Source organism: Vidua macroura, chromosome 19 (assembly GCF_024509145.1).
Source record: "Vidua macroura isolate BioBank_ID:100142 chromosome 19, ASM2450914v1, whole genome shotgun sequence".
Classification (NCBI taxonomy): domain Eukaryota; kingdom Metazoa; phylum Chordata; class Aves; order Passeriformes; family Viduidae; genus Vidua; species Vidua macroura.
In genome coordinates this window covers 11,346,532-11,469,896 of record NC_071589.1, presented here as the reverse complement: position 1 = coordinate 11,469,896, position 123,365 = coordinate 11,346,532, and the positions used below count along the sequence as shown (strand labels likewise).

Sequence of the window (123,365 nt, the reverse complement as noted above, 5' to 3'; positions counted from 1 at the left end):
GAGCTTTTGCATAACAATCATTTAATTAGAATAATTTAATTCAACTTTACCGTGCTGTACCAAAATGATAATAAGACTTTAGCAGCAAATACCAGTGTTGAGCACAGAGGAATCCCAAAATACCATGGAACACTCTCCAGTGTTTTAACCAGCACCCCTGAGCAACTTCATTCTCAAACCTTGGACAGCTTTGTTATTATTTACACTCTTCACTAAACTGGAAATTAAATAAAATCCTTGACAGGAGGTGGTTGAATGGGTTGATAAATGTAGTTTTATGTTGTTATATAAATGTAGGATCATCAAGCAGGGTCAAACAGTGGGAACACCACAATGTCCCACCCTAAGTGCAACCTCTGAGTCTGGAGCTTTTCCATAGATTTGAAGCACTGAATGAGGATGAATTTTAAAATTCAATGTTGTCTTTTCCTTTCTTACCTTTACCCTTGCATTAAAGCAGCCATTCATTGGAATATTGTAAGCAGCAAATCTTGCTCAAAGCTGAACGGGTGAACAGCAAGGAAAGGCTTTTTAAACACTAGATTTTGTTTATTGTACAGCTCCTTTTGGTATGGTCAGGTCTTAGGGAACTGCAGAAAGCCAAATCCATCTCTGAGCTCTCCAGTGTCCTTTCACCATGGACCTCCAGCCAAAAAAGACCTTTTGCCAACATCTGCTGCTCAACCCCCTTTGAGCTGCAAGCTGGGAAAAGAGACCCAGTGAATAATAAAATCTACCTAGGGATGAACAGCTCGGCCAGCTGGGGAATGAATCCTCCAAATGGTCACCCCTGGTTCCCCATTTGGGTCCTCACACACAAAGCAAAAGGGAAAACTTGGGCACAAATCTCACCCTCCTCACTGCAGAGTGGGAAGGGTCAGCACCCCTAAAATGCCCCAAATTTATTTCAAATTTGAGCCTCCAAATCTGTGATCTCCAATGCAGAGTCTCAATATCTTGTTGATAATTTCTTTTGCTCTGTAGCACTCTGTGGAGTCCAGGCTTTACATTTTAAGCCATAAATAGGTAAGATCAGTAAAAGTTCACATAGCATGTGGTTCCTGATTAGTCATTCCCAAACAGTTGGGGCTACAGATTTTCTCAACCAGGTGTCTTTAGTACAAGGCACATTCCTCTCTCTTTTTCTCACTGTGATTGCAACGCTTGAATTTTGCAAAACACAAGCTGTGCAATTTCATCAGAATTTATTTGGTACAAGGCAGCTGAAGAGCAACGTTATGCCAAGAAAATGCAAGGAGGGAAGAATTCACAAGTCATATATTGTGCAGCTACACTTCTCAAAGGGTATTTGTGTGTTTTAGTGGAGCACCAAGCATGTTCGTGTCTTTTATGACAGAATAAAGCATTCAGCAGCCCATGATACAACTATTCAGACTGCTGGCAGCCACCAGCCAGTTTCCACTTCTTTGAGTGCAAGATTCAGGGTGTGGAAACTTTCTACTTCCTTGGAAACTCTTCTGAAAACGGGTTTTCACTCAATTCAGCCTCTAAGTGTTTAAGAGGTGACTGAAATTCTGAAAGTGGACGGGCTGTTTTAGTGCCATTGGCAACCTCGGGAAGTTTCTCACTATGTGGAGGGAAAGGAGGGGAGAAAAGTGGGGGAGAAATCTGTGTTATTAAAAATCTAACTCAGGATTTTCAGTGAGCGCCTTCTCTCCCTCTCCTTCTCTCCCTTTGAAAAGCAGGAGGTGAAAATAGCAGGATACTTTTCACTTCCATGTATTATTCACCCTCTGCATCAAAATTTCTACCCCTGCACTTGGAGCTCCACTTTCTGCTGTTGCTCAGAGCTGCTGACTCAGTGAGATTGGCCAAAAGCTTGATTTAACCCAAAAAATTACACTTGAGAAAATTCCCGCCATCATCCAAGCAGCAGGGAAGATTCTGCCTAAATATACGTCATGACTTGAAGGATACTCCTAAAGAAAGCAGTGATGGGACATGCTTACTGGATCTGGGATAGAAAATGCCCCTGGATGGGACTGATTTCACCCAGGTTCATCAATTTAAAATGGAATAACTATTTAAAGCCCGTTGCAAAGCCTCTGGAGTCACGGGCGCTGGGAGCTGGCTGTGTCAGAGGGTGATTCATGCCCCGACGGGGTGAATCACCCTCTGGATGCTCCTGCCATTCCCTGCAGCCACGGGCAGAGCGGGGATGATCCGCGGTGGCTCTGGAATGGCTCTGCTGGGCGGGCTGGGAGCTGGCACAGGCTCCTCTCCCCACACTCCCTGCTGTGGGCGCAGGAGGAGCTGGGTGCTTGCTGCTGTGTCATAGAGCAAAGAGGTGACACAGAAATAACAGAGAATGATGGAATATCCCGAGCTGGGAGGAGCCACAGGATCATTGATCCAGCTCCTGGCCCTGCACAGACACCCCAACAATCCCACCCCAGACGCTCCTGGAGCTCCGGCAGCCTCGGGGCCGTGCCCATTCCCTGGGAGCTGGGCAGTGCCCAGCACCCTCTGGGGGAAGAACCTTTTCTGAAATCCATGCCAGCCCTCCTGACACTTGTTATTCTCCCTGATAACAGAGAAAACTCGTGAAACCCATGTTCTAAATCCATATCTCTGTTGCTTCGTGTACAGCTGGCTGGAGAAAGCTTCTATCAGCGACTTGATCTATTTTTGTGTAATATTTAACGAGATGGTCATAAGCCTTTATGAACTTTCTGCCAGGACAAAATAGTCCAATTTGTGTCTCCACTTCACTTTGGTCTCTAAATATTGTCCTGATCTCACAATTTTTTTTTTTCCACTCCACTTTTAGATCACAGCATTCCTTACCTTTGGGCAACCTTCAATATGCAAGAAAAAAATAGGACTAAACAAACTAACCTTGGAGTGATTAAAGAAATAACTCTATTCCCAATGGAAATATCTGAAATTCCTCAGCAATACCATGAAAAACTAGTCTTGAATGTGATCTGATTTCAGAGGATGATTCATGGTTTCTGACTCAAGAGAAGTTGTTGATTGCAGTTTAGGTGTCTCATCTTAAACAAAGAGACACTTCTTATTTTGGTACTTTCTAACTAAACAAATTTTTTTTTCTTTCTATGTTGTCAATATATTGTGAATATTCATAGCTGTGGACAGAATAACATGTGGAAAAATTAACATTTCTCACCGAGCAGCCAAAGGAGACGAGGCAGAACCTAAAGCCCTGGGGGGAGTTTGCCATGAAGCTCTTCCTGAGTGGATTTAGGGACAGCAAAGCCTCCTCTCAGCTGCACCCTCTGACCTTTACTTTGTGTTTGCTACATCATTTTTTGCTGCTGTTGCTGTTTTCATGGAAGTTCTTGGAACAGCCTGTGCATTTCTCAGGGCAAGGCTCCTGCACGTGCCATAACACAGCATTCCCAGAGTCCATGGGAGGAATGGGGCCATGACAGAGCATTCCCAGTGTCCATTGGAGGGACAGGGCCATGACAGAGCATTCCCAGAGTCCATGGGAGGAATGGGGCCATGACAGAGCATTCCCAGAGTCCATGGGAGGAATGGGGCCATGACAGAGCATTCCCAGTGTCCATGGGAGGGACAGAGCATTCCCAGTGCCCATGGATGGAACTGGGGTCATAACACAGCATTCCCAGTGTCCATTGGAGGGACAGGGCCATGACAGAGCATTCCCAGAGTCCATGGGAGGAATGGGGCCATGACAGAGCATTCCCAGAGTCCATGGGAGGAATGGGGCCATGACAGAGCATTCCCAGTGTCCATGGGAGGGACAGGGCCATGACAGAGCATTCCCAGTGTCCATGGGAGGGACAGAGCATTCCCAGTGTCCATGGGAGGGACAGAGCATTCCCAGTGTCCATGGATGGAACTGGGGTCATAACACAGCATTCCCAGTGTCCATGGAAGGGACAGGGCCATGACAGAGCATTCCCAGTGTCCATGGATGGAACTGGGGCCATGGCAGCATTCCCAGTGTCCATAGATGGGACAGGGCCATGACAGAGCATTCCCAGTGTCCATGGGAGGAATGGGGCTGCTCTTCTATCCTGGGGGAAGTTCTTCTTGGTCCCCCCTGGGATTTATTCACCCACTGGGCAGGTCAGTGTAGGGAGCTGAGTGTGTGGCTGGTCACTCCTCCCTCAATCCCAGTGCTGTGTTTGCATTCCTATTCCCAGATATCCATTGGCTGACAGATTTCCAAGAGATTTTCTTCTTGTTTGGTCATTGCAGGGACTTCCTCCATCACAATTCCCTCCAGGTGTTGGTGGGACTTGTGTCTTTTGGTGTGAGCGTGGCCAAACCAGGATACAGAGTGAGCAGAAAGCAAATGCAAACCCAATCCTGCATTTATCCTAATTCCCATTTTTCCTGCAGACTTCCAGCAGTGGGTGGAAATGAGAGGGAATTTGTTTGTTCTTTGCATGGTGGCCTTGCCACAACGGGGACAAACCTCTGAGCTCAGGCACCCAAAGCAGGGGGAGGCTGTCTAAGCTGAGCTGAGCTGAGTTTTAAAGCTGGGAGCCTGGGATGCCTCTGCCTCACTGCTGGGAGAGAACAAGGATATTAAATTGTGAATATTTCACCATTGTTATCTACAGCAGCACAGCCACGCTCGCTGGTGTCAGAACGCTGCAGCAGGAGGAAAGACTTTTGAATTATTAATTCCTGAGGGCTAATTAATAGGAAGGATGCTGGGAAAGCCAGCAAGCAGAAGTTCAAAGCCTGTGTGTTTGTAGCTGTGAGCAGCCATAACCTGGCCTGGGATTTCAGGCAGGCAATGACACCCTTTGACATCACACCCACATCCAAACAATGCTCAAATAATGACACAAACACACCATCCTGGCACTGCAGAGCCTGTGTTAGCAGCAGAAGACAGATAAAAGAATTTGATTTATAATTGATTACAAAAAAAAAAAAAAAAAGACCCCCAAAAAGCTTCTTGCCAGCTCTTGCCTCTCCCTGAGCCAATTCAGCGCACGATACAGAGCAGATTGCCCAGGCTGAATTCCTGATTTCAGACTTGCCTTTTTTCTGACATGTGCAGCTGAAATCCAAGTGAAGATGCTGTTTCTCCAAGGCAGGGATGTTGCTGCAGTTGCTCCCTTTTGAACCCGCTGGTTCTCTGCCTCCCCGCACAGCTCACCCTGCCCGAGCCGTGTCCCGCCTGCAGCATCCCCTCGCTGCTGGGCCTGCACCTCGCCCTGCTGAGGGATGGGCTGATGGAATCCCCGTTCCCACACCTCCCAACATCCCTCTGCCAGCCCCGAGAGGGACAAATGTGCCAACTGGCCCCACATTTGCAGGGCTGACATCGTTGGCACCCAGCGGGTTCCTCGCGCTGGAGCAGGAAGAGAACTCCCTGCTGCAATTGCCCTCTGATTTCTGCTGTTTGCCCCAGGAATCAACTCATTGCTGCTGTAAAACTCCCTCCCATCGGGTTCAGGAGGAAAGCATGGAAGGCAGGAGCGTCAGCCAGTTGATCAGTGGCCAAATCACTGCCCAGTGGCCAACTGGCATCCCATGTTTTACTCTCGGTGGAGGAGGGCTCGCAGGCCTGGCTACAGGTCACCTGCCTGGCATTTCCTCTTGTTTATCCTACAAAAACCCCAAATGTCACACACCCTAAACCAGTGTTTCCTTGGTGGCCGAGCAGAAATGTGGTAACCAGGACAGTTCTTCATTCTCCCACTGAATAAAGTCAACTTATTTGAGAGTTAGGAGCAGGGCCTGAAGGGAAATGCCAGCAAGCTGGAGAAGGATCATTCCCATGGAGATGCACAGGGGACATCTCTCAGTGACTCAGCCCAAAATGTCACCTGCCACTGAATATCTTGAGCCTTTTTCCTTCTTCTTCTGTATTTGCTTGCAGGCAACACTGCAGGGGATGGTCCCAGCCCTGAGTGTGTGCTGGGCAGGCTGGGGGGTCACCAGCCAAAGAGAAAAAATCTTGCAGCTCTTCATGCCTGCCTTGGATTTGCTGCCACTGATTGTCCCTGAATCCCTTTGGCAGGGGGCAGACTGGTTGGTGAGCCCAGCTGGGAGCAGAATCCTGCATCCCTCACAGCTCTGCAGCAGCTTTGCATCCATCCCATGCAGGGCAGGCAGCCTGGATGGAGCCAGTCCTCCTCTGGAGGAGGATCCTCAGGGCTGTCTCTCAATTGCAACGCGCTCCATAATCACTCCTCTATTTCTGTCTTTCCAAATCCTGCTGGCAGTGTCAAAGCCCATTTGGGGCATGGCAGTAAATACCATTTGTTTTTCCCTCCCAGTGTTGCTGTCCCAGCAAAGAGGAGTGACAAGGGTGAGTCACCATGGCATTTGGCAAAACATCCCGGCAAAAGTGTTTGTCTGGAAAGCTGAGGAACCTTGACCCAGGAGAGGTGACAGGATCCTTCAGAGCCTCTCCAAACCTGTAGGAATGGAATATTCCAGCACGAGTGGATGGTGATAAGCAGCAGAGAGCAGCTCACTCCCGAGCTGTGTGCGCTCCACTCCTGCCTGGCAGATATTCGCAGCTCCATCAGGTTGCACTTCTGACTTTTCCTCTTTTTCCATGAGGAATGAGGCTTAGCTCAGCAGCTCAGGTCCCCACGCTCAGCCCAGCTCTAGGCTCAGCTTTACCCTGGGGCTGCCCCACAGAGGGGTCCCTGTGCCCTGGCCCTGGCCCCATTTATCCCCCATGCCTGTGTGACAGATGAGTAATGCCATGGTCGACTCTTGCAATTAAAAGGCAAATATTATGTATATGTTAAGAGGAATTTTATAGATTTATTTTCTGTTTTACTCCCACTTGCATTGTTATTATGGGTTTGGAACATTTGGGAGGGCAACAGCTGACCTCCAATCAAAGTGGACAGCAAAGAAGGGGTTGACTGACAAAATTTTGGTGGGGGTGCTAAAGGGTTAAAAGGCAAAACCTCCATTGTGTGGATGAGCACAGGGTGGGAAAATCCTCTGCTCCCAACACTATAATATTTTCTCTATTCAGTCTTCTGTTGTATTTTTGATAAGGTTTTAATAAACCTTTTATATTTTTAGAGGTGAGTATTATTTCTCACATCTGGGACAGCGAAGGGCACACAGAGGGGCCTGTGGGCAGCAGAGAGGCTCCTGAGGCAGTGGGAAGGATGCAGCAGGGCTGCTCTGGGGTTAGGGGCCAGCTGGAGAGGTCTCTGTGTAAAAAAATCTGGAAAGGATTCACCAGCTCTGTTTCTACAGAACATTTCAGCCCTTTACCATCAGCTTTCCAGAGCTGGGATGATTGGTGAGGTAGGCAAAGGGGAGGAGGGCAAAGGCACAGCTCCTAAACCCTCACCCTGTGCATGCACCCACTGCAGGTAACCCCAGCACATCACGGACAGGGACACAGAAACCTTGAAACTGGGGAAAAGTAACTAGGGAAAAAAAAAAAAAAAATTAACAAATCCTAATTTCCCAGCTTAATTAACCCTAAAAATGCCTCTGCCTCCTCGTCTCACTTGTTCTCAAAGCTTGCAAACACCTCCACCTGATACTTTCTCTTCATCAGATGTCTGTGTTCCACTTAACCTCCCCAGGACCTGTGTGCAGGACTGGGAAGGGTAATAGCAAACAGATTACATACTTAGCAATAGACTAAGCACAATTAGGCCTCACATTCCTCTCACTCCTATAAATAACTCTCAGTTTCCTCTCCATGTCTGCAAATTTCATTAGCATGGTGGAAAGAAAAGAGAAACACACACACACACACACACACACACTCACACACACACACACTCACACGCCCCAAAATTGCTTTTCTTGCAAAGCCCAGAGCTGATCTCTCAATCAAAGGTTTTGTTCAGCCTGGGGGAGGAAGGGGGGAGTTAAACCCACACCCCCACCAAGCCTTGGGCCACGTGCTCCTGGCCATGAAGGGAAAATTCTCTGCAGATGGCTGAGGAATTCACCTGCAAGAAACAACAGAGAGAAAAAAAAAATCCCCCTCTTTGCTGGGCTGTGTGTGTGCAACCTGCAGCTGGGGCTGCGGGGTTTTAGGGCATCATTACCCCTTGATCCCAGAAGGGTGGGTGTTATTCCCAGGTCAAAGCCATCCCTCAAACACCTCCAAGTGTGTCCTCTTCAAGATCTCTGCCTGGGTGTGAGTGTTCCCAGTGTTGGGATTCAGGTGTGAATTTCAACAAGTAAAGATGGAAAAAGGAGAGGATCCCAAAACAGAGAAATTGTGAATTTCATTCTCTGTAAAGGACACGGCTGTTCACTGAACATTCAAGGTTTTCAGGTCTTCATCATCTTCCCTTCCCTCAGTGGAGACCACTGAGTAACCTCTAACTGCAGGTAAGTACAGGCTGCAATTGCAGGGGGGACAAAATTCTTCTGTCCATGGGACCTCAGCTAAATTATTAAGGAAAAAAACAATTTGTATTAACTGCAGGGAGAACAGAAAAAAAAAAAAAAAAAAAAAAAAAAAAGAGGAAAAAATGTCAGGCTCAGACAGGAGTGTACAAACCCTTGGAAACTTGCTGTGGTCAACACGGTGATTGAATTGATGAAAGTTGGAGGTGTTTCCCTGGGTCTCAGGGATGGACGGGCTGCTTTGTCCAGGGTAGCTTCAGATACGGCAAAATCTGAGGTGCAAATGGAGCTCTGACACCTGGAAATGTGAGAATGTGGCACCTCAGGGGATGTGTCCCAGGGAAGGGTGCCTGAAACTCTGCCCTGACGGAAGGGTTTATTGTTAATGGCTCTTCCAATGTTTGGCACGAGAGGGAATTGGAGAGTTACACCAGGAAAAAGCTCTTGAAAGGCTAAATTGGTATTTTCAGCTCCCACTGTGCAAGGATGAGCTGGGTGGAGCTGTGGCCGTGTCTGCCACTGGCACCTGTGCCACACCATCCCTGCCCTGCAGCAGAAGGGACAGCGGTGGCACAGCCAGTGCCACCGTCCCCTCAGCCTGGATTTGCTGATCTGGCTCTGCTCTTCTGGGCACCCTCCTCCCTAGGGCACGGCAGAGGTGGGAAAGAAATGAGATGCTGAGGGAATTTTTCCCTTGGCAGCAGAGACATCTCTATTTTCATTTCTGTCTCTTCTCAGCTCCCATGTTAGAATTCCCAAGTATGGCGCATAAATAATAAAAACCATGCAGTTCAATGAATTATTTGCTCTTTTTTTTTCCTAGAAAAAGTTTTATCCCTTTCTTTCCCCTCCCTTCCCACACCTTTCTACTTTTATCTTCTGAACAAAGACCCTGTAAGAAATGATGGGCAGTAATGAGACAAAGATGATAAAGTAAATGTCCAAAGAGAAAGAATTGACTATTGCAGCAACCTTTTTGCACTTGCAAAAAAACAGGGCCTGTCAGACATGCAAAGCAATCCAGGAGACATTAAAAGAACTGCACCAGCTGAATGTGAAGCCCAGACAATTGTCTAAGTCTGTATTTAGGTGAATTGTGGGCACCCCGAGCACTGGTAGGCAGATGCTGATAGATCCTTCAAGGTGTGTCAGTGTTTGAATTTAGGGCTCCTCCTAAAACCAGTGCCAGCCCCCCGAGGGGAGCAGTTACTCACTGATCTTCTCCCATTTTGGGCTCCCACGTCAGAGCCTCAGCGGCCCAATTTACTCCTGGTGCCGTTATCTACCTCTGATGGGGAGAATTTCATTACATTCCTAACGAAGTGAAATAATTGCCTGGCTTTTCTTGCCGCCCTCAGCCCATTGTTGTTTTAGTCTCCAGTGGCTGGAGGATGTGGAGATGGAAAGATCCAGATGAATCTAAGGAGTTAAAGGCTGGGAGAGCCCATTGTTCTGACTCGACATTTAATGAGTTCTGCCCCAACCCATTACTTTGCATCATCTCTTCATTGCTATCAGCAGAAAAGTGTCTGCAAATAATCGTGTCCCAGTCCTACAGCCCATAATGAATTCATCCCAATGCAAAAGAACTGTTATCTCTGACAAAAAAAAAAAAAAAAAAAAAAAGCCAAATTGCTGCCTACCTTTGGTGTGAAGTCCCAATCAACAGTGTTTAGTGCATGAATCACGTGGGAATCCACACTCCCAAAGTCTCCTTGTTGTTATTATTAGAAGAATTGAAGATAAAGTTTGTTTCTACACAATGGGAAATTATTGTAGAGAGGGAGAGGGGCCTGCCTGCAGGTTGGATGGGGAAACACTTTTATGTTTCCTCTCCCTTGAAATCTGAGTGCACTTCTCCCAGGTCGGCTGGAAAGGAACAGGTTTGAAGCTGTCACTCAACACTTGTGGAGAGGAGCCCTCCCTTTTCCAGATGGAATGCTCCCCGAGACTGTTCTTCATCGTGGAGTCATGGAATGGGCTGGAAGGAACCCTACAAATCATCTTGTTCCACCCCCTGCCACGGGCAGAGCGACCTGAACCATTTACTGAGCTCTGGTGGCCACAGCTCCATTCTCACATGTGGGGACAGGGCTTGTCAAGGTCTGTTGGAGTCCAGGACATCCCTCTGGCTGCCCTGGCTGTCTCCAGACCCTGGCAGGGGGCTCAGAAACCTTGGCACAAAGTCAAAAACACCTGTGGCTTTGATTTTAGCCCGTGGAAAAAACTGCCAACTCTGTGTGAGGAATTACAAGCCACAAGGGTTTGAGCAGTGTGGTGGTTGAGTTAACACAGGGTGAAAAAGTAGAATTTTGGGGCTTTTAGAATGGGGTTTGAGGGGACAAGATGGAGGGATTTGGGCGTGTCCTGACCTTCTTCTCCTTCTCCTTGCCCTCCATGTCTCGCTGTGCTGGTGACACTTTTCTGTTGGTTTAAGGTACAGACACACTGTCCAACATCAATGACAGACATTGGCACGTTATTGTAACCACGGCACACGGAGTTTTTGGTATAAAATGGTAACACCACCCTGAGGGCAGACAGAATGCCATGGCCGAGCTGCTGGACAGAGCTCAGCAGGGCAGAGAGAGAATGTTCTAGAGAAGGGAAAATGAACAACCTTGAGAAGCCGACCCTGCGCATTCAGACTCCTCCTTTGGCCGCACGGGCTGGGAAAAGAGGAATTTTACACTCTTGGGGTCATCCCAGCACTACAGACCCTGAGAAAGGTCCCTTTGGCAGGAGCTGCCAAGGCCACAGCCTTCCCGCGAGGATCTTGCTCTGGAAAGGGATGGATAGCTCAGGGTGCACCCGAAGCTCACGCTGCTGGTGGTGAGAGCAGGTCGATGGAAAAAGGAGCAGGAGGGGCTCTTGGTGTGGAGTTCCAGCTGTGGTTTATTGCACCTACACACTGACGGGTCCAGGGACAAGGAACCAGTGACACAGGAGGGTTATAGGGGTTTACAGGGGATGGGGGAGGTGGAGCATCGGGTCTGAGCCAATGGGTAAAGGGAGCAGAGGCGGTGTGTTGTTTTGGTTTTTTGAGTTTTAAAGTTCTTTTAAAAGTTTTTTATGCTTTCTGATGTTTATGTATTTTTACTGTAGTTTTTATACATTGTTCACATAATCAATGATTGTTTTGTATTCTTTTTATTCTTTTAACCCTCCAGTGACACAGGAGGGTTATAGGGGTTTATGAGGGACAGGGGAGGTGGAGCATCAGAGCCAATGGGTAAAGGGAGCAGAGGTGGGGTGTTGTTTTGTTTTTTTTTTAGTTTTAAAGTTCTTTTAAAGGTGTTTTATGCTTTCTGATGTTTATATATTTTTACTGTAATTTTTATATGTTGTTCATATAAACAATGATTGTTTTGTATTCTTTTTTGTGAGTGGAGAGAGTTGATGGACTGTTGGTTTAACCAGTGTGGTTGGAGAGGTGGCAATTTCACCCTCCAACCCACTGTCCCTTTTAGAATCTCATATATTACAGAGTTAGAAAATAAAATTTTCTTTAATTCTTTTCTTCTTTCTTTTACATGTAACGTCTGTGTGAGAGTTATTTTGTGTTGTGGTGTAACGGCGGGGGGTTATAGGGTAACAACCAGCTGGGATCCAGGGGAGGAGCTTTCAGCAGAAAAGTGTCTGCAAATAATCATGTCTGGTCTTACAGTCCTACAGTTCCTACAGGTAGGGAATGGAGAGCAAGAGGGAAAGCAGGAGTGGGGAACCTTCCAGAACTGGGGAGGAGAAAAGGGATGATGTAACTGGGGTTATTAACGTAATAACTGGAGTAATTAACATAAAAGTACAAGGAACTGTGGGAGAGCATCCCTTTGGGTCACCCTGTCCTAAAGGTGGGTATCTTCCCATGGCATCCCTGCCTCAGCATCTCCTTTGGAAATCTGGGATGCAGCAGGTCCCAACTCCTGCTGACCGCTGCTGGCAGCCCTTTTTGGGAAGCACGAAATGGGAAAAACAGCCAAGGGTCTGTCCACAGGAAATGGACAGAGTTGGGAAATGTGGGATTATTTCTCCTAGAAAAAAGTGAATCGCTGTTGTGAAGGGTGAGATCCCTGTCGCCAAACTGTGTCGTCGTCATTGTCCCTGCCCTGGGGCATCCCCTGTGTGTGACGCACGGTGTGGTCCTTGTCACCTCCCATGAGGATGATGTTGGAGCTTAGGGATACTTTAGGAGCACAAAACACTTCCTTGTGAAGTCTTAAGCTGCCTCTGCCTCGAGCACTGCAATCAATACAAAGGAAAATAATACTTTTGTTTTGCTAATCTTCTGTAGACTTGGTAAAATATATAATAGGTTCCATTAAGGCCGAGTTAGTTAATTACTAGGTAGGAAATCCAATATCTTCTCGGGGTTATTTTCCAGTTGTCATTTTGCAAGAGAATTTTTGCTTTGACGTCATTGCGAGACAAAAAACACTCTGTGGACAAAAGAAACCACAAATCGGGGGGAAAAATACATCAATATTGTTTTTCTTATAGCCTGCCACTCATTGGGTGGAATTTTGTGCAATATTGTGAGCCTGCCTCTGGCAAAGCTCCGTTTCCAACCCAAATGTGTGCAATAATAGGAGACAGCTCATGGAGCCATTCCTGGAAAAGCTTTGCAGACTTTGCAGGTCCTTTCAGGGCCACCTTCAGGTGCTGACCAACACCTCAAGCATCACTCCTCGTTGAGGAAAAAATAAAAATATACGTGGGTGTTTTCACGCTGGAATTCAACGTCAGCATTGAATTAATTTTCCATAAATTCCGCTGCATCCCCACACAGGTGTAAATCAATTCCATGACCTTCCTTGGTTAACAAGGATATTCCCATTACCAGGATGCCATCCTTGGAGCAGAGAGGTAATTATGCTCATTAATATTAATCTGATCACCCACTGCATCTATTTTCCTGCTTCAGCAGGAGCTGAATTAAAATGCAAACTGACTTTAGCAAGGTTTCTAATCTGATTAATTACTATTCAACTTATTTACATACAAAGCCATAAAAGCACCCATCAAACCAAAATACCTGGTCATTTGTTCTGCATGGTTTTGTGGAAGTGCTGACTGCAAAAGTTCCTGCAAAAAAATCCACTATTCTGTTGGAATCTGCAAGGCTGAAGTGGAAGTTAAATATAATTTAATGTTGGTTTTTTTTTTTTTTCCTCTGGAATTTTGTTTTGGAAGAGAACCTGAGGGGAAAAATTCTGACAATGTCAAAATATTCTGTTTTGACTATTTCAGAACAAAATGTTTAGAGTTTCCTGTTCGAGATGGATTTTGTTTTGAATTTTTTGGTTTCGTTATATTTTTTTATAATAAGTACATTATATTGTACGATAGAAGGGAAAGTTCGAGTGCCATAATGAAAATAAATGGTTTTATCTACAGAAAACATTTTCTGGAGTGTTTCTGTGGAAAATGTGATTTTGGAGCTCTGCACAGATTCAGGTTTGTAACAAAGGGCTGGAGGCTGCGTTGGCCTTGAAGGACTCAACAGGGAGAACCCGGCCTCATCTGTCATAGTCCTGCTGAAGGACCCACCAGATCATTTTTTATCAGAATCCCAGCTTGGATTCAACGCCCCAGGCGCTGTTTTATGAAGGGTAAATTGATGGAGAGTGGCACATTTGCTTCGCTTCCTTTTCCCACCAGATTTCTTCAGACTTACAGGCAACGATGACAAATGATGAAGGAATAAACAAAGTTTATGGACTTGTCCCATCATGGATGGGATCCTTCACCAGCCTGTCAGACATTTGTGACTCAGCTCAGGGAGAAGGGAATTCCCTCCCAAGGAGACCCATTAGAATTACAACAACTTTTCAAAGGCATTAATAGAATCACAGAATGGTTTGGGTTGGAAGAGACCTCAAAATTCATCTCATTCCACCACCTTCCACTATCCCAGGGTGCTCCAAGCTGCACCCAACCTGGCCTTGGACACTTCCAGGGCTGGGGCAGCCACAGCTTCTCTGTGCCAGGGCTGCACCACCCTCACAGGGAAGAAAAAAAAGATTTAATTTCATTCCCTTTGGCTTCTCATTGCTGCTTATTTAAAGGGTTAAGTGCCTGCTTTGGACCTGCTCCCTCTGGCACACAAAATACCAGCACTCCCTGGGCTGAAAGAAGATGTGTTATATTAATAAAATTATTTCCCAAATGAAATTTAAGCCTGAAAAAAAAAAAAAAACCCAACCCAACAAGGTTTTTCCATGGAAGGGGAAAATTTGTTTGCCATAATTTGCTTTGCTTCTCCCTGTGGTGATGGCTGCTGGGAGGAGTCTGGGAGGAAGGAAAGAAGCTCCTGAGCTGAAAAGTTATGGTCTGAAGGCATAATGATGAAGGAAGCTTATTTTTAAACCCTTGCTGAATAATTAAATTGATGATGGGGCGTGACTTTGCTCCTGCTGCCCCCTCCCAGCTGAAGAGGTCTGAGCAGCCCAGGCTGGATCCGCACCTGGCCCAGCAATGCCAACAGAGACCTGGAGCCTGCAGGTCCTGTTGGCATTGCTGGAAAATGGGAATTTGGAAGCTTTTTGCTGCAATCTGTGGTTGTGATTCCCAGCCCTGCCAGCAGTGCCGGGAATCCAACCACAGCCTGGATTGTAATCCGATAAAACCCTAACAGCCCCTCACAAATTGAGGGCCTCGCTCACGCTGCCGTGGCCTCCTTGCCCTTTTAAGTCTCAGTGAGGCAGGAGCACGGGCAGGGAAAGCAGATCCCAGATTCCCCCTTTTGGCTTTGAGGAACACAAACAAAAATCAGATTTTCCCGATAAATCCAATTTCCAAGGGGTGCTTTGGAGCACCTTGGAGCTGCGGGGCTGCGTGGGATGAGCTCCAATGCACCTTCTCTGCATTCCTGCCCAGCATCCCTGGTTTATTTCTGGGGAAACGCGATCAGCTGTGAATCTGATGCTTCTCCCACGCTGACAGGAACGAGCTTTAGCCTCAGACTGGAAACCTTCCAGTGAAACTTCCAGCTGGGCTGGTTCTTTCCCTGTGGAATCCTCCCAGGGCGAAGCTCTCTCCCCTCGGATGGAACTGTGTGGATGTGGATAACCCACGGGAATTGCAATTCCGAGCTTTGTGCCCAAGAAGACATAATTTTAGTTAATTTTAGTTTGCTTCAGGGAGTCCTGAGCACCTTCAGGGATCTGTGTCTCTATGGGACACAGATGGGCTCCCCAGGGACACTGCTGCTCCCCGGGTCCCTCTGCAGAGAGAGTTTCCATAACTCCGGGGTAGTTGATTTAGAAATTCCTTCTTGTTTTTGGCAGAGTCGTGCTCAGGCTGAGCCCCTGCACCCCAAACACACACAGCTCATCCCCCTGCCCCACTGCTGAGCGTTCATGCTCAGCCCCACATCCCATCCCTCAGCCCCACATCCCATCCCTCAGCCCCACAACCCATCCCTCAGCCCCATATCCAATCCCTCATCCCCACACCCCATCCCTCAGCCCCACATCCCATCCCTCAGCCCCATATCCTATCCCTGAGCCCCACAACCCATCCCTCAGCCCCACATCCCATCCCTGAGCCCCACATCCCATCCCTCAGCCCCATATCCAATCCCTCATCCCCACACCCCATCCCTCAGCCCCACATCCCATCCCTCAGCCCCACATCCCATCCCTGAGCCCCACACCCCATCCCTCAGCCCCATATCCTATCCCTCAGCCCCACACCCCATCCCTCAGCCCCATATCCAATCCCTCATCCCCACACCCCATCCCTCATCCCCACAACCCATCCCTCAGCCCCACATCCCATCCCTGAGCCCCACACCCCATCCCTCAGCCCCATATCCAATCCCTCATCCCCACACCCCATCCCTCATCCCCACAACCCATCCCTCAGCCCCACATCCCATCCCTCAGCCCCACATCCCATCCCTGAGCCCCACATCCCATCCCTCAGCCCCACACCCCATCCCTCAGCCCCACATCCCATCCCTGAGCCCCACATCCCATCCCTCAGCCCCATATCCTATCCCTCAGCCCCACATCCCATCCCTGAGCCCCACACCCCATCCCTCAATCCCTCATCCCTGAACACCTCAACCTCTTCAAAGGCACCCCAGACCTCCGGGGAGTCCCTTTGATTCGGGATTTCCCCAATCACCTCGGAGTCTGGGGCTGCCTTTGCAGCACCCTTCTGTTATCTCCTCCCTTGCGGCTTTTTTTCCCTCTGTGGGACTGAATCCTGAGAGGGAAACATTTGGGAATTGTTATTTTGGGCTGATTTATTCAGCTGTGGCCTCAAGAGCTGCCACAGAGCTGCCACTTCTGTGCAGTTGGGTCGAGGAGGGTTTGCCACATTTCACGTTTATTTTAATGATTCCATAAATAGGTGTCGACCCCCTCACAGCTTTAATAAAACAGGATAAACATGTTTCAACAATGTTTTTTTTTCTTCTGTTTTGATTATTTTAATGTATTTTCCCTCAAAATTACAAAACAAACAAATTAAAAAGCACAATAGTTTTCAACACTTCATCAGAAAGACATTAAATTATCAGTTCCTTCAGGTAGGTAAATAATGGGGAATTACAATTTGAATTTTGTGCCCGACAAGAAATAATTTTAATTTCTTTAAAGGAGTCCCCAGCACCTTCATTTTCCAAGAGCATTTCTGAAAAGTCAGGCCTAAGAGAGGTCAGCCTGGATTTCCAAAACCGAAGAAATCTAAATGAGAAATCAGCTTAAATCGTTGGTCTGAAACGCCTCAGGCACCTGCCCTGCTCCTCTTCTTATTTCCCGGAGCACAAACTTGAGTGGAGCTCATTATCTGCCTTAATCACCCATAGAATCACAGAATCCTTTTAAAAGGCAGAACCAGCAAACAAAAGCAGCTGGAAAGAAAATTTCAGGCGTCATAAAATAACGATTTTCGATAATGCCATCTTGATTTAGGATTTCTCTTTCAAAAAACAAAAAACTGTACATCTTGATTATTCCTGGGATATATTAAAAAAAAAAAAAAACAAAAAAAAACCCAAAAAAACAAAAAAACAAAACAAAAAAAAAAAAAAAACAAAAACAAAACAAAAAAAAAAAAAACAAGCCCAAACAACCAATCTTGGTGGTATTTTTGTCAAGTATTTCCATTCTTTTTCCAAAGGAAATTGTTGATTTTATAACTGCAGATGCCTCTTGGTGAGCTGTTCAAGAAAAATCCCAAGATTTTCCATTCCTTAGCCAATCCAGGCTCACTCTTGCATCCACAGAAAGGTGCTGCCATCATAAAACTGAGCCACAGTGTTTGCATTTTTATGATGTTCTCATAATTACTTTCTTCTCTGTCTCTCTGGTGACTAATTAAAAAGCAGCTGATCTTCGATGGAAACTTTAAGAACATCCTGTTTTGAGATTATTCTGCTGCTGTGGCCCATATTTTCTGCCTTTTTTTTTTAAAGCTGAGGATAATTCTACAAAAAATAAGCTCGTTGTTGTGTCTGGTGGGACGTGGTGCTGATGAATTCTGGAGTTGTCCTGTTCTGCACGGCATCATAATGTCACCTACAGCCATCTGATGTCACAGTTGCACCAGAATTTCTGCACTCAGGACATCTCTGTACGTGAAAAAATAAAGCAAATTATCCAGCTGTGGAAAATACGGCTCTGAGAACGCCCCACACCTGGCTAAAATAATAGCAAGAAATGAGTATTTTTTTTTGTATTCCCTCTTTTGTGGGGATTAATCTGAAATAAAAATGTTTCTATCAAGAAGTGCCTCTTGTTTTCCAAGCCTGGGGGCTCCAGCAGGACCCCCCAGTCCTGCATGATGCCAAGAACCCTAAATATCTCATGAGGTTCCACTGAGGTGAGACCAACCTGCTCCTCATCTCATACCCATGGTCATCATCATCATCATCATCATCACCAGACCCTCTTGCATTTGAGTGGAGTGACAGATTTGTCTTTACAAACCAGCTGTGGGTCTGCTGGTGGATAAAACCAGCACTGAGACATAAAAGAAACAGTGGGAAAGATTCCACAGATTGATGAATGGAAAATATATTTGCCTTTACAAACAAACGGAAGGTTTGCTGATAAATGGAATTGGATGTTGAAAGATGAGAGAAACAATGAGGAAAAAACATAAATTCTATAAGAATTAAAAGTTAAAAGGGAGGGTTATACATTAGAGGGAAATATCTGGTATCAGGCATTGTGGGAAGTCTGAACCTCTCTGTGTGAGTCCAGGACATCCCTCTGGCTGCCCTGGCTGTCTCCAGACCCTGGCAGGGGGCTCGGGGACCTTGGCACAAAGTCAAAAACACCTGTGGCTTTGATTTTAGCCTGTGGAAAAAACTGCCAACTTTGTGTGAGGAATTACAAACCACAAGGGTTTGAGCAGTGTGGTAGGTGAATTAACACAGGGTGAAAAAGTAGAATTTTGGGGTTTTTAGAATGGGGTTCAAGGGGACAAGATGGAGGGATTTGGGCGTGTCCTGACCTTCTTCTCCTTCCCCTTGCCCTCCATGTCTTGCTGTGCTGGTGACACTTTTCTGTTGGTTTAAGGTACAGACACACTGTCCAACATCAATGACAGATATTGGCACGTTATTGTAAACACAGCACACGGAGTTTTTGGTATAAAATGTGAACACCGCCCTGAGGGCAGACAGAATGCCATGGCCGAGCTGCTGGACAGAGCTCAGCAGGGCAGAGAGAGAATGTTCTAGATCAGGGAAAATAAACAGCCTTGAGAAGCTGATCCTACACATTCAGACTCCTTTGGTTGCACTGGCTGGGAAACGAGGATTTTTACACTCTCGGGGTCACCTCAACACCCGGACCCCGAGACCTCTCAAGTACCTCAGGCAATGGGGAAAGAGAGAGGGAAATGTGGCTTGGAAATTGGGATAAAAAGGAGGCTGCATCCTCCAAAAATTGGAGAGAGCCCAGGGGAATGCCCCATGGCCTCTCCCTTTATTTGAATAAAGTTACAGGACTCCTCTGTCTCCTTTTTGGACATAAACCTCTGATGTTTGTGGATTCATTTTCCTGAGAACAGATATAAAATTTATTTTAATATTTGTGAGAAGCCAATATTCTAATATGTATTTATAACACCGTGAAAGTGTTTCTATGGAGGGCATCCAAATTTATCACAAATTGTGCTCGTTTCCAGCCAAGCAGGGATCCTCTCCAGGGACGTGGGATTTGGGGGTGAGCAGCTTCCATCAGGTCTGCGCTGCAGGCCTGGAGTCAGGGGTGTAAATTACAACCTGAGGTGGCAGAAAGGCTCCTCTGGACACTGCTGAGGGACTTCAACCCCAATTCCCACTGGATCCAATGTGTCAGGAAAATGAATCCACAAACACCAGAGATTTATGTCCAAAAAGGAGACAGAGGAGTCCTTTTACTTTATTCCAATAAAGGGAGAGGCCATGGGGCATTCCCTTGGGCTCTCTCCAATTTCTGGAGGATGCAGCCTCCTTTTTATCCCAATTTACTGGCCTCATTTCCCTTCTCTCTTTCCCCATTGCCTGAGGTACTTGAGAGGTACAGACTTCTCAATACACCCAATACCAAAGATTTCCCTCTAATGTATAACTCTCCCTTTTTATTTTTAATTCTTACAGAATTTAGGGTTTTCCCCATTGTTTCTTTCATCTTTCAATATCCAATTCAATTTATCAGCAAACCTTCCGTTTGTTTGTAAAGGCAAATATATTTTCCATTCATCAATCTGTGGAATCCTTCCCATTGTTTCTTTTATGTCTCAGTGCTGGTTTTATCCACCAGCAGACCCACAGCTGGTTTGTAAAGACAAATCCCTCATTCCTCTCAATGTGGTGTTAAAGTAACTTTGTTGTAAAGATATAGTTTTTATTTCTGTTGTTAATTAAGCTTAGACATAATAGTAAAATTGCTGATATAAGTACACTTGTGTTGAAATACCTGCTTGGATGAGATAACATCCAATAAACATATGAAGAAGACACCTACTACAGATACACAAGGATCAACGATCAGACAGTGTGGGCTGGGGCCAAAGCTAAAAGTGATAATAAAAAAAAAACTAAAATCACAACCAAAAAATACACCTACTCTAAAAAAGCAGACCCAAAGAAAAACCATAATAAACAGTTCTTAGAATGCATAAATTAGTTAAAACAAAAGTTTACTATACATAAGAATCTATGAATATGCAACAGGCTGAGGTAAAAGGAAAAATATTTAAGAGTATCTCCGAAGACAATAGTGTGGTCTTGGCTGAGTGCCAAAATGCACCTGGTTGTATTAACCTTTACTCTATAATCCTTTTCTCCTATTATCCTTTTATTCAACTTTTTAAATTTTCACAAGAGAATAAACATGTTTTTCACACATGATGGATCCATCTGTGACGAGCAGGGGGAATTTGTGCTTTCTGCTCTGCCTGGGTTCAGCTTTCACAGCTCCACTGCCTGCCAAAACAACAACCAAAAAACCAAACAAACCACCCCCAGAGAAGCTGTGGGATCACTCCCGAGTCCTTGGGCTGGGAGGTAACTCGGAATTAAAGGAAGAACCCAAAAGTGACGGGTCCCACCCACAGCCCTTTGCCCTTTCTGTCCTCATGGATTGCTCACTCCTCAGAGCTGATGGCGTTCCCAGGTTGCACATGACACTGAATTGCTCCAAAACAGGGTGCATGTCACCTTTTAGCTCTGCAATTCTCCTGCAATTCACCCCTTGGAGCTGGGACTGTCTGTCTGCCTGCCAGGCAGAAAACAAGACGTGGGCAGAGAGTTTGTTTTTCCCACTGGGTGACAAATTTTGAGACTTCACCACTTCTCCTTCCCTCTGCTCGCTCCTCCGGCTATTTTTGGATTCGCTGGTGTGGCTGTTGCTGCTTTCTGGCCAAAGCTGCTTTGCAAATGACCATTTCCCCCTGTGTTTGCTGAGTGTAAACATCTTGCAAAACAGAACTTCTGCTTCCAGGAGCTCTGAGGAGCAGCAGAGGAAAGGGGAGTTGCTCAGAGCCCGGCTGGTCTTGTAGTAACAGCAAAGAGGTTCTCAAATTAGAAATCTGGCTGCAAGATTTCAGTGTCTCAGGCTACTGGAGCCGTCAATGAGTGAGGAAATAAAGAAGAGATGGAAAAAATAAGCCCTGCAGGCACACAAGAAATGCTTCAGTACTGCACTGAGCATGGTGGTGGGATATTTCCTGTTTTATAGGGTAAGGAAACATTGGTATCCCCCTTGTAGCAGCTCCGTGGGGAGGGGTGTCCCAAATCCACACTCCTGGACTGCAGATAAAACACAGAAGAAGTCTCAGTTCAGTCCTTCCTTGCAGCCAGCCTGGATTTTCTGCATCTGCAACACCAACACTGCCTTTGCCCAGCAAACATCTCGCCTCTCCCACCATGAGGGCAGGGTTTGTTTTCCTGCCTTTGCAGCCACTTTCAGAGAATACTTAAGAATACTTAGAATTTAAAAATAAAAGCCAGGTTCTGCCAAAAAACCAGGTGTCCCCTCATTAATTGCCCATCCCAGGGATTTTACAGCGAGTGACGGGACAATGAACACATGGGAAAACACAGAGCTCTGATCCTGCATTGTTCCTCACATTTTTATATCGATAAACACTGACTCACCTTCAACAGCGTAATCAGAGACAATCAAGGGAAGTACGTGGGGATCTTGTGATCTTTGCTGACTTTGTTTTGTTTACGACCCCAAAACACCGCAAAAGACAAGTCCTTAAGTGTGCCCCGTGTCTGCAAAGTGTGGGCTACAAATGGGAAAGAGATGAAAAACCAGGGAGAGCCTTTTTCTTCACACTGGAGCTGCAAATGTGGGGTCGGAGTTCAGCATTTCAATTCTGCACACACTGTCCATTTCTTGTGGCTATGACTTCTTTCAGAGAGTGAAAAAAACACCACGTTTTTCCCATTTGTCTTTTTCTTTCCCACCAAAAAGGCTGTGTCTCATAACATTTGAAATGCTGGGAAAGCACTTTTCTGACTTTTAAAGGAAAAGTCGTGGAATCAGCTCCAAAAGGGCCCAGCCATGCTCACAACTGATCAGCATCAAAGGGAACATTCTTCTCCTTGCACTGCTTGCTGTAAAGGCACCAATATTCCAAAATTTCAGTGGCTCTCTGGGCATTAGGAATGTAACCTGAACAGCATTTTGATAAAATTCAACAGAGAAATGACCCTAAAAATACTGTGCAAACACATGTCCTGAGAAAATGGTGATGGGATCCCAAGCTCCACACCCTGATGGCTTTTGCAGGGAATCAGGGAGGATCTGCAGAGCTGCCAGACCAGCAAAGGCCAGGAGATCATTTCTACAAGGTGTAGGCACGGGCAGGGATGCTCCACATGGCAAATCCTTCCTTGCAGAAGTATTGCTGGGTATGAAAACTCTGCTACACCCCCCCAAAAAAAATCAGTGGGAATTTCTTGTTATTCTCACAATCATTAGAAGTGTTCTCATTAAAAAGGAAAGAGGCAAAAAAGGCAGAGCTTGTCCCATGGGCGGTGTGGCTTGTGCTGTGTGAAATCTGCCAGGATTTCATCCCCTCAGAGCCTTCAGTGGAGCTCAGATTCCCACATTCCCACGAGGCCCAGGGTGATGAGATGGGAGCGCTTGGAGTCCCCAGCCAAGCTGACTGCACAGCTCTGAGGGGGATTTTTGGTGACAGCAAGGCCTGGACAAGATGTGGTGATGGGGAAGAGTCAGAGCAGGGGCTCCCAGCACGTTTTACTGCAAACCACAGCCCAGGCAGGGGCAGGGATGGCCTCTGAGGGATCAAATCGTGCCAAATCCACAACCTCCACGACCTCCACAAAGAGCTTCGTGTCCCTTGTGACCCAAATGCCACTGGAAACTGCAGCCAGCTCTGCCACCAAGAGCACAGGGCATTTCTCTTGGTTCTCCTCTTTCCTGGAATGCTGTCCTTGCTCAGGCCTTGCCCAGGCCGAGGAAGGACCCCAGTGAACCCATGGATGTTTACCTGCTCCCAGGAAACAGCTCAGCTGCTAAAGCAGAGCCCTCACCCTCCCTGTGTTTATCTGTTCCTACTTTTACCTGCTCTTCCAAGAAAAGTCGCTTCTCTCTTTCCCTTAATTTTCCTTTCATCACGCACAAACATCCCACCCGAATTTCTCGTCTCTTTTTCTTTTTTTTTTCCCTTCTTTTTTCTTAGTTACCACACAACAAAAACGTTTCTCTTACATCGATTTTGTCACTCAGGCAGAGCAAACCATCGCTCCTCAGTGCATCCCCCAAAAGCCAGAGCAGAGTGACTCAGGCAGGCAGGGTTTTATTCAAACCATTTGTCCTGTGGTCAGAGCAGATTAAAGGCAGATCAGGTTGCCCTGGGAGCAATGCTGGGACAGTGAGAGTGAGAGATGTTGGCGCTTGCTCCTCAAACCACAGGCAGCTCGCGTGACTGCGGCTTCCTCCGGCCTCTCCTGCCTCCTGCAAGTGCCATTTCCACATGGGAACACCTGTGTGCCCCAGGGATGGGGGAGCAGAGTGTCCCTGGCCACAGGTGTGTGTGGGGCACGGCGGTGGGATGATCCCAGGGGGGCCAGTGCACTGCAGGGATGGCCAGTGCACAGCAGGGATGGTCACTAAAGATTAGGGATGGCTACTGCACTGCAGGGATGGTCATTAAAGATCAGGGATGGCCAGTGCACAGCAGGGATGGTCACTAAAGATCAGGGATGGCCACTGCACTGCAGGGATGGCCAGTGCACTGCAGGGATGGTCACTAAAGATCAGGGATGGCCAGTGCACAGCAGGGATGGCCAGTGCACAGCAGAGATGGTCATTAAAGATCAGGGATGGCCAGTGCACAGCAGGGATGGCCAGTGCACAGCAGAGATGGTCATTAAAGATCAGGGATGGCCAGTGCACATCAGAGATGACCACTGCATGTCGGGGGTGGTCACTAAAGATCAGGGATGGTCACTACACTCCAAGGATGGCCAAGACACAGCAGAAATGGACAGTACACACCAGTGATGGCCACTTCACACCAGGGATGGCCACTACATACCAGAGATGGCCACTATATACCAGTGATGGCCACTTCACACCAGTGATGGCCACTGTATACCAGTGATGATCACTACATGCCAGTGATGACCACCTCACACCAGTGATGGCCACTACATACCAGTGGTGGCCACTATATACCAGGGATGGCCACTACAGACCAGTGGTGGCCACTATATACCAGTGATGGCCACTTCACAGCAGGGATGGCCACTATGCACCAGGACAGGCAGGTCAGAAGGAGGAAAGGGTAAAAAAGCACATTCAGCCTCTCCTCATCCCTCCCCATTCTGGGGTACCTGCAGGTTTTTTTGCCCTGGCCCATCAGCAGAAGGGTTAATTCAGTCTGAGAGCATGGGTCAGGCCCACCAAAGGTTTTGGGGTGAAAACCCAAAGCCTCCTGGGAGATCTGAAAGAAAGTTCATGTGATGAGCTGGCTGTTGTGTGCAGAGGTCCCTGCTGCACCACGAGGATTGGAGAAGGATCCAGGAGGGTTTAAAGTGATTTAATAATTCCTGTTACAGTGTCACCCCATGCACTCGGTGCAGACACGGAGGGAGGTGAAAGACAGTAAACCCCAAACCTCTGGAGCTTCTCCTGACCATGATTTCACACTCTGGAGTGCTCAGGGCCGGTCCTGAGCCCTCTGCTCAGCTCCCAGCACCCCGAGCCAGGCTCCCTCTGTGCCAGCACAGCTGGAGATTGCACCACCGAGCAGCCTGGGGATGGAGCTGGCTCAGAAAGAGCCCAGCAGCAAAAGAACATTTGGTTTAATTTGGAGGAGCATCATTTCCCTGATCTGGCTCGCAGCACGTGCCAGCACTGGAGGAGCAGGAGCTGCTGCAAAGGGAGGGAACCAGGCAGGGAAACACCTCGTGCTGCCATCCCTGCAGGTACCCACAGCCTCCCCGAGCATTAACTTCATTTAGGAATTTAATTTAGGGCTTTATTAGCTCTACACAAAGCATTTAAAGCCCTGAGTCTGGCAGCAGATGGTCAGGGTCTCTTCTGGCTCTCACTGAAACACAAAGGATAAAACCACAGAAGTGCTGTAAAAAGAGAGAATAAACACAAACCTGCAGTGGGAACTGCTGCAAATTGTCCTTTTTGTGGCTAGAAAGGACATTTCTAGGGGTTTATATATGTTTTGATATATTTATATCACATTGGAGCCTGGCTACCTAAGTGCAGGCAGTGCTCATGCCATGCACCAGAGATTTATACAAAACCTTTCTCCCAAACTGACCAATCCAGCAACTCATATAAACAATCCCTTTCCCCATATTAGAAAAAGATGTTGAAGGCTTTGATGAAGTGCCTCATCTTCCTGAATCCCCCCTTTAGATTCAGGGCATGGGGTTGCAGTCTGGGATGCATTCAGTTAATGCCAAATCAACTCATTACCCAAATCCTTTGAGAAACAAAGCCTGGCAGCTTTGCCTGGACTTTTATTATGGATTACAACTCTTGTGATCAGTTAATCCAAGAAATTACTCAGTTCTTCCAGTTGACAAAGTCAAAATATGATTGCTCTTCAAAGAATGCAAACTCGGAGGAATTAATCTCTTCATCTCGGGGATTTAATCATTTTTTACTAATTTTATACCAAAATATTGCCATGTGTGGGCTCCATAAATCTGTCTCACCCTGTTAGCAGTTACTTTTCCCAGATGCTTTGAACTTTGAGAAAAAGTTTCTTAACCAAAAAACCACAGCTGCCACATGTTGTAATTTCCTCTTTGGGGGCATCTGGTGCTGTCTTTGCAGAGGTTCTGCCAAATTTTCCCCAGGACTTTTTCTCTCTTTGTTGTATTTCTCAGTATCTTTGGGATTTTATCCCAGAAAACAAAGCCGCGCTGTCAGCACCTTCCCACCCTCCCCCCGAAAGATGCAGTTGCATAAACTCAGGTTTAGATACAACGTTTAGCAAAGAAATTACATTTCCCAGCCCTTTGAACTTTCCTGGGACAGATTTCCAACGATTATTGGGTGTTTGACTTTTTGCCTGACCAACATCAGTGTCAAATTCAGGCAAAAAGTTGGGGGGGGGGGGGGGGGGAAAGGAGGGAGGAAAGACTTCCGTGAAACAATAAATTAAGAAGAAAAAGAGTAAAAGGTCATGATGTGAAATTTACCTTCATGTTCCAGTGCCCAAAATTTCCCCTTGTGCCTGTGAAGCGTTTCTCTCGACTTCAAAGGCGTTATTTTGGGAGGTGAGTAGGACTTGGCCCCAATCCCTGACGACAAACATGGACATTCCTTGGGTGACCTCTCAGCCCAACACATCAAAGGTTTTGCTGGAGTTGCACCTACAAAGAATTTGTCTGGAGAGGCACAAAAGCTTCTCCATTGTGGAAGCAGCAGGCACCTGCCAAAATACACAAAGCAACAAGCAGGAGGCGGGGAAAGATCCTTGGGCTCTCAAAAAGGGGTCCTGGGGGTGGAAACGAGGGGAATTTCCACTGGGAAAAGCAACGTGGGAACTCTCTGGAGCCCCCAGATCCCATGGGAAGTGGGTATCTGGAAAATGCCCTGGCGATGGGCTGAGATGCCACACGGAAAATGGGAACAGTGATTATGGGGTCCTGATGGTTTTGGGGTCTCCAGCGTGCACTGGGAATTCTGGAGGAGCCAGGGAGATGCACTGGAGGATGCTGCCTCCCTTTAACTCCCTTTAACTCCTTAAACTCCTTTTAACTCTCCAGGAGAGTTCAAAAGGCTGGGAAATGTAATTTCTTTGCTAAATGTTGAATCTAAACCTGAGTTTATGCAACTGCATCTTTCGGAGGGGTTGGGAAGTGCATAGACTTGCAGAGGGGTCCCTTTGAAGATTTTATCCCTTTGTTTTCTGGGATAAAATCCCAAAGATACTGAGAAATCCCGAAGGTTCTGAGAGTTACAACAAAGAGAGAAAAAGTCCTGGGGAAAATTTGGCAGAACTTCTGCAAAGACAGCCTCCCTGTGAAACCATCACCGTGAAAAACACCCCAAAAGTTGGTGTTGCAAAGCACAGTTTGCGCAAGTAAATTCCTTGGGAATTCCGGGAGCTCCTCACCACAAACTGCTCCTCCTCCCCAGCACTCAGCACTGCTGGGGGCTCACAGGTGCTCCAGAGGACACTGCTCTGCTCTCTCCAGCCCAGAAGTCTCCCTGCTACTGGGGAAAGAGGAAAGGTTTGGCAGGAAAGGTGCTCCAGCACTGCCATGGGCTCCTCAGGTGAGTCCCAGCATCTCCTGCTTGGCCTCGGGCACCACGTGCCCAGGTGGGATCCCAAAAACAGGAGAAGTGGCACAAACCACTGCACTCCCACCCAAACCAGCTCAATCGCTCGGATGCCTTGGGAAGGCTGAGCTGGAGCAGAGGCTGGACAGAGCTAAAGGATAAAGCAGGGATTTATTCAAAGGATCTCCTCCATGGATCCACCTTGGGCAGCACCAGAGCCCAGCCAGGGCTGCACCCAAGAGGAACCAAAATGGTCCCAAAATGCACGAGCGCTCCCGGGGGCTCTCACTGGGATCAGCTCTGCTCCATTTGCACCTTGCAGTTCATTGTCCCATTCCAGCTCCAGCCCATGCACTCCCATCCTGCTTGTTTTTCTCTCTCCAGCCCACGCTGTTTGTGCTCCTGGGCCTGAGCTTTGGATCATTTGTCCTTGGTGCCCAGCTGGAGAAGGAATTGTTTTGTCTCCCTGCTCTGTGCACAGAGCTCAGCATCCCCTCATGTGAAGCCCAGACCCACACACTGAAGCAGCACAGAATGTGAAAATTGAAAAGCTCAAACCTGAGGCATCAGCTCCATCTCTTGTGTAGATTGCAGTAAAAAATTGGTTTAAATAACTCCCTATTCCCAGGTACCAGGTACCAACCAGCAGCAAGGTGCTGTTTCCCAGGAAATCACAGCACAGTTGAAGTTCCAGCAGGAATCTTGACTCATTGTTTTCCAATTACCCTTGGGGAGCTGTTTCCCTGTGTGCCCATCTAAAAGTTTATTCTCCTCCTGACTAATATGAGCAGCAAGTGACGGATTTTATTTGGAAGATATTGCTCATTTCTCCCATTGCTCTGTTGTTTTTTTTTTTTTAACTGGCTTTTTTGGGGGTTGTTGTTTCTTTTTTAAAGCACAGATAAAATGAGCTGAGTCTGAATTTTGTTTTGCTTTCTGCAGCTTGGTTTTAAGTGGAAATCTTGTCATAATGAAGACACTGAGAGGGGAGTGTGACTAATCTGAGTTTATCACCTCCTTCGTGCAGAGCAGACGTGGCTTAGGTTGTCAGAACACTGAGAGCTGGGATATAAAACATCAGCCTGAAAGTAAATGTTGGATTTTTCCTCTTAGATTACACTGGAAGGAATCTTTTTCCTAAAAAAAAAAAATCCAAACAAACAAAAAACCAACTTCCCCCCCCAAAAAAAAAAAACCAAAATAAAACACAACCAAACAAAACCAAAAAGCAAATCTGGTCTAAAAGCTGCCATGGATCAAGAGGAATTTTAGGGAATGTGAACGTGCAGAGCTGAAGGGATGCAAGAGGAGCAGTCCTGGTTGGATGAGGTCCTTCTCTCCTCCTCCTTCTCACACACCAGTGGAGCCACCACTCATCCCATCCCACAACCAGCTCCAGGAGTAACAGAGGATGGATCTGTTCCGTAGGATCCCAGAATATCCTGAGCTGGAATGGACCCACAAGTCCAACTCCTGGTCCTGCACAGACACCCCAACAATCCCACCCTGTGCCTGAGGCATTGCCTCAGCATTTTCCTTGGAGTTCCAGTTGTTTTCCACCTTCCTTGGATTTATGGCCTTGCCTGGGGTTGCTCCTCTCTCCCATCAAGGCTGGTGGGCAGGGTTTGTAGTGTCAGTGCTATTTAGGGCTTGGATTTCAATTCCCACGAAGCACAGAGGGAGTCACGAGACATCTCCACAGCCCCCGGAGGTGGCTGCTCAGTGCAATCCCAGCTGCAGTGCCTGTGGTGGTTCTGCTCTGGGAGCAGTGCAATATCCTGTCGGAATGGCAGCAGGACAGCTTTGCAAACACATCATCTCATGGAATTCCAGCGGGAAATCCGAAAAGGGAAGAAGGAAAAAAAGGCCAACCCAAGCTCCAGGAGCTCAGCACCTCCAAGAGCTGCACCACCCATCACAAGCAATTCCTTAGCAGGGTCCCTGCTTTCCTTCATTAATGGTCCATTTGACTGCAATTTGCAGGAGCAGAGCTCGGTAATAGAATTAATCTTTGACTATAAAGGAACTGCTGTGAGGCTGAGGAAAATTCACCTTCTGGAAAGTGCTTTGTCTTGTAATGGGCTGCTCTGCTCATATGTGCTCTAATTCCAGTGCAAAGAGGAAAACCATTTGGAAGGGGATGTTATTCCTCAGGGCTCCCTGTTGGAATTCATGTCACTGCAGAAGTTATTATTGTAATAAAAAGTAAAAATGAGTTCTCAAAATACACTCGAGCCTATTATTCAGGACAGCCTGGAAGCAGAACCTTAATGTTAAGCACATGCATGGATCACTCTGAAGTCAAAGCAAGGGGATGGATTGAGGGGAGCTCTTTTCCTGACTCAGGAACTTTTCCTGACTCCACACTGATCCTCCAGATATTATAAAAAGACAGGCATGAGCTCACAGGAAAAAAAAAATCCTAATCACATTAAATCAGTGGTAAATTGCCTTTTACCGTATTGCAGCCCAGTTTAGGACAGAGTAAATTATTTTATTTGTTTATTTTTTGGGTTTAGAACCATTTCTGGGCCAGCTGTGAAGCCAGGCATGCACAGGGGCACTGCATCCTACACCCCATCCCACTGCACACACACATTGCCAAAGGGATTCAGCTCCACCTTTAACATTTGGTTGATTTTCCTCTTCTGTGGGGGAAGGTTCCTCCAGCCCCTCTTGCTCTGATGGTTAAAAAACTTCCCCACTGCACCCAGGGTCAGTTTTGCCTTCTCCCACAGTTTCCAGATCCTCCCATTATTTGCAGGTTCATCCTGATGTTCTTTTACACCTTTAGAGCCTTCACTGCACAGGGATGAGCCAAGCCAGCCTCTCCTGTTTTCCTGTTAGAGGGGAGATCCATGTGCCACTAACACAGGTGACCTCAAGGGGAGCATGAAAATCCCTGACATTTAAGGAGCAAATGGAGGGAAAGCAGAAATGCAGAAAATGTGGCAAATATGGACTGAAATTCTGGAATTTCCAAAGTGAAGCAGTAACTCCTGCGAAGCATTTTAACAAACCCTCTCTATGGCATTCCTCATTAAAAAAAAAAAAAAAAAAAAAAAAAAAAAAAAAAAAAAAACCAAAACTCATACTGAGGTCAGTACAATGTATCTGATCTTTTATTTGGTTCAACTTCCAGCAGCCTGAATTCAGGGGGAAAATTTGTAGCATTTTGGGAAGATTTCCCAGCCGTGGAGAGTTGTGAAGAGCCAGCCTTGTGTGCAGGGACAGCTGGTGCCACCCAGGCCAGGAGAGCTGCCCTGATAAACCCAGCAGGCAAATTTCTTTCATTAACAATGAAAAGACAATAACATCCACAAGGTATGCCCATGCAAACTTAAGGTTTTTAAACTACGTATAAATTAAAACTGATCTATAATTATATAGAAATTAAAAAAGCTGAAGACTGTTAAGTGAGATCCTGAAATTGAGATGCAAAGTAGATGCCCACAGCAGTTTTGCTTTTGATTTTCAAACACAGTGGGGTTTTTAATCCTTCCCATGAAGTTAAAAAAAGCCACTACCCCGTATCTGCACCTGCCAGATCTTTGGGATCCACGACTTGTCCCTGCTTTATCCTCAAATCCACCGTGCACCAACCGTGGCCACTGCCAGGAACACGACTCAAAGAGGAATTTTTCCTCCTCCCCATCTTCTCAAGGCTCACTAAAAGAACTCCATCAGGGAAAAGTCAGGAGTGAAGTGTCCTTCCTTCCTCCCCTGCAACTTGTCGAGACACTTAAAGGAATTTTAGGAAGGCAAACTCACTTTGAGCATCAGCCTGGCGGGGGCGGAGAGCTGCCAAGTTATTATTGCAGCATTTTGTTGTTATTTAATAGGAAGCATCCCAGACATCTTAACAAACAGGAGTCCCTTGCGGCTCTTCTGCTCAGGATTCCTTGGATCCTGTGACTCAGCACTTTATCCTCACAGAAATGGTGTGGAAAACACGACTGGAAGTTGTTTCCTGTGAATCAGCACTTTATCCTCCCAGAAAACGGTGTGAAAAATACGACTGGAAGAGGCAACAAGCAGCATTCATAGATGAGAAGAGCTGGGGGCACTCGTCAGGAAAGCCTTGGTGGGTCCTGTGGAGCCCCCAGACCTGTGGGATTGTCCTTTCCAGAACAAAATTACCCATCCCACTGCCCACAGGAAAGATGCTGCTCCCGCTCCGGGTGACCAGGATAACAAATCCTCCTGGAGGGAGACTCCAGTGCTTTCCCCAGCCTCCTCGTGGTGGCCACATGAGGGCTGCAAACTGGTTTCACACCAGCATTTGCTGACAGCGAAATATAATGGAAAACATTTCCGTGCAACAATGCCGACCGCATCCTAATGGCATTTTATGTAACCACCCTGGGATCATCAGATTCCAGTTAAGCAAAACCAACCAGTGGTGCTCCAGGGGTGGCACTGCTGCCATCCCTGGGCTCCAGAGCTTGTCCCTGTCCCACCCTTGGGCGCAGGAAGTGCCGTGGTGGTGGCCCAGGGGCAGGTCTTGTGGCCGGATCCCAAGGGAAGGGAAAAGAAGGAATTGCAATTTGGTTCAGTCTGGATTTGGCCATCCCTGGGGTGTCAGTGGGTGTTGGGAAGCCTGGAATTCCCTGAGCTTCTTCACGAGCAGCTGGGCCTGGGATCCTTGGACTTTCCATCTTAGATTATCCACAGGATGGTCTATGGGATCACAGAATCATGGAATGGTTTGGGTCGGAAGAGATCTTAAAAATATCTTGTGCCACCCCTGCCATGGCAGGGACACCTTCCACTGTCCCAGGCTGCTCCAAGCCCTGTCCAACCTGGCTTTGGACATTCCACGGATCCAGGGGCAGCCACAGCTACTCTGGGCAACCTCAGGGCTTTCCCAGCCTCCCAGGGAAGGTGGAAGAATGGAAGGGGACAGGAGGACCCGGCTGTGGGGGACAGGAGGACACACCCTGGCAGTGTCACCGCACACCCCAGCATCTCAACCACCACTAAAATCCCACCAGGGATGTTCCTCCCACAGCAATGAGCAGATGCCCAAAGGGAGATCTGAGCTGGCCCTATTTGAGTGTTGGATCCGTGACCTCAAAAAGAAAATTTCAAACTCCAGGAGCCTCGTCTTCCTCCGAGATATTTGCTAGAGAAGCACACAGAAAAACTGGATTGAACAAAATGATTTCTCACACTTTATGAGTGTTGAAATATGAATATTTACATCACACTTCAGCTTTTTTGAGCCATTTCTAGCTAAACACCATTTCTGGCATAAAATACTGGGCATTTTCTACTTTGATTTTTTTTTTTTCTTTGTAAGAGCATCCAACTGTAAAAACCTTCATTTTAATGCAAATCAGGGATGGATGAAGCAGCAGAGAAACTTTTGTTCCCTTTTTGGGGACTTTTGTCCCAACTTTTACTCCCTTTTGCTGGCTGGGGTAGGCAAGGAGGCACTTTGAGTCCTACTGGTGTTTTCCTCAAGCATTCCCACAATTATCCCTCAGCCTTCTGCTCCATGTCCTGAGATTCAGAAGCAAAAAAAAAAAGACAATACAGGAGGTTTTGGTGGATTTTCCTTCCTTTGAGCTGTTGTGGGGCTGCTGTGCTCCTCCTGAGCTCTCAAAGAGCCTGAAGGGTTCATTTTCATCCCTCCTCTCCAGTTCTGCCTCTCTACTCCAATCCAGGGCATAAAAACACAACCGGTCACACCAGAGAAGCATTGAAAAAATCCAGGATCCAGCGCTGGGGCAGCAGGAGGAGCTTGGGCTGGGGCAGGACAGAGCGTGCAGCCACCAGCCAGGGCGAGAAAGTAGGTCCAAGGTGATCAGAGTGAAAAACAAACCCGCCACGTCCCATCCCGTGCCGCGCCACGCCGGGGTTGTTGTTTTCTCCTCGGAGGTTGCTCAGGAAGTTTGCAGCAGGATACGCCGCTGACCTCTGCTCCGCTCGCGAGTCGCGGCAACGCTTCGCTCACCTTCTCTCCCACCACAAACAGAATGCTTCCTCCCCGGGAATCTGGCTCTGCCTGCAGGTTTCCTGTGCTGGGCAGCAGTTTAACCCTTTGGGATGTCCCATGTCCCATTTTGTCCAGTGGGATCCTTTGGGGAAGCAGCTTTGATTGGGACTCATTGGCTGCCAGAATGCTGTCCTCAGTTATCTGAGCTTTGTGGACAGGAGGAAGGAATAAATGACGAAAAATAAAAGTTGTCTGCTTTTGTTCTTTGAATTAGTCAAAATTCAGGTCTGTGTGGGGTGCTCTGCTTGGTGCCATGACCAAGGAGTCCGGAACACCAGAGAATGCGTTCCAGAAATGTGGAGATTCTACCACCTGGATGCAAAATCCAGAAAAACTCTCTTCCTGGTGAGGAATCCTCTGGAAGGAGCACAAGTGAGTCTGTGGCAATGCCCCAGCTTTGTCCCAAGAGATGCTCTGTCCAATGTGCTTATTTCAGCCCCAAATGAGCTTTGGATTAATCATGAATGGCTTGGAAGGTGGAACTCCCATCCTACAGGTACATTCCAGCCCCAAACATCTCCTGGGAAGGAGGCAGGAGTTATTCTTGCCCTCCACCTCTGCAGCACTTGCCGTCGCTGGGTCCATCCAGGGATGGATGGTTGGAAGAAGCAGTGGGACAGCCCCATCCGGGGGGCTCTGGTGGTTCCTACTTGGTTTAATTTCACTTTGTAGCTGGAGGGGCCATGGGGACACAGCAGCAGCTCGAAAACAGGCTCTGGAAAGAGCGACTCACTTGCTGAGCCATTGAGGATGTTGTTTATATGTGAGATCCTGTTTTCTTCCTCCAGCAAAGTGCTTCTCCTCCCAGGTGCATCTCCCGTGGCTCCCCGGGGCGAGAGCGGCTTCCTGGCAGAGTGACCCCGTGGGAGAGGCCGGGATCAGCCAGGGGGACAAGCCCCTTGTCCAGGGGAGAAGCCCCCCAGCCAAGGGGCTCGGGCTGACCAATGTGAGGTGGTAAATAAAGCCCCCCTCACCTCCCTGGTGGGAGAGCAGGACCTGGGTTGAGATCTCTGTTATTTGGGTCCATGTGGGGCTCCTGGAATCCTTCAGAATCCCTGGAAACAGCCCCAAGTGCTGGGGGAGCTCAGGGTGGAAGGGGCCATCACCACCACAAAAGCCAACACTGCCTGGGCAAGCCCTCAGGATCCAAGTGTGCAGTGGGATTTTCCAGAGCAGTTATTGCAGACAACACCTCAAAACGACGGAAGAGTGGGCGCTGGTGGCACCCATCTCCAGCACACACCTGCAGGAGCTGCTCTGCACAGTGCGGGTGGCAAGGAAGAAGACTTGGAAGTGGAAGAACTGACTCAGGGGGACAGGCCAAAAAATGGGATAGTCCTGATTATGCTCCAAGAGTTTGGAGAGGAGGCGTGAGCCCGGGGGGGCTGCGGTGGCACACACGAGGACGTGGTGGTGTCACCATCCCAGGGGGGTCCAATGATGCCCTGGGGGGGATACCCAAAACTTTCCCCCACCTTCAGCACCTCCCAATTGCTGGAGGCGCTGCCTGGGCTGGCACGTCCCTGGTTACAGGAGGGGAGGACAGGGCCTGGCAGAGCAGCAGCTGCCAACATGGGAATGTTTGAACAAGGAGCGAAACCTCATTTAAACAAATAAATAAACAAGCTGACATCCTCCGGGCCCAGGTTTATGATAATAAAAACAGAGCGCGCAGCTTGTGGGAGGAAAATACATCGTGTATTTTCACATCTCGCGCTTCCTCCGAGACCGTCGCAAGAATTTCCTCCGAGTCCATCGCTTCCTCCTGACATTTCTGAGCTCAGAAATCCCTATCTGAGCCCTAGTGCCCTCTCCTTGGTGAGTGACGCAGGAAGAAGAGCCTTTGAAGGATCCCTGTCAGGCAGATTTTCGTGGCTTTGAGGCGCTGGAGGCAGGACAGAGACGAAGCAGAGCTGGGGATGGGGACCCAGCACGTCCCAGCCTGGGGGTGTCCCCTTTTTCCAGCCCCATAACAGCCCTGGAGGTCTGTGCAGAGCAGCACTGGGCAGCTTCATTTACCCACATGATGGTGTCCTCCAGGCAAGTTCTTCCTGTTGAATTCCAAGGAATTTTCTGGTGGAATCATCGTGGAATGGTTTGGGTTGGAAGAGATTTAAAGCTCGTCTTGTTCCAGGGCAGGGGCACCTCCCACTAGACCAGGTTGCTCACAGAGGTTCTGAAAAAGGAAGCTGCAGCTGGGACCTGCGCCTGCACCTCGAGCTGAACCAATTCCATCTTTATTTTAAAATAAAATCCTCTCTTCCAGTCTGCAGTGGAGGAATGGACAGAGACATCTCCCACACTGATAACGTGGGGTGTAATCAAGAACTCAGTGCAAAGTCATGGTTTAAGAACGGGAAAAATTAGGCAAGAAATTTGTTGGAGTCACAAATAAACCCTGTGAGATTTTAGTGTTACTTCTGTGTGAGGGTGCTTAAAATTTTCTATGCTTTCAAAAATTTTCCTGGTGTTCAGATCCTTGAGCAGTACTCAGTTGTTTGCACTAAGTTGTGAATGAGCTTGGGAAACTAAATCTAAATTTCAGTAAACAGGTTGTGGAGATGGGAGCTGGGATATCCTGGAAAGCCCCAGCTGCCCTGAAAAGGAAAAATAAAAAGGTAAAAAAAAAAAAAATCACAAGTGCATTCCAGAGTCTTTTAAAAGGAGGTCAAGTTGCCCCAACTCTGGCTCCAGCCAAGGCAATTTTTTTCCTAAGGATCAGATAATTTAGGCACCTCTGCCCTAAAGCAGTGACCTCCAGCTGTCCCCAGGGGCCGTGTCCCCAGGGCAGTGCCATCCACACCTCACCAGCCCCGAGCCTGAGAGCGAGCCCCAGCAGCACTATCACAGGGGGAAAAAATAAAGTCACCTTGGGAAGAGAATGCTTCCCATTTTTTGGCTCTCAGAGGTGTCAAAGGAAGCAATCTGACGTCGAAGGGCCGGAAAAAAACAGCTCCTTGGCTGATGTTGCTGCTGCACGGCGAGGTCACTCCACAAGCTATCAGTGGCTTAAAAATAAATGCAGCGTGGAGGCTGCCATTCAGCCATATCCTGTATCCGAAAGCTGCAAGCAGGAAGAAACTGGAATGACCTTCCCTCCCCCCCGCCCCATTCCCATGGTTTTTTTTTTTCTTTTGCACACTCCTGGCTGTAAATCACTGAAATTTCTACATTACAGAGGTTGAAAGCAGCCCGATGAAGGGCTGCCGTGGGTGATGCCAGGCTGTGTGTCACCTCCCTGGTGTCCTGCACAGGGGTGGGAGCTGTGGCACGGAGCTGTGGCAGGGAGCTGTGACAGGGGACGTGCTCCCAGGTGTCCCCAGGGGCTTGCTGCGTGCAGTTTGTGTGTTCTCTGCCTGGACACCTGGGCTGGAGGCCGAGCTCAGCCTGCACGACAGCTCTGGGCACGGATGGAGGGCGGTGCTGGGGTCACCATCCCTCGATGGTTAAGAAATGTGTGGATGTGGCACTTGGGGACAGGGTTTAGTGGTGGCCTTGGCAGTGCTGGGTGAGTGGTTGGACACAACAAATTGAAATACCTTTTCCCACCCCAGTGACTCTGTGATTTGATGATGATGATGATGATGATGATGATGATGATGATGGTGACCAGGCTCACACCCCCGTGCTGCCTGCAGAGCGAGTTCTCAGACACGCACACGGGAAAAGACAAATTCCTCTGTGGAATATATTTAGTAGCTTCTCCAGCAGGTTAAAAAGACATCAGAAACCCATCAGTATTGTCCCAGCGTAGCCTGTCCAGGCAGGAGTCACTCACACAGAGGATGAGACATGGGAGGTGACACTGCTGGGGACACAGGCGATGCTCCCTTGCTCCAGGAGCAGCTCAAGAAACGCTGCAGCAGCTGCAGATCTGGCCCTGTCCACTCCTGGTCTGTGTAATTCACCTTTTTTACCTTCCTCCCTTCTCCAGCCTCCATCAGGGATGGGAAGGAAGCCCTGAACGAGGAACGTGGGGCAGGCAGGGTAAGAGCAGACCCCTCTGGGAGAGGAGCTCACAGGTAGAGGTGTAAGATTTTGGGTACTTTAAACAGTCCTTGGCCAGGTGATCCTCACCTGAGAACACCCCAGGGTCCCATTTCTGCTCCGTCACCCAGAGGATTTTGGAAGAAGCCCCGCAGCCAAACTGGGAGCTCTGTGGGAATGGGGTGCCCAAGCTCTCTCCTTGCAGTAAAATCAGAAATACTGATTTTTTGCCCTGCACTTCCAGTCTTAGTGAAGCTTCCTCAGTTAATGCCAGGGATGTCCATGACAGGGATTATTTGGGGAGCCTGGCCATGCTGAGAAGTTGGCACCAGCATTACCAGCATTACCAAACTGCTGGAAGCTTTTCCCCACCACAGCAGCACAGCTGGGGTTTTACTGAATCAGGACTGTTAAAACTCCTGCTGTCCCTTCTGCAGCTGGCTCTGGTCCTTCCCAAACCCTGTCAATCCTTTTTCCACCCAGCAGCAATGATGAGGATCACCAAGGTAAAAATCTGCGGGCAGAAAATCAGCTTATGAAACCCGTTTACATTTTCTCCTGAGAAACTTCAGAACACAGGAAAGAATCGACACCCAAACAGAGAAAGAAAGAGGAAGAAGATTTATATCTCCTCTGCTGAGAGGATCAAAACCAGCCGTGATGTAATCTGTGATGGAGCCCACAATCCCCTTTTGATGTCTGCAGGAAGGAAAGAAGATGCTGAGAACTTTCTCAGCTCTCTGGACGTTATTTCCACATCCAAGGTCAAGAGGTGGTGGAAAGAAAAATAAAGTCCCACTGGGAAATGAGGAGTTGAAAGAGCCCTTTCCTTCCCCGGGGCTGCTGGGCAGGGGCAGAGCTGTGCCCAGGCGTGGTGGGATGGGTGGGTGAGTGGTGGGATGAGTGGGAACCACAATCCCATTCCCAGCTGTGCCAGTGGCTGTGCAACACCTGCGCAGTTGAGGGGCCTTCAAACAGCTGTGGAAGCTCACAGAGGGATTTGGGAAAGCAAAATGTTGTGGCCACGGGCTGACCTGAGTGTCCCCTCCCACAAGAGAGCATGATCCCACCACGCCACTCACAGGGAACCCCTAAATTTAGACCCACCAGCTGTGAGAGGTATGAGAGGTATTTAAGGGGCTATAATTTTAGACAAAGCATAATAGTGAGATATATTTAATTGTGTTCTGTGGGGGGCTGAGCCATGCCAAGTATTTTCCATGGTTATTCCTGTAGATCTTGACGTGAGTTAGCAGCAGCCACGGCGATCCCTGGGCAGAGTCTGCAGCACGAGGGACAGGAGGCAAAGCTGAATTTTGGATTTCCCCCCAGCTGGGCTTTGTGAGGGAAGCACTCAGGCATGCACTGGAGCAGGGAAAAGAAAAATCCCCCAGGTGTGAACCCTCAGCAAGGTTTCAGCCCCAGCTCTTCCCAAATCCCCCCAGCCCTGCCCCTGAACAGGGCAGGCATTGGAGTGGTTCAGGCTCCACAACCCAACTTCCTGAGCTGTCCTGATCCCCTCCTCTTGTCCTCCTCCCTTCTTCTTTTCATCTTCTTGCATTTCAGGAGGGAGAGGAGGACAAGGAGGAGGAAGGGAAGGGAAGGGTAATTTTGACTGATGATGAGGAAATGATTTGGTGTAACTCGAGCCAGTTTTTTGTCAAACACTCAGCACCCAGCATCATTTTCCCCAGCCTGGGGAGGCTCATCTTACCCCACTACCTGGAGGGTGTTTAACCTCCCTCCATCCCCCCAGAAGGTCAGAGTTTTCCAGACATCCAAGGAAAGGAGAAATTTCTGTTTTGTTTTGTTTTGTTTTGTTTTTTCTCATTTGTCTGTTTTCCAGCACCACTTGTCCCCTCTGCCTTGGAGTATTTGTGCTGACAGGAGAAGACCAAAGTGGAGAGAGGAAAAGGCTGGAGAGCTACAGCTGCACTGGAGGGACGTGATGCAGCTCTAGGAATGGATTTAATAAAACACAGGACAGAGGGATCAGAGATCAAGAGCTGGTCCAGCCCACATGGGCCACGGGGTAAGAAAACTCCCTTTTTTGGTCTCATTTTGGCATCTGTGGCCCCTCCAGTTCAGCTCCTGGGGCTCCCCCTTAGCTCAGAGGTGTTTTATTTCCCCAGCATCTTCTCAGTGATGGTGGCCAAGGGTGGAAGCTCCCCCAGCCCCACTCTGGCCATCCACAGCCCTCACTCCATGTTCACAGAGCTGGATGGGAACAATCTTGGCTGATAAAATTTCAGGAAGGTCTGGACAGAAAGGTGAAGCAGCTCAGAGGAAGGACAGCAGGAAGAGAAGAGTCACAGCTCCTGAGTCACAGGTCCAGGCAACACGTTTGCCTGCATTATGAATAACTCCCCTTCCTTGGCTGACTAAAATAGGATTAATTTTTAAGAACCCAAGTGATTTTTATTATTAATGTCCTACCTGGGTGCTTCACGCTTGCAAATAAAATAAATTTGGGTTGGTTTCACATTTATCTTCAAGTGGTTTCACATCAAGTGTTACAGAGATAAAAAGTGGCCTGCAAAGAAAACAGAAGTTTTTTTAATATGTTTGCCATCAGATGGTTTCATGGGCATGTTATTCTCAACCCATAGAATCTTATTAATTTCAGTTTTTATATCTGATGCCTGTTTTGAATTTAAAAAAATGGAATTTGTTTGGGTTTTTAATGATTTGGGACAAATAGAAGTACACAGCATCTGGTGAAGTTGCGTGAGCATGTGGTTCCAACCTGGCTCAGAGCAGTTGCAAGTGTGTTCTGAATATTTATCAGGTATTCTAACCCAATTATTCACTACTAGTCAATAAAAAAAGGAATTATCCCAACAGCTTCCCTGTCACGCATGGGATCACAGCGAAATGAGGAAGGAAGAGTGCATGGTTAATCACTCCAAATGCTTCCTGGGTGTTTCACAAGGTGTCTTTTCCAGGGAGAAATGACATCCTGAAGATGCTGTGGCTCAGCACCCGCGGCCTCGGGGCCAAGGAAAAGGTGACAGGAGCAGAGCAGTGTCACCTCCCCGCAGCTCACACTGCCTGCCACGCTCCCCAGCCTGTGCTCCTGTGCCATAGAAACCTCTGGAAAGGGACACGACCAAGAGGATTTAGGACCTGAACGACTTCTGCAGGTCTGGGCAGACGCGCTCCTGTCTCACAGCCAACAGGCAGGGAAATTGAACCCGAAGCCCTCGCGTTAATCCCGCTACGGAAAAACGGGTTTGAGCAGGGAAAGCAGAGAGGGGACGGGCCGAGTGTTTGACTGGAGCGCAGAGGAGGCACAGGCCAGCAGGGATGCTGCCTTTTTGGGCTACCTAAAAATGGAGGCCAGACAAAGTTAAGGGAATAAAAAGCAGTTTTATTTATTGAAAGGCTTCCAGGTACATTTAGGGTAGACAAAGCCCACCCAAAATGAACAACAGGTTTTCACATTTTATAAGTTTGGTCCATTTGCATATTGGGGGTTACTCTTCCAATTACAGATCCAGCTAATGAAGTCATTGACCCCAAGTTTGCTGCCCCCAACTCACTTTTGTTTCCGTCTCTCAGGGCCTGGGGCAGTGAGGTGTCCTTGATTGCCAGGCCTGGAGAGGAATTGTTGTGTCTGCCCAAACTGGGAAAGCAGCAGCTCACACTGGACATGGAGTTCAGAGTTACACACTGAAGAACTGCAGGGTTACAAATAGATGAAAAATAGAAAAGGCAGAACCCTAAGGCACCAGGGGTGACCTGGACAGTGGCACCGAGCTGCTGCCTGTCCCTGCAGGGCTCAGGGGGTGCCAGCAGTGCCAGGCGAGGCCGCGGCTCCCGACGAGGTGCAGGGGAAGCTCTGCACGACAGCACTGGGGGGCTGCAGGCTCCTTGTCCCCGTGGGCTGCTCGGGTGGCTGTGAGAGAAGCCCCTCTGTCATCACCCAGCTCCGTTTCCTCGGGCTGCTCCTTTTCCTGCCCCATCCCCATCCCCATCCCGGATCGCTGGGATCGCTGTCGGAGCCGCTGCTGGCCCGGGGGCCTCTGCTCTGGCCCTTTCCAAGCACAATAAAAGCCTCGACCACCAGCCCCAGAAGTCTCTCCTAATTAAAGGCTTTAGGGATGGATGTTCCAAGAGCCGCCGAGATCCGGTGGAAGCGGGACAATGTAAACACCTCGGGAAACGCCTCGGTTTCCAGATGAGTTCCCCACACAAAACCCCGAGCCACCAGAGCAGAGCAGCAGTGAAGGCCGTGCATTGGCCCTTGTGCTGCTCAGACAGCAGAGAAATGGAAAAATTCCTTCATTCCTGATTGTTCCTGATCAGCAGAGGTCCAGAGATTTGGCAGCTGGGAGCTTTTCTCCCTCAGCTTCTGTGTGTGTCTGTTATTCATTCCCCTCCTGCGGCACCAAACTCCCTGCCCTAGGGTGGGTTATAACACCTAAGAAGCAAAAGCTTTTCTTGCCCTGTGGGCAACAGGGATTGGAAATATTTGATCCACCTTTTCAGTGCTGCCCAGGGATTTTCCTGTCTGAGGGAGGATGTGCCCTTGGACATCAGGGGTAATCCATGACATTATCGTCCATCAGAGAACACTGAGGCTGTTTTTACACTCATTAATTAAACCCCACGTGCTGCCTGGGAGGATGATACAGGCAATCCACCTCAAATTAACCTGGAAAAGGTGAATTGGCTCCTCGGACCTCACAGGTGCCCTTCCATTCCTGCCCAGCTCCCGGATAAGCTGGGACCAGGTTGTTCGTGCTGGTGCCATTCCCTCAAATCTGTCACAGACCACACAGGGGAATCAACTGAGCAACACCAAAAAAAAAAGCCCTGTCCTGCCTATATCCATCATCTCCTGCTTCCCTTCTTGCTTTTCTTAGCATCCAGAAGAAAGAAAGGAAAAAAAAAAATTTAAAGGCAACCTGAAACCACTCCACACTCCCAATGAGAAAATAAAAATGGATGTTGCAGGCTCATGTGTTCTATACGTTTCCAAATATTTCCATCTGCTCCTGAAATTTCCATTAGGAGTTGCCAAAAACTCTTACAGAATTGTTAACACGATGGTAAATTTAGATTCTTTTTATGGAGAGACTTTTCCCCACCCTCATAAAAGTCTGGTATCAATTTGTCCTGTCACTGATAAGCCAGAGGTATTGCTGGATTTGCCCTTTTACTCCCTGGGATGGGATCAGGGAAGAGAGGCAGCACCCACATTTTGGGTCTGGGTCTTTCCCCTCCATCCTTCTGGTGGCAGCACAGAAACACCTTCCAAGGAAATCACCATCCCCAGCTGCTCACCCCACGGATTGTTCTTCAGTTTGGAAGCTCCCAAAGGAAGGTCAGAGGCTGTTGAGGCGTCCTGCCCATCCACCACCCAGACCCTGACTAAAATCTTGCTGTTAACGAGCAGGTTTCAGACCCTGATTAAAATCCTGGTGTTAATGAGCAGGTTTCAGACCCTGATTAAAATCCTGGTGTTAACGAGCAGGTTTCACGCTCAGGAGGATGCAGGGCAGGAGTGAGGACAAAGGGAATGGCTTCAGACCCGCAGAGAGTAGGGTTAGATGGGATACTGGGGAGGAATTCCTCCCTGGGAGGGTGAGGAGGGGCTGGATGGATTTCCCAGAGCAGCTGTGGCTGCCCCTGCACCCCTGGGAGTGTCCAAGGCCAGGCTGGACAGGCTCGGAGCAGCCTGGGATGGTGGAAGGTGTGGGTGGAACTGGGTGATCTTTAAGGTCTCTTCCAACTCAGGTGAGTCTGTGAGGGCAGATCATTGCTCAGGGGTGATGGAAACCCCCCCAAAAAAAGCTCAGGGTGAGGTGGAGAAAGCAGAGAGAGGCCTCAGCATGCAGGGAACGCTCTCATGAATATTTCCATGTGCTGTGACACATCCAGAGTTGTGTCACTGGGCAGCTTCACCAAGGGTGAAAACACCATTGTATTTTCAGTGAAACAGGGCAATCTTTCCTGTCAGAAAGGGCCTTTTTGGCCCTCTTGTGCGTGCTCCACCTGGGGAATTACCAGTGGCATCGCTCAGGGCTGACCAAGCTGTTGTTGGAGTCCCTGAGTGAGAGCACAGCGAGTGCTCTGCAACATTATTCTAAAGCACTCACTCCCTGCGACCATTTAATAATAATCCTGTTCCCACAGCAGAGCAAATTAGGGGCATTTTCCAGAGGAGAAAGTAAAGATTCAGAACCCACACCAAAAAAAAGCAGAAAGCACCAGTCTCACCTCTGGGCTGATGTGAAGAACCTGTGGAGCCTGAGCCTTTCCCAACCTCATTTTGTACCTCCAGACAGACCCCTGTGGCTCAGCCAGGAGAAATCCCTGCTCTGCCCGAGCTCCTGGGTGACACCAGAGCCTTCTCCTGCCCTCCTGGCAGAGCTGCCCCGTTTTCAGAAGCATTTCTCCACATGGAAAGGGATTTTTTTCTCCTCTCCAGTATTCCCAGGCTGTTCTGCCAGGCTACCCCCTCCGTGTCCCAGGATTAAAAATGCTGATTAAAAAGGGGCTGAGCAGCAAAACCCCAGCAGAAAATCCCCTCAGAGACGCCTTTAGCTGTGAGAGAGCCCTGCTGGAGCACCCACAGGAGTGGGATTGCTGTGTGGACACTGCAATCTCTAAAACACTCAGGAATGTTATAAATCATCACCTAATTAATTAATCTGAGCTTTACTCTGCCTAATCTTCCTTGAGGAAGGAGGGAGAGCTGCGAGTCTGGATTCTTGCTCCTGGGGGAACAACACAACAATGGGGTCATGGAAGGGGAATTAAAACGCCTAATTTCATTTTTTTTTTTCCAATTTCAGGATATATTTTGCCCATCTCCCAGCTGATTTCTCCACTCAGCTCCTGGCACCACACGAATTCCAGGGGCTGGGGACAGGCTGGGAGGGTGACACGGAGAAAGGAGCCCTTCCCAGAGAGGAAACCCACCTGATCTCCTCCTTGATGTTGAGTTTTATTTGGTTTTTTGGTCAGGGTTGGGATTAAATATGTTGGAGGGTATTTCTTGTTCAGACTTGGATGTTTATTAGTTTTTATCTACATTACAGTTTCACAAATGGTGAGTTCTACAGCACTTCACTCTAACAAACTAAAAATGGAGCTGTATCTCTCTCTCTACAAGTTTTTTTAAGGATGAATTGTCTAATTAAGAAATGACATTTAATTATTATTCTTGTAATAATTATTATTTTAATAATTGTTATTTTAATTTCATAACTAACTACTCGTGGCTTGCAATGTGGACTTTTTTATCTAGTTACATGATACTATCTAAACTTATGAAGAATAAGGTGAAGAAGGAGGAACAGCTTCTGCTTAAAACTTCTATCTTGCTTTATATATATTTATATTATATATATAATATATAAATTATATATGTAATTTTTATAATATATAATATTATATATATATATAATTTATTTATATTTATATATAAGAAATATATATATATATATATTATATATTACTCTATTCTAAAAAGCTTAAACTGTAAGTTTTCTACTGTGTGGTATTGCACACTTCTATTTAAACTACACACTTATAATTCCAGTTCTGTCATTTAATTTCGGAAGCTTTCTCCACGACCTCAGGTCAAACGCAGTGTTTCTCTTGGGGGTCAGTTCCTGCCAGCACAGAAATCTCAAATTCTCAGCAGCCAGGGTTCCAACACTCCTGACCCCTTCCCTGCAGTCAGATTTCCCTGCCCATGGATTCCTTCTTCGACAGCAACCTCCTCCTCCTCCTCCTCCTCCTCCTCCTCCTCCTGGAGCCGGGGCTTTCAGGGAGAGACACCATCAGGAATAAATGTATTGCCACCTGCAGCCTGCTTGGGAAAGAGCTGCTGGAACCAGCCCTGCAGGCTGCTCTTACAACCTGCTGCTTCCAAATCCCTCGGATTTCCAGGGATGACGGGCATCCACCCTCGTTTCATCGTTGTAGGAGTTAATTGGTTTATTTGATTTCTAATTTTGATCCGTGTCCAGAGATGCGAGCTCGGGGGGAACAGGGACGTTTCCATCTGGTGATGTTATTTACAAGCTGGGGTGGTGTTGTTCAAACCTCGCTGTAAAAAAAATGTGGTTAAAATCTCCCTTGATTTTAATGTTCCTTTTTAGTTTGAGACCAAAACTTCCCTGTTTTCAGTGTTAAATTCACCCAGGGATACACAGCAGCCTCCTCAGCTCTGCAGAGATAGAGTGAGTGTGTTTATTTGTATTTTAAGTAATTTTACCTTAAGAAATGCAATGTTAGGAAATATTAACAGTTAAAGTATCAGTGGCTGTGCTCTTAGCCAGATCTGCTTTCTTGGTTTTTTTTAATACATGTAGGGGGGAAAAAAAAAATCTTATTTGCCTGAAGAACACGTCAGAACTTGAACAGATGGGAGTTTTTACCAAAAGGAGACTGTTTTGTTCAGACATCATTCCCTTTCCAAAACCTCAAGTAAAGTTTTATATCTTTCAGCAAATCTTGGAGTGGGATTGTAAATTCAAAATAAAAATACAGAAATTTCCTATGGCAAGCTTATAAATGCCAGTTTACAACATTTTCTGGTGTCTTAATGAGAGCCATGTGACCAAAGCTATATATTCTAGGAAATAGCCAAAAGGCACATATGCTTTTACAAGCCCATTTTTAAATGCAGAGGACTGATTTTCACAGTTTTAACACAAGAGGTTATTATCCTTTTTTAATTAAAAAATTACTGGGTTATTTTATTATTTTTTTTCCATTTTCAACAAGCTCTGCACTGCTGGAGAGAACCAAGTCCTCTCTCCAGAGACCCAGTGCAGTGCAGGGATGGTGACATTCCCCTGGCAGCTCCCAAAATCCCCGAAGTCACCCATTTTCCATGCTGATATTGCCCTGGCAGATCCCAAAATATTAGTGTCACCCATTTTCCATGCTGATATCACCCTGGCAGCTCCCCAAATCACCCATTTTCCATGCTGACATTCCCCTGCCAGATCCCAAAAAAGTCACCCATTTTCACAGCTCCCAAAATCCCAAATACACCCATTTTCTATGCTGATATTCCCCTGGCAGCTCCCAAAATCCCAAAGTCACCCATTTTCCATGCTGATACTCCTGCCAGATCCCAAAATCATCCATTTTCCATGCTGATATTCCCCTGGCAGATCCCAAAATATTAGTGTCACCCATTTTCCATGCTGACATTCCCCTGCCAGATCCCAAAAAAGTCACCCATTTTCGTAGCTCCCAAAATCCCAAAGTCACCCATTTTCCATGCTAATATTCCCCTGGCAGATCCCAAAATATTAATGCCACCCATTTTCCATGCTGATATCACCCTGGCAGCTCCCAAAATCCCCAAATCATCCATTTTCCACGCTGTTTTTCCCCTGGCAGCTCCCAAAATCTCTAATTCACCCATTTTCCATGCTGACATTCCCCTGCCAGATCCCAAAAAAGTCACCCATTTTCACAGCTCCCAAAATCCCAAATACACCCATTTTCTATGCTGATATTCCCCTGGCAGCTCCCAAAATCCCAAAGTCACCAATTTTCCATGCTGATATTCCCCTGGCAGCTCCCAAAATCCCAAAGTCACCCATTTTCCATGCTGATATTCCCCTGGCAGATCCCAAAAAGGTCACCCATTTCCCCTCAGTGTAGCTTTGGTTGTGTGAATGTAGCACCAATGACGATTTTGGACTGCAGCATCATTAAACCACATTTATTTTACTTGAACCCTGCAAAATAAGACAGTGGCCCTAATGGCACATAATGGTGTCAGCGGGGGAAGACTCGGGGCTGTTCCTAAACCGCTCCAGTTGGAAATTGTCGGTTTTGGTGAGCTCTCTGCTCCTCACAGCCCAGCCCAGTAATCGCCCCCAGCCCCATTTCTGCTGTCAGTAGTGATCTTCATCCCTCCTGAACGCCCCGTGATGGGTTGTAGCCTCCAGCCATCCTCCCTCCCCATCCCCAGCGCCGGGAAAACGCAGATGAGGCCAGGCACTAAAAGGGTGGGAGGCCACTCTGCCTGGAGACAGAGGTTCCCTGTTGTTGGAACCCTGGATACTGCTGAGAATTCCAGACTTTCTGTGCTGCCAGGCTCTGACCCCCAGGAGAACACTGCACTGACCTGAGGCCGTGGAGAAGCTTCCAGAATGGAATGACAGAACTGGGATTGTGGGGGTGGAGTTTGGATAGAAGTGTGTGATATCACAGGGGGGGAAACTCAGAGTTTGGGGTTTAGAATACAGGAATAGATATAAAGCAAGGTGGAGGTTTTAGGGTGGAGGCTGGGCCTTCTTCTTTCTCTTCTTCCCTCTTCTTCACCTTTTTCTTCACCCTCTTCTTCCTTCTTCTCCATGGGTTTGGGTGGTTTTGTGTAACTGGACAGAAAAGCCAGCATTGCGGGCTTCGAGTGATCAGTTATGGGGTTAAAAGTGAAAATAATTTAGGTGTCATTTCTTAATTGGACAGTTTATCCTTAAAGGACCTTGTGACAAGAGATTGTTGGCCATTTTGTGCCTTGTTAGTGAAAGACTGCAGAACTCCCTGCTGTGAGACCGTAACCAACACCGTGCAGTATTTCCAGTGGAGCTTCCAGGGCACACGGGGCACACCCCAGAGGGGTCCTGGGGGGGTTCTGTGTCTGCATGTCCTAAATGTCAGCTCCAGGCTCAACTAAACCCATCAGCTGCCAGCACTGAGGCTGAGCAAGGAGGAAACTCGCTGGGTCAGGCCCAGCAGAGGTGCAGGGATGTCCCTCAGCCCAGCTTGGCTCCTTGCTGGACTGGTTCTGACTGGGATGGAGTTGGTTTTCATCCCAGTGGCCACTGTGGGGCTGTGTTTTGGCTTTGTGCTGAACACAGGGTTGATAACCTGGAGATGTTTTTGTTATTGTTGAGCTGTGCTTGCACAGTCAAGGCTTTTTCTGCTCCTCACCCCTCCAGTGAGGAGGCTGGGGGGGCACAAGGAGCTGGGAAGGGACACAGCCAGGACAGCTGACCCCAAGTGACCCCAGGGACATCCCAGGCCATCCAGTGTCATGCTCAGGGGATAAAGGAGGAGGGAGGGGAGGACATTTGGAGTGATGGCCTTTGTCCTCCTGCTGTCCTGGGGATGGCTGAGCCCCTGCCTGCCACGGGAAGTGGGGAATGAATTCCTTGTTCTGCTTTGCGTGCATGTGTGGCTTTTGCTGTAATTATTAATCTGTTTTTATCTCAGCCCAAGAGTTTTCTCAGTTTTACCCCTCTGGTTCTCTCTCTGGTTCTCTGTGGGGCCGAGCTGCTGGGGCTGGGGTTAAACCACCACAGCTGGGAAGGAGCCACAGCTGGAATCTGTGCTGGCACCTGGAATCTCCGAGTGGACCATGAAATCAGCATGTGACCCCCAGACAGTCCATAGGAGCCTTCAGTGGCATCGATTTAATTGTTAAATATTTGCATGTTTCCAATTAAAACTGAGCCCAGGAGACTCTGCAAGCCTGGGATGGGCCATGGATGTGTCCTGTGCTCCCCTCCAGCACAGGTAGGGGTAGGCCAGGGAAGCTCTGGCTGTGCAAGAGTTAAGGGCTGGGAATTAATTAACATATTCCATCTTCATCTGATCTCAGGTGGATACTTAATGTTTTTGTCTGCAGAGGTTTATTTTCCTCCAGATTGATTGGATGAGTTGTGTTCCCAGAGATCAGAGAGTTCAGATGGCAGAGGATCCTCTTACCAGAAGATGAAAGCCAACATAATCAACTGCACAACTTCAAAACATGCAGCTTGTTCTTGTTGGCTGTGCCTAAGTTTTCCCTGCAGAGAAGCTGTCGACAATGATTTGATATCAATCCAGTAACAATCCCTGGTTTCTAATAATAATTTGCACTTCAGTAGAAATGTTCATGTGAGGCTCTGAGAGCATTTAGCAGATGGTCATTAGTGAAGCTCCCCAGTTCTCCTGCGAGGAAGAGATAACAATTACGAGCCTTGTTTTACAGATGGCGACACCGAGGTGAGGCACTGAAAGGTGAAATAACTCTCCTAATTTTCCATAATGAGCCAGTGGCAACAGATCCATGAATGGAACCCAGGCATCCTGCTGCGATTACTCCACAAACCCTATATCCTTATCTTTCACAGGAAAACGTGGTCAAAGAGATGAGCCTGGAAAGCAAAAAGCAAATGACTCAAAGGCAGGATTCATGACACATTTCTGGAAATAAGGAATTAGGTCTGGGTCAATAAATAACTGGGAAACCAGGGGGACGCAATCCGAGAGGCATGTGAAAAGAGGATGGATGGAAAAGAAAGAAGATAATGGAAGGGAGGGGAAGGAAAACAGAGCAGCTCTGACTTTTTATTTCCACTCTCGGTTTCAATCAGCCTTGTAAAATTAAAGGTTAGGCTCTGAGAGAAAGGAGAAAGCTCCATCTGCTCCCGTGGGGATACATCCAATGGGTGAGGCTTCAAACTGCCGGTAACAAAACCCTCCGACGGCTCCTCACCCTGCAGCCACGCGCCAGCTGTGGGGACACTGCTTGTGTTTGGGTACCTCGGAGGCCATGGGGAGGGCAGGGAAACGGGGCTGCAGCTCTGGGAACAGCGGCTGGAGCTCTGGGAACAGCGGCTGGAGCTCTGGGAACTGCGGCTGCAGCTCTGGGAACAGCGGCTGGAGCTCTGGGAACAGCGGCTGGAGCTCTGGGAACTGCGGCTGCAGCTCTGGGAACAGCGGCTCTGCCCCGCGGCATCACCCACCAAACCGCGGTGGGGTTGGAGAGCGCTGCAGGCTCAGCCTGGCTGGAGGTGCGAGGGCTGGAGCTCCAGGGGCTAATTTTAGCTTCCACCTGCACTGCCTTTGCCTTTCTCACCCAGCAGGGCTGCCCTGCCAGCGCTGAGGCACTGGCTGGTGCCCCGAGCCGCCCCGCGCGCCGCGCACACACGCCGAGGGGAACGCGGCCCGACTGTGCAGTTTATAAAACAGCCAAGTGGAAGCCAAAAGACTTGAGTCTAATCCCTCCAGTTAAGTCATCTAGATTCCTTCTCGCCACCAGCCATCTGATCTCAATCAGCAAATCTTGGCCTTCCTCTCCTGACCCAGCCGAGCGCGGTGCTGAGGCCTGAAGTAATCTGCATGCAAAATGCTTTAGTAATGATTCCTCCAGGAGGGGCTGCTTTGATTGTTATTTCCCAAAAGCCCTCCAATATGAAAGGGGTAGGCAAACAACAAAGGTGGCTTGGTAATGTTTGCCATCAATAATTTGTCAGTGCTCTGTAATGTTCCTCCATTTATTTTCAGTGCCTGTGGTTAATAGAAGCCTATTGAAAGAGACCTATTTATATGATTGCCTTAAAAGCAATCACTGGGTATTAAATGGGATGTGCTTTTAGTCTGAAGGTGCCTCCAATTGTCTGTTAGGGGGATTCAGCAAGTAAATGAAACAGAATTAAACATCTGTGTCTTTAACATCAATAAACTGCATCACCTTCAGGTGCAGTGTATGCTTCAAAAACGTTGCAATATCTTCACAGATTTATAAACTCACTGAATGGTTTGGGTTAGGAGGGACCTTAAAGATCATCCAGTCCAGGGACACCTTCCACTATCCCATGTGATTCCCAGCCCTGTCCAGCCTGGCCTTGGGCACTTCCAGGGATCCAGGGGCAGCCACAGCTGCTTTGGGCACCTGTGCCAGGGCCTCAGCACCTCCTAGGTAAGAATTCCTTCCTAATATCCCATCTAACCCTACTCTCTGTGAGTTTGCAGCCATTCCCACTCGTCTAATCACGATTATATTGATTTCACCATCACTCCCAGCACCAGAAAGCCAGAACTGGAACCAAAAGTGTGCTGGAGTGGTAACACCAGGAAAATCTGGGAGAGCAGCAGCGATGTCTGATGGGCAAAATCTTTGGGAAGACTTGGAGAACCTCAGCCATGAACACACCCACGGGTGCTCCTGTTGCAGGTGCCCCTCAGGGGCACAAGAGCTTGGTGGAAGCTGCTCAAAGGCAGCTGGTTGGGGTGGGAATTGGGATGGGGATTCTGGAATGCTCATTGGCACTGGCACTTTGGATGCCAATATTACTGCCCATCCAGGAGGGCTCCCAAAGGAGAGGAGAAAAGAGAAGACCACAGAATGACCAGGCTGGAAGAGACCTCCAAGATCATCGAGTCCAACCCAGCCCCAACACCTCAACTCAACCCTGGCACCCAGTGCCACATCCAGGCTTTGTTAAACACACCCAGGGATGGGGACTGCACCACCTCCCCGGGCCATTCCAGAACTTTATCACTCTTTCCGTGAAAAACTTTTCCCTGAAAAACTTTTTTCCTGTATTTCCCTTGAAAGATGCAGAGGGGCAGTTCTGTTCAGTCCCAAGGATCCAACTTTCCCTCTTCTCTTCCTCACACCTCAACTTTCCCTGTTCTTTTCCTCACTTCCTTGTGATGTTAGTTGGGATAACGCAGGAATTACTTCACAATTTCATACATGGAACAGGCAGGGGAGGCAGAGGAAACAGGATCTGCCATTTTCAACCCAGATAATTGCATTACAAAGCTCAGCACGGTTTTCATTATTGTGCCGTGTTCAATCAACCTCCATCCCAAAGGTGCACACGGATCTCAGGCTATTCCAGGCCTTGGCAGCTGCTTCGCTGTACTTGCTCCTTTTTATTTGTTTTTTTTTTTTTTTTTTTTCCATCTTGGGGCTTTTAAAATTGATGGGAGGCTGAAGGCAAGAGCTGATGCATTGTAGATGACAACAAAAGAGGCTCCATAAAATTGCTTTTGGCATCTCGTGTGCGTTCCGTCTACGTCTTATAAATTACTGCTGCATTACTGCGATAAAAATAGGTTAGTATTTGGAATTGATTACAGTGAGATAAAGCCCTAATAAAAAAAAAAAAAACACTGATGCATAAATATTCTGAGCATACAGGGGTAATTTGATTTGATAAAATAAAAATATGGCTCTTAATTTCTTCCTTTTAAACAGAACACACACGCACGTGCAGCGCAGGGAGAACTTCAGCAGCGGTTCAGTTTAGGATTCTCAGAAATGGGTCTGTGCCTCTTGCAGCTCTTCCCTTCAGACATTTTTATGGCAATCTCTGCATCGCCAGCATTCCCACTGCTGGGTTATAATATTCCTGCTGCAATCCCAAAGCGTTCAGCCCAGGCCTCTGTGCTTCTTCCAGGTGACAAACATTGATTTTCCTTACACCTCAACTTTTCCCGTTCTCTTCCTCACTTCCATGTGACATTAGTTGTGACAGCGCAGGAATTCATAATAATTTCATACATGAAACAGGCAGGGGAGGCAGAGGGAACAGGATCTGCCACTTCATCAACCCAAATAATTGCATCACAAAGCTGCATTTAAAACCTGTGCCCCTCAAAGCTTTTTATTAACTCTGGAGGTCACTGTGCAGCACATCAGCTCTGCAGCCAGTGCTCTCGCCCTCACTGGGACTGCAGGATCAGCAGAGGGAGCTGGGATATTGTTTTCTGCAGTTCTAACATAAATGGAAGGATAATTTTATTTACACGAGGAGGAGGGAAGCAGCGATTCATGTTTCAGCGCGACCAGCCCAACACACTTCACTCCAGCAAAGCGGTTTGGCTCAGACAATAAACTCAGGGTGAACGCTGGCCTTGCATCAGGACAAAAGCACGGCCTGAGAGTCACCCTGGAAAGAAAGGCAGGTAACAGCGATGGGGCTGGCAGGGAATGCAGGAGCTGGGGAAACACAGCAAAGCAGCACATCTGCTCTGCAGCCCAGCAGCTGCAGCCAGCCCTTCGGCCACGCCGCCGGGAGCTGCTGAGCCTCCAACCCGGCAGAGCCCAGCCCCGCAGCGAGGCTGGGCACGGGGCTGTGTCCCCTTGAACCCCTGGAAAAGCTGATTTTTGGGAGGGTTGGGGGCAGGAAGCCGCTGCTGCCGTCCCTCCGGGCCGTGCCTTTGATGTGGGCTGGACGGGATGTGGCTGCGCCTGCTCCCGCCAGCCCGAGCAGGGAAAGGGAAACCAGCGAGAGCAGGGCTGACAATTATCCCTGTCGAGCAGCTTGAGCGTTCCCGAGCTTTCAGTAACGATAAGCTGTTGGGAGTAAGATGATCCCCAAAAACCTGCCATAGGAATGGCAAAAGCAGCCCAAAGCGTGTCCCGGCACAACTCCTAGCACTTTCACTGAGGGAAACACAGGTAGGCTGAGAGAACGTTACTTTTAAATTTCATTTATTTATTTTTGTGTACATTTTCCGTAATTCGACTGACATACCATTGCTATAAAGATGCCCTGCTCTTTGAATTTTTCCATCCAAGACCACTAGTTTCAAGTGTGGTTATGAAAAGTCACGGCAAACATATGACTGGAAAGAGGTGGTTGGTTTTTGACTTCCAGGCAGTTGTTTGAAGCATTTCAGAGATGCACACGATATTCAGCAGAACACACGCACGCACAGTGCTGGGTTACACACACGCACACGCACACACACATCTGGAAAAATGTTACAGTGGTTGAAGTCTCCAAAAAGGTGTACTGTCCCCTCTCAGCAGCAGTGAAAAACCTCTGAGTATCCTGAGAAATCAAATCAAAGCACAGTAAAGAGGAGTAACCTATCCCATCAGCAGGGTTTGGGGTTGTTTGGGGTTTTTTTTGTTTTCAAGTCAAATGTATTTTGCCAATCTGATTGAAGTGAAGAGAGTGGGGGGAAAGTATCTGTGGCAGTGAAGGTTAAAGAATACCAGTTCAGCAGGGATCCTAAAAGCATCTCATTAAAACAACAACACGGAGTAAAAGCCTCTCAAACGTTACACACACGGTCCTACTGTCACTCTGCTGCTCCTGCTCATCCCCAGAGCACGAGGAACAGCACTGAGATGGGTGAAGACAGCACAGGGGAGTGTTGCAGGTGGAGCCAAGGGGAGGGGACGTGCAGCTGTGCAGGTGGGCAGCCAGGTGAGCACGGAAGGGCTCTGGAGCACGGGGACAAGCCTGGGAGCTTGGCAGAGTGTGACTGATGGGACTTGGCAGTGTCTGCACCTGGCTGGGAATGGGAGCTCGGAGCGCCCACCCCGCACGGGGCAGCTCCAAACCCGGGGCAAAGCCCACAGGACACTGCCAACCACCCAGTGCCACCTCACACCCACGTCAGTGCCACCTAACACCCTCCAAGCTGCTCTGTCTGGCCAACCCACCCTCCCCAAGGCTGTGATTCGGGGTGCTGCCTCAGGCTGTGGTGGTTCGGATTCTCACGAGGAAAGAGTTCCCTCGACAAGGCTGAAAACTGAAAATCACCCACGTTGCACTGTGCTGCCTTTAACCCAACACCAACTCTGCCTTTGGTGCCCTGCTTGCACCCCAGGGCTCTCCCGAGGAGCTGGAGCTGCCCTGTGCCCTGGCTGAGACTGGGGTTGTGTGAGGTGACAGAGCCCTGCAGAGGAAACCAGCAAAGCCTGACACAACACAAACAAACACCAAGCAATTAAAAGAAGGATGGGAGATGTGGTCTGATGTACTTCTGCCAAGAAATAAATATTTTACGCTGCCTTTTTTTTTTTTTTCCAAAAGCACTTGCATTGTGTTTTTGTAAATCTCAAAATGGTTGAGTTACTCCCCCCAAGCACAACGCGTGCTCACACACACACACACACACACACACCTCACACTCTCTAATGCACATAATTCCAGCTTTGTAGAGCTACTGGATTTACTTTGAGACAAGTTTCTTGTGCATTTGGACAATTTACTTTGAGACAAGTTATTTGCAAGAAGGCAAAGTTCATGCATGGCTTTGACAGCTCCACTTTCTCATAAATGGTTTTTGAAAAGCAGAAAGCAAATGAGGGCCAAAGCTCCATTTAAAGTTCACCTCGGATGCCTGAAAAGCATTTATACCCACATCCTTCTGAGGTCCCTGCTTTATGAACTTCTAATCAATTCCACATTCTGCTACCCAACGTTTCTTATACGTTGGGGAAAGAAAACAAACCAGAAAAGCAGCGTGAGCTGTCTGAAAACAGCTGCACCACAGCGCCCAGGCTGCCCAGGGAAGGGCTTGAGTCACCCTCCCTGGAAGGGCTTAAAATGTGTGGATGTGGCACTTGGGGACACGGCTTGGTGGTGGCCTTGGCAGTGCTGAGTTTTTGGTTGGACTCGATGATTTTAAAGGTTTTTCTACCCTAAATGACTCTGTGGTTCTCTGATTCTGTTATTCTTTATCAGAAAGGCTGGGGAAGCTTTTGAAGGACCTTTCCAAGGGGAGAAAGGGAATAAAAAGAACAAAACCTGATGGGTTTTGAGCCCCCAGTCCTGATTCTCTCCCACACTTAGGGGATTCCCCTCAACATCCCCTGGAGAGCAAGAAGCTGCAGATGAACTGCTGCATTATTTCTGCAGGACACGTGTCCTCCATCCCCAGAGGTGACACCTGGCTGTCCCCAGCCCTGCCTTGGCCATTCCTGACCACCCAGGGCTCCAGCAAACTCCATGGAAATCTGACAGAGGAAAGCCTGGCACGAGCCTCGGACAAACCAAGTTTGTCACCAACCAGATTTTAATTTCCAGGTGGAAAGGGGTTGTTTTCTCAGAATTCAGGGTGGTTTTCATGATGTGGCACACAGCGTTTTACCAGCTAAACTGAACCCTGGTGCTACTCAATCCCCTCTCAAAGGAACAAGAAACCCACCTCGTGCATCCCCCCCCTAAAAACATAAAAATGAGCAGGTTTCTTCAGAAGCCTCCAAGATGTTAAAAGAAAACTCAAAAAATTACAATTTCTTAAAAAACAAGATTGCTTGTCCCCATCCCTAATTCTAGAGCAAACCAGGACACGAAAAAAATACCAATCTAAGTTGCTATAAATTTAATTTAAAATCGTAATTAGCTGTCTACTGCCAGCCCAGCTGTTAGGAGATACCACAGGGATTCCACATGGCTCAAGGGCAGGCTGGGAGATACCTTCAGCACCTCTTGGGTAGTACCAGAAAGGGATAAATAATAAATAAGAAGAACATGAGAAAGAATAATCAGCCTTCCACAGGGATGGAAAAGCAGAGACTTTCACAGTTAAGCAACCAAATGATGTTACTGTAAAAAAAAAAAAAAACTAAAAATAAAGTAAAATAAGGACTTGCATTACAGCAGGTTGGAAAGTCTTCCCCTTCCTAACAGATTCATGTGCCCTCTTCAACACCAGAGACCACTGGGATCTGGGAGCTTTTCCATTTTTTTTTTGCTCATATTTTGGTGTTTGGGTTTTTTTTTTTCCCTAGCCAAAATTATGTAGAAATATTCTTGTTACAGGTTCCCACCATCTCGAGAAAAAGCAGACTTCACACCTTAAGACAGAAAGTCTAGAAATCCCATATATTGACGCTAAACATGGATCTTTGCCAATAAAACTGTAAATCCTTAAATTGAAGATTTTGGACAATTTTAGAGAGTTGTTTTTTTTTTTTCCCCTGCAAGAAATGATAAATTTTACTCCAACACATTTCCAGCTTACAAGAAGCTCTATTTAGCAGCTTCCCCTCGTTGTATTGCTATTAAAAAATGCAGAATTCCAGCTCTTTTGGATGCTGTGACTATTTCCAGCAGCCCCTGGCACAGGGACAGCTCTCACCAAGCACAAACCACTCGATTCACCAAAATAAAAACAGCGGCCGAGCCCTGCAAATTCACTTTACACATGGATTTTAAAGGGAATATTCAGAGCCAAATCCTGAGTTGGGGGATATTGGATTTTGAGCCCCAGCCTGCAAGAAGCCCCCCAGAAGGCACAGTCCATGCTGTAGGTGTTTCTGCAGGATTTGTGACTAAATTTGGGTTAAAAATGGATGGAGAGCTCTGCAGCTGTACCTGGATTTGGGAAAATTCAATCCTGGCTCAACAGCTCTGACAGAGACTGGGATTTATCTTTAAACACACCTTTTTTTTTTTGGCTTTTACCAGGCACTTAATCCACATTTCTTCACCCTGGCTGAAAAAAAATCGAGGACACCTGGCCCTTCCTGACTTTTCACAGTATCCATCCTGAAAATAAAAAAAAAAAAACATGAAAATGCTGAAGGCTTTTGGGTGTTCTGGGACACTTCGAGATGGTTGAATGTTCTCTCCTAGAGGGAAAAATCCCAAGATATGCAGAATCCAACACCTCCACCCCACAGTTCCTGGGGAAAATGTGTCTATGTGAGTTTTTGGAGGCCATGGATACTCCAGGCTGCTCTTCCAGCCTCCAGACATTGGCCCCTCTCACTGGAGCATTTATCTCCATCCTCCTCCTGGAACAGTTTGGTGTGTCAGGTCACAGCCTTTTTGGCCTGCTCTCATTATTTCCTCAAAAAGAATCATTATCTAGGGGCAAAACCAGACTGAATTCAAGCCTGGGCTGGCCTGAATTATTCCTGGAAGATAAACCAAGCAGCAGCTTTCCTGATCGGTTCAGGAATACTTGGGGTGTGTTTAGTCTTTATTCAAAAATTACACCACTGCGAGTTTCCTGGATTTAGCTAAGCCCAAAAGCGAAAGTAACAGATCAAAATACCCCGAAATAAAACTTCTAGGAAGGGTTTTCAGGTCTGGCTAACACCAGATAGCTTTGGAAATGGCCGGAAGACGTCTGATCTTTTGAGATTTCCATCTCCACTTCCAAGCTTTTCCCGGCTTATCCCCGCAGAACCTCGCGGCCGCTGGACGCTCGCCCCATCCTTCAAAAACCAGGAGGCTCCCAGGGAAGGGATTGTGGCTCATCCTGGCTGAGCCACCCTGGAGCAGGGCTGCTGCAGCCCCAGAGCTGCCCAGCATTCCCAAAGGGAATTTCAGTGGAACAGCAGCAAACGAAGGGACGAGCTCTTGGAGGGCAGCCGTGCAGCCGATTCCCAGCTCTGGAATCAGGGAGCAGGGAACTGGAGAGGACAGGCAGCTCCTTCCTCCCCCAAAGCACTCCATGGACTGCAGGCCCCTTCCCCTTCCCACTGGCTGCCAGTAAAATCCCACGAAAATAAAAATGTAAGAAATATTTGGACATGAAAATAAAAATATGAAGGTGCCCAGGATGTCAGGTGTGCACGGAGGCCGAGAGCTCTCCAGCATCCCAGGGCTGCTCTGAAGGACACATCACAACCATCCTGCAGCCCCAGCTGCTCCCTGGCTGTCCCTGCTCAATTCCCTCCTCCTGCTGGCCTGAAAATGGGGAATTTCCAGCATTAAGCTGGTTGGAGACCACCTTGAAAGTTTCCCCTCTTCTCTCTCAGCTCCAGAGGCCTCTCCCAGGCTTTTCCCTTTTTTTAAGGAAAAAGTAGCAGCAGCAGCGTGCCTTGGGTCACCTGCAGGTTTTTCCCTGTGGGTTTCTTTTGGGTTTTAGATTTTGCTCCCTTTGCTGGAACTGGGCATGAGTGGGACCCAGTGCCCACAAATCTGGGCCTGAAGGAAGATTGGGGAGGGAAAGGGCAGCCAGGCTGCTCTCAGGCTGTGTCCTGCCTCTCCTGCTCCCCCCTGGCAGGGTGGGCTGACACCAGCTGCCCATCAGAGCACTCATTTTGTCCCCATGCCATTAAATCCACACTTGAAGTTCACTGCACTCTCAGAGTCCTTTCCATTTATCCAGCAATGGACCTTTGTGCCTGCAGCACTGGCACCACCAGCTCCTGGCTGTGTTTATTCATCTGCAAACACCTCAAAGCTGAGGTGCAGCTTTTTCTGCAAACACCCCAACACTCAGACACAGCTTTTTCTGCAAACTGAGATGCAGCTTTTTCTGCAAACACCCCAAAACTGAGATGCAGCTTTTTCTGGCCCTATTTATTACCAAAAGCCACTGGTTTTATGAAGTGGGGTTATGTGAAGGAGCACAGTTCTTTCAGCTTCCAACAGAGCTGCCACTCCTCCAGCCACGATCCAGGGGGGAATCTCCCAGCTCTGCAGAGCACAGGGCAAATTTCACACTCTCCATCTGCTCCAGCAAAGGCTGAGCTGAAATATTAACGAGGAGATCTGATCCCTTCTCACCAGAAACAATCTGGGTTTGATAGCCCAGGCAGAGGCCAGAGGAGCAGGCAAAGCTCTGGGATCCATCCTCTGCTGCTGCTTAAGGGCTTTCAAGGAAACAAGGAGCCTGGGGGCAGGACACAGAGTGTAAAACGTGGACATCTGGTGTGTTCTGAGTGTTCTGTCCACCCTTCCTCTCCCCAGGCTCAGCCCCCTCAGCTCTGCAGAGAGGGGAGCCTGCTCTAACATCAACAACCATAATATGGCAATAAAGATTAATGAGCAAAACTTGCCATTTAATGTCTAATCCGTGGGGATTTATGATCATTAATCTTTATTAGTGTGTAATAACTGTTTAGACACTAAGGACAGATTCTCAGCTGGACAAAACTGGCCTTACTCCAGCCAAGGCAATGGAGCAGTGCCACTTGACACCCTCCACGACCCCAGCTCTACATGAGACCCATCCCTTCTGTAGGAATCACATCACTGACAGTATTTCCCCAACAGCAGGGGCACAGAAGTGAAGGCAACTATTTGTCTTTGCCTGTATCCCAAAAAAGAGAGCTGCATGTGTCCAGGAAGCTCAACAATAGACACGTCAATAAACACGAGGAAATTCAATGAAAAAGCAACAGCAACAAAAGGAACCCCAAGGAGCAGGGAAGTGGATGGTTTCAGAGGCAAGGCTATAAGATCTGGTTTGGCAGGAGCATAACTAAGAGGGATCTTTGGCATGTGAAAGAGTGAAAGCACCAAGACAGGCTCCCAGAGTTCCTCTAACAGGAACAAGATGGAAAGGGAAAAAAAAAAAAAAAAAAAAAGGAGCATCTTGGCTGGCTTTTCTGAGAGAGGAGTTTGGGGGTTGTTTTGAATAAAAAAGATTTATTAAACACAGGAGCTGGTGGGAACCTTGTCTGAACCACACCAGACCAGCCACTGAAGCAATGCTGCGTTGACCAGGCAGGATTTCCTCTTCCAGAAGGTGTAGGGAAGAAGGGAAATGTGCAGGTACACACCTGGCTGGCAGCAAGCATGGAGAAATCCCAGCTGAGGCTGTGCCCTCAGCCCCTGGCAGCCCCTTCCCACCTGGGCAAGGTGCAGCAGCACTGACCCAGCAGCACCTGCTCAACAGCAGGGTTGAGAATTGAGATTTTTTAGAGATTTTTTCAAGTAGGGACTCACCAACTGCCTCCTGCGTCACACACCTGCCTCCAGAAATGAAGTTTCACCTCTTTAACAAGTCAGAGTTGCCTCTTTGTCACCAGTAAACTCAACAGAAGTCAGGAAAACCAGAGAAATACAGTACAGAGATATCTGTGTCAAGGTTTGTACCCCTGGAAGAACTCCAGGAAAGATGGGCATTGCACCCAGTGCAGCAGCATGAACCTGGTGTTTAAAAACAGCAACCAGAAAATGCCCTCCAACTCCTCTTTCAGATTTAAGGGTCCAAAGGGTTCCTGGGGACCCAGAAAACATCTTTGCTACCAGTGACACTTGAGAGCTCCAGCCATGGCAAGGCCTCCAGCATCCTGGAGATTGCAGGGGCTGTACAGCGGGGGGAAGAGGAGGGTGGACATTACACCTGGGGATCCCTGGGGATGGGCTGTGCCTCCTGATAACCTGTGGCAGCCTGGAGAGGCCCTCCCTGCCCTGCAAACCCACCCACAGCTTTTTGGCCTGCTCTCGTTATTTCCTCAAAAAGAATCATTTGGGTCCAGCTCAAGCCCAGTGCTGAGCTCCCAGCAGCTTTGCTCTCTCTCTGCTCCCTGGCTTTGGGGTTCTTCCAAGTTCATGGCATTTGAGACCTGCTGCTCTAAAAATCCCAGTTTGGGGCAATCCCAAGCCCTGTGCTGTGTGAACACAGACAACCTTTGTGAAGAACATCCCTAATCCTCATCACCTGGGCTGTTCAGGGGGCCAGCCTGTCAGGAAAGGTTTCCCAGAGCCTGTCTGGCCTAACAAAGATCTGAGCAGCAACCAAAGGCTTTTCATCTTCACAGAGGTGACAATTAAACAGCAGAGAGAGGAGCCTGACTCTCATCCTGCAGGTCTGCAGGGCTTTGAGGCACACGGGAGCCCCTGGCTCTCCTCCCTGAGCTGAAGCCACCAAGCTCAGGCTTCTCTCTAAGAAATTCCTGGGTCAGGCCAAGCCTTGTGGCCACCACGAGGGATGCAGGGACAGCCCCACAGCTGCCACAGCTCCCCTCAGCACTTCCCATCCTCACGCTCAGACAGCTCCACACTTCCTCTGGGCTGACACAAACGACTTTAAAAGGGACCAAGTCATGGAGAAGGAGCAGGGAAGGGGAGGGATTTGCTGCGTGCCCGATTGTAATGTCGTTAAAACAAAGGGATTAGAGCAGAAAGCAGAAAAGCAAGGCCTGTGTGGAGGCACAGAGGAATCCTTTCAGAGGGTTCCTAGCTGCAGACAGCACTGCCATTAATTCTCTACTGGAAAACGCTGGTGACATTAATATCTGCTATTAATACTGAGCTTTGACAGTATCTCATCAATTCAACCTGTCAATTACAATGGCACTGAAATGAAGGTGCTCTGAGGTCAAGGAGATGCGGTGTCCAAATGAGACTTATATTGCAGGGGAAAAGCAGCAAAAACAAATCTTGAACGAAAGCATCAGATCCATATGTAGGAAAACCAAAGGGTGGTTTTAAATGTCATGTTTTTCAAAGTGAGAATTGATGCTGGAACCAAGTCTATAAACTGGCTGGCTGGACTTTCAGCTGCAGCTGAGGACAATCAATCAAAACAGCTCTGTGACTCTGAGAAAGTGAGAGAGAGAAAACACACACACACACGCCCCATGGAATATGAGAGGGCAGATCATGAGCCATGCGAGGCCTCTTAAAATTACACTGTGAAGTAAAACATCCTCGTGTTTCACCCGCCACAAAATGTAACCTGAAAGGTTCCCCTCGGCACAGGGTGAGACATGGAGCCTGTCCTTCCCTGAGGGCTGGGCAGGCTCCTGGGGCAGGGCTGAGCAAGGGGAACCTCCTCCCCAAAGCCTGCAGGAGCTGTGAAACACACCCTGATTCCTCTGTGAGCCCCTGTGAGCTGAGGGCACAAGGACTGAGGAACCCCACAAATGCTCCCCTGTGTGTCACTGCCAGCCTGGGGCAGAGCTGCAGCACCCCGGGCTCACAGCCAGCCCCTGGTGGCAGTGACAGTGGCAGCCCAGGCACTGGCGGTGTCTTTGTGCGCCTCGTTGAAGTGTTGGCATGTCCCCAGCACCCCACAGCCCTGCTCTGAGCACTGCCCTCCCCTTCCAGGGCATCCCTTCCCAAAATCCCCTCAGACTGTTCCAACCTGCACCAGCAGAGCCTGGAGCTGCTCACCTGGCACAGCAGGGTGCAGTGGCACCTGTGCAGGTGCAGTGACATTGTGCAGAGGTTTAGTGACATTGTGCACACGTTCAGTGACACCTGCACAGGCTCAGTGATACCTGCACAGGTTCAGTGACACCTGCACAGGCTCAGTGACATTGTGCAGAGGCTCAGTGACACCTGCACAGGTTCAGTGACACCTGCACAGGTTCAGTGACATTGTGCACAAGTTCAGTGACATTGTGCACACGTTCAGTGACACCTGCACAGGCTCAGTGACACCTGTACAACTTCAGTGACACCTGCACAGGCTCAGTGACACCTGCACAGGCTCAGTGACATTGTGCACAGGTTCAGCATTGCAGAGCAGGGTTCAGTGACACTGTGCACAGGTTCAGTGACACCTGCACAGACTCAGTGACATTGTGCACAGGTCCAGCACTGCAGAGCAGGGTTCAATGACCCCGTGCACAGGTTCAGTGACACCTGCACAACTTCAGTGACATTGTGCACACGTTCAGTGATACCTGCACGGGTTCAGTGACACCTGCACAGGCTCAGTGACATTGTGCACAGGTTCAGCATTGCAGAGCAGGGTTCAATGACCCCCTGCACAGGTTCAGTGACACCTGCCCAGGTCCAGCACTGCAGAGCAGGGTGTTTCTGGTCAGACCTGGCTCCGAGGGGCTGTGCCCAAGCGAGGGGTGGGGACGGAAGCGCGTGCAGGGGCACGAGGCACTTGTGCAGCCTCCCCAGAATGCACAGGCAGGCCCCGTTGCAGGGCTGGGGGAAGGAGCCACGGGCAAAGGCAGAGGAGCTCAGGCAGCTGGGCAGGGGTGCCTCAAACCAGTGGCCTCGCTCCGGGCTCAGCAACACTCACAGTGCCCCCTGCTCCAGACAGTGACTGACCCGAGGGCAGAAGGATCTCCAGCTCCTCTCCTAGCTCACCAGCTCCCTTCTCCTGCCCCTGGCTTGCAGTTGTCCCCAGGGAGCCGGCCAGCAGTGAGGAGCTCCTGGGCAGGGTGGGCTGTGGTGTCCCTGCGTGGTTTCCCAGGCTGCAGCTCCCACCTGCAGCCCAGGCAGAGCCCGGTGCTGCTGGATGCCTGCAGCATCCCAGCTGGGGCTGGACACAGCCCAGTCCACACGGGCTCCTGGGAGCTGGACACAGCCCAGTCCACACGGGCTCCTGGGAGCTGGACACAGCCCAGTCCCAGCACGGGCTCCTGGGAGCTGGACACAGCCCAGTCCCAGCACGGGCTCCTGGGAGCGCTGGCACTCCCAAACTCTGTGGGCAAGCACGGAGGGATTGCTGCCAAGGCAGTGCCACGAGCCCTGGAAACCAGCACTAAAGCATCCCATTTTTCACAGGTGCCATCCTGTGATCCTGTCTCACCCCGAGAAGGAGAGAGGAGCTCCTGTTGAGTCCCAAAGCAGCTCATCCCCAGCCCAAGGGAGCCTCGGGCACTGCAACGCTGCTGGGCAGGTGGGCACTGACCAGGGCAGCCTCCTCCTCCTCTTCTTTGTGCAACTTCTCTGACAACCTCCTTCCCCCTGGGCCTTTTGTCGCAGACATTGCCCCAGACACTGCCCCAGTGACTCCCAGAGCTCCCAGCCTGCCTCTCCAGCAGGGCAGGGGGTGGGACAGGGCTGGCCCAGCCCAAGGCTGGACTCGGAGCGTGGTGTCCGGAGAAGAGGTGACCACAGGGGACACCAGGGCCTCCCTCCCTGACACAGCTCGAGCAGCTGAGCTGCAAGTCTTATCAATTCCTTTTGTGATGCACATTAAATATATTCCACAACAGGGACACTTCTCCTCTCCTCTCTCCTCTCCTCAGACATGTTTTCCCCAGCAAAGCCCTACAAGTGCTGCTTGCTGTGGCCTCCTTTTGCATCATCATCATCATCATCACCACCACGCACTCATCCTCATATAAAACAGAAATCTATTCCATCAAGCACTTAACATAAATATTAAAATAATGGAAGGGACAAAATATAAATCTACATACAACTTCATGACTACCATAGCACCTATTACCATGACAAAGCAAATTCTGGTTCAAGGGGAAGGGAAGGGGGATGAGGAGCAAGTTAGGAAGAGGAACCTCGACTGTCATTAAATATGTAAATCACTCTTTCAAAAAACATTTTTTTGTTGTTGTTGTTTTGTTTTTTTTGTTTTAAGGTTACCAACCTTATTAAAATTCATTCCACTAACCAGCTCGTTCTATGTCACTATGGATACCAAAGAACCCTTTAAAAAAACTCGGGCGAGGCGGGGGTTTCTCAGAATCAAAACAGAACAAAACAAAACAAAACACGGCGACTTTCTGTTGGTGCTTCCATGACAAGTCCTGCCACGCGCCCCTCCCCTGCACCCACCAGTCCACAGAAGGGCAATTCTTTCACAAGTCCAGTTCTCAGTCTCCCAGGATGAGCTTGACAAAAGAGGCGACGTCTGTCTCTTTGGATTCGTGCAGGGTGAAGAAAGGATGTTGCTGGGGAAGCAAAGAGAGAAAAAAAAAACCAGCCAAGTTTATTATTTGCCATGCTGAGCAAAAAAGGCTTTTCAGACAATCCTCTAGACAGTGAAGAAGGTTTTCTCCTTAGCATCATGATATTGGGTTTTTACAGCTGAGGCAAGCTGGGGAGCACAAGGGCTGCTCCATGAAATTGTGATGCCACCCTGGATTCCCCCCAGCCCCTGCCCTGGCTGGCAGGGCTGAGTTGGGCAGTTCTGGGGCAAAGGGAAAGCTTAGAAAACCCTCTCCATCTGCCCCAAAACACCTCCCAGACCATGGTTACCCATCCCACACGCTCCAGCTGGAGCAGGGAAAGCCTTGCTGACTGCAGTGCTTTTCCCTCGGCTCTATCTGTGTATTTACCCTCTGGTGACTCCTGAGTCTCATTTCTTCCCTGAACTGCCCCTCCTCGCAGCAGGAGAGGCTCCTTCACCCCAGCCACCACGCAGGAAAGCCATCCCAACTGGAAAACCATCCCCACTTGTGTGTTTAACTACTTCATCCTGACCGACGTGGGGAGACAGCCTGCCAGAAAACCCTGCCGACATTGCAGCGTGAACGGAAAAATACGGGTGAGGAGGAAAAACACGACCAAACCCCCCCCACACAGCAACAAAACCCCTCTCCACCAGGACCAGCAATTCAGTTTGGTTGGCTCAGCAACACACCAAGCTGAGACCCCCACCTGAAAACCCCCAAAACCCTGTTTGACACCCGCTGTCCTGGCAGATAATTGGATTTATTTGTATGGATAAGGCAGCCAGGGCCCTGCAGGGCTCACAGTGATCTCTGCTCTGTACAAGGGTTTGATTTCCAACCCTCTCGTTTCAAGTTGGATTTTTAAAGGTCATTTGGAGTTTCCAGGGTTTTTCCAAGCTGCCCCTCACCTCAGTTCCTGAGCGTTGGCTGTTTCTTGGCAGTGGCCAAGTGGAGGGAGAAGAAGAGCAAAGAAAATGAGATTTTTCAAGGTGGGTTTGAGTGGAAAGTCACCCAGGGAATAAGATGAGGCAGCTCAGAGTGGCTGGGAAGCGATCCAAAGACACACCAGTAAGGAAGAGGAAGCACAATTATGTGGGAAACAGGGCTGGAATGGGTTGAGGCAAAGATCCAGACAAAACTTAAGGTCTCCCTGGGTCAGACAGTCACAGGAATTGAAGTGTCCTGACTAACTCCGAGGTGACCCCAATGTCTTGTCATTATCCCAGCATGACGTCCCTGCTTTCACACCCCCCTGAAGTGACACCCAAAGCACAGCTACCACAGCCTGGAAGCACCCAAAAACGTGCCAGGGGTGGCAGCAATGCCCTCCAGCCCCGTGCCCCGGGGAAGCCAAGCCCTGAGCCCGGCACAGAGCCCCGTGCCAGGCAGGGTGTGCAGACCACTGCTCCTGCAGTAGTTTCACGCTCCACTTCACCTGGGGAAGGGGGTTTTTAAATGAAATTAAGCACCCCTATCAGCTTTCCTGATGCTCAAGATAGCACAGAGTCATATTTTCCATGAGAAACCTCAATTCCACAGGAAAGCAAGGGAGCAGTCTTGGTCTAAATGACAAGTCCAATCCAGCACTGCAACTTAATGCTGTAAGAGAGAGGAAAAAACCCCAACAAAACAGCAACCCTCAACCACAGGACCTCACAACATCCATGTCAGCCATAAAATACCACAGCATTGAGATACTCTGCAGGGGTGATCCAAGAAGCTAATTCAATAGAAATGCACTCCCTTGCCAATGGGTATTAATGCTGCAGCAGACGGAGCTGCTTCGCTGAACCTTTTTTGATAAAAGGCCATTTGGCAAAGTTCAGAAGTTTGCTTAAAATATACAGATGGATTTATTCAATAATATACCCCCCCCCCCCAAAAAAAAAATAAAGTTTCTTTTTAAAAAAGCCATAAATCTCAGGCCTCCCTTTGTTTGAAACCAGTCTTGGGGCAAGCTGTGTGTCAATCAGATCTATTTATAGTTTAATTGCATTACAGGGCCCAGCACCAAATGCCATGGGAATTACTCACTACTTACAACTCAGGGTTGTGGATTTCCAGCGTGACTTGCAGGTAAAAATCACCTTTAACCTGCACCTCCTCACCTCTGAGCAGAAGGTGTGAGGTGGTGATGGGTCTGACCCTCTGGTGGCAGAATGTATATCCCAAAAATTGTGGGGTAGGGAATGTGAGTGCCTAAAGAAATCCCTCAGCAGTTTCCACCCTTAATCCAGGTGATCTTGACACTGAGACTGGACAGGGGTGGGAATGCAGGGTCAGGATCTTCAGAAATAACAAATTTAGGCACCTTCCTGCCTTTAGAAAGCTGTGAATTGTGTGAGAGTAAAAAAGGATTAAATGCCTGCAGGAGTGAGACACCAACTTCCTGAGCTCTCCTGCTTTTTGCCAGCTTTTAGGAGCACCAGGATCAATACCAGAAAGTCAGGAGAGAGGAGGAGGCCATGAAGCTGTGGAGCCCAAGCAGAAAAATCTGTTCTTGCCAGCTGCAGCCAGAGCTCTGGCTGGACACAGACCAGTGCCCTGCATTTCCCCTGTCACCAACCTTTATTGGCATTTTCCTCCTTAGTTACTCCTCAGTTATCCCTCCCAGTAAACAGTCTCTAGGCAGCAGATGAAATTCAATAACTGGGATTATTAGTCACAGACTCATCCCTGTCCCCAACATCCAGGAGTTACTCTGTCCAAAAATCCTCCTCTCCAAAGCACCGGGGCAGCAAAGCCCAGCTGGCCACTGGGCTCCTGCAGCTCCTGTGGAGCACCTGTGGCACACTGGGGTGTTTGAACTGATCACACAAACCCCAGAGGAGGATTTGAGCCTCACTAACTGATTCTTCACAGCCTCATTCTTGTCCATGACCTGCTTTAACAGGTATTTTCTCCCTTGATTTCCAAAAAAAAAGGTGGAAAAGCACCTGGCTGAGATTTCAAAGGGCATCTCTGCTTTGCAGCCACCCTCCCAGGACTCTGAAGTGTCACAATTCTCCCATCTGGTATGAAAAAGGAGATGCAAAGCAGCCCAAAACACCATCACTATTGGACTCTCTCCCTTCAGCACCTCACTGTGACCCTTTCCAGCTCTGAACACGCTGCTTGATGCAGCCCCACTCACCATAAGCTCTGGGTATGTTGGCCGTTCTTTGGAATTCTTCTTCAAGCTTTAATTGGGAAAAAAAAAAAAAAAAAAGAAGAAAACAATTAGAATTTACATTCTGTCTGCAATTTAAGTAATGCCATGAAATTACACCATGACAAAAGCATGGTTTAAAGACTCTGCAGAATAAATTCAGCTACTCCTCCAAGCTGAGGAAACAATTTAGGCCTTGAGGACAGGGACAGCCAGCGGTGCTGGGTACAAGAGCTCAAGCTCCACCAAGAGATCTGGAGCCACCAAAAACACCACTTTAAACACTGCCTCTTGCTGGGGGCCAGGTACAACTGGGAGTTTGGGTGCTCTCCAACAGGCCAGTGACTCAGGGAAGGGATTCAGCCTCCAAGCTCTGCCTGGGAGCAGTGACTGAGTGGCTGCAGAGCACGTGCCCAACTGTTTGTTTATCACCGTGCTGTTATCAGCGGGGACGCTTCCATGGGACATCCTTTTTTTCTCCTCTCCTACAACAGATGGCCCTGGAGGGTTGTAGCTGGAAGTTATTTTGGTTTCCCTCCAGCAGAAAATAGCTTTTTAAAAGACAGGACGTAATCTCTACTCACTTCCTGGCAGTGTATTTAGGGGAAAGACACTTGGAGCGACTTGAAAAGATCTTCACACACGTACGCGGCGGTGGCGGGGAAAAGGTGTCACACTGAGCAAAACAAAAGTGAGAACCTCTGCTGGGATTTGCTGGGGCCCAGAGGAAGCAGAGGACACACACTGAATAGATATTTCCTGCTTGCTGTGTGTAGAGGGCTCGTGTTCAGTGTCATGTTGTGAATGAACAGAGGAACCCGGGGCCCATACGTGCCAATATCGCCGGCCCGAAGGTACGGGATGTGTCACATCCTCCCAGCTCAGGAGCAGCCCCAGCCAAGATGACATGGTGGATTTGAAGGTTAGCCGTGTCCAGATTTGGTGTAATTCTCTTAATTTAGACCCTCTACAAAACCAGTTCATCCCCAGATTACTAATAGCAGGAAATCTGGTGCTAAGTTACCGAAATCGATGTAAATTTTCAGGAATGAAGAGTTATATTGGGATCTGATCCTGACTCAAATATCCCAAGGACCTTCCTGCAGTGCCTACAGGTGACCAGACTTCAGGCAGCAGATGGATAAACACAGTCCTAAGCCAGGCTTGATACAGAGTGGCTGTGACCTGGATCGGTGTCAGGAGGAATTCCCAGACCCCCAATAGCACAAAACTGGTGCAAACTTCACCATTCCGAGTCCTTTCCACAAAACTGGTGCAAAGTTCACCATTCCAAGTCCATGCCACTCTGCTGGCAGTGAGGGATCTTCAGTGACGCTGGAGGACAGGATTTGCAAAGACAGGGATCACCACGTGCTCCCCAGAGTGGCTGGGGATGTAACTCCTAAAGCAGCCACAGCCTGAGCTGCAAGACACAGGGCTTGGAAAAGCAAATCCCCCAGAGAGGAACAGCCTGCCTGGCACAAGCAGGGACATAGCAGAGCCAGCAGCACCGTTTGCAGGAACAGCAGCTGCTCCAAAGCCTCAGCGTGGGCTTGGCAAGAACGAGGGGCATCTTGTGAGAGGTTTTTTCCAAGGCAGCTCCCACGTCTCCCAGAGCCAGGGCACAGTGGGCATGGCAGGTATTCCCCAGCGTGGGTCAGGAGCTGAGCAGCTGGAGCACAGGGACATGAAAACATGTTTGAACAAGACTCGAATCTAAACGTGGGTACTGAGAGTCCCCAGGCAGGAGCAGCTGACAATCCCCTTCCTGGGGCACGGCAGAGCCCCGGCCCTGCTGCTGGCAGCTCAGGAACAGTCTCACATTTCTCTGTTTGTCCATGTGCCATCCTTTGTGGCCACCACGCAGAGCCAGCAGCCACCTGCCAGCTTGGCATAGAGCACCCAACCCTGCAGGGAAGCTGGAGGGAGGCACGGCGAGGGCAGGGGCTGCCCGAGCTCTCTGTGCAGCCTGCAGACAGCAGCGGGGCTGCTCCAGCCCTTTTCCTACAGCACAGCCAAATGCTCCTGCTGCTTCCAGCTCCAGGCCCAGGCAAAGCAGAGCAGCAGCCCCAGGGCCCCAGGAGAGGGACAGACACCGGGCAGAGGGGGCCACCACGGGGCAAAACCTGCCCTCAGAGCCGTGCCCCCCTGTAGGCACAGAGTTTGTGCTCATTGGCACTGGGGCTGTGTGTGGCACACAGTTTGTGGCACTGGGGCTGTGTGTGGCACACAGTTGGTGTCACTGGCACTGGGGCTGTGTGTGGCACACAGTTTGTGGCACTGGCACTGGGGCTGTGTGTGGCACAGTTTGTGGCACTGGGGCTGTGTGTGGCACACAGTTTGTGGCACTGGGGCTGGGGCTGTGTGTGGCACACAGTTGGTGGCACTGGGGCTGTGTGTGGCACACAGTTGGTGGCACTGGTACTGGGGCTGTGGCCCAGCCTCATCCCCAGTGGTTCCAGCTGTGAAAAGCAGGTGAGCAGCACTGACAGCAATGAGCTGTGGAGTGCCCAGGTGTGCTGGGAACAGAGGGCACACAGGTGCAGTGCATGGACATGAGGGGTGTAAAAGGCTGGGTAAAGAACAAGAGGAGCAGATGCTTGCAGCCTTCTGGAGTGGAGTTATTCTGTATGGGCTGAAGCTTTCTGAAATTGAACAGTGATACTCTGTGTTTTGTGGCTGTCTCCACTGTGACATGTGCTGTGACATTCCCTGGGACAGGATGCAGCCATTCCATTCCCTGCTGCCCTTCCAGCCTCGGGGCCATGAGCTGCCTGGCTGCACCTGCTCACAGCAGCCCTGTGCTGCTGTGCTCCTGGCAATCAGGGCCAGGAGCCTCCTAAATCCCCTCAACCAGCCCAGCCTGCTCCTCAGACAGTCCCCACAGCTGCCACCAGCACCGCTGTGTGCCAGGCACCTGCACCACACCCAGTGAGGGCACAGAGAGCCCAGCCCTTCCAGGGAATGTTCTGCCCAAAATCTGGGTTGAGAGCTGCCTGTGGAGACGTGGTGAAGGTGAGCGGGGCCAGGGAAAGAGAGGGAAAAGAGGGAATTTTACCACTGCGAGGTAAAATCGACGAACTCTGCTGAGAACCTCTCTGCTGGGAGCTGCGGCGACGGCTCCTCCACCACCTGCTTGAGCTGCTGGAAGGGCGTGCCCCAGGAGTCGTAGGGGAAGCGCAGGATGGCCAGCTCGATCTGCACACACAGAGCCCACGCCTCAGGAGAGGGGGGGACACCCCACAGCCCGCCCACCCCACGGATTTGAGATGGCTGCGTGCCCGCCCGGGGTGTGTTTGTGTAGGCTCCACACAAAGGGGGGTGTTCAGCCTGGAGATGGGAACATTCCAAGGAGATCTTAGAGCCCCTTGCAGTGCCTAAAAGGGGCACTCCAGAAAGGAGGGAGAGTGATATTTTACATGGGCAAACAGTGATGGAAGAAGGGGGATTGGTTTTCAACTAAAAGAGGTGAGATATCAATTAGATATTAGGGGGGAATTGTTCCCTGTGAGGGTGGCGAGGTACAGGGTGCCCAGAGCGGCTGTGGCTGCCTCTGGATCCCTGGAAATGTCCAAGGCCAGGCTGGACAGGGCTTGGAGCAGCCTGGGACAGTGGAAGGTGTCCCTGCCATGGCAGAGGGTGGAATAAAATGGTTTTTAAGGCCCTTTCCAACCCAAACCATTCTGGGATTCTACGATTTCCTCACCCCACCTGGCCACAGCATACTGCTTCTCCTCCCCCAGCAAACAGGAGAGGCTGGAGGAGCCCCAGCAGCTGCACAGGCAATCCCTGGCACCCCCGTGCCAGGATCCCCTGGGCAAGGCTGGCACCTCAAGCCAGCCCCACCCTGCACAGGGTAACAGCGCTGTAGAACCACTCCGGGAGCAGATGGATTCCCCCAAAACACCGCCTGGGAGCCGCCCCCGTCCCTGCTCTCCCGAGGGGGCCTCTGTGGATGGCTGAGTGCTGGGAGGACTTTCTGTGCTGGGAATCCATCATGCCTTAGCCCATGCTGCCATCTCCCGGCAGCTGCAGCCTCCACATCCCACAGCAGCCAGGAGCTGGCAAAGCAGCTCCCTCCTCCTTCCCTCCAACCCTGGGGCACCTTCCTGAGCTCTTCCCCTTCCCACCCCGTGCCACCAGCATCGCTGTGGGGAGGAGAATGAACCCGTGAGGCACACCGAGCCTCCCTGGTGGCCCTGGCAGCCCCCAGGTGACCCTGCCACGGTCATCCCCAGGTGACAGCCCTGCCAGCCCCCAGGTGACAGCCCTGCCAGCCCCCAGGTGACCCTGCCACGGTGATCCCCAGGTGACAGCCCTGCCAGCCCCCAGGTGACAGCCCTGCCAGCCCCCAGGTGACCCTACCACGGTGATCCCCAGGTGACAGCCCTGCCAGCCCCCAGGTGACCCTGCCACGGTGATCCCCAGGTGACAGCCCTGCCAGCCCCCAGGTGACCCTGCCACGGTCATCCCCAGGTGACAGCCCTGCCAGCCCCCAGGTGACAGCCCTGCCAGCCCCCAGGTGACCCTACCATGGTGATCCCCAGGCTCCAGATGTCGGATTTGACGCTGTATCCCTTCTGGTTCAGCTCCGGGTTAATTCTCTCAGGCTGCCAACAGAGACAAAGGTGGGTGAGGAGCAGGGATGCCCCCAGTGCCCTGCCCACGCCCAGGGTGGGTCTCTCAGGGTGGCAGCACAGCCCCCCTTAGCCCACACCGCCACCTGGCCCTCCTGGCTGTGCTGGCTCCCCATCCTCACCAGAAGGGCAGGCAGTGACATGGGTCACCAAAACAGGTGGCACCTGCACCAGGGGCTGGGCTGGTGGGGCTGACCTGGCACAGCTGGCACAAAGGGGCTGACAAGCCCCAGCTCTCCAGGACTGTTTGCACCCTGGTCAATGCTCCACGAAGGGTGAACCCTGCACAGCAGCTCCCAGGAGCAGCCCGAGGCACCCAGGGTGCTTTTCCTCCCCACGCTAAGCACAACTCTCCCCACGGGGCAAAAGGCAAACAGGGAATGGGGAGCAATTCCAGAGCCTTCCCCAAGGGCACTGGCAGGCGAGAAGGCAGCAGGAAGCCGTGCCCAGGAGATGTGATCTGAGCCATGAGATCTGCCTCCCCTCCCAAGGGGATTGTGTCCCTTCACTTCAGGGCTACCCAAAGGAATCCCCAGGATAGGTGCTGGAGGCTGATCCTTCCCCCCGGGCTCACGTTCCTCTGGCTGCTCCCCACGCAGCTTCTCAACTTACAGCCATGTAGGGTTTGCATCCTGCATCCATGGTTTTAGCAACAGAGTCAACGAGGTAACCGCTAATCCCAAAATCGCACATTTTCACCTGCCCCTGCGTATTGATCAACACGTTAGAGGGCTTTACATCTGCAAGAAGGAACACAGACCACAGTCACTGTCACCTGGGGCTGCCTGGGCCAAGCCACAAGCAGCCACAGAGGGTTCTATCAGCAGAGGGCACAAGGAGCCCAGCAGAGCTCCAGGCGTGCCAAAAGCCCGCTGGCCGCGGCTGCGGCGCGTTCAGGTGACAGCCTCATGGCCTGCCCTGTGTCCTGCAGTGCCCCTCCAGTGACACGCTCCCCTCCCCGCTTTAGGGCAGCAGGAGGTAACTCTGCACGCCACCATCACAGCCCACTGCTCGGGGAATGGCCACAGGCAGCAGGGAGCTCACGGGGGCAGCGCTGCGGGGCTGGGGTCATTCTGTGGGTGGTTCTGTGGGGTGATTATATGGGGTGATGATCCTTTGGGGTCATTCTGTGGGTGATTCCATGGGGTGATTCTGTGGGGTCATTCTGCGGCTGATTCCGTGGGGTCATTCTGTGGGCAATTCTATGGGGTGATTCTGTGGGTGATTCTGTGGGGTCATTCTATGGGGTGATTCTGTGGGGTGATTCTGTGGGTGATTCTATGGGGTGATTCTGTGGGTGATTCTGTGGGGTCATTGTATGGGGTGATTCTGTGGGGTGATTCTATGGGGTGATTCTATGGGTGATTCCATGGGGTGATTCTGTGGGGTGATTCTGTGGGTTATTCTATGGGGTGATTCTGTGGGTGATTCTGTGGGGTCATTCTATGGGGTGATTCTGTGGGGTGATTCTATGGGGTGATTCTATGGGTGATTCCATGGGGTGATTCTGTGGGGTGATTCCATGGGGTGATTCTATGGGTGATTCTGTGGGGTGATTTTGTGGGGTGATTCCGTGGGGTGATTCCATGGGGTGATTCCATGGGGTGATTTTATGGGGTGATTCTGTGGGGTGATTCTATGGGGTGATTCTATGGGGTGATTCTGTGGGGTGTCTGCAAAGGGCTGGAGCTCTGGCAAGGCCCCGTGGGTCTGGAGTCATGCCAGCAAAAGGAAAAACCCGTGGGGGAAGGATGTGGGGCAGGAAAGGGTGAAAGGGCTGCAGGGGAAGGAGAGAGCAATAAACTGAGACAAGGATCAAAGGGTCAGAAACTCTGATTTTAAGGGTACAAAGCCTGACTGCAACGTGAGCAGCAGCAGGAGAGTGGGAGCTGCACACCCCGTGGAAATCAGGCCAGAGTCTCATCCCTCTCTTACTGCCAGATTTCTCTTCCCATGGTGGCTCTACAAATCCCTGGTGTGTTCATCAGGCTCGTGAGGGCAGCTACAATCCCCAGCAGAAAGGGGAATTAAGGCACCCAGAGGTGCCAGGAGGTGATACCCAGGAGAGGTGTTCTCCTGCAGAGCAGGGAATTGCTCTCTGAGGCTAATCCCAAATGGAATTCCAGCACAGGTGACCCTGCTTTCTCTGGGATGCTCCAAAGGGAGCAATCCTTTCCCTGCTGCCACCCAGAAATAACAGGTCACTTCCTGAAGATCCTCAGTCTCCACATAATAAAGAATTAAATGGAAGAGCTGAAACACCCTTTGAAGGATGCCAGAAGCTGTGTTTGAGTCCTGCTTATTAGAACTGTGGGTTTGCAGCTCGTTAACACCTGCTCTCTAATCAGCATTCTGCAATCAGGTATCCAAAATCCTCTCACCCATCTGTCACTGCGCTGAAATAAGACAATTTTCAGTGGCAATCAGACCAGTACACACAGAAACCCAGCAGCCAAGAAGGGCTTTCCACCTCCTGTAAGTGATACAGAAGGCAGAAACTCAAGCCCCAGGCACAGGAAGAATACAGCCAGTGCCACTCCTGCTCCAGCTGAACTCTGCTGCTTCCCAGGCACTCACACCCTCCAGGGAGGGCTCCTTCCTCCTCAGGACCAATTGAAAACGACCCTTTAAAAATAAAGGTGTCAAGCAGCAACTGCAGATTTGTTTCTGAGTGTGCTCACAGCAGCTCTGAGATCATCAGAAGAGTTTAAGGGGGGAATTCATTATTATCTGAGGCTGTTTTAGGTGTCAGACTGCTCTGCTGCACTGGTGCTCAGGGAAGCTCAGGGAAGGGGTGAGGATGGCTGGAGCAGTGCAGGAGGAAGAGGCTGGCAGGGAGATCCCTTTTGGAGTTTTAGATATAAAACTTACACACTTTATATATATAAAACTTTATATATATATTACTATATTCTAAAACCTTAAATTCTGAGTTTCCCACCCTGTGATTTTACACACTTCTATCCCAACTCCACACCCACAATCCCAGTTCTATCATTCCATTTTGGAAGCTTTTTTTATGGCCACAGGTTAAATGCAGTGTTCTCCTGGGGGTCAGTGCCTGTCAGCACAGAAAGTCTGGAATTCTCAGCAGCAGCCAGGGTTCCAACATCCCCTGTCACTGCACATCAGCACAGAGCCATGGAGCTGGGGGACAAACCTGGGCACAGCCTGCTCCAAAGCTTCCAAGGAGAAAGGGGGGAAAGCCTGAATTTCAGCCAGACTGAACTGAATGAAGACAGAATGAATTTCATGGGTTTAGGGTTTAGGTCATGGGTTTAGGGAAACAGCCCCTCCTTCCCCTGCCAGCCCCTTCTCCTCCCCTTCAGGGAAACACTGGGAGCAGCAGATTTTCAGGAGCAAACCGCAGCCATCTCCTCTGCCTGGGTTTTGCTACAAGTCATGAGATGCTGGGGAGTATTTCTGCTGTCAGAGGCTCACTTTATCTCAGGTATTTTGGGGGCCCTTGCCAGGCTGAGAGCAGGGCAGTGTGTGCCTGGCACTCACCTCGGTGTATCACGGAGAGCTTACTGTGGAGATGTTCTAGAGCTTTTACAATCTGAAACGACAAATCCAGAGTCAATCACAGCTGGCAGCACCACGAGGAGGAGAAATTGATGCCTGGCTTCACCCCCAGACCCACCAGGAGGGCAGGGAAACCACATCCCCCCCTGAGTCCTGCACCCTGCCAGCAGCCTGAGGTGGTGGTGGGTACCCAGGAATCTTCCTGGGGGCTCCAGGACCCCGATGAGAAGGGAGAGGAGCTGCAGGAGCCTCCCCACATCTCACACAGGGCCAGCTCTCCATCGTGTGTATGCATGGGCACACTCATGGCTTATAAAGAACATCACCTCAGACCAGACACGGGAACAGCCACACGGGCTGGCACATGGACCACCCTCTTCCTGCTGCACACAGAGCAGGGAGCCCGGGTCAGGCAGGACTTGCCTTAGAAGAGAAACCCCTTTCCTTCCCCCCTCACCCTGCTGCTACTCACAGAGACTGCGATTTTCCCCAGGATGTCCTCGGGAATCGTCAGGCCTTTGTCAATGACATGTTTGTAGAATTTGTCCAGTGAGGTATCCATCAGCTCCATGCAAATCCACACATCTCCCTGGAGAGTAAAGCAAGCAGATACCCAGATATTTGAACAAAACATCTTCTCTTCCTCTCCTCTCCTCTCCTCTCCTCTCCTCTCCTCTCCTCTCCTCTCCTCTCCTCTCCTCTCCTCTCCTCTCCTCTCCTCTCCTCTCCTCTCCTCTCCTCTCCTCTCCTCTCCTCTCCTCTCCTCTCCTCTCCTCTCCTCTCCTCTCCTCTCCTCTCCTCTCCTCTCCTCTCCTCTCCTCTCCTCTCCTCTCCTCTCCTCTCCTCTCCTCTCCTCTCCTCTCCTCTCCTCCCCTCCCCTCCCCTCCCCTCCCCTCCCCTCCCCTCCCCTCCCCTCCCCTTCCCCTTTCCTCCCTTTTCCCTCTTCCCTCCCCTTTCCCCTTTCCCTCTTCCCTGCCCTTCTCCCTTCCCTTCCCTTCCCTTCCCTTCCCTTCCCTTCCCTTCCCTTCCCTTCCCTTCCCTTCCCTTCCCTTCCCTTCCCTTCCCTTCCCTTCCCTTCCCTTCCCTTCCCTTCCCTTCCCTTCCCTTCCCTTCCCTTCCCTTCCCTTCCCTTCCCTTCCCTTCCTTTCCCTTCCCTGTTTTTTAAAACCCATTCAGAGCTGTCCTGGGCTCTCTTTTCCCTGCTCTGGAATTCAGTGCTGTGCACATTCCCTACCATTTAGGGCGTGCTCTTCCCAAAGCAGAGCCACAGTGATTTAGGAGCCCAGAAAGTTATCAGGAACTGAGGTTCCCAATGCCCAGCCAGGAAAAATTCAGCTCTTCAATAAATCCTCCTTTCCAGAGCTTTCCACACTTTTCCTCCACACAGATGAAACCAAGCCAGGGCAATTTTAGCACTTTGGGACCAGGCTGTCCCACACACAGCCACGGGACGTGACACCCCTTAGGCCAGGACTGAGCAAACCCCCGTGCCCAGGTGGAGATGAGATCCCTGGCACTTGCAGGAGCAGGAACTGTGCCCCGGGAAGCCTCACCTCTCGGAAGAGTGCCCCGTAAAAGGTGACGGTGAAGGGACAATCCACCGTCCTCATGGAGATATCCAGATCCATCAACAGCCTCTTCTGCTCCTGGCTGTTCACCGTGGCTCGGATCCGCTGCAAGGCAGAGAGGGTCAGGCGCTGCCCCAGGCCTTGGCACCACACCTGGACCCTCCCACAGCCCTCGTGCCACCCTGTGAGTTTGCTGGCCCCAAGTTGGGCAACTCCCTGGGGGCTCCCCTGGCAGGGGAGACCCTCCTGGAGCAGTTCTGTGTCAGGAACCAGAGAGGAGTTGGACTTTTTCGGTCTTCAGCTTCTGTTTATTGTTATCTTATCAAAACTTCAGCACTGTCTGCACCAGACTCTGCGTGCAGGAAAAACAGCACAAAAAATGGCCAAAAATCTCTTGTTGCAAGGCCTTTTAAGTCTAATCAAAAACTAAGCTACCCAATTAAGAAGTGACACCTCAATTATTTCCCTTTCTAACCCAATAAATTACCCCTAAAGACCTGCAAATTTTTTCTACCCAATTACAAGATATTACCTAAACCCAAGAAGAAAGAGGAAGAAGAAGAAAGAAGAAGGGAACTCAAGACAACACCCTATATCCTCCATCTTGAACCCATCTATAACAGCCTAAGAATCCTAAAACCTAAATTTCTCATCCATGTGACACACTCCACTACTCTCTACAATCGCTACAATCTATTTCACACTTTTGTGGTTTCTGGTTTACCTTTGGAAGTTTTCTCCATGAATGAGGGTCAGAGTCAGTGCTCCCCTGGGGGTCAGGACACCCCAGAGCAGAGAGAGAAATATTCCTGGTGCCCTGGGTTTCCACACCACCCCTTTGTCACCACCTTTGTCACAGGCACATCCCCAGCCCAACACCCATGGGATATTTAAAAGGATATTTATGTTTTTGATCCAATCCTTAAATATTTTGTCTTACGGACTCATGCTGCAGTGTGAGCTTTCTTAGCCAATCACGTTATGACACACAAACCTACAGTGCTGCATTCTGAACTCCTTGTTCACCTTTGTAACTACTTTTATTTTTTCTATACCTTGAACTCTAAAACTCTAAACTTTCTTCTTCTTAACTTAATGTGTCTCTGCTTTAAACTATAAATCCACATTCTCACCTCTAGCACCTAAGTTGGGAAGCCCTTTCCAAGGTCACAGATAAAATCCTGGGTTTAATTCTAAGCTTTGGTGCAGGAGCACCCAGGGGTTTTCTCACCACTGGTGGTTTTGCTCTTCCCTGCAAACACCACTCTTTATGCAAGAGCCAAAAGAAAGAAGTGGCTTGGAGAAGAGAAAGGAGCAGGAAAATTCTGGGCTGGTGGAAAGCTGGGATTTTTGGAGTGCAGTTCTGTTCCATCAGCAGGTTTTGGGCACAAGAGAAGCCTCCAGAGCCCGTGGGCTCCCCATGGCTTTGGAAGAGGGGCATTTCCCAGTCTGCCAGGAAGAGATGTCCCTGATGTGAAATACCTGGAGAGCCTCAGCTGCCAAACACCACAGCAGGGCAGGCACAGGTCACACACACCCTGCAGGCTCCCTGGCCAAAGCCACCTGAGCAGTTCTGGGACAGAATCAAACTGCTCAGCATCACAGGGAGCCTGAATGCTCCTGCCACGCCCAGCCGAGATCCTCCATCACCCCCAGAGAGGCCTTTGGCAGTTTGGTGAACACCAAAGCAAACAAAAACACCAAAAGCAGAGCACAGAGGTGCTCACAGCAAAATCCACCCACAACTGAGGAGCAAGGAGCTTGCTCAGAGCTTCCAGATCTTTTTCTCTTACTCTGAAAGGAAACTAAAATTCAGCCAAGCAAAAACTGGTCCTTCCCAAACTACAGTTTTTCCCATGACCATTTCCCTAATCTCCAAATTTATGAGTCTAAGCTGTTGTTATGAAAACTTTTCATGATAGCATCTACAAGCCTGCCATGAGTCAAGATCCCACTGCGGCAGGGAAAACGTGAAAATCCCAACAAAAACTTCCTGTTCCAAGGAGACTGAAAAAGTCCCAGATGAAGAAGAGTCTCTTGTGCAATTGGATTTAACCTTCTTTATAATTACGAAGTGAATCTGAGGGGCTACAGCAGAAAAAAATTTGTAAAATTATATGTAAATATATTTAAAAATATGTAAAAATATGTAAATTTAAATGTATGTGTGTACTTTAGAAATGATGGTGTATTGAATTCTAGGCAAAGAGGAATATTGTGGATAAAGGTGAACAATGTGATTGATGCACTACAATGCTGGAGCACCCCAATTTTAAAACACCCCCCTTTTCTTGGTTAAACCACCCAAATCTCCCTGTTTGCAAAGAGGATGAGGAAAGCAGCAAATGTCAGGAAAGGAACAAGGGGGATTGCAAGTGTGCCCAGCACCCCAGAAAGGACAGAAGCCCCCGAGGCTCACTCTACCTTCACTGCCATGATCTGCCCGCTGGGCACGTGCCGCATCTTCTCCACCACCCCGTACGCACCTCGTCCCAGCTCGGAGATGGGCTCCAGGTCATCGGCCTTCACCTCAAAGTTCTGGGGACAAAAGGCAGCAGCGACCCTGGGTGTGTGAGCTGAGCTGAGCCGGGCTGGGCTGAGCTGAGCCGAGCCGAGCCGAGCTGAGCTGGGCTGAGCTGGGCTGAGCTGAGCTGGGCTGAGCTGGGCTGAGCTGGGCTGAGCTGGGCTGAGCTGACCTGAGCTGGGCTGAGCTGGGCTGGGCTGGGCTGAGCTGGGCTGAGCTGGGCTGGGCTGAGCTGAGCTGAGCTGGGCTGAGCTGACCTGAGCTGGGCTGAGCTGGGCTGGGCTGGGCTGAGCTGGGCTGAGCTGGGCTGGGCTGGGCTGGGCTGAGCTGAGCTGAGCTGGGCTGGGCTGAGCTGGGCTGAGCTGAGCTGAGCTGAGCTGTGCTGAACTGAGCTGAGCTGGGCTGTGCTGGGCTGAGCTGGGCTGAGCTGAGCTGAGCTGAGCTGGGCTGAGCTGAGCTGGGCTGAGCTGAGCTGGGCTGAGCTGGGCTGAGCTGGGCTGGGCTGAGCTGAGCTGGGCTGGGCTGAGCTGAGCTGAGCTGGGCTGGGCTGAGCTGGGCTGAGCTGGGCTGAGCTGAGCTGAGCTGGGCTGGGCTGGGCTGAGCTGGGCTGAGCTGGGCTGGGCTGGGCTGGGCTGAGCTGGGCTGGGCTGAGCTGAGCTGAGCTGAGCTGGGCTAAGCTGGGCTGAGCTGAGCTGAGCTGGGCTGAGCTGAGCAGGGCTGAGCTGAGCTGGGCTGAGCTGAGCTGTGCTCCCCACGTGCAGCCCTGCTGCCCCTCAATTGCAGCCCTGCTGCTCCCCCCATGCATCCCCTCCCCACATGCAGCCCTGCTGCCCCTCAATTGCAGCTCTGCTGCTCCCCAGTTGCAGCTCTGCTGCCCCAGAAGTGCAGCTCTGCTGCTCCCCACATGCAACCCTGCTGCCCCCCTCATGCATCCCCTCCCCACATGCAGCCCTGCTGCCCCTCAATTGCAGCCCTGCTGCCCCCCAACTGCAGCACTGCTGCCCCAGAAGTGCAGCCCTGCCCCCCCAATTGCAGCCCTGCTGCTCCCCATGTGCAGCCCCACTGACCCTCAATTGCAGCCCTGCCTGGCACATCCCCCCCCCCCGTGCATCCCCTCCCCAGCTGGGATAAACCCCCAGCCTTGGGAGTTTAGATTTATATAAAAATTATATCTATGATATAAATAATAAAATAATAAAAATAAATAATATTCAATATAATTATATAATTTAAATATTTATATATATAATTTTATATTTATGTTTATTTATTCTATATTTATATATTTAAAGAATAGAATACTTAATAGATAAATTATGTATATCACATATATATTATAAAAATAATAAAAGAATAAAAATCAACTAATAATATTCAGTATAGCTATTTAATTTATAGATATATATAATTTATATTTATATTATTTCTTTTATAGTCATATATTTTAAATAATATTATATTTAATAGATAGATTATATAATACATATTCCATATATAATATATGAATACTAAAATAATAAATAAATAAACAATATTCAATATAGTTGTCTAATTTGTATATGTATTTATAGATCTATATATTATATTACTATTTCTATGAGATTTATATATATTAAATGATATATTTAATAGATAAATTATATACTATATATATTATATAAATAATATGATAAAAATAAATAACATTAATATCATTATATAATTTATATATGTATTTATATGTCTATGTCTATTTATATTTATATTTATATATCTTAAATAATATAATATTTAATATATTAATTTTATATATTGCATATATATTATATAAATAAATAAGACCGAAATTAAAAATAAAAATTTTATATATATATATATATATATATATACATAAATTATATATATATATATATATATATATACACACACACACACACATTGGAAATACAATGTAAGGAGGACCAGCCAGCCCCACGGTGACCACAGAGCTCATTTCATCCTCCTCATTTCATCTCATTTCATCCTCCTGCCATGGCAGGGACACTTCCACTGTCCCAGGTGCTCCCAGCCCTGTCCAGCCTGGCCTTGGGCACTGCCAGGGATCCAGGGGCAGCCCCAGCTGCTCTGGGCACCTGTGCCAGGGCCTGCCCACCCTCACACGGGAGAATTCCCTCCTAAATATCCTCATATCCTATGTCCTAAAGAGGACACAGTCTCAAGCTACATCAGGGAAGGTATAGGTTGGATATTTGGAAAAAAAAAATCACCAAAAGGATAATAAAGTTCTGGAATTGCCTTCCCGGGGAGGTGGTGGAGTCACCATCTCTGGATGTGTTTAATAAAAGACTGGACATGGCACTCGGTGCTATAGTCTGGTTGAGGTGTGAGGGCACAGGTTGGACTTGGTGATCTTGGAGGTCTCTTCCAACCCCATTATTCTGTGATTCTGTGATATCACTCTAACCCTATTCTTTTCCCTTTTGAAGCTATTTCCCCTTGTCCTGTCACTCCATGCTCTTGTCTTGTCCCTCCCAGCCTCCTTCAGCTGGCAGCACTTTGAGCTCTCCATCCTGTGAGGGCTGGGATGGAAAACACCACAGCAGCTTCTCCCCAGGGAACCACCTTCGGTCTTACTTCATTTTATCTTCTTTCCATCCTCTTCTCCCCCCAGACAATCATGGAAACATCTCCAGGTATTTAAAAGCTTATTTAAATACCAGCTGAATTTTTAAATCGGGGAGGATTTCTTTTGTCCATCATCATTTTCTCCTACCTTTACACAAGGGATGAATTTGCATGGACCCTGCATCCCTGCCTTTCTCCTTTCTGCCACAATATTGTGCAGCCACTTAATAATAATGATGATGATAATAATAATAATAATTTTGGATGTTTCAAGCCTGCCTCTGCCACTCTGCTTGCTGCAAGCACAGCCCCATCAGTCAATCCCTCAGCAGTGGGTGAGGATGAGCTGATTCCCAGGGAAAAAATCCCACATGGCTTTTTGCTGGCACAGCACAAAAATCCCTGCAGCCTGCAGGGAGCCAGCTGGGGATGCCACAGAGAGCAGGGACACACTCTGGGAATGTGCACAAGGAGCCCTGACCAACATTTTGGAGTCCCAGCAGAGATTTGGGCATCTCTGAGTGCCTGACCTGTTCACCAGGAGCCTCTCCAAAAACGGAGCGTTCTCCTCAAAGGAGCAGCAGGGTTTAAAGGGACAGGAGGGAAAGTGGCCTCCCCTCGGGATTGGGGGAGTGTGGGAATGCTGGTGCCCATCCCAAAGGAACCTGGCTGGAGGAACAGGTCACAGAGCCAGGGGAAATGCAAAACAAGGCATGCCAGTCCCTGTGGGGCAGCACAGATCCCTGCCTGGAGAACAGCCTGAGCCCTGGGGCTGTCAGTGGGGTTCCCTTTGGGGCTGTCAGTGGGGATCTTTTTGGGGCTGTCAGTGGGGATCTTTTTGGGGCTGTCAGTGGGGTTCCCTCTGGGGCTGTGAGTGGGGTTCCCTTTGGGGCTGTCAGTGGGGTTCTTTTTGGGGCTGTCAGTGGGGTTCCCTCTGGGGCTGTCAGTGGGGTTCTTTTTGGGGCTGTGAGTGGGGTTCCCCTCCTCTGGGGCTGGGAGTGGGGTTCCTTCTAGGGGCTGTCAGTGGGGTTCCCACTGGGGGATGTGTGTGGGTTTTTTTGGGGTTGTGAGTGGGGTTCCTTTTGGGGCTGTCAGTGGGGTTCCCTCTGGGGGCTGTGAGTGCAGCTCCCCTTTAGGGGATGTGAGTGGGGTTCCTCTCCTCTGTGGGCTGTGAGTGGGGCTCCCCTCCTCTGGGGCTGTGAGTGGGGTTCCCCTTTTGGGGCTGTGAGTGGGGTTCTTTTTGGGGCTGTGAGTGGGGTTCCTTCTAGGGGATGTGAGTGGGGTTCCCCTTTAGGGACTGTGAGTGGGGTTCCCCTCAAATGAGGCTGTGTGTGGGATTCCCTCTGGGGGCTGTAAGTGGGGTCCCTTTTGGGGGATGTGAGTGGGGTTCTTTTTGGGGCTGTGAGTGGTGTTCTTTCTAGGGGATGTGAATGGGGTTCCCCTCCTCTGGGGATGTGAGTGGGGTTCCCACTTGGGATGTGAGTGGGATTCCTTCTAGAGGCTGTGAGTGGGGTTCCCCTCTGGGGCTGTCAGTGGGGTTCCCTCTGCACTATCCAGCCTGGCCCCACCGCTCCTGGAGCATTTTGGGAGCCCTGGAGCCTTCCCTCAGCCCCAGGACTGCAGGGGACAGGTGATTTTCTTGGAGCAGGCATTTGCTCTGCCTCCCTGCTGCACCACGTTTCCACCTCCCAGCCCCTGCTCCAAACACAAAATCCAAAATGAAAGCAGAGCCTCCAAAATCAGGCATTTCAAACCACTGCTGGATTAGCATTTCACTGCATAAATTACCTCACTGACACCAAGGCCTATCTTTTGCACCTCACACATTTCCTGTTTTAAAGTGGTTTTTTTTTGAATTCTGCTCTGCCTTTTTCTCCTATCAAAACAACTGTCCCTGGGTTTGCTTTTTTCCCTGATTTTTTTTTTTTTTTTAATCCAGGTGGATTGGTTTCCATGCTGTCAGGATGTTGCCTCCAAGGCAGGAACATCCACCCTGAGTTCATCTCCTGAGGAGATGACCTTCAATATCAGCAAAGAGAAACATTTTGGGGTGAAGGCTTTAAATCAGCAAAGGAGCTGCAGAGGAGAATAAAACACCTCTGTTAGCAACCCCCTTGCTTGATAATGGTTATTTCCAGGGGATTAGCTGCACCTTAGTGCAGCAAGGAAGGAATTTCCACGGTGGAAAATATGAAGGGAGCCCACGTGCCATGGGAGGCAAAGGGTGGGTGCCAGGGGCACGTTCAGCAGGGCAGTGGCAAGCAGCAGCTCCAGCTGGCCACGGGGCCACTCTGGGGTCCCACTCACACAGCCCTGGCTGCAGGAGCACCAGCACCAGGTGCCACTTGGATATTTATGGCTGCACGTGGCTCACAAGCCCTCCTGAGCTCCCAGGTTGGATCTTCTCAGCTTTTATTCCTCCAGCAACTGCTTTTTTTTCTTTCAGGTGAAATGGGCTGTGTTAATTATAACAGCTGGGATTTAATTCTGTGCCCTTTTTTTTGGGGGGGGGTTGAAGTGAATCCCACAAGCAGCCAGCCCAGGATGGTCTCTGGTCCCAGAGGTCTCTCAGTCTTACCTCCTCACCAATAGAGATGCAGGCTTTGGAGTCCAGATCTCTGGGTGGCCTGCACGAAAGAAAAGGGAAAAAATTTGAGATATTCCCTGCAAAGATGAATTTTCCCTCAGTGACTAAATTCAGCCCCCAAAGCATCCCCTCACAGCTTCGCTGCAGCCTCCTGGCTTTGCAGGATCAACAAAGTCACCCCCAAAAAAGGGAAAAAGCGACTGGAACTGGCATTTCTCACAGCCAGCCTGCCCCTGCAGGATCCCAGAGGGATTTGCTGTGAAATCAAGCACCAAATCTCTGCCAGCCTGCAGGAAAAGTGGATTAAATGGGCAGGAACATCCCAACCTGCTGTAAATCATCACCTCAGTCACACAGCACAGGTTGACAGGCTAAAAACACCCAACCCACAGAAGCAAAGAAAGCCAAGCAGGCTGGAGTTGCACAAAGGGCATCAAAAAGAGAGGGAATCCTTCTGCAAGGCTGAGGAGAAAGGGAAAGGGATGAGGTTCTGTGCCTTCACCAAATGCCTGCCACTCAAACTGGTGGCCAAAGTGCCACACCAGTCGAAACTGGGGGCCCATTCTGGTTTTTATCTTTTTCTTTTTTTAATCTTTTTCTTCTGGCCTTTATCTTTTAATCTTTTACTGCACATGAGACTGAATGATGCATCTCAGATGGGGCTGAGACCCCCTGGGAAATGCAAGGGCTGAGAAATTATCACAGAATCCCAGACTGGTTTGGGTTGGAAGGGGCATTAAATATGATTTTATTCCACTCCCTGCCATGGGCAGGGGCACCTTCCACAATCCCAGGGTGCTCCAAGCTCCATCCAGCCTGGCCTTGGGCACTGCCAGGTGCCAGCCAAGGCTGGAAGGCAGCTGGGCTTCGTGGTTTGCTTTTCATTCTGCCTCAGTGTTTGCAGACTTACGTGGAGCTTGTCTGTGGTTGCTCAAAAGCTTCTTTAGGAATTTTCAGCCCAGGGTTTCTCTTCTTGCCTGCGAAACAAGAAAGAGGCAGAGTTAAAGAAAGGCACTTTTTTGGTTGCTGTTGTTTGTTATGATTTGTTTGAGGTTAATTTGCAAAACACAGCTTGTCTATATTTGTTGACCTCATTTACAGAAATGCCCAGCCAGGCTGGTGGGGCAGACTCAGGGCATGGAGTTCAAACATAAAGTGCCTTTGTTCAGCAAGGTTTCATTAAAACCTTCGAGCTCTGCCTGCCAGCTCGGTCCAGAAAGCAGGCAGGAGCTCTGGCAAGGGCAGGCCACGAGAACATGCAAAGGGAGAGGTATTTCTCCTCCTACCCACATGGGATCCCTTCAAACATTTCTCAGATTTAAAACCATTCCAGATACAGAACTTCAAACCCTGGCAGGATGAAACATCTCCGTCAAATTGCATCTGAAAAGTGCAGATTGTGATTCTGTTTAACTGCACGTTTCATCTCCTGGTCACTAAAGTTATGATGCAAACCCAGCAAAAAATAAAGCAGAATTCAAGTTTGCAGGCTTCAAAGCCATTTGTTTCTATTCACACTGACCAGCCAAGCTTTTCTGAGCTGGAGGCAGCTCAAGATGTGAGGCAGCTCTCCTGGAAAGGGGGTCCAAAGCAGCAGCCACGAGAGCCAGGCAGAGCAGAGAAACACAAGAACCTTTTTATGACCGCACAGATCCAGCCCCATTTCAGCACGGGGGCTCCAATTCATGGAGAAAATAACCTGGAAACATCACTCATGTCACCAAGCCCCAAGGGAAACATCTGCCTGCTTGGCTGGGTAATAAAATCCCTGGTGCACCTCCCCAAAAAAAGGCACAATCATCTCATTGAGGTACTCAGCATTTTTAATCTAACAATTTATATGGATTATTCTTTCTTTTAAGCACGAGTTTTACTCTCTGCATCTCATTGAGGTATTCAGCATTTTTAATCTAACAATTTATATGAATTACTCTTTCTTTTAAGCACGAGTTTTACTCTCAGTTCCCAACCCTCTCTCTCAAACTTCACCTATACATGTCTGAATTTGTTTTTCCTTCTGACACATCAATAGATGCCTGTGCATCCCAGTGCCAGAGGGGTGCTGGATCAAAGGGCAGGCATCCAGGATGGAAAATTGCATTTATGAATCAATTAATCAATTCAGATTAGCAATTTTTTTTTTGGAGTTTTGGTTTTTGGGTTGTTTTGTTGTTCGCGGGTTTTTTTTTTGTTTTGCTTTGTTTTTGTTTGGGGTTTTTCAAAGATTTTTTTTGTTGTTTGTTTGGGTTTGGGGTTTTGGTGGATTTTTTTTTTTTCATTTTTAGTGGTTTTTTGGTGGTTTTTTTTAGTATTTTTTTTCTTCATCTGCTCCAAAAGATGGGATCATGCCCTCTCCTTTTGACAAAGGATGGGGCAGGCTGCAAGAACCCAGCTGACACCTCATGGGAAGAGCATTTATTGGAAACCCCTGTGCACACTCACTGCTGGGATTAGAAATCAACAGAGCTGTGAACACACAGGGGAAAAACAAAACTGAAAAAAAAAAAAAAAAAAAGCCAATTCTCTGCTCCCAGGAGCTCCCAAGCTCACACAGGAAAAGCAAAATAAAAGCAGCGAGGTCATGGAGAGCACAGAGAACAGCTCTGAGTTTTCCCAAAAAGTAAAAGCTGGTGTGTAAGGAAGCAAAAACGATTCTAAAAAACAGTGGAGGAATTCCTCCAGGGAGCTGAGCTGCTCTTTGACCCTTTTCCTCCCAGTTTTTTGGTTGTATCCAGGAGGCAGAAGTGAGGAGCAAGCCCCGCTGTGCTGGATGCTCCAGATCCCCCTTCCTGCCCAAGCTGTGCCAAGTGCACCCCAGATCTGTGGGATGTTAATGGGGAGAGCTGTTCTGGGTGTTGGCACGTCACCCAAAAAAAGGAATCTCAAAAATACAGGTCTGGCAGGGCAGGCAAAGAAATTCCCTGCTCCACTGGCATTTTCCAAGCTGCCATCCCAGCCACCTCTCTGCATCCTCAAGGAAACGAGACAGGCACTGGAAAAGCGTCTTCAAACTGATTTTGCACGTGGAAAAGAAGACACAAAAATCCACCAAACTGCCCATGGAGGAAATGCTTCTTTTAGGGCTGAACTGTCCCTGTGAACACTCGACGATTCACTCTGCTGCAGCCACAGTGGCACAACCCAAATCGAACAAGAAACAGGCACAAATTCGCTCTGTTATTCCCTTTTTTCCATGTTAGCCTTCGTGGCTTTGCTTGCACCACCCCGTGTGGTGTCCCTGAGGCTCAGGGACCTGCTGTGGGAGGGAGAAAATGAACCTACTGGGAATGAAGCTGACTTGAACTGGGCCCAGAACAGGTTGTGCAGCGTTGAATCTTATCGTGGCTCACGAGCGGTGTCAGCGGAACCAGGGAGCAAAACGCCAAACCCAAATAAACATTAAAAGCCTTTCCTCCCGGGGAAATAAAATCTGCATCTTGGGGAGTTTATTTGCCTTGTCTCTTCTTCACAGAACACAATATTTTGAAACTTTGCCATTTTTTGGAAGCACAATCTGTCCGTGCCTCCGAGCTGCCAAAGCACAGGCAGGGTTTAACATTCTTTGGGGTTTTCAAGCAGAAAGCAACAGTAGCTTGAATAAGACATGGATTTCAGGATGGCACCAGGAGGAGGGACAGGAAATGGGAATTGCCATGGCCAGGACCTGCACCTGCAGCACCCAGAGGTGTGTGGATGGTGGGGGGATGTGCTGACTTTATGGTTATTTAATGAATCCTGGGCTGAAATCAGGCGATTTCATGGCTTTTAACTGGATCAGGCCAAACTTCTGAGCTCCTTTTGTTCCAACATGCAAAGCACTCGCCTCTCCAAGCCTCTGGGGCCAAGGTCTGCAAGTGGTTTGCAGGAAGCAGCAGCAATCCTGAGCATGGCACTGCTCTGAAACCAAAATAAGCAGCAGACCCACCCCAGCAGTGGGATGCAGGAACCAGGATCCCCCCTCACTCCAGAATTCAACAGGGCAGCTCACAAGATTGACTTTCTCCCCAAACACAAACACACTTAAAAGGCTTTTTTTTTTTTTTTTTTTAAGTAAAAGAGTATTTGGAAGCCTCAAGATCAGCTCTGTTCAATAGGAACTGCCAAGCAAGTGTCTCTCTGTCAAAATAAAATCCCCCAGTTTGCCAGAGCAGACGTCGGCTCGGGGAGATGACGCCGTATTAAAATCATCTGCACAGGAGCTCCAAATGTGGGGGCAGCTTAATAGCCCACAAAATTGGATGGTACCTGTTCCATGCACCAGAAAAGCAGTATTTTCCACAGTGTTTTTATGAATCATTACTATTTTTAGCTTTGTTTCCTGGACAAAACCACCGTGTGTGTTTATCTGCCGGTCTGCGTCGCTTGTGGCCCCTTCCAGCCCCATCTGACACAGAAACTGAGCTTTTGGAGATTGCAGATCTGAGGAAAGCAGGTGATTCAATAAAGGAGTCCCCAGCTCAGGGACTGAAAGATAAAAGCCACCCATGGCAGGCTCCAGGTGCTTCAGACACCAAAATAACAGCCCAGGGCTCCAGCCTGGGGCACAACCCACCAGTGCAGAGGGGTTTTCCTGCAATCCCTTGGGATTTGCAATAAGGAAAGCCCCAGTGAAGCACCACACACAGCTCAAAGTCTAAATGTGGCTCCCTCTGCAGAAGGTTCTGCTGGTGGCTCAGCAGATGGGATGGTGCATCTGCTCCCCAGCATCCAAAAAAACGTGAATTTTCTGTGTAAACAACCCCTGGAGCCTTGCTGGTCCCTGAGCTCAAGCTCATTTGAGAGCTCTCCCTGCAATTTGGCACATGGAGACATCCACAAGCACTTGACTCAAAAGCCAAGTTTTAAGAATAATTGAGGGAGAAAAAAGCAAGCCTGGTTTGGAGTGATGCTGAGAGACATCTCCAGAACCCAGTTTTGATAAACAAAACTTCCAGGGTATCTGTGACATTAAGCAGAAGCTTAAATCTACTTTCTTTTAGCAAAAAAAAAAAAAATTAAAAAAATACCCCACAGTAAATACTGAAGAAGGTGCCACCTTTACAAAGCCTTTCCTGCAAGTTCCCCCTCAGGATGAGAGAAAACAGCCTCAAGCTGTGCCTGGAGAGGTTTAGATTAGAAATCAGGAGGAATTTCTTCACCAAAAGGGTGGCCAGGCATTGGGAGAGGGCCCAGGGCAGTGGTGGCATCACCATCCCTGCAGGGTTCAACAGATGTGGGCACGTGGGGACGTGGTTCAGAGGTGGGTTTGGGAGTGCTGGGTTAATATTTGGATTCAGTGGGCTGGGAGAGCTTTTCCCCCCTCAGTGACTCCCTGATTTTGGGGTTCTAATGGCAGCAGTTGGCTGCAGCATCCCTCGAAGCTGCCGTGCCCCAGCACCGACCCCGAGTGCTCCTGCAGGGCCTGGACCAGCCCGAGAACCAAACCAAGCCTGAGAGCAAAACTGGAGCAGGAAAAAGAAACCCTGACTCAATGAAAACACATGAAACACTTCCCTGTGAAGGTCTTAAAGCCAATTGCTGAGGGAGGGGAGGGAAGCACACACTTCCAAGGGGCTCCTTAACCTCTTCCCACTGTCAGAGCACAGGGATGGATGCTGTTAACCCCCTTCAATTAGTTAAATATCAATACGGAAAAAGGAAACTTCAACGTTTCACAGTGAAAAGAGCAGAGAATAACAAAGGAAGGGAAGACAGAGGAATTTGCTGCCCACATGGGCTGCAACAGAAAATAAACTTCGACTTCTGAAGGAAAATCCCAGTCTCCAGACTTTTCACTGCAGTCAAAAACTTTTTATGATTTAATCCAAAATAAATGGTTCCTTGCCACAAAAAGCTCCTATTTCCTTTAAAGGATATTAACTAGCTCTGTCTTCACCACAATGTATTATTAAAAATGTGTTCAATAGCCATGTAGCAACATTTCCTTTCAAACAACACTCTTAGGCTTATAACTTGCTGGTAAAATTTCACAGGCAGGAAATGCCTCTTTCTCCCATTTTTTAGGAGATAAAAGTGGCTCATTTACGATTCCTGTCTCTCCCAAGGATTTTTGGTCTGATTTCTTGGAAGGTTTTGAAAGCTAAACGATCTGGTTTTCCCCTATCAGCTGTAGCCTCCGTGTGAGCAAACTCCCACCCCTAAAATGTGGGCAAAATGGGAATGTTTCATGGGTTTCCATGGAAGAAAAGTGAATTTTGGCAGCTCATGGGCAGCTCCCAAGGCTCCACAACCAAAGTCTGGCCTGACCCTGCAGTGCCACTTTGCAGAGGGACAGGACTCACAGCCATGGCTCAGGTGCAAAACTCCCAACCCAGATGGTTCTGGCAAAACCAAGGAACTAAGAATATTTCTTTCATGTCCCAACCACCCTGGAGATGCTGGGCAGGAGAGAGTTTTTCCTGCAAAGCCTTGGTGTGCAAGTGCAAAGGGCTTCTTTTATCCACAGCTCTGCTCCAGCCCACATTTCACCAACAATGCTGGGTTTGATGCTGTGAGAGAGAACTTTAAGCCTTGCAGGACACCTGGAAATACCCAAATCTCTGAGAAATTCACTCATTAACCCTCCTGGGTACAAACACTGAGATATCTCAAAGCAGCACCCAGGGCAGAGCAGGGTCACCTGGAGCAATTGCTGCTGTAGGTGTAGCAACCTTGTATTTAAAAATATTTTGACAGAATGACCAAAAATGACCAAATAAGTGAAAAAAAAAACATTTTTAACAAGTATTACAAATGGTCTCACGGGTTCATTATTTCTATTTGTGAATTCTTATGGCTGTTACCCAAACCATCCTGGCACAGCCTGAGGGCTGGGGACGTCCTGCCACCTGCCCCAGCACCAGCTCGTCACCACTGCCCATTGCTCAAGGTGTGAAGCCTTTAATCCTGCCCAGGTCTCTCCCCCAAGGAATTAAATTCTTCCCCCACACGTGGGGACATCCCAGCCCAGCGTGAGAGGAGCATTGCTGGTGTCCCCACTCAAACACTGCCCACTCCAGACTAAACAACACCCGTGAGCACAGCCCGGGGCTGCAAGCCGAGCTGAAAAATTCCAACACACAGAGATAACAAATATATTCTCAATGAGTGGGCCTGAGGAGAAGCCGTGCTGCTGGAGCTGCACCAGGACTCCTTCTGGCTCCACTCCAGCTGGAATGGAAAGCAAGCCCTCAAAGAGAACACAAAAGGGGGGACATTCCTCAAGCAGCCACTTCTGTGGCCTTGGTGGCCACATCCCCATGGGGCATCTCCACAGTGATTCCTGCACCACCACCTAATGCTTTGGCTATTCCAGCCAGGTCTCATAAGCTCTCAGAGACAAGCATTATACCCCCGATAGCTCAGCTACCTCAGGTGGCATAAAAGTAGCAGGATGGCTCCTGTGACAGTGCTGGAAACAGAAAAGTTTTAATAAGAGGCAAAATAAAAAAGCTCTTTACAGAGAAAAACCGAGCCAGGGTAAGAAGTTCTTGCTCCTGCTAAGAAACTTCACAAAAGCCATTTGCTTCTTTTGTTCTCTTCTTTTTCTAGGGAATTGCTTAGGTGGGACTTTTTGGCTCCTGTCCAATTGGCTATCCTTAAGTTTGAGGTGAAGTCTCCAAGGTCCTATGAGGTGTCTTTTAACCAAATTGAGGAGAGAAACTTCTGGGCTTTTGTCCTTTTTAAGGAGACAAAGGGTGACTTGTTTATTCCATCAACAGGGGGCACATTCCCACATCCACCTCTCTCCCACGGGCTCCAAATGAAAACCCTTTGAAATTTGCCCTTTGGGCAGTCCAAGTGTGGAACCAGGCAATGGATTCTGGATTTAAATGCCTGTGGGATGGAGCAGCAGGTGACAGCTGCTGGTGACAGCGGTGACTGTGGTGGGGAGGCACAAGGGAAGTTCTCTCACCACTTCTGCCCCCGTGGTTGGGTTGGGTGCCTTGGCAACATTTTGGTGAAGGTGCCTAAATCCCCTGTGTGCCAGGGACAGGCTGGGTGAGTGGCTGAGCTGTGCTCACCATCCAGTCTGTAAACACAGAGCTTTAGCCAAGCCCTCATCTCTGGAGAAAACCAAAAGCCAGGTGCTCATGTAACCACCAACAATGTGGAAAAGTGGGTCTGAAAATCTGGTTTAGGAGCCCTCAGTAAGCCACAAAAATAATTTAATATGCAAGAGGTGTTTAAAAGCTGTAGAAGTTTCAACCAAAGGCCAAGGGATGGGATGAGGTGGATTTGTGCTTTATTTCTCTCCTTGAAACCTGAGGGAGCTGCTCTCTCCTCAGCCCTGCCAGTAAGTGGCCAAGGGCCACTGGCTGCTCTTCCATCACAGCAGCTGGATCTGCTGGAAGCAAATGGAGATGCTCCAGGGATGGTGGCGTGTCCTCTGTGCAGGACAGGGACATTCCCCACACGTCCTTTATCTGTGCCAGCCTCGTGGCTGTTTGCAACAACTCCTTGGAAACGGCCAACTTGAGATGTGTCTCCTTAACAACATTTCTGGGCTGCCTGGGGAATGGAGCTGAGCCTGCCACGGTCCTGGGGCCGAGGTGGCTCCCAGCTCCAGCCTTTCCTCCTCTGCTTTGGATGCCTTGGAGCTGCTGGCACAGCTGGAGCTGCTGGCACAGCTGGTGGCCACTGGCACATCCAGCTCTGAGCACACCACGGCCCCACGGTGCCCACACTGCAACTCACACCCTAATGGCTGAATTAAAGCATTATTTATTTTCCTTTCTGTCCCCCAGGAGCCGTATTTTTGGTCAGGCAGCAGGAAAGGCAAGAGCATTTTTATGGCTGTGGTGAATTTTTCCAATGTGTACCAGAAGGAGAGCGGAGCAGGAAACCCTGAAACACTGGCACACCTCAGGAGCAGACGATGCTGCACTGGCATCCCATCTAAATTCCCAAGGCTCCTGAAGAGAAGAGCAGGGCCTGGCATGGCCTGGGCACAGCTGCCGCAGTGACCAGGCACCAGCTGATCCCAAACTCGCCACGGCACCATCAGCACCCGCATGGGAATGGTGGGGATGGAAGTGACTGTCCTGTCCCAAGGGTGCCATGCCCAGCCCCTGTCTGTGCCCCAGTGCCCAGATGTGACCCAGCACCTGTCTGTGCACCAACCAGATGTGCCCCAGCACCCAGATGTGCTCTAGTACCAGCCATGTCCCCAGCCCCTGTCTGTACCCCAGTGCACAGATGTGACCCAGCACCTGTCTGTGCACCAACATCCAGATGTGCCCCAGCACCCAGATGTGACCCAGCACCTGTCTGTGCACCAACATCCAGATGTGCCCCAGCACCCAGATGTGACCCAGCACCTGTCTGTGCACCAACATCCAGATGTGCCCCAGCACCCAGATGTGACCCAGCACCTGTCTGTGCACCAACATCCAGATGTGCCCCAGACCCTGTCCGTGCCCCAGCACCCATCCACGTCCCCAGCACCCATTCATGTCCCTAACACCCAGCCATGTCCCCAACACCCATCCTTGTCCCCAGCACCCAGCCATGTCCCCAGCACCCACCCATGTCCCCAGCACCCATCCTTGTCCCCAGCACCCAGCCATGTCCCCAGCACCGAGCCATGTCCCCAACACCCAGCCATGTCCCCAGCACCCAGCCACATCCCCAGCACCCACCCATGTCCCCAGCACCCATCCTTGTCCCCAGCACCCATCCTTGTCCCCAGCACCCATCCTTGTCCCCAGCACCCAGCCGTGCCCCAGCACCAGCGCTCGCCCCGGGGTTTCTCCGTCGCAGGGCTGAACTCGCTGCTCTGACTCAACCCTGCAACCTGTAATAAACACAGGGCAGGAGAGGCTCCAAACCAAAATAGCAGGGCTGTGCAGGAGCTGCGAGGTGCACCCGGTGAACTGGGGCAGGCTTGAGCAATGCCAGGGTTATTTGTGTCCCAGGCCCAGCTCCGCGCTCCCGACCGCCGGCGGCTGACGCAGGCCAGCCCTGCTGAGGCACCAACGCCGCCGAGACAAAGATCTGCAGCTTTGCTGCCAGGTAAAATCACAAGGTCAGGGCTCCGTGCCTGCCTCAGCCCGGCCTCCAGCAGGAGCAGCTCTGAACGGCACCAGAAGAAAAGGCTGGAACAAGGCAGAGCAGCGAGCTCTGCAAGACGGACTCCAGCAGGTTTAATCTGTGGATCCTGCGGTGCAGACATGGACAGAAATGTCACCAAACTCTGCAAATATCAGGACCTATTTGCCCGCCTTTCAGCAAGCTCTGTATTTCAGTAATTCAATTTTGAAGGTAATTTCCTGATTCAGGCTAATCTCTCTTACTCTGCCCATTTTCCTCTTAACACACCCTGCAAAAGGGCTGCAGGCCGCCGGGTTACTCACGACAATACTGAAACCAGAGGATGCAATTTTTTCTTGTTTATCTGCACATTTTGGTTACAAGAGTCTGTCTGTCCCCCTGATAAGAGTGCATTTCCAAATCTCAGAGGAGTTCAGACCTGCCGAATGCAAAGCGGAAGAGACACTTTTGATAGAGATCAGACGTGGGATCCTCGGCTAAGCCATGCCCTGGAGGGGGCCTGCAGGGACCCTGGGGAGGGGACACGCAACTGATACAGCCTTGGGGCAGTTCTGGAACCCCCCACCAAAGAGACCTGAGCCCCCCTGCAGCTCCTGCAGGGAGCACTGGGATAATCACAGGCTGGAACAACCATCCAGCAGGTTTTGTGGGACACCAGCACCCAGGGCCAGTGTGGAGATGAAGGCTGGTTGTCTGATGGAGATGATCCAACAGGTATGGGTGTTTAGGATCCTCTGTGTCCTGGGGAAGTCATTGACACCTCACTGAGCTGTTTCACGGGCTCCCACACTGGCCTGGACATCCCAGCACCAGGATTCCACTTCCCAACTAGGCTCTGCCCCATTTCCTCTACCCCATTCCTGCAGGAAAACCAACATGAGAGGAAACAGGGCCCTCAGTGCCCATTTCCACGCTCAGAGATCAGCAAAGAGCAGCCGCACGTTCTCTCCTGATGCTAATGGGGAGGTGACAACAGCTTCACCAGACAATGTCCCTTCCCAGTTAACGCCCCTTCCCATTTAAGTCCCTTCCCAATTAACGTCCTTTCCCAGCTAACATCCCTTCCCAGTTAATGTCCCTTTTCAGCTAACATCCCTTCCCAGTTGAAGTCCCTTCCCAGCTAACATCCCTTCCCAGTTAACGTCCCTTCACAGTTTATGTCCCTTCCCAGTTAACGTCCCTTTCCAGTTAACGCCCCTTTCCAGTTAAGTCCCTTCCCAATTAAGTCCCTTCCCAATTAAGTCCCTTCCCAATTAACGTCCTTTACCAATTAACATCCCTTCCCAGTTAATATCCCTTCCCAGCTAATATCCCTTCCCAGTTAACATCCCTTCCCATCCCCGACACGGCGTCACTTCCAGTCTGTGCAGGGAGCAGTGTGGGGCCACCCGTCCTGTTCCTGCTGAGCTGCTGCCAGCACCACGCTGGCATCTGCAGGTGTGACAAGGCCAGCCAGAGCCCTGCCCTGACACCCTGCCCTGGCAGGCAGCCTGGGCAGCAGCCAGCTCCCTCCAGACAGCAGCTGCCGTGCACAGCATCCCCAAATCCATCGTCCCTCAGGTGCTGATGGGAGATGGGAGTGATCTGCCTGCCTCCAGCCTTCAGCACAGGCCACGGGAGATGGGAATATCAAAATCCCTCTTACAACACTTTGGCTGAACCCACCTGGCGTGTGCATCCAGCTGCTCCCACTCTGATGGCCTGGGGGAAAGGGCACAGCTCCCCCCAAACACACAGTGGCATCATGAGCCTGCAGGAGCAGCACCTGATCCCAGGGAATTCCACCCACCTGGGGCAAGGCTGGCCCAGCTGAGCCCAGCAGCACCTCGGGGATCCCACACACCCTCTCCCAGCTGGCTGCAAGTGGGAATGCTCAGCTCTCTCCTGATTCAACACGGCTGCAGGAGGCTCTGGGAGGAACAGGCAGTGCCTCAGGTCCATGGGATGAAGATGGGAGGAGGAGGTGGTGCAAGGGATGGAGCACCAGGACGTGCACACGCAAATTTCAGCCCTAATAACTCCGTCCATGGCCATGGGTGACATGGAGAATCACAAACATCCCCACTGGAAGGGATCCACAAGGATCCCACCAACTCCCCGAGTTGCACAAGCCTTGTCTGTGTGTCCCCTCTGCCTGGTGTGTGCAGTGAGTGAGGAATTAATGCAAAACCACCTCTGCTCCTGTGGGCTCTGAGTCACATCCACCAGAGCAAGGGACTTCCATGGATGAGGATTTCAGCAGCTGCCAAAGGATGCAGCCCACAAAATGCAGAATTGCATGCCTTGTCCATGCAATCCTGCACCCTCCCATCTCCAACAGCCTGACAGGCATCAGGACCAAAGCCTCTTACTCCTTCTCACCTTCCTTTGCTTAACTGTTTTTCCACCCAGCAACTTGGCTTCATGGATGGCCCAAGCCTCCCTTCCACTCCTCCCATCACACCATCTCAAACGCCCTCAAATCCTAAAAATCACTCACAGCTGCACGACAGGGAAGTTGCAAGAAACAGAGGCAAGGTTCAGGGAAATCCTACAGAGGTCCAAGGGGTGCCCTCCTAAAGGACTTGGTTTTCTGCTCCTCGTGGTCACTGCATCCCCCGTGGCTCCCAGCAGTGCATGGCCACATCCTCCTGCTGCTCTGGGAAAGATGTGAGAGCCATGGAGATCCCACGGAGCAACAGAGGCCACTGGAGCCTCGTGGCCTCTCCCCTTCCCCTGTACCATGAGAAATCCCAGCACTGGAGCCCTGGGAGTGAGGGCGTGGGGCAGGCGCTCCCCCACTCAGCAGCACACCATAAATCATAAATCACACCCCCATTTTCCCTCTGCCAAGGCCCACTGGCTTCCCTGCCTCCCCATCCCAGAGCCTGCTTTCTTCCCTGCTTATCTCAAATCAGGAAATCCACAGGAGATGCAGGCCAGGGAAGCTGTTAGAAAAGAGCCTCCAGCCCTGGCCGGGGTTTTTTTTACAAGGAACTTTTCATTTTGCTGCCACTTTGTTCTCAGCCCTCGCCTGTCTTCTTGCAGTGGGAGTTTGCTGGAATCAAAAGTGGAGAAAAGCTCTTGGAATTCACCCTGGGAACAAAAGGGCTTTTGTGCAGGAGGATTTGGAGGACGAGGCTGCTTTCGCTGCCCTACCTCCATGTCTGTTTTCCCCGTGCCAAAGAGCACCTGGCCGTGGCAGAGCAGGAGTGGCATGGGGAGGAGGTGGGCACAGGGACCCGTGGGCAGGGGCACGGACACCTCCCACACCTGCCAGCAGTGCCAAAGCAGCACAGAGGGCCAACAGCCTCCCAAATATTCCTGCATCCTGACTCACCCAAGCCTTTGTGCCTGGCTCTGCCCCTCTGGCAGCAGGAAAAGGGCTCTGCTCCCCAGGGCAGTGGCAGCAGCACCCTAAAAAGTCTCCCAGGGGACCCTGCTGTGCCAGTGGGTGCTCCCCATCAGCCCCATGGATGAGGGGATGAAGCTCCCAGACCAGTTTGTGAGCTGAGGGGATGCTGAGGGTTCATCCACGAGCTGGGCATCATCCCAATACTGCACTTGCTTTTTTATTTCTCCTTACCCAGCAAGATTCCACCCCTGAACACCACCATGAGTGACCACGGGGCTCCAGCCAACTTCCCACACGAATCCCCAGCAGACAGCAGCAACTGTCCTATATTTAACACAAAAGCAGGTGCTCCATCTGCCTCAGCCACAAGGGGAGCAGGATTTGCCTTAAATCCATGAGGCCCAGCCCAGCCACAAACACTTCTGCACTTCCCAAACCCACTGCTCCCAACAGTGAAGCATCCACCTCATTATAAATTATAAATATCCTGAGTTGGAAGGGACCCATATTATCAAGTTCAACTCCTTTCCCCGCTGCCATGTGGAGCCTCAAACCCCAATTTTCTCAGGGTGACAGGATGCACTTGTATCAGACACCCCACAGACACATTTTTGCCCAAGCTCTCCCTCCAGTTCCAATATTGCTTCTCAGCTTTTTAACGATTTCCTCCCAGCACATCTTGCACAGGGGTTTTGAAGCAGCCCAGTGGGAGCTCTGCAGCAGAGCTGCATCTCCCCCGAGCACACAGCCCAGCTCCTGCCTCTGCAGGGCAGTGCCAGCCTGGCAGTGCCAGCACCACTTCCCGAGGAGCCAGGGCCTCCTGGAGCTGCCAGCTGTGCTGCCAGCACGGGGAAATGCACATGGCTTTGGAAAAGGAAGGTGACATTGGCACCTGCACGCTGATGCTGCTGCAGGCACAGCTGGGAGGGCGCTGGGCCTGGCTCACGCTCCCCTTTAGGCTGGCCTAAGTGCCAGGCTGAGCAGGATCAGGGGTGTAAAGGCAGTGCCAGGCTCCTGGCTTAGCTGCAGCACCTGGTTACAGCCTTCAGCCCCGAAAGGGACACGGTGGCTCCTCACCTCCACCCTCCCCATGCTGCCTCGTGGCACCCACTGGCAAAGCCCCGCGGGCAAGTGCTGAGCCTAAAGGGGGTCAGGAGGATTAAACCTGGGAAAAGCAGGGCTTGGATATCACAAGGGTGTGATTGGGTCAGGAAGGGCTCGCCTGGCACTGTCCCCAGAAGAGCATGCACAGAGATTTCTACTCCAGCTCCTGCTTCCCACCCCTAATGCAGCCCCATTTTCCCCCAGAGCTGCTTTTGCTCACTGAGCACCCTCCCTGTGGGATCCCTGTCGTGGTGCCATCACCCTCACAGCAGGCTGGAATAAAATCCAATCAGGGCAAGGTGAGGTACAGTTTTATTTCTGTTACAGGAGCTCCAGGCAGCCACGGGAGCCTTGTTTTACCAAGCACAGATTGGGTTTGTTCAGCATATTGTAAATTTGGATATTTCAACTGCACTGCCAGCACACATCTCCTGCTGATGCTCTACATGTAAAACCTGGCGGTTAAAATTTTCTGCTCATGAGTAAAGATACTTTGGGATAAAATGGGAGAAAACTGCCCACTGATTTGGTCATTCTGTGAGTTATTAAACATCAATAACCTTTAGAGCCAAATGGGAATACCCATGGAAACAGAGGAATGTGCCACAAGCCATTTCTTTACTGAGCATCTTCACCTTCTGCAGAAGGCCCTGATGAACAGGAGGGCTGTGTTAATCCAGGTGCAGGTCAGAAACTGGGTGGCAATTCTGCCCAGAGTTTTCTTTCTTGAGAGGAACACCACAATACCAGCATGGTAGGAAAGGATCTGCTTCCTTGCATTTTGTCACTGGGAATTCTGGCAAAGGTTCAGCCAAATACTGTGATTAAGTTTCAACATGTGAAGGTCAAGGCTTTGATTATCCTGCCTTTGTGCCACACCATCACACAGCTCTCTTGCTATTCTTTAACGATGCAAGAGCTTACTTGCTGATTTTTATATCCCAGTTATTAAAGATGGTTTTTTACAGTTCTGACCAGAGGGGAGGAACCAACTCCTGCTCCCTCTGCTGGCAATGCCTCCAGCCAACGTGGAGGTCCTGCTTTCAAACCACCCAGGAACACCACTGCCAGGGGGAAGCCACGGGAACTGCAGGAAAACCAAAGCTGTGTGCCCTCTGTGTGCCAGCCCCGCAGCTCTGGGCACTGCCCCAGCGCAGGCAGCCCCTGGCAAGGACTTGCCACCTGTTTATGGCACTGCCAGCAGCCACCAGGGCACGGAGAGCCAAGCACTGGAGCTGCTCCACCACCAGCAGCAGCTCTGGGTGCTGCCAACGCCCGGGCAGTGCAGGCTGGCACAGGAGGGAGCATCCAGGAGCTCCAGGCTGTGCAGGGCAAGGTGGATGCAGCTTCCAGGGAAGCTCTTTCAAGTTCAAACCTTTAAGTTCAAGTTCAAACCTTCGAGTTCAAACCTGTTTAAGCCAGAGGTCAGAGAGCAAGACCTGCCAGACACCTCCTTAACTGTTTTTCCACTCAGCAACTTGACTTCACACGTGGCCCAAGCCTCCCTTCCACTCCTCCCAGCACACCACCTCAAATGCCCTCAAATCCTAAAAACAACCTGAGCTGGAAGGGACCCATCAGGGTTATCCTGTCCAGCTCCTGGCCCTGCACAGACACCCCAAAAATCAAAAATCCCACCCTGGGCGTCCTTGAGATCATTTTCCAAACACTCCTGGAGCTCTGGCAGCCTCGGGGCTGTGCCCAGCACCCTCTGGGGGAAGAACCTGTTCCTAAAATCCACCCCAACCCCACTGGCACAGCACCAGCACTGCCTGGTCCTGTCCCTGTCACAGAGAGCAGAGGCTGGAGCTGCACCCAGGGAAGAAGCTGGAATTGCTGAGATCTCTCCTCAGCCTCCTCCAGGCTGAGGAACACACATTTGCTTGTCTGGCATATAAAGAACACAAGCCATTTATAAAGAACAAAAGCCTTTCCCCAGGTTTTATCATGCAATTTTATCTCAATTTGGAAAACACACTGAAGAAATCCACGACAGCACAGCACGGTGACAGACTTGTGACAGCAAGTCTTGTCCTCCCTATAAAGTGACACAAGTGGGCAGATTTCTTTTTCTCTCTACATATGTCCACATGGATCAAAGCCCGTCAGGACACATCTCTCCACCCAGCCTTCTAAAGCAGAAGCTGAAAATACAAACCTCCCTTTATGAGCCTTTCTGCCAAAGCCTCCACAGAACTCCCCATGTGAGGTTTGAGGCTGTAGTTTCACTCACACACTCCCAAAAAGGATACTGCTTTCCATGAGCAGATAAGCAGAATTGGGAAAAAAAGAAAGCAGAAACAGGGAGAAAAAAGGAACCAAGAGAAGCAGGATAACATAAATTATCAACACAGATCTATAATGTCCATCCCACTTAGCAACCAGGACAAAATACATCCCAACCTTGTAAATTCTTTTATGTGTGTGCTCAACCCCAACCAAGCACATTCAGTCCCACTGAGTCCTGCAAAAGGACTCAGATGTTCTGAGTTTACCACGTGCACTTTCAGCCTGAAGACATGAAAAAAAAATAAAAATCCTATTTAGCCTCACCATTAAGGGAAAAGAAAAAAATTCTTCAGCCCCTACTGTTCCAAACAGGGCCCTGCTCTGCATCAGCCCTGAGTGAACCTCAGGACTGCTCCTGCCTTTCTGCTGTGGCAATGCCATTTAAAAAACCTTTTTAAAACCCTTTTTAAAGCGAACTGCTGGAAAAGGAGCCCCCTTGGCAGGAGATGCTCACACAGGATGGACCCTAAATGAGATTATCCGAGGTAAAGCGAGGCTGGAAGCGCTGGCATTGTTCTGGCTCTGTGCAGGAAGAGCCAGAGGAGAAATTCTCTCCTACTGCAGGAAGCTGTTCCAGCCCCTTATCAGACAGAAAGCTCCTGATTTCTTGCGGGGGAAGTACCAAATGTTTTTGAGGGGAAGGAAAAAAAAAAAAAAAGAAAGGGAAAAAAAAAAAGAAAAAAAAAAGGCATGGCTGGCTCTAAAGGAAGCTGCCTGATGACATGAATGGAGCTGGAGTCCTGCTGGGAGGAAGCCTGAGGTGCTGCCCAGCTCAGGTGGCTCTGAGCAAGGGGACATTGCCAGGGCACATTGCCTTGCTGTCACCCCACAGGGACCTGCAGAGGTGCAAGCCCTTGCTCCTTCTCTCTGCCAAACACTGCCACTCCAGCCCTGAATCACTCACAGAACCACAGAATGAACCAGGCTGGAAAAGATACAGAATCACAGAATCACAGAATAATGGGGTTGGAAGAGACCTCCAAGATCACCAAGTCCAACCTGTGCCCTCACACCTCAACCAGACTATAGCACCAAGTGCCATGTCCAGTCTTTTCTTAAACACATCCAGAGATGGTGATTCCACCACCTCCCTGGGAGGACTATTCCAGTGCTTTATTATTCTTTCAGTGAAAAATTTTTTCCTAATATCCAACCTGTACCTTCCCTGACCTTTGAGACCATCGAGTCCAAGCCACGACCCAACAGCTCCCCATCAACTAAACATGGCACTGAGCGCCACGTCCAGGGACAGTGGCCCCACCACCTCCCTGGGCAGGTGATTCCACTCTTTCAGTGAAGAAATTTTTTCATTTCTTGCCTCCAGAAATCAACTTGTTTCTCATCATCTCTGAATGCAGCATCTGTGTCACCCTCCCCAGCTGCCAGGGGCTATTTTGGGCTCTCCCTCCAGGTCTGCTGTCGGGGGCTGCTTTGGGATGTGGGATGTCCTTCCCTGCAATGCACAATCTGCTCTTTTGGGTAATTTATAAAACTGATTGCTTGGCAGGCATCCAAGGTTTCTGTAGATATGTTCCAAAGTTTTATTAGCAATGAGCAAATTGCTGGTGTCCTTGGGAAAGGTAAGCAAGTCAGAGTCTGTGTTATTTGACTTTGTTTTTCTCTAGAGGGTCTCTCCCAAAGGACAATTCCATGTCACACAGCAGCAGCCTCTGGCTGCACAAGGACCTGTAGATACGATGGTTGTCTTGGCATATTCCAGAGATAACTAAAAAACTTAGATTTTAACTCTGTTCACTCACTATTTTATCCTATTTTATGCCTTATTTCAGCCAGGAACTCCTTGTCTCAGCCCGGTTTCTCCTGGTAGGTCGTTAAGGCATTGTGGTTTTCATCTTTTAGGAGTTAAAAAGCAGAAAAGCACTTTGTAACAGGTCAAAACCCAGCAGTATTAGAGCACTGCCTTTCTTCTCCTTTAATAGGCTACTCTGACAACCCTCTGCTTGTTAAATGAGAGAAAAATCTGTGGGCAAGCAGCGAAGGTCAATCTTGTGGGTTTTTGAAAGCATTTAATTAACACAGTTAAGTACCAAGGTCTGCTTGGGAGGGAACTTCTGCATTAACCAGCAGCATCTTTCTCTTCAGAGAAGCAAACCTGCACGGGGGGATGACTGCAGGATTTATCCTCCTCCCCCCATCCCAAACCTCAGTGGTGCTCAGCTTTGGCTGCAGCAGTTTCCCTGCACCGTTGCTGCAGCCAAAGCTGCAAGGAGATCACGGGGAGACCCGTGTCTGCACCTCTGGCACCCAGCTGGCCTGGCACCCACCCTGACCTCCTTCTGCAGGGCTTGGGGTGACCCCCTGCACCCTCAGGGCTGCCAGAGCCCCGTGCTGTGCCTTGGACTTCTGCTCCAGGCGTTTTTGTCAAGTGCTTAAACAAATCTACTTAAGAGGTAGCTTAACCCAAAGGGGTTTTGGCGTTTTGATGACAGCATGTAAAGTCCCTGTCTCTTCCTTGAGCTGCTCTCAGCTCCTACAGGTGCTCCTCTCCTTGGATAAAACTACAATAAATATCCCATATTTGTGCTTTAACCCTGGGCAGCCACATGCACAAACCCCAGAGCCACAGGCTGACAGTTCCTTTCTGAAAGGTCACAGCATCAGCTGGTTGAGAGAAGAAATCAATCCCAGCCCTTACAGAGCCAGGCTGGGGTTTATTTCTTCATACTTTTGCAGCACTGGAGACCCTAATTGCAGGCAATTAAAGCAGCCCTAGGAAAAAAGGGGCTGTGCTGGAATCCAGGCTGGGAAGTGTGGCTCTAACTCCAGTGCTGGAGAGGTGCCCTGCAAGAAGGAGCCGTGCCCAGGGCTGTGCCTGGTGCTGCACAAAGCCTGCAGGCAGAGCTGCTGCCAAAAGGACCTTCTGAGCTCGTGTGCCCTGCTTTGGCAGGGATTGTGGCCGGGATTGTTCCCCCTCCTACGTGCAGGGACTCGAGGCAGCGACTGCAGCGGGCTCTGCCTGGGGCTGCTGCACACCAAGGATGGGAGAGCAGAGAGAAGGGAGCAAATCCAGGGAAAAATCACCCAGTCATGGAATGGGTTGGAAGTGACCTTAAAGCTCATCTCATTCCACAGGCAGGGACACCTTCCACTGTCCCAAGTTGCTCCAAGCCCCATCCAACCCGGCCTTCCAGGGGTGGGGCAGCCAGAGCCTCTCTGGGCACCCTGTGCCTCACCACCCTCACAGGAAATAATTTTTTCTTAATATCTAATCCAAACCTACTTTAAAATGTCAGTAATCAATGCTGGGTTTGCCTTTAAAATAGTTTTTCTCCCTTCCCTTTTGGTTCTCTGGGAAGGTTTGTCTTTGCTGGATTGGGCCTTCCATCACCTTAGTGCTCTCAGAGCAACAAAAGACTTTTGAGTCATTTTCTATATCTGACCTTGAACTACTGGAGAAGCAATAAACATTCATAAGAGGAATGACACCACGGAGAGAAGCTGTAATTTTTATAACTTGTTGCTTGAGTGTGGAATAAGCCCAGCTGAAAGCCCAGGAGTGAGGCAGTGGGGGATCAGCCTCACTGCAGGGTGAGCACAGGCACAAAAACCACCACGCCTGGGACTGGCACAGAGCAGCCACACGATGCTCTGAGGCCATTTGGCACCGAGAAGCATTTTGCATTGAGTGCAATTACATATTTTTGTTTAGAAAAAGATTCTCCTTCAAAAACAGCTCCCAAGTCCGTGCTGATTCAGCCTTCATTAAAGGCCTCTTCTTGCAGACACAGTCAAGTGTTGACTCCTGCACTGATTTCCTATTGCTGCCTTATCTTTGGCATCTCATCTGCAACTTCTGCTGGGTTTTTTCTTTTTTTCTTTTTTTTTTTTCCAGTGTTTTCATCTGAATGCAGTGAAAGTGGCTTCAGTTCTTCTCACGATTTTTGATGTGCCTGGGTGCAGGCTAAGAAAACCCAGCCTTGATGATAAAATTGCAGGCTAAGTAGGCTAACAAAACAGCACCAGCAAGAAACTGGATCAGCTCAGCTCTGTGAAGTTTTCCTGCTCGAGTAAGGGAAAAATAAATGCTTTTTCTCTTACAGATCTGAAACCCTACCCCAGCTGCAGAGGTTGTTTGCATTGGGCTTCACAGGACTCCGATTTTGCAGCCCAAAAAGCCACAGGCACTGCTCCAACAGCAACTGGGGGATGCAGCCAGAGCAGCTCCTACCCCTGAGCCTTCCCTGATGCCATCTCTGACCCTGCCCCTCCAAATCCAGGCTCCTGCTTGAGGGTGGGATGCAGATCCAGAGGGATTTGCCGCAGCTTTGACAGCACCAGCCACGCACAAGAGGTTTCTTGGAGCTGCCACAGAGGATGCTCAGCATCCCTCTGCACCATGTCCAAAGGAAAGATGACTCAGAAATGCCTCAGCACCCCAGGGACTGCCCTGGTGGGACGAACCCTCAGTGTTTGGAACCCCCAGTTTAAAAGGACGGGGAGATTGGAAGGATGGGTTTAATTCTGGCTTTGAGGCAAGAGAAAGCCCTACAAGCAACAGCCTCACACCTCCCCTCTCCAAACTGCTCTTCACCGAGCCAAGGCCACTGAGCAGCAGTCAGTTTTCCATTCACACTTGTCAAGTGCAGAATATTGTGGATTTGGAAGACAAAAGCAAAAAAAAAAGAAGACCCAAAAAACCCCGAACTTTTTTTGCGCAATGAGCAGAAATGGAGATTGCACCCAACGGCCTTCACCGCTCGGCCACCACAGACCATAATATCTGCCGTGGCACAGCTCCAGCCTCCTGGATCTGCTTCCCTGCTAACACTGCTCGAGCTGATAATGCTAATCCCTTAAACTATTCCCAGACAGGCCCTAAGGAAGGGAGCTAAGGAACTCCACAGGTAATGAAACAGATTTTGATTTTTTTTTTTTTAAATTATAGCTCTGTCCACGTCTCAAACCAAAAGAACACTCCTGCAATTTCTCTGGCCACTGGAGGCTGACTCAACATTTCATCTAATGATGCTGTCAACTTGTAAATGCACCCCAAAATGGTCCCCCAAAACGTGAGTGACAGCAGGAAGGGACTCCTGGTGAGTAATTCTTAGCCAGAATTGCTTGTGCCACCGCTGCCATCACAGCTGTGACCTGCCCTGCGCCTTCACTCCCTGGGAAGGGCAGAGCTTTGCCTCTGGAGCAGCATCAGGAATGCAAGTTCATGGGGTGAATCCCTCGGGGCAGGGCTGGGAACCATCACAATGACCAGGCTAAGGAGCTCTGGGCCTCTGCATTTGCAGAGGGCTGGAAAAGCAACCCCACTCCAGTGCTAACAAAACTCCCACGCTATTCTTCTTTTCCCAGCTTTTGTCAGGTGTGTTGGTTTTCAATCCTTTTCGGAGAGGCTTCTAGAGGTGCTGTCACAGCTCTTTACAGAAAGAGAAAAAAAGCCCAAGTGACAACAAACACAGGCACTGGTTGGGGGGAAAAGGACAACTTTTTAGTCACCTTGTGCATTTTCAAGGAGGGGACCCAGAATCTGCAAACCTGCTGCAACCACGTTCCACATGAAGCGTCTCATCTCTCCAAATTACTCCTGTGGTTTTCATGGAGCATCATTTGCTTCACCTTAGCAGCTTGTGGATGTGTCAGGGGAGGGAATTCAGCCCTAAGGAAGCCCCGAGGTTTTGGTGATTTAAACACCAAGAAGGAGCCACGCTTGAGGTGGCACTGAGGAGCCTGGCAGGAGCACTCAGCTCTCTGCTCCCTTCTTCCTGCAACTTAGCACTTTTATTGCTAGAATTGCTCCCAGTTGGAGCTTTTAAATATTAAATATGTGCTGGGTAGCAGCAGGGAGCTGCTGGCCTGAGCAGTGGTGTTGGGACATGCTGGGACCTGTTGGGACACGGGGACAGGGCAGAGCAGGGGCTCACCCAGGTGTCTCAGCTCACCTGGGCACAGCTTTGGTTCATCTCCAGCCCCAACCACATTTTCCCCTTCCCAAGCTGGGTAATTCCTCCAGCCTGGCATTGCACGAGGTTTTTAAACCTCTTTATAAACATTTTCCCCCTCTTAACCCAAAGCAGGCACACAGGCACCTCCAGCACTGCAGCACAGCTCCTAAACTAATTCAACAGGGGCACCCTTAAAAAAAAATAAAAAGTAATTAAAAATAAATCAACGACTTGAGCTGATATTTGCTGCTAGTCCAGGCTTTGCTAGGCTTGCACCTGGCTGACCGTGCCACGGCTTTGCTGGCTGTGCCCTTGCCAAGTGCCTGTGCCATGGGAGTGTGTGAGTGGGGAGAAGCTGAGGTGGTGCTGATGAGGCAAAATGCACATTGCACAACCCACAGGAGCTGCCTGCAGGTTAATCCTACACCAGCAACAACCTGCCACCTACCTAGGGCTGCAAAAAAAACCCAACAACAAGGAATACTGCAGCTTTACAGCTGCTCCGCTGAGACTTCTGGCTGGGGAAAACATGAGTGTTTCACATAAAACTGTGGTATTTGGACTAGGTGCAGGGCCTTTGGTCAAAGTCCATAGGGTGCATGCTCAGCCAGCATCACGTGGGATGTGCTGCTCATAATCTCAGCTTCCCTTTGCAGCTGGAGCACTGAAAATTGTACTTGAAACAAGGGTCTGAGCTTTAGGTGTGAGATCAACAGGCAGCAATGCTTAGTTTAAATATCATTTCAATGTATTTATGAATCAGTGCTCTCATGGGTACTGCTCCTCCTTCCCTTTTCTTAATTCAATGGAGAAATTTGCATATTTGCAGGTGTTTTCTCCCATGTGGGCTTTGCCAGGGAATAATTTCCCCCGTTGCAAGGAGTATGGGAGACTCTTGAATACATCTGCTGTCACCAGAGTGCAGATTTACAGCCTCAAACTGTGCTTGGCTTGAAATGAATATGGACTTCCTCTTTTTTTTTTTTCCCCCTCCTCTTCCAAAATAATATCCTATTAGTCATGACAGCCAAATGGGCTGGATTTTGGGCAAGGATTCAACTTCTGAGTTCCCATCAACATCAAGGCCCTCCTGGCCAGAGCAGCCCCATCTCTGAAAGGTGAGGAACACGCTGCAGGAACCTGCTGTGCTCAAGAAAAGCTGATTTGCTATGGGTAGCTACATCCAACAAAAAAAATACCAGTCTGCAGCTTGAAAGGGGGGATGAACAAGCACAGGGTGAAATGCAGGGGTGTCTTTGACTTCAGGTGAGTTTTGTATTTGGGGGGACCCTCAGGGAGCCCATCAGGGACAGGTAAGGCAGCTCAGAACCCTGAGCACAATGCTGGAGGCATCTGATCATTCCTGCTGCAGAAAGGGCCAGAAGAAAAGTGCTCTTTCTGAATTCCACGGGGAGTTTCAGCCTTTACAGACTGTGCAGGAAGCAGATCCCTCCCCCCATTTTTTTGCTTAGCACAGGTAAGGTCTCCCTGAACCAGGTGGGATTCCTTGCAGGGAGTAAGAACAACTCTGCTGCTCACATGTCCCCCTGACACGCTGCATCAAAAAAATTAATCTCTGGCAAATTCTCAGAACAACTCTGGAAAGGATTCAAAGCAGGGAGAGGGCTCAGCAGCTGGCTGGGGCTCTGGGCTGTACTTTGCAGAGCTGCCGAGGAACCTCCTGTGCAGCACATGAAAGCCGATCCCAAAACTCAGATTATCCCGAAGACCCGATCCCAAAACTCAGATTATCCCACAGAACCCGATCCCAAAACTCAGATTATCCCAAAGACCCCGATCCCAAAACTCAGATTATCCCAAAGAACCTGATTCCAAAACTCAGATTATCCCAAAGAACCTGATTCCAAAACTCAGATTATCCCAAAGAGCGACACCTCTGCTGCAAACCCCAGAGCTGAAACCCCTTCCTGAGCAAAAGCTGGGCCTGAACAGCTGAGCTTGGAAAAGTTATCTGTGCCAGGAATGCAGGCACTGGTGCTGCAGAGAGCGAGGAGGACGGCAAAGGGAGTCAAGAATGATGCCATTCATTGAGATCATGTTTTGTGGGTTGGCTGCTTCCATCCTCCCTCTTTCCTGGTACTGGGGAGGACACAGAAGGCTGTGCTGGGGGACACTCAGCACTCAGGGCCACCAGCACAGGTCCCTGTCTGTCACCTCCCCTGCACGCTCAGCCTTTGCCACCCCCAGGATTTTTGGGGACCCCCCTGTCCTCCCAAGGACCCTCCTGGCAGGGGCAGAGTGCTCTGGGTATCACCGGGTTCAATCCTGCATTATCAAACTTCCTTGGCTCTTTGCATCGGAAACTTTTACAATTCCCTGCTCGGCTGGAAAAGATGACTGCAGCAAACCCAAATTAGGAATAAATTATACAACAACTTTACATTTTTCTTTTACAAAGGAAAACTGTGTGGCAAGAGCTGTGCAGGCACCTCCTTCCCAACGTCCTCCCTTGCAAGATCACTGTGGAAAGCTTAGCTTGAATAAATAAATAAATAAATAAGCACAACACAAGCTCCAAAGCCACTTTGGGACCTGCTCCTGCCGGGCCACGCGCTGCCTCTCACCCCCAAAATCCCAAATATGTGCGAGGGCTGCAGGATGCAGGCAGAGCCAAGCTGCAACATCCAATCCAAGCGCTTCCAAAAGCTCCAAAAGCTGCATCTGTGTGGCCTCTCGCTGACACACGGGCATGGATTTTCACAATGAATGGCCGCAGCTACTCCTCCTTAAAGCTCTCCCCGCCTGCTCTTGCAGGGGCTGTTGCATTCCCGCAGCATTTTTGCAATATTAAATTCTCCAGCTCCTCCCAGCCTGCCCCCCCCACCCCCCGCCCTTGCAAGGGCACAAGGCAGAGCCACTGTGGAATAAGCAGCGAGTTAAAAAGCAAAGAGCCAGCGCTCTTTGCCACCACCAGCACGCTGGCAGAAATAAATCACTGCTGTCCCCTTCCCAAACCCCCTCCTGCTGCTCCTCGGCGCTCAACTCCTGCCCTTTTGCAGCTCTCAAATGCTCAGCCTCTGCCCTTTTGCAACTCCAAAATGCACAATTCCTGCCCTTTTGCAACTCCGAAATTCTCAAATTCTGCAGCTCCAAAATACTCAACTCATACAGCTCCAAAATACTCAACTCCTGCCCTTTTGCAACTCCTAAATTCTCGGCTTCTGCAACTCCTAAATGCTCAACTCCTGCAGCTCCAAAATGCACAATTCCTGCCCTTTTGCAGCTCATAAATTCCAACTTCTGCAACTCCAAAATACGCAACTCCTGCAGCTCCAAAATGCACAATTCCTGCCCTTTTGCAGCTCCTAAATTCCCAACTTCTGCAACTCCTAAATGCTCAATTCCTGCAGCTCCAAAATGCACAATTCCTGCCCTTTTGCTACTCCTAAATTCCAACTTCTGCAGCTCCAAAATGCTCAACTCCTGCAGCTCCAAAATGCAGAATTCCTGCCCTTTTGCAGCTCCTAAGTTCTCAACTCCTCCAGCTGCAAAATGCACAATTCCTGCCCTTTTGCAGCTCCTAAATTCCAACTTCTGCAGCTCCAAATGCATCATTCCTGCCCTTTTGCAGCTCCTAAATTCTCAACTCCTGCAGCTCTAAAATGCAGAATTCCTCCCCTTTTGCAGCTCCTAAGTTCTCAACTCCTGCAGCTCTAAAATACATAATTCCTCCCCTTTTGCAACTCCTAAATGCTCAACTTCTGCAGCTCCAAATTGCCCAATTCCTGCCCTTCTGCAGCTCCTAAATGCTCAACTCCTGCAGCTCTAAAATGCAAATTCCTCCCCTTTTGCAGCTCCTAAGTTCTCAACTCCTGCAGCTCTAAAATGCAGAATTCCTCCCCTTTTGCAACTCCTAAATGCTCAACTTCTGCAGCTCCAAATTGCCCAATTCCTGCCCTTCTGCAGCTCCTAAATGCTCAAAGTTTGCCCTTTTGCAACTAAATACATAATTTCTGCCCTTCTCCAGCTCCTAAATGTTCCAGTCCTGCAGCACTTAAAACACTTTATTCCTGCCTTCCTGCACCTCCAAAATGCATAATTCCTGCAGCTCTCAAATGCCGAACTCCAGCCCTTTTGCAACTCCAAAATTCTCAACTTCTGCAACTCCTAAATGCTCAATTCCTGCAGCTCCAAAATGCACAATTCCTGCCCTTTTGCAACTCCTAAATTCTCAACTCCTGCAGCTCCAAAATGCACAATTCCTGCCCTTTTGCAACTCCTAAACGCTCAATTTCTACAGCTCCAAAGTGCTCAACTCCTGCAGCTCCAAAATGCACAATTCCTGCAACTCTAAAATGCAGAATTCCTCCCCTTTTGCAACTCCTAAATGCTCAACTTCTGCAGCTCCAAATTGCCCAATTCCTGCCCTTCTGCAGCTCCTAAATGCTCCAGCCCTGCAGCTCCAAAATGCCCAATTCCTGCCCTTTTGCAACTCCGAAATTCTCAACTCCTGCAGCTCCAAAATGCACAATTCCTGCCCTTTTGCAACTCCTAAACGCTCAATTTCTACAGCTCCAAAGTGCTCAACTCCTGCAGCTCCAAAATGCACAATTCCTGCAGCTCTAAAATGCAGAATTCCTCCCCTTTTGCAACTCCTAAATGCTCAACTTCTGCAGCTCCAAATTGCCCAATTCCTGCCCTTCTGCAGCTCCTAAATGCTCCAGCCCTGCAGCTCCAAAATGCCCAATTCCTGCCCTTTTGCAACTCCGAAATTCTCAACTCCTGCAGCTCCAAAATGCACAACTCCTGCCCTTTTGCAACTCCTAAATTCTCAGCTTCTGCAGCTCCAAAATGCACAATTCCTGCACCTCCAAAATGCACAATTCCTGCCCTTTTGCAACTCCTAAATTCTCAACTCCTGCCCTCTGCAGCTCCTAAACGCTGCATTCCTGCAGCTCCAAAATGCTCCCGTTCTTGCAGTTCCAAAATGCTCCATTCCTGCCTTTCTGCAGCTCCCAAATACCCAATTCCTGCACTTCCCAAACGCTCCATTCCTGCCTTTTTGCACGCTCGGGGCGTGCTGGTGTGACAAACCCCACTGCTGCCTCTGACCAAAAGTTACCAAATATTAAAAGAGAAAGGGGGAGGGGGGGGAGAAACGGGTGGAAAATGATCTCAGCGCTGGCACGACAACAATACTTTCCCATGGAAACATAGGTATATATTTAATTCCTGCTAACCCCACTCCAGTTTCACCTTTCATCTCCCTCGCGGACTTGTTTAAAAGTTTGCTTTAACCCCGCGCCGAGCCCCGGCTGCAGCTGCTCCTCCAACACCCCCCCCCCCCCCGCCCCATCCCCTCGCTCCGGGCCGTGCCAAAGGCTCGCTCATCCCGGGAGAGGCTGCGCGCACCGCCAGCGAGCAGGAAACGCGGCGGGAGCGGCGCCGGGAGCGGCACCGGGAGCGGCACCGGCAGCGGCACCGGGAGCGGCGACCCCCGCGCAAGGCGGGCGCGCAAACGCGCCGTGCACCCGCACGCGCACCCGCGCAATGCACCCGTGCATGCACATGCACCCGCACCCGTGCATGCACGTGCACGTGCACCCGCGCCCCCGCCCGTGCACGCGCGCTCGCGCGCCGCGCGCGCGCCCCCGCCCGAAGGCGCGCGCCCGCGTGCACGCGCGCCGCGCTCTCACCTCGGGGCTGAGACATTGTCCCCCGGCGGGCTGGGGGCAGGGACGCGCGCACAAAGAGCCGGCCCCCGCGCGCGCGGCCCCGCCGAGGGGCGAGCCGCCCGCCCGCCTCGCGCGCGCACACGCACACACGCACACGCACCCACACACACACACACACACACACACACACACACACACACACACACACACACAAAAGAGATGCGAGCCGCGCGCTCCCCCCCGGAACGCCGCGCGCGCTCCCGCCTGGGCGGCGCGGGGCTCGGGGCGCGCCGGGCCGCGCCGCGCCGGGCCGGGCCGGGCGGGGCCGGGGCGGGGAGGGGGGGTCCCTGCGCGGCTGGCGCGGGGCCGGCGCGGCTGCACCTACATGATGGGCCGGGGCGGCCGCCCCGGCCTGCGGCGCGCACGGGGGGGGGGGGGGGGGGGAACAGCACTGCGCGTGCGCGGCGCCGCCGCGGCGCCGCCTGGGAGCTGTAGTCCCGCGGCTCGCACACGCCCCCGCCACCCCGCCCGGGCGCCGGCAGGGGGCGCGGGCGGCTTCGGCCCGCTTCGAACCGCTTCGAGTCGCTTCGAACCGCTTCAAGTCACTTCAAACTGCTTCAAGTCCCTTCGAACCGCTTCAAGTCGCTTCAAATCGCTTTGAACCACTTCAAGTTGCTTCAAACTGCTTGAAACTGCTTCAAGTCCCTTCGAACCGCTTCAAGTCGCTTCAAATCGCTTTGAACCACTTCAAGTCGCTTCAAACTACTTGAAACAGCTTCAAGTCGCTTCGAACCGCTTAAAACTGCTTGAAACCACTTCAAGTCGCTTCAAATCACTTCAAGTCGCTTCAAACCGCTTCGAGTCGCTTCAAACTGCTTGAAACAGCTTCAAGGTGCTTCGAACCGCTTAAAACTGCTTGAAACCGCTTCAAGTAGCTTCAAATCACTTCAAGTCACTTCAAACTGCTTCAAGTCGCTTCAAACCGCTTCAAGTCGCTTCCAATCGCTTTGAACCACTTCAAGTCGCTTCAAACTACTTGAAACCACTTCAAGTCGCTTCGAACCGCTTCAAACTGCTTGAAACCACTTAGAGTCGCTTCAAACTGCTTCAAGTTGCTTTGAACCACTTCAAGTCGCTTCGAATCACTTCAAGTCACTTCAAACCGCTTCAAGTCACTTCAAACTGCTTCAAGTCGCTTAAAACCACTTCCAATCGCTTTGAACCTCTTCAAGTCGCTTCGAACTGCTTCAAATCACTTCAAACAGCTTCTAGTCACTTCAATCCATTTCAAGTCATTTCAAACCGCTTCAAACCACTTCAAACCATTTCAAGTCACTTCAAACCGCTTTAAATCACCTCAAAACGCTCTAAAATCGCTTCAAATAGCTTCAAATCACTTCAAACCTCTTCAAATCACTTAAAATCGCTTTAGGCCACTTCAAACCGTTTCAAACTGTTTAAAATCTCTTCAAATCCCTTCAGGCTGCTTCAGAGCACTTCAGATTGCTTCAGATCGCTTCAACCTGCTGCAAAGAGCTTCAGACTGTTTCAAACTGCATCAAACCTCTTCAAATCGCATCCATTATTGCATCCATCCCTGCATCCATCCCTGCCCCCTGTGCAGCTCCTTTGTGTTTCCGTGAAGATTTCGGGTGACTGTTGGAAAATCGACCACCGGGCCGTATCTAAACCCGGCTGTTTTCATGGAATTGTGGTGGATCAGTAATGCCACGGTTGGCTCTCACCACTACAAGGCAAATAACATATATAGATATATCAAATATATATATCAAATATCATATACAGATAAATAATATCAAATATCAAATATATATCTATCAAATATCATATATAGGTATATCATATCAAATATCAAATATATATAAAATATCAAATATATATATCAAATATCATATATATGATATATCATATCATATATATGATCTATATCATATATATGATATTTGATATATATTTGATATTTGATATTATTATATATTATCATATATGTGATATATATCATATACATGATATTTGATATATGATATGATATCAAATATCAAATATCAGTATATCAAATATCATATATAAATGTTAGAGAAGTTTTATAGACTCACAGTTATGTTTCTCTCATGGGGTGGCCTGGGTTTGGGACATTTGGGAGGGTCGGCTCGTTACTCTCTTCCAAAACTTGAAAAGGTTTCTTACAACCTTATCAAAAATACAACAGAAGGCTGAAGAGAGAAAATACTGCAGCGCCAGGAGCAGAGGATTTTCCCCACCACGTGCTCACCCACACAGTGGAGGGTTCACCTTTTAACCCTTTTTCCTCTCCCAAAATTCTGTCCATCGACTCCTTCGCTGTCCAGCGGTGGAGATCACTTTGAGTGGAGGTCAGCTGTTGCCATGGTAACGAGCTGATCCTCCCAAATGTCCCAAACCCAGGCCACCCCATGATAGAAACAGAACTATAAATCTACAGAACTTCTCTTAACATTTATACGTGATATTTGCCTTTTAATTGTGAGACTCAGCCGTGGCATTACTCGTCCATCACACCAGGCTGCTCCAGGCCCCGTCCAAGCTGGCCTTGGGCATTTCCAAGGATGGGGCAGCCACAGCTGCTCTGCAAAAAAAAAAAATTCTTCCTTCTGTCCAACTCAGGTGGTGCCAAAACACTTCATTACCTTTACTGTTCCTGTTTGCTCCACACGGCGCCCGGCCTTTCACCTTCCAGCTTCCTCTTTACAGAGCCTTTTCGTATGAAAATCTGAATTCTGCACACAGCACGAGCAGATCTCCTTTGTACAGGTGGGATTTACCCTCCTCCTGTCTGGTGAGCAGCTCAGGTCCTCATCTCTGCTGGGAAGGGGAAAAAAGGGGAAAAGGGGAAAAGGGGGAAAGGGGGAAAGGGAAGGGAAGGGAAGGGAAGGGAAGGGAAGGGAAGGGAAGGGAAGGGAAGGGAAGGGAAGGGAAGGGAAGGGAAGGGAAGGGAAGGGAAGGGAAGGGAAGGGAGGGAAAGGGAAGGGAAGGGAAGGGAAGGGAAGGGAAGGGAAGGGAAGGGAAGGGAAGGGAAGGGAAGGGAAGGGAAGGAAAGGAAAGGAAAGGAAAGGAAAGGAAAGGAAAGGAAAGGAAAGGAAAGGAAAGGAAAGGAAAGGAAAGGAAAGGAAAGGAAAGGAAAGGAAAGTAAAGGAAAGGAAAGGAAAGGAAAGGAAAGGAAAGGAAAGAAAGGAAAGGAAAGGAAAGGAAAGGAAAGGAAAGGAAAGGAAAGGGAGAGTTATTGCACAGCTGACTGAAGAGTTCAAACTTCTACGTCTGGGTCTGGCCATAACTTTCTTCCCTAGGACTCCCTTCCTACTGTAGTTTGAATTTTCTACGAGTTCTGATTTATTTATTCCCCCTCCCAACTCACTCTTTCATTGCTATGGAACGAATTTGTTCCTTAAATTGGACAAACAATGTCTGTGTTTTCACTGCTGAAAAATCTCCTCTCTGTGTCTGTAAACAGAAGGTTTGCCCCGAAATGTTGTTTGTTTTAGACACGAGGTTGTTCCCAGCATTGGTTTGATCGGGGAGCTCGGGAGGCAAGCAGGGTCATGTGCTGGGTTTGTCCAGGGAAAACACAATTGGAGGCTTCAGTGTCAGTGTTTGTGTGAGCACTCACTCCTGGGCCAGAAATTCATCCCAGAGCTCTGTCCACAAAGAGCAGTATCCCCAAATTCTCCTGCTTCCCTCTTGCAGGAGCTTTGCCAGAGGTTGTTTCCGTATCCCATCTCTTTGGGGAGGGGGTTGCTTTCATCTCCCTTCACAAGGAATTGTTTGGAAAATCCAGATGCTGCTCACGTGGGATTTTCAGCTGTTATAGGTGGTGGGAAACAGGAGCAAAACTGTCCAGAGCACCTGTGGGACCTCCTGGTGCATCCTTGAACACCAAGACCAGGTTTTGGGGCTTGAATCAGGATTTTCCCAGCATGTCATGAGGAGGGAAGGGGCCATAGGTTTTGTTCTGAAGCTGTTGTGTATTTTGTATTTGTTGTTAGTATTCCCTGTGCAGGGACAGACAGAAACCCTGTTTTTTTCCAAAAACAATGCACTTTGCAAATGGAGAAACCAAGCAGAAGAGCTTGGTGATCCACCTTTATGGAGCAGGAGGTGGGACAGGCTCCAGCAGCTCCTGTGCTGAAGGATCCAGTGGCTATTTCAGTTTCTTTGCTTCTGGTTTATGTTTTTATTAGATTATTCTGCTCCCAGCCATCCCTTCCCTTCATGGGAATGGGAGCTGTGGGGAAGGAAGGATAATTTGGGACGAGTGTAGCGAGGTTTGGCTTGGTCTGTCCTGTGAGAGGCAGTGAGACAATGACATTTCCAAGTGTGATCCCATCCTCTGGATAGAATCTCTTGAAATTTCTCATTATTTTTGAGCTCAGGTAGGGGTCAGTCCCCAAAGAACAGCTGGACAAGAGAATGCAACCATTCCCTAATGCTCCTAAGGTACAGGAACAAGCTGGAAATTCAAAATAGTCAGAATAATGACCCTAAAATAATGAGCTCATGGGGCAGCAGACAAGGCAGGCTCTCTGCTGCAGAGAATGAATAAACTGCAGGAAGTTCTCCAACACAAGAAGGACCAGCTGGGAAAAGGGACCCTCCCAAGGGATGTCTGGGGAAGGAGCTGGAAGAAAAACCAAAGCAAACAGAGGGTGCAGATGCTGGGGAGGAGAATGTGGCTGGGGCAGAGAGGAGGTGAGAAACAATGAGCTGTCCTGATGGCAGCAGCACCATCTGCTCCTCAGGGGCTGAGTGCTGCCGCCTGATATCCTGCATTCCTTTGTTCCCCGGGAGCTGCAGCCTGCAGGAATTTAAAGCCAAACACAGGCCCTGCAGTTCAGCCCCATCTTACCTTTTGTCTGAATTTCCTCGGTCTCCTCCTCTTCCAGCCTCTCCTCTTGCAGCCCTTAACTCCCAGCACGTTTTTCCTCCCTGGGTCCTGAAGCTGATGGATGAAAGCCCAGCAGGACTTGGAATTCTCAGAAGTTAAACAAACTCTGCTGCCCCGGCACACACAGGGTGGGACGTTGGTAAAATCTCTCTTTAGCTGAAGAGGTGGGGAATTGAGAGGATAAAATGATCCAAGAAGTACATGCAGCTCATAAAAGAGGCAGAGGCCAGTAAATAAAAATTACTTTCAGCTTCATAACGAGAAGGTTTTAGAGCCATAAATCTGGCTGGACAACAATGATGAGTCAAGCACGCTCTTCCAGGAGGGGTGAGGGTGATGTTTGTGTGTGTTAACCTAAAGAGGAGGGACAGAGGTGGAAAACCAGGTAGGAATTTTAATTTTTTAGAAAAAATATGCAATGAATGAGCAGGTGAACTAAAGCAGCCTCACACTTCTAAAATCATTGATCTGGGGCTGGGGGAAAAGGTCTGTCTTAAACTGCTTGTCCTTCCCTCTGAGCCCTGCACTCCTGCACTTGAGGATGGTTTTGTTCCATATAAAAAGCCTGAAATTTTACTCTTTCTGTGGTCACCTTTTGCTGTGTTGCTGCACAGAGATGTCCCTGCAGCAAGTCAGAGGTCCCATCCCTCTGTCACACTTTGGGGTTGTCACCGAGGGACAGAGCTGAGTGTGGTGGTTTTTCCTTGGCTGCTGGCGTGGGTTTTAATGCTGCAAACACTGCTGGGGTTTTTCAGTGTTTGTGTTTGCTCCTTTGTGCCCTCTCTGTGTGTAACAGATTCTGGGTTTGCTTTGCTGCAGTAATGGACCCAAATGCATCCCTCTGGCAGCTGGGAGCACTTAGTGCAGCCCTCAGCCCCAGCCCTTTTGTGTCTGTGCACTGTCAGGGTCACATCCCCAGCTCCAGGCTCTCTGTGCAGAGCCCTGAGCCTGCTCAGCCCTGCAGGGACAGCTGGATGCTTCATCTTTTAGGGTCAGCTCCATCACCTTCAGCCCCCGTGGCTTTAACATCTGCAGGGCACTCACTTTGCAGGCATTGTCTGCATGCCCGGTGACTCCATCCCAAAACCAGGAGCAATAAAAGGAATTCAAACTCTGCCCAGTCACACCCAGCCCTCTCACCAGGCTGAGCGCAGCACCTCTGCTGCTCTGGGGGTTTTCAATGACCCCATCAAGGCTGCCCTGGAGTCAAGACATCTTTAAATCCCGCTCAGGAGCCAGCAGGCAGCCTGCCCCTGTTTGGGGAGGGATTTCCCTCCTTCCCAGGCAGGAGAGTGGGGCAGGAGCCCGGGGAGCTGGAGCTGTGGCACTAATGGGTGGCACTGGTGGGTGACACTCATGGGTGACACTGATGGGTGACACTTCGTGGGTCACTGGTGGAAGGCACTGCTGGGTGACATTGCTGGGAGACACTGCTGGGTGGCACTGCGTGGGTCACTGCTGGGTGACACTACTGGGTGGCACTGCGTGGCTCACTGCTGGGTGACACTGGTGAGTGACACTGTGTGGCTCACTGGTGGGTGACACTGGTGAGTGACACTGCCTTGGTCACTGCTGGGTGACACTGCTGGGTGGCACTGCATGGCTCACTGCTGGGTGACACTGGTGAGTGACACTGCTGTGTGGCACTGCTGGGTGGCACTGCATGGCTCACTGCTGGGTGACACTGGTGAGTGACACTGCCTTGGTCACTGCTGGGTGATACTGGTGAGTGACACTGCGTGGCTCACTGCTGGGTGACACTGTGTGGGTCACTGCTGGGTGGCACTGGTGGGTGACACTGCGTGGCTCACTGGTGGGTGACACTGTGTGGGTCACTGCTGGGTGGCACTGCTGGGTGACACTGTGTGGGTCACTGCTGGGTGGCACTGGTGGGTGACACTGCGTGGCTCACTGGTGGGTGACACTGGTGAGTGACACTGCGTGGCTCACTGCTGGGTGACACTGTGTGGGTCACTGCTGGGTGGCACTGGTGGGTGACACTGCGTGGCTCACTGCTGGGTGACACTGTGTGGGTCACTGCTGGGTGGCACTGGTGGGTGACACTGCGTGGCTCACTGGTGGGTGACACTGGTGGGTGACACTGCGTGGCTCACTGGTGGGTGACACTGCTGGGTGGCACTGCGTGGCTCACTGCTGGGTGACACTGGTGAGTGACACTGCGTGGCTCACTGGTGGCCGCATGGAGATGTGGCCTCAGCCCTCCTCCGAGTCCCCTGCACGGCACCCCTCACTCCTAGAAGATGTCATCATTTGGGATTTGGGATTCTGGGGGGAGGGTTTCACCTCAAGGCACTGCTCTGCCCTTTGGGCTCGGTTTCTCTCTGTTGGTCCCCAACTCCTTCATGCCACCCTTTTTTTTCAGCAAAATGAGCTGCAGGTCCGTTCAACAACTCAGTCAAGGCTTCAGTCGTAAACTGCTCCTTGCTCTGGATCCCCAGGGATGCAGAATGATTTTTTGAGTGTGGATGCAATGCTGGGGTCCCAGCCAGCCTCAAAATTCCCAGTACGGAGTGTGCGAGGCAAGGAGAAACCTGGATATTGAGGGACAGAAGGAGAAGCCTCACCAGCAGCCAGGGAGAGGAAAGAAGAGGAGGAACGGATGCCTCGAGAAGGCTGAGCTAGAGCAGAGGCTGGACAGAGTTAAAGAATAAAGTATTTATTCTTGAAGTTAAGAAGTTAAAGAATAAGTATTAAGAATAAATTAAAGAATAGGGTTTTATTAAAAGGATCTCTTCAATGGATCCACCTTGTGTCGCTATTGGACACAAAATGAGTACACAGGAGGTTGATAAGTTCAAAAGAGGAAAAGACACAATTTTATTTCTGACAATTTCACAATATATAGATTTCCAAAAGTGACAGTGGATTGGAGGATGAAATTGCCACCTCTCCAACCACACTGGTCAAACCAACAGCCCATCAATTCTCTCCTCCCACAAAGAAGAATGCAAAGCAACCATTATTTACATGAACAGTGCGTGAGAACTCCAGTAGAAATATGTAAAAACCAGAAGGCATGGAAAACTTTTAAAAGAACTTTAAAACTTTCAAAAGAACTATAAAAGAAAACTTAACACTTTTAAAAATCAGTGCAACAACCTTGGGCAGCACCAGAGCCCAGCCAGGGCTGCACCCAAGAGGAACCAAAATGGTCCCAAAATGCACGAGCGCTCCCGGGGGCTCTCACTGGGATCAGCTCTGCTCCATTTGCACCTTGCAGTTCATTGTCCCATTCCAGCTCCAGCCCATGCACTCCCATCCTGCTTGTTTTTCTCTCTTCAGTTTTCTGTTGTTTTTACTTTTTGGGCCTGGAGTTTGTACCAGTTGTCCTTGGCCAAGCTGGAAAAGGATTGTTTTGTCTGCCTAGCCTGTGAGGAGAACTTGCTAACACTTAATATGAAGCTCAGAGCTACACGCTAAAGCAGCACAGAATCTGAAAAAATATGACAGCTAAAACTTAAGGCATCATTTCCCCCCCTGCAAAAATGTTCTAAAACATGGTGGAATGAGGCTGAGCAGCTCCAGTGCCAAACAAGGGCAGGTGGCACCTCTGTCTGAAGGGATCTTTTTATTGGGATGGCAGCAGGAAACATCTCTTCCTTTACCTGACATGGATATCTGGAGTGTGCTGCAGTGCAGAGCCAGCCAGGAGCTTTTTTAAAGCAGGAAATCATATTTAATAATCCATCCAGGAAAACCACTGGGAAGGGACCACAGCTGGAGGTGGGCAAGTGGCTGCAGGACCAGGGGATGGTGCCACACACGACAGTGGTGCTGACAAAAAATACTTATTTTCTGTCACATCCCCATCAGGAAGAGGTCACATTTTCCCCCCTCAAACTCTGCTGATTTCAAAGAGGCATTTGGCTTCTTTTTTCTGCAATCATGAGGTATTACTCATGGCCAGAGTGAATCTATGTTTGTACCCATCTGGGTGTAATTATGGCATTCTATATGCATTGCACACAATGTATATATTGTGCACTGAACTGCTGCCACAGCTCTTGTTGAGACTCTCTTGATGCTTCACTTTAAAGCTTTTTTTTTTTTTTTTTTTTTTTTTTTTTTTTTTTTTTTGCCTTTTTTTTCCCAGAGGTTTTTAACTTCCCGTAAAAATCTATTCTGGGCTGGGACTCCTTGTGCCAAGTCTCAGGC

At 49.6% G+C, this 123,365-nt stretch overlaps 1 protein-coding gene across 4 annotated transcripts; it reads right to left on the bottom strand.

Moving 5' to 3' along the window:
* Positions 1-47,790: 47,790 nt before the first annotated feature.
* On the bottom strand, positions 47,791-114,377 carry MAP2K6 (mitogen-activated protein kinase kinase 6). Of its 4 annotated transcripts, none has more exons than XM_053994670.1 (13): positions 114,272-114,377; positions 86,851-86,917; positions 85,932-85,980; positions 80,650-80,763; positions 78,211-78,330; positions 77,130-77,246; positions 76,640-76,691; positions 73,745-73,872; positions 73,028-73,105; positions 71,554-71,693; positions 68,481-68,526; positions 65,229-65,344; positions 47,791-49,467 (listed from the first exon to the last, which is right to left on the bottom strand). In XM_053994670.1, exons 1-12 carry the CDS (start codon positions 114,285-114,287, stop codon positions 65,267-65,269), a joined length of 1,005 nt encoding a protein of 334 aa, XP_053850645.1. In that variant the 5' UTR covers positions 114,288-114,377; the 3' UTR covers positions 47,791-49,467; positions 65,229-65,266. The 4 variants fall into 4 exon arrangements, with proteins under 4 accessions (XP_053850645.1, XP_053850643.1, XP_053850642.1 ...); XM_053994668.1 differs by lacking the exon at positions 47,791-49,467 and adding an exon at positions 53,725-57,545; XM_053994667.1 differs by lacking the exon at positions 47,791-49,467 and adding an exon at positions 59,255-62,282.
* Between the last annotated feature and the right edge of the window lie 8,988 nt (positions 114,378-123,365).

What these genes read in the sequence shown, in the direction of transcription:
- MAP2K6 (XM_053994670.1), bottom strand. An exon ending in GGAGCCTGGGGATCACCATG is followed by an intron (nt 71,694 to 73,027) that starts GTAGGGTCACCT and finishes CTGTGTGTGCAG; the next exon opens with ATCGAGCTGGCCATCCTGCG. An exon ending in CAACATACCCAGAGCTTATG is followed by an intron (nt 65,345 to 68,480) that starts GTGAGTGGGGCT and finishes TTGCTTCCCCAG; the next exon opens with CAACATCCTTTCTTCACCCT.